This window comes from Toxorhynchites rutilus, chromosome 2 (assembly GCF_029784135.1).
Source record: "Toxorhynchites rutilus septentrionalis strain SRP chromosome 2, ASM2978413v1, whole genome shotgun sequence".
Taxonomy (NCBI): Eukaryota; Metazoa; Arthropoda; class Insecta; order Diptera; family Culicidae; genus Toxorhynchites; species Toxorhynchites rutilus.
In genome coordinates, this window is record NC_073745.1 from 274,933,121 (window position 1) to 275,050,046 (window position 116,926).

Sequence of the window (116,926 nt, forward strand, 5' to 3'; positions counted from 1 at the left end):
GAAACAAATTTTCACCTCCAGTTTTCCACCGAAGAGCACAACTCTCAACGCTGAAAAACACCTTGCGTCACCTGGTCACAATAATTGAAATCACGAAAATTGAATGATCGATTAAAAAACTATAGATGGGTCATAATTAAAATGTGAAACTTTGAACACCCCGCTACAGAAATGAAAGACGTAGTCCAACATCAAAAAATTACAAATAAGTTTTTCCGAATGGCATTTCTCAAGGTCGAGTTGTTAAGTTTGATTTCTCAAGTTGGTCTTTTTCAAGGTTAGATGCGAGTAAACTGAGAAAACCTAAAGCCCTTAAAGGACCGATGGGTTTGCGTTGTCGTATAGACGCAGCTGAGGATGGTTGATTCATGATTTATTCTTGTTCTCGCGAGAAAAATATACATAATGTACTACAAAGAGTGCGGCTCCAGGCGATTATATATTTATCCCCCACAACATTTTTAAATAAAATCATAAAATTAACAATTCGAATAATCTCCACCGTATGAAAACCGACGACGTACATCCTATTCGAAATTTCTCTTTTGCTTTGATTCTGCTCTACACTATGGTTGCTTCTTGCTTATTTTGATGATGCATTCTGTGGCGAAAAGCTAACCACTGTGGATGTGACATCAGCATTCAAAAAGACTGCTGTCATTTCGATAGCCTTGTCGTCGTCTGGTCGCCAACTAGATGACTGATGAATTGAGAATACTGTAATTTGGAATCGCGAACGGCTTGTTCATACTCAATGACTTGGAATACGACGGAGCTGAGATTGCAATATTTTCTCTATGCACATTGTCCATTATTCTCATATTTCCTAGATTATTTCTCAAGTTTTCGTGATTGTTACACTTACAAAATGGTAACGGGCCAGGCGGCCAACCAGAAGAGCCCGGTGGGCCGCAGGTTAAGTATAGCTACTCTATACTGATGACAATGAATAGCAAAGTCTATTACAGCTATTAACTATAACGATGGGCCCTATTATAGAAATCGAATCGTGGATTCGACACAATCACTATCACTATCACACCGAGTAAAATCTGGAATTATAGAAATCGAGGAAAACTGCTCGATTCGTTAGCAAGCTCGAATGTCAGCGGTTGTGATGAAATATTTTGAAACAAGTTCGAAATGTTTCACGAAGCACTATAGAAAGGATGCCAAATCTTTTTTTGGGGCATCTGCTATGAAAATGTATTTCCAAAAGTGTTAATATGGCTATGTTTTGGAGTAAATTGATATTCCCTCAAAGAATAAAGCTTAATAGGCGTAAAGCACGCATGTATGTGTAATAAAAACGACAGCGTGGAACAATTTGCTTCACAAAAAATATAATTATCAGAAAATGAACTTATTTATGTATTTTTATGACTGCAATCTATGGAATTCCAAAAAGAGTCACGCACGAATTTCACTTTTTTTTAGCAAAACAATTTTTGTTATTCATGTAATGCAACATGTAATTCGCTTTTAGCGTCGATTTCTTGTAGCGGCGTCAATAGATTTATTGTATTGGGACCACCACCTGTTGCTCTAAATTCTCGCTTGTTGTGTGCTAGTATTTTCTTTACGTTTCCCCTCATGTCAATCCAAACCTGTAACTTAAATAAAACCATTATTATTTTGCAGGATAGTTTTAGCATATGGTATAAAAAGTTTGGAATCTTCTATAGGAGCATTGCGACCACTGCGATCATTAGTTTGATCTATTGTAGTGAAAGTGGTGTAGTTTGGCATAGTATAGCAATAAAAAAAATTGCTGCCAAAAATAACGTACTAATGTATGCTAGTAGAAGTAAGCAATTTTTAGGTAGGAAATTCGGTTGAAGAAATTCAAAGAGTATGCTAAAATTTACTTATGAAAGTTATGTGTATCGTAAAAGAAATACTTACTTTCTACCAACTCAGTGCATTAAGCTCCTCTCTGAATTCCTCTAACTTTTCCTACACCGGGATTATATTAAAACTGCCTCCTCAAAAACCTCGAGCAATGTCTACATTCGCTTTCATTGGTTGAACGAGCCGTTCAAACTGGTGGTGATTTGGTTTTTTTCTCTTCCGCCATTCATTTTCAGCCACTGAAGTATGCGCTGGAAGTAAATTCTGCATTGTAAATTATAACATATTTAAAATAAATAATGCTGGACTGAACACTTACCTTGTATACACTATTCTGGCAGCACAGTAGAATAAATGCTGATCAAAACAAACGAACATGTGTTGCAAATTGCATATATTGAAGCGTTTCTGAAATGTTTCCCAAAGGAAAATATGAGGAACGCAAACCAAAACAAAATAATTCTATGAAGATATGCAACAAGCGAACCAAACAACTCGAAAAGTTCTGACACTTGCAACGATAGCTATCACTCGCTCGGTGCTCGATTTCTATAATAGTAAAACAGAGCTAACGACTAAAATTCTTATCGCCTCGATTCCTATAATAGGGCCCGATATACTCGATATTACAATCGCAACCGCAAAGAATTATTAGAGGAATTATTATTCTGTAGAGATGGGCGTTAACTTAGTTAACTTAGCGATTCTTCTTCTTCTTCTTGGATGGCACTTACGTTCCCAGTGAAACTTTCGCATTCTCAACGTAGGTATTAAGTGCGTCATTTTTTATTAGTAGTACTTAGTTGAGATTTCTATGCCGGACAACACGCCCTAGAATACGCGTGATCACAGTGCAAGTCGGAAGAAATTTTTTTTTGACGAAAAATCCTCCGGCCAGAACGGGAATCGAAACCGAAACCCCGGCATGATAATGTGGGACACTAACCACTCGGCCACAGGAGCTCGTACTTAGTGATACCAAATCGAAAATAACGAAAGAACTACCAGAGAGCGTAAACAGGATGTTAGGCAGCTCGGGAGGTTATCGAGGAATATTTGAACAGTTGAACAAAGTGGTATGTCGATCACTTCTTTCGAAAGATAAAAGGTGTATGAGCAATGCTTATACCTTACCAAAAAAAAAAAACAGAAACTTGTTTCAATAGCTCAAAATTGAGTAAACTATTGTAACCACAAAAATCTATAAATATTAGTGCCTGCTTGAAAGTACATCTTAGTCAGGATTTGTCGATGCATGTCGTTGGTTGTCAGTGGAAGCCCTGATCAATCGCAAATTCTATTTTGCTACTGTGTTGGACAATATTTTCCCCCACAGAATGCATAAGCAAGAAGCAATCGCTTGTAACCGTACTTTGTGTAGTACGAGAAGAATGTCGCGATTCATACTGAGTGCGTTGCGTGTATTTTTCTGAGCGCGTGTATTGTTCTCGCGAGATCAACCATCATCAGGTGCGTCTACTAAACAACCCAAACTCACCGGTCCTTTTCAGGGCCACTAAAATTTTCGACTAAAGAGTTATTTCAGAAATTTAGATGCATTCTAAAAATCTATTTTATATTTAGTTTTGTGTTTGTGTTTGGATTTATTGGTTTTATGACGTTGTTTTGAGTTATAGAGGTTTTAAGGTACCTCAGTTCATTCGCTTCTAGCCTTGGAAAATCAAATCAACTCGGCCTTGAGAAATAGCATTTGGAAAACCGTGCGGCCATCCGATCACTAGTTAGATGACTGAATTCTTTGCGATTTGAATTGATGATTTTTCGTGATTTCAATTATTGTTTCCGGGTTAAAAGAGATGTAAGGTATTTTTCAGCGTTGAGAGTTGTGTTTTCGGTGGTTTCGGTTTGTTTAGATGCTCCGCCGCTACCACATAATAAATTTGGTCTTGATAGATTGTGACGTCAGCTGTCTGAGAAATCCCCGATGATAATCTGGTTATCATATTTTGGGCAGTGGCCATTTTCACGTTCCGTTCCCAATGTTAGACAACTCGGGGGTAGGGAGGTACTAATTAACATTAATAAACATTAAAAAGTCAACTATCCAAATCGAGGGAAGGCAATCTGGCGTAGTGGTTAACATTCGTGCATATCATGCTTAAGATCGTTAGTTCAATTCTTACCCCCGACATTCTTCCTTTGGAGTGGAAGTAAAGTCGTGATCAGAGTGACAAACTAGCCGAAAGGTTGAAGTTGAATCTGAATTCATTCTGAATGAATGAATATTTGGAGAACTTCGAAAACGAGAGCGTTACGTTGGAGGCACAAGGTTTTATGCATCCAATATTGGATACGGAAATATCCTACTGATGGGGAAGAATAATCTTCAGAAGCTATCCTGTTGATTGCGATTGATTGAAAAATCACAAAACCTAATGTATTTGGTCACAGTGTTACATGGATAGAAAACAGCTCAATTAAACTCATTCACATGAATATATTTTGAAAATTCCCAGAGGAACTGGCAGATTATTTTCAGTAACGATTAGTTATTTCCACATTTTCCTCGATACTGGAAGCCCACCAGTGGTTAATACCAACTCGATAACCACCTGTTAATAGCACTTGATTGAAACATATTTGGTCACAGTGTTACATGGATACAAAACATTCAATTAAACTCCTTCACATGAATATATTTTGAAAATTCCCAAAGGAACTGGCAGATTATTTTCCAGCAATGATTAGATCTTTCCGAAACTTTCTCGATGCTGAATGGCATCCTAACGGAAAGAGTTCTGCGCGTGTATGTGTCGATCCTTCGCCGTCCACCTCCTCCAGCACGTTAGGCAACGATGTTGTCTTGTCGATGTCCTCACGAAAAATGAATGTGTCTCACCACCAGAATATCGCTTAAGTATGCTTTTTGTGTGTGATTGAATCGAGAGAAGGTGTGGTTTACGATGGCAATTTGGAAGGCAAACTAGAGGGGAATGAACTCTCTGAGCTCGGAACTTTCGGCGACTGAGCAATAATCGATTGCGGGCGCATACAATATTGGATACGGAAATATCCTACTGATGGGGAAGAATAATCTTCTGAAGCTATCCTGTTAATTGCGATTGATTGAAAAACCAGAAAACCAAATGTATTTGGTCACAGTGTTACATGGATAGAAAACATTCAATTAAACTCTTTCACATGAATATATTTTGAAAATTCCCAAAGGAACTGGCAGATTATTTTCAGTAACGATTAGATATTTCCACATTTTCCTCGATACTGGAAGCCCACCAGTGGTTAATGCCAACTCGATAACCACCTGTTAATAGCCGCGCGTGTATGTGTGTGTAGCGATGTCTTCCCAGGGAACCGTTTGTGGCATCACTCTCCTCCTGATAGATTCCCTTCTGGCCTAGGGTGCACAAACAGGCTCTTGGTGACACCGTTCATCCGCGCTTTCATGATAAATAAAGAGCTTCACCGCAACAGCGACAACATGCTCCAATCGCTGTTCAATTAGAACTGAGTGGATTTCCGAGCGCCGCTCGCTTATATACCGATTGGTGATTTCAATAGCCTGTTTTGAAAGCAATTTTAAGACTATTGAAACAAGTTTTTGGATCAAAAAGTAACAAGTATATAACGCGTAGACATTTTATATTTCGAATGAAGTGTTTATCATACCATTTCGTTCAGTTGTTTAGGAGCTATTAACGCTCAAAATCTCGGTCTCCGGCGTAACGCTTTCGTTTTCGAAACTTTGATTTTACACCCCGGTATAGAAATGAAAGACGTAGTCCTACGTCAAAAAAATCGGCCGCTGTCTGCCTTACCGAATGCTCCTCCTCCATTTTAACCCGTTTTATGCCAAGCGTTCGAAAAATCGAACAGCAACTTCGATCATTTTTCATGGCTATGGAAAACAATCATATGGTAAGGTTTCGGTATCAAATGATAGCTTAGTCTATTAGCTACCACTTTCTATCTATTTTATTCAAGTTTGTATCACTTTATTGGGCATAAAAATCGGTTTAAAGCAACTATGTGCGGAAAGTACATAACCTAACAAAAAAGTCACAGGAGGGTCGTGTCCGAGACACGACCGCATAGTTGACGTAGGATTTCGTTAGGCTATCTGTTGATTTTGCATATGGTTGAAGAATTACATCGTAAAACTCTTCGATAATGATTTGGTGGCCCTGATAAGGGCCGTTTTGTTTGGTTGTTGGGTATGGTTTGTTCACTCCACCAGTGTTTACCGAGTGATGATGACACAAGGATAGTAAACAGTCGTTGGATGGTGCGTATCAGATAAAAGATACCGAAGTGGAACGAGATATGATGGAAACTGCCCTTTGTGATCCTAGACGAGATGGCTCCTGTGTTATATATGGATGAAATAAATAAAAAAAACACCAATGTAATATAAGATCATACCGAACACAATTATCAATTTTTCTTTGATATAGAGAAAACTTATTTGAAATGGAAAATGTAATTTTGTTTTATATTTTTTTTTTACTTTCTGGGTGTTTATTCAACCCAATGCGAATTTTAATTGGACAACAACAATTAATACTATATGTAGAGCATATGGAAAATCACTTTTTCTAATATATCTTCACTTTTCCAATTTTTCTGCCGTATTAACTTTCCTTGGGTGAAAATGAACACAACAAGATTAAACCTAACGACCCGTTCGCGAGCGGGAACAAACCTTGGTTTTTATTTATTAAAATTGAAATAAATCGTTTCATGTATCAAGTCATTTTCAACACCGCTGCTACCATACATCATACTCACACTTGTGCTAAATTTTTCACAATGAACGATCGATCATTGATATGAAATTTCACGAAGCAGCCAACATTCAAGTCCCAAATTAAAATTTTATTTGCTAGAATTTATCGTATCACTCACCTCGCTTGCAATATAAAAATGCTCCCGACATGCATATATTTGCAATGCCGATTTCCTCAGGCAGCTTAGTTTAGATGTCTCTGTTAGGGAATACATTTCGGAAGAAACAAAAGCTCCCCCTATTTTCATGTATTTGCAATGTCGATTTCCTCCAGGCAGCTTGGTTTTGATGTCTCTGTTAGGGATCCGCCGCACGTGTCGTCAATTTCGACCAATCAGAAGTGGTTATTTCCGTTAGGTTAGGAGTTGAGATTTTTCAATTGTTCGATAGTTAGCTTCATGACAAATATTATTTACTTCAATATAAAAAATTGTTATGGAGTGCCGAAATCGATTGACGCGAAAATCTCATTAATCCATCATGAAATGACTGAGCAATAAGCGTTTGAAATTGGACAATTTTCACGATGTGCTCGATTTTCGATTTTCAATTTGTACCCCAATATGTTCCCGAAAGACGTAACCCTACGTCAAAAACAAAACCTTATATAATATTAGGCTGTCAAAAAAGTCCTGCGGTATTTCCGCGAGGTGTCGTTGTAAGCGCGTAGTTCTAGTTGTATTCATTGTATCGAGTCATATTATAGCTTGTTGGAAAGGTTTTTTGTTGTTGCACGCTATAATATAGTCCTTGACAGTGTTTTGTTTGGTTAAGTCGTTCGTGAGTTATAGTGTCGCAAATATGGAGCAAAATAAAGAGAAAATCCGACATATTTTACAGTACTACTATGACAAAGGCAAAAATGCATCTCAAGCTGCCAATAAAATTTGTGCAGTTTATGGACCCGATACAGTTTCCATTTCCACCGCACAACGATGGTTTCAACGTTTTCGTTCTGGTGTAGAGGTCGTCGAAGATGCGCCACGCTCCGGAAGGCCTGTCGTCGAAAAGTGCGACAAAATCGCTGAATTAGCCGAGAAAGACCGGCATAGTAGCAGCCGTAGCATCGGCCAAGAGCTGGGGATAAGTCATCAAACCGTTATTAACAATTTGAAGAAGCTTGGATTCACAAAGAAGCTCGATGTATGGGTGCCACACACGTTGATGCAAAAAACATCTTTGGCCTTATCGACGCATGTGAATCGCTGCTGAATCGTAACAAAATCGACCCGTTTCTGAAGCGGATGGTGACTGGCGATGAAAAGTGAGTCACTTACGACAACGTAAAGCGCAAACGGTCGTGGTAGAAGCCCGCTGAAGCGGCTCAGACGGTGGCCAAGCCCTCATTAACGGTCAGGAAGGTTCTGCTGTGTGTTTGGTGAGATTATCAAGGAATAATCTATTATGAGCTGCTTCCCTATGGCCAAACGCTCAATTCGGACCTGTGCTGCCAGCAACTGGACCGCTTGAAGGTAGCACTCATGAAGAAGAGGCCATCTTTGATAAACAGAGACCGCATTGTCTTCCATCAGGACAACGCCAGGCCACACACTTCTTTGGTGACGCGCCAGAAGCTCCGGGAGCTCGAATGGGAGGTTCTTTTGCATCCGCCGTATAGTCCGGACCTTGCACCAAGTGACTACCTGTTTTTGTCCATGGCGAACGAGCTAGGTAGTCAGAAGTTTGCAACAAAAGAGGCCTGTAAAAATTGGCTATCCGAGTTTTTTGCAAATAAGGAAGCGAGATTCTATAACAGGGGTATTATGAAGTTGGCATCTCGATGGGAACAAGTCATCGAACAAAACGGCGCATATTTGACTTAAAACAGATGATTGTAACTAATTTTATGAACAAATGAAAATTCAAAAAAAATACCGCAGGACTTTTTCGACAGCCTAATATAAAAATAGGTAAACTTTTCTACAATATTACATTGATAAACGATCATACATGGTGATGTAGGAAAAGAACCATTGGATTGAACCTTCTACAGGAACAAAAATGTAGGTTTTGGCCAATATTTTTGTTTGGCGCTTTTTTTATTTTTTGTCATTTTCCGGAAAATGGAAGAACGGAGAAAAATAATTTTATGCAGATTAGGGTTTCTGTAACGCCAATAATCAAAATTACGCCAATGGCTTTTGTTAAAAAATATTTTTTACAGCTTGGTCGTTAATAGGTTAATGGTTTATTTTCGAATAACTACAAAACAGGATATTATCAAATAATGAACTAGTTCGTTTTGAAGTAGCGGTTATCAATTAACAATGATATTTCAGTTATATATTTCTTTATCTAATTGAAAATCTTATTAACATAGTTACTTATTTTTGCCCCCTTCAGTTACGTCGGCAGATCTAGCTCGGCATCCACGGCAACTGGGAATAAAACAGCCCACGAGAAGGAGCTTGAAGAATTGTTAGAGGACCTTCTAGGCAAACTTAATCCTAGTGAACCCGACGGCCAGCCGGACCCCGGTAACAATTCAACTGTGACGACTAACCCCGATATCCCAAGAAATCCATGCTATTCCTTGAAAAACATTAAACTATTCTCGTGGTCAACGTCTGGGTTATAAAAATGTTTGTATTTCGAATTCATATTTTATTTTTCGATTCGGTCATCTCCTGACTTCAAATATAAATAATGAAAAAGCTTTTATAAATATTATTTCTATCTTCGCCGACGTTCGCTTGATTTCTTTAATTTCTTCGGTCCTTTGACGAAACACCAATCAACAGCAATGGTTTGTCCCAGAATTTCAGATGCGTTTAGTGCTTCCTTAGCTGCCAGCGCTTGTTTGTACGTCTCGTATTCCACCAAAGCATAACCCTTCAGAAAACCGGTACGACGGTCAAGATTCAGATGGATATTTTTGATGTCACCGAACTCGCAAAACTTTTCCTGAATGTCATCTTCCTGCGCTTCCTCGTGGATAGCTGTCACGAACAAAATCCAACCCTCAACCGATCGCTGCGGTCCCGGTTCGGCTTCCTCCTCGTCGTCCTGCAGTCGCTCGTAGTCGATTGCCTCACGGGGGATGCTCTCATTTCCAAATCCACGTCCCTTACGCTTGCGTGCTTTTTCCTTCAGCCGAGCAATCCCCTGATCACCATCTTCATCCACTTCAAACTCCTCGTGATTGTAGATATCAAGCACATCAGCCATCGTTTAAAATGTTAATTTTTAGCTAATTTATAGAAAGTTAAATTTCACTTTAACGCTGCTGAATGTTTGCAAACTTTTTCAGTGCTGGATTCAGGTTTTGACAGGATAACTCACGGAATGGAGGTTAGCTTGGCACTGATCGTTTTGCTGTCAGTACAATCGGTCAGTCAGTCAGTTGCACAGCAGAGATGCCAGGTTTGAAGATATCTCTTCATTTTGAAGACATTTGACTTACTGTGAAAACATGTGATTTTTTGAAGACATTATGAAATATGTGGATACATTTCGGTATGATAGCGTCCGTGGGTTTTAGAGAGATATAATTTCTATGTAAATCTAACTATTCGCGTCATCGAAGGTCCGGTGTCGCCACCTATGAAAGTTTCGCGTGTGAGTGAAAAATATGTAAACAAACCGTTGCATATTTTCTCTGTAATTAATATACTGATTTCTCGAAAACTTGTACCGTGTTTATCTTACAATTAGTGGAAATTGTTGAAAAACAGTTTTTCTTAGCTGTTTCGATGCTCCGAACCAAAATTTATTGTCATTTAGTAGTGAAAAAAAGCCGTTGATGTACACCCTCTGTCAATCTACCTGCGAGAGAGGTAAACCGAATTAATGAAATCTATCTATCTATCTATCTATATATATAAAAATGGAGTGATGTCTGTCTGTCTGTCTGATTCTTATAGACTCGGAAACTACTGAACCGATCGACATGAAAATTGGTATGTAGGGGTTTTTGGGGCCGGGGAAGGTTTTCGTGATATTTTGAGACCCCTCCCCCCTCTCTAAGGGGGGGCTGTCATACAAATGAAACACAAATTTCTGTATTACTCGGAAATTAACCAAGCAAACGAAACCAAAGTTGGCATGTGAAAGTTTTAGGGTGCAATAAATGTTTCTATGATGGTTAGACAGTCTTTCCCCCACTCAAAGGGGGGGCTACCATATAAATGAAACACAAATTTCTGCATTACTCGAGAATTAATCAAGCAAATGAAACCAAATTTGGCATGTGGAGGTTTTAGGATAAATGTTTCTATGGTGTTAAGATACTCCTTCCCCCTCTCTTAGAGGGGGCTGCCGTACAAATGAAACACAAATTTTTGCATTACCCGAGAATTAATCAAGCAAATTAAACCAAATTAGGCATATGGAAACTTTAGGGTGCAATGAATGTTTCTATGGTGGTTAGATACCCCTCCCCCCTCTCTTAGGGGTGGCTGCCATACAAATAAAACACAAATTTCTGCATTACTCGAGAATTAATCAAGTAAATGGGCGGGACGAAGTTTGCCGGGTTAGCTAGTTTGATATAAAAATATCCGCTTAGTGTTCATAAAATACCTAAAATACAAAGAAATGGCTTCTATTCAATCAGTGCTCTAATATTTTTCAAAATATTATCCTTAGAACGTGTTAAATATGGACGTCAAAAGCTGCGCAAATTGCCCGGAGAACATGCAAGTCGGACGAAATTTGCTTGAAGCTGACTCCGAACAATCTGCAAAATTTTAAAGCCATATTGTTTGTGTCGTCCCCGGATGTAAGCAGAGATATCGCCCCGGAATTTCTTTTCATGCCTTCCCTCCAAAAACGGACAAATCGCGGTATCTGGACTGGATCCAACGACTACGGCTAAAGATAGAATCTACAAAAACCTCCCGTATTTGTAGCCTCCATTTCACCGTGTCGAACTCTCCAAGTATGAAGTGTAATACACGCCTTGAAGCAATAATATTATAATTTTTTTTTATTATTATTTTACTTTTTAATAGCAACAAATCGTGCCACTGATTGCTTAATTCTTAGGCCATCAGCAGTTCCCGACTTGAATTTGCCACAACCTCCCATCAGCGAAGCCAGGAAAAGACTTATTGAGGGCCGTGCTTTTGAAAAAGTGTGAAACAGTCCAACTTGGTGCAAAATGTGCAATAATAAAGAAATAAAATAAAACATACTTAAGCAAATGATAAAAAACAGCCATGACGTGTTTGAACTTCCCTTTGTCAGCTTTACAGGAACACGAAAACAACCATTTGGATAAGGAGATTTTCGTAAGAATTTTTATTGTATGGGGTCCAAGCTCTAAACTGACTGGAGGCAGGACGAGCAAATACTGAAGCCTTCATCGTGAACTTCTTCAATTCCAACTATTAAAAGATGTCCAGCTTTGAATACTTATTCGCCTTCGACGACTAAACGGCTTCCACCCGCAGCGTAATCGAACACATCCGCAAACTCCACAGCCACGTAGCAGGTTTCATTTTCTCCGACTGATGGCTCCTGATAATGCATGAAACAAGGTCACAGAAAAATACTTATAAGTTAAATTCAGCTTAAGCTACGGCAAAGTTTTTTTCACTGCATAAGGAAAACTCATTTTCCAACCGTTTGGAAGATAAATTTTGCACACAATTATTAATTTTTATTAAAATTTAGTATCCTGAAAGTTTGTTTACTTTTTCACAAGTAAAGACAGTGTCCTTTGGATGCGGTAAGAAAACGTTTTCCCCTGCAGTAAATTTATGTGATTTAACTAAATTAGCATACTAGAGGATAGTTCTTCCGATACATACTCACCATTACGAAAATTTCTGCAAAAAACGTTAAAAACGGTGCTTTTAAAAATCACATTCTTTTTGCAATTCTTTGTTGACATTCGCTTCACGCACACAAACTGTCAAATTCAGCTTCGTAGTCGCGAATTGGTCGAAAAAATTGGCAAAAGAAGTAGAACTTTTGTCTTAGTGTCATTCGTTCGATTTTTTAACAGTGTCACTTGTTGACTTTTGTTTTTAGTAATCAACGGAGACTTGTCTCGGGGTTATTAACTTGCTTTTTTCAAATTTTCCAAGCAGGAAATCCACAGACAAATAGGATGAATTCAACAACAAAGCGACTTTTACTTCAAATTCTGTACATGTACTAATTTGATTTGGGAAAAATAATTTTCATTCATAATTTTTATTTTAAAAGTGTGTTCATTTCTTCTGCAACCCCATATTGTCATCCCTACTTCCCCATTTCGTAATACGAAGCTCAATGCCGTCAACGCGGATATTGGGTTGGGGAATAAGTTCATAGCATTTTTGTTTCTTTTATTTTACAACGATTTGTTTGCTGTTTGGTAAAAGGTAAGTATTCATTCTATAGAACTCTTTCTACTCTACAAAATTATCTTAATTGTATTTTTGAGTTATTTATTTTTTTATTAGTCTTGAGGCTTAGAAATGGAATGGAGAATGTCTACAGCACGTGTTAAAAAAACTGTTTCGTAGTTCGGGTTTTCCGTGAACTCGACTGGGAAGTAGTATTTATTTAGCGTTTATCAAATACACAATTTTGGAGCACTTACAAATTAGTTTCTTTACTATTTGATCCAATTAGCTTTTCAGAAATATTGCAGTTATTATGTTAAATAGCTGTGAACAAAGTTACCAAATAATTAATATTGAATTCATGAATATTGATTGATTGAATAGCTGTACTTACAAATCAATATATATAATGAAATATAAACTCTAAGAACCTAATATTTAATGTTAAATTCACTTTTTATAATTCAAAGAACAATGGAGCTTTTCATTAGCTATTGATTCAGCGTTAGCACATCGTTTCTTTTCTTCGGATTATCTCATTTAGGTATATGTCACATGTCAGTTATCGTTGACAATCAACATAGCGCGTCGATTATTTTCGGCGCCGACTTGATGTGGACCCGATTCAAAGGGCCTATCGTTCGCAATCCTTAACAGCACGAAAATGGTTCGCAAAGTACAAAAATGGCGACTTTGACGTCGATGACACCTTCTCCTTCTGAATTCAATGAAGAACGTCTTAAATCATTTTTGAAGGAAATCGGTCGCCAAACCAGTCGTAAATTGGCGGAAAAATAAGCTGCGGCCAATATAATCGATGACATTCTTCATATAATAATAGTTTTTTGTTTGACTAAAAGCTACTCTACGAACTTATTCCACAACTCAATACAGTAAGTCAACTCTAATTCGACATCTAGCTAACTGGACAGATTTGTAATGCTTGTTTTAGAATGAGCGAATTTTTCAGGTGTTGAATTGGTTCTTGCGAAATGTTTTCGCTAAAGTCATTCACATTGAATTACGAAATCATACGAATCTGTCAAACTATCGTCCTTACAACGAAAACAAGTTGTATGAGATTGGTAAAACAAATTCATATAAATTCATATTAATTCATATAAATGTTAGTTTAAGTATATCTCGAACTCCATACAACTCAATATTAGAAAATTCAGTAAATTATAAATAGAAATTCGGGAAATTATTTGCTATCCTGCAGCAAGTTTGAATATTGCTTACATCGTTCCATCGATGTGAAGATGAGCATAATTTTCATATCCTGTTTGACTTGTTCCAACTTTCTGATGTGTGCAAAGCGAAATATCAGTGCAATGCGAATCCTTTTTTCCCGCAGCATAAGCTTGGGAAGTTCTATTGGCGATCTAACGTACAAATCTACACCTAGGTGGCGCTGCGGTGAAAGTGATGATGATTTGAAGTTTTGCTATGTGAGTTTATGGGAGGTTTCTAGGTCTTTCCATAAATCACAATGTTAAAGCCATAAAATATTGTTTGATTGCAATGAGTTTGGAAGAAATTTAATTCTGAGAACAATTAAAAACAAGTAGAAAAATGCATGAAAAAAAAAATAATATACGTGATTTACGTGATTTACGTGATTTGTTTTTGAGTTTTAGGTTACATTATCATCATTTTCTTAGTTCAAAAACAAAATCCAGATGTCTCACCGATCGTTTAAGTTTTGCACTAGATCGCCAATTGGCGATATAACGTACAAATCTACACCTAGGCGGCGCTGCGGTGAAAGTGATGATGGTTTTAAATTTTGCCATGTGAGCTTATGGAAAGTTTGTAGTTCTTCCCATAAATTACAATGTTATAATCATAAAAGATTATTTGATTGCGATGAGTTTTTAAGAAATTTAATTCTGCGCATTTTTACATATAACATGTTATTTTCTTATCTCTTTCAGTAGTGAAAATTGTATAAATATTGACAATGGTTGAATCAAAGACGGACTCAAACATTTGACTCGATGAATCGACAAATGTTGTGACGAATGTGCTGCTACACGGTGAAGTGAATGTTCGATTCAAAGCAATCGGCCCAAACAATTGGCGAGTATTTGGATCGAATGTTTATTGTTTTTATTTACCATCAAAAACGTTAGGAAACTGAATGACGATGCGAGTATTCAAATTGCTGCCATAGCAATTGTACTGATATCGGGCTGTAAATTAAAAATGCTCCAAATCAACAATATTAGAATGCAATATTTCGCCGACTATTTTGAACTTTGAGAATCAACTTCACAGTTCCTTCACCTAAAACTTGTAAACAAACCAATCTGTCAAAGATAGATTCGGACGAATCGTGTAGCGGTGTATCGAATGTCATCGAGTGTCGAATCAACGAATGACAAAAATCCTTTGACTGGTGTCACTCGCGTTGGAAGGTAATCCACAACGAACGGATTACCTTCCAACGCGAATATTCGACACTCGACATTGGAGGTTCGTAGCTCGTCAGTCGACTACACGATGCGTCGAATCATCGAGCGTCCAGCATTCGAGGGTGATCGTAGCATCGTGTAGCGCTGGCTTTAAGATAGCATGCTCGACACACTTGGTTTTCAATAAATCGATTATTAAATTCACTGTGTAGCTTATGGCACCGTCCTGTTGAAACCACATATTGTCCAAGTCCAATTTGGTCAAAAATGTTCGGTTATTATTGAGTAATAACCGCCCCCGGACCATAAACTGCACCAAACCTTTTTTTTCGGAATGCAATGGTGACTCATGGAGTACGTGTGGATTGTTGCCTGACCAATAACGCATATTTTGCTTATTGACGGAGCCATTGGCTATTTTAATGATCTCGATTCGTTGTTGGATCGTATACCTAAATGATTGCGGGTAGTTCAGTTCAAGGCGCCTAGAAGTATATCCTAAGGTGAGGCCGTTTCGTCACTAAGTTGGTTAGCGGTGCGGTATATGAAAACAATACGGAAGAAAGCAGAAAGGGAATTATTTGCTTAAAGCGTGAAAGAGACAGACTGTTCACGAGCGAGCTTCGGCACAAGCGTATTATGTTTTGTTTACAAACAAAACACAGTAGACTTCCAATATGGCTGAAGAGTGGTTTTAACAAGTTGGCCCACCTTAGGATGTACTTCTAGGCGCCTTGTCATCAGCCATCTTGGAAGTCTACTGTGTTTTGTTTGTAAACAAAAAACTATACGTTAGTGCCGAAGCTCGCTCGTGATCAGTCTGTGTCTTTCACGCTACAAGCAAATATTTCCCCTTCTGCTTTTTGCCGTACTGTTTTCATCAGCCGGGTGCTATTATTGATGCTAGAATCGTTAGCAAAATCTCAAGCAGAACTGTCAGTGGGTTACCCAATTCATATGAAAACAAAGGGAAAATGTCAGTGGGATACTCGATATGTTGGCTCCTGTAAGTTCAATAGGGGTTCTCTCAATGTCCTGGAAAAAAGGTAATGAAGATGGTCGAGTTTCGAGCGCTGCTGTAACTATTTCGTAAATAGTGACGTCAGTCGTCACTATTTATGTGAAATGAAATGTTATTTTCAGGAAGTAATTTATCAATTAAAAAAGTACATTTTTGTAGAGATCCCGCTGAATATGAGGCTAATGTGATAGTGTGGAGTGAATATTTGTGAAATCACGTCGAAAAAGATGGATGTTCGGATAACTAAATATTTCGCAGCAGCACTTTTGGAGTGGCTCAAAACTGAAATTATATTCATTCATCAATAATTTGTTTACAATCTACAATCTTTAGCACTTACTAAAAATAGTCTCCTCTTTCCTTACGACGTTTAGCCTTCCTAAACACTTTCTACTGCTTACTTCTCTCCCGCTTATTTTTCCTATTATTTAATGCACTTATTAATAACTTCATTTCTTTTCTCTTTTCTTTCCAGATACTTACAATCAATCACCGTATCAGTCCACGTAATGTTACGGTAGGACGTTGGATGGTCAACCGTATCCAAAAATTAATTGCAACGGTCGGCTATATTCGTGCCGTTTCTTCAGCACCAGTGTGCTACGAAAGGTGCGGGGGTAGCTAGGCCCACCGAAAGATTTACTAATCTCACCTAACACTGCTCCGAAATCAATTAACGCACAATAAAGCTCCCTTTTGTATACACTTGCCAAAACTTTTGTTTGTTATTATTTCTTTGCTTCTTCTTCTTCTTCTTCTCCTCTTTTTCCCCTAACAGCTTCCGCTTTTGAGCCGCCTTCACAGATATCAGAACTGTCATCTATCCCTCACTCGAAATCGGTACTCGCCGATTACACCGACTGGCTACAGTCGATACCCGGTGGCGTGAACAGTCCCTTGCCCGTAACATCCGGTAGAGCCTCCAGCACTTCCGGATTTACCATCCTGTATCTCCATCACCGCCAGATTCGCCACACCTCATCGATACACATTGCCATCCGCCGTCCTTACATCCGCTTGCCGGATCCTTCCATCTGCTCCCTTGACGACTTCTTGTACGCGTTCTCGTCTCCACTGCTTCCGGTTCTTTCCTTCCATAATGAACACCAGATCTCCGACCTCCAGAGGCTTCCTATCCTCGAACCATTTCGGGCGATGATTGAGAGTGGGCAAGTACTCCTGCGACCACCGTTCCCAAAACTTGCTGGCCAGGCACCGCGACCGGTGATACATATTGCGCAGGGTTTCATAGTACTGATCTGGGTTGTCCAAAACTGCATCTTCCTTGGTCACCGTTCCTCTTATGAAGTTCGGTGATATAGCTTCTTCATTAGCAGACTTCTGTGGAATGTAAGTTAATGGTCGGGTATTAATCATATCCTCAGCTTCTGCCAAAGCCGTGATGAGAATCTCGTCGGTCAGCTTCCGCCCGTCGTCCAGGACCCGCAGAGCCTCTTTGACCGACCGTACCATTCGCTCCCAGACACCGCCCATGTGTGGTGTACTGGGAGGGTTGAAATGCCACGCTGTGGTGGACGAAGTGACTCTTTCCGCACACTCTTTATGTATCTTCTCAATTTCCTTCTTCATTACGGTGTTCGCTCCGTGGAAACACGTGGCGTTGTCGGAAAAGATGTGGTCGGGAATGCCTCGCTTGCTCGAGAACCGTTTGATGGCCATCAGGCAGGACTCCGTGCTCAGACTGTAAACCACGTCCAAATGCACGGCCCTCACAGCCATACATGTGAAGACCACCACCCATCTTTTCTCCGTTCTGCGACCTATGATTACCTCAACTGGTCCTAGATAGTCGACTCCTACCGCACTGAAAGGCCGTAGGTGAAGAGTGGTACGATGTACGGGTAACGGTCCCATCATGGGAGCAGCCGGAACACATCGATTTACCTTGCACCACACGCAAGTCTCGGTTGCTCGTCGAATTGCTGTACGTGCGTTCTGGATCCAAAACTTCTGACAAAGTTCGTTGAACACGGTCTCCCTGTAAGCATGCCCGAACTTCTCATGGTAATGCAGGATCAGTTTTTTGGTTATCTCGTGTCTCCCCGATAGGATGATCGGGAATTTCTTGTCGAACGGGATCGTTTCAGTGGTCTCCATTCTTCCTCGTACTTGCAGCACAATGGATATAAGTGATATTTCCATGTGGCATTTTCACTCCTCCACGTTCATAGAAGCAAACAAAGTTTCATTATTTTACCGTTATGAAGTTGATGTTTCGAAGGCTCTCAGTGTCGGTGTGTATGTTGTGAGATAATAATCGCCAGTTAACCAAAATTTCACCGAAACTGTTACTGCTTTCGAGAAATAAGCATACGACTGCTCTTTGGACATTTTTACCACATGAATAATCGAAATAAGCCACGATATAATTGTCATCTTTTAAAAAACAACCAGTTGAATGATTTCATGAGAATTTTGTCTCAAATTATCATGCAACCGTGAGTACTTTCAACATTGTTTTGTTTCTTTCATATACATTCCATATTGAATGCAAATAATTACGACACGATATTTGGCTTGCCAATACAGATACACTTCGCCTACTGCTCCACCTCTATATGTACCTCATTGGGGTTCTCTAAAGACGTCACCAGGTGGTTTTCATATACCGCTCCCCTACCCAACTTAGTGACGAAATGGCCTCACCTTAGGATATACCAAGACGGGTCTATGGTACTAGGTGAGGCCGTTTCGTCACTAAGTTGGTTAGGGGAGCGGTATATGAAAGCAGTACGGAAGAAAGCAGAAGGGGAATTATTTTCTTGTAGCGTGAAAGAGACAGACTGATCACGAGCGAGCTTCGCCACTAGCGTATTGTGTATTGTTTACAAACAAAACACAGTAGACTTCCAATATGGCTGAAGAGTGGTTTTAACCTAGGTAGTGCGGACTGAATCAAAACGGCTGTCAAAAAAGATCCAATTGAAATGTCAAAAGAGATCCAACGATCAGGAGTGTTATTTTTCTTATGATAATCAACACTATAAAAGAGGTATTGTTGTCAAGGGCAAAAATAAGTAAAATTATAAAATGAACGAACTACATTTTTCCGTCAATTGTTTAATTAACCATTGCATCTCTAAAAGACCATCTCAGCCTTTCACTGAGCAACGCATTTTTAATGTCCCCTCTCTTTGTCATAACGTTTTTCCGAACGTAATAAAAACAAACAAAGTCAGAGTCACGTAAATGTTTACTCCTGCGATTTGGAAATATTCGATAAAAAGTGGAAGGAAGAGCTGCCAGATGATTTTTAAAAAAAGTCTGTAAAAACATGTGAATGTCTGTTAAAAATGTGGAAAAGTCTGTAAAAGTGTGCAGATCTATAGAAATGTTTTTTAACGTTAATTTTCACTTATTCATTAATACTTTGTACATCACGATGCACGTAAGATTGTATTCTGTATATATATACAGCCATTCCATGTGGTAATTTTGTTCTTTATCGCAAAACATTAAACTCGTATTTTTTAAATTTGTCATTAGGGTGCCCATTTCCATTTTAGGGTGATCCCAAAAATCATTTTTTCCACTTTTTCCCAAAATGACTTTTTTCAAAAATTTATAACTTTCGAACCACTCAACCGATTTAGATGATCGACATATCAAATTTAAGCCAATGAGCTTTAATTGAGAAATATTTAACTTGAATATAATATGGATCCTATTTTTAATATGGATTGAAAGCTGAGAACTTTTGCATAAAATATCTCGATATCAGAGATGCTATTTTTTTCGTTTTTGAAATATGATTTTGCAAAACTAATCGATGGTTCGAAAAACAATTTTTCCCCATTTTTCCCACTACAAAAAGTCATAACTTTCGAACTATTGGACCGATTCATATCATCGACATATCAAATTGAAGCTTACGAGATATATATTTTTTTTAAATATAACGTTTGCGAAAAAATTGAATTTTGTTTTTGTAATTATGGATTGAGTTAGTTTTTCATAGTTTTCTCGGTTAAAGATAGGAGCGCTATATATTTTTTTATTTTTTATGGAAAGCTGAGGAGTATTTACTTAACATATCTCGATATCAGAGATGTTATAATTATCGTTTTTAAGTTAGAATTTTGTAAATTTAACATGTTTTAAGTCTTCGATCAATATTCATATGTGACTAAACTAGACCTATGCTACTAGAATCCAATCTTCCCGCAAGTGTGAGTTTTGCTTATTGGCTTCAATTTAATATATCGATCATCTAAATCGGTTCAGTAGTTCAAATGTTATGATTTTTTGCAGAAAGTTATTTTTGGACAAATGGGGAAAAATGATTTTTTTTTTAAATCATATCTAAAAAACGAAAAAATAGCAACCCTGATATCGAGATATGTTGTGTAAAAAATCCTCAGCTTTCAAGAAAAAATATAAAAATATATAGCGCCCTCTAGTCCAAAGTCATAAAAAAAATAAAAAACGACTACAATCAATAATTACTAAAATATAATTATGTTTTTCGCAAGTTAAATATTTTTTTATAAAAGGCTAGGTCAATTTTATATGTCGAACATCTAAATCGATTCAGTGATTCAAAAGTTATTAATTTTCATTTGTCATTTTTGGGAAAAAGTGGAAAAAAATGATTTTTCGGACCACTTAATAACTTATGTGCTGTAAGTGTGTTTAAATGTTTCAACGATCTACACATACATACATACACATACATACACAAACATACGCGTTGTTAATTTTTATAAAACACAGTATTTCTCCGTTGATATATTGGACATCCACCAAGGCTTGCGGTCTTGTCGTTTTTATTTATAAAAAAATGCAGTGTATATTTTCCATCCGCCATGCAAGGCTATACAAGTTTTAGACCACCACACGGCCATGAACCATGTCTGTCGTAACAATATCGAACAGTAACCCATATTTCGTCATAAGCAGACCCGAAAGCAAATGTAAGTTGTTGAAAATAGAATGAAAATTTTTATTCGATGTTGTTTAAATACATAGGTTGCATAGTCCTGACCCTAACTTAACTATTTTTCAATAAATCTTCTTGCATTTCAGCAAAACAATCTTGTCTAGAACAGAAAATAATTATCAGAGACAATTTTCGTTCAAGATTTTTCCTTACCTGCAGAGAATGCAATTGTTCATTAATTGTGAATAACCGTATCCTCTTTTTCGTCTGCAATGATGTCAAGGCAAAAGTACTTATGTGTATGAGTTCCAAACATCATACACACCAGATGGGCCAACAAGAAGGACTGCCGGGCCGCAGGTTGAGTATCGCTGGTCTAACGTCATGTGTATTGATATATACTAAATATAATACCTTTTCTGTATTAAAACTATGGAAAAATGTCATATGGCGAGTCAAATATTTTTGATGTGATGAATAGATGTGATGAATGTTTTACAGATATGTCTGTAAATTTACAAACATATTTGTAAATCTGGCATCTCTGGTGGTCTGAGAATTTATTGCAAGAAATCGCTTGAAAACATGCATGAATTTGCTTGAGAATGAAGTGGATTGAGTCCGCACCACTTAGGTTTTAACAAGTTGGCCCACCTTAGGATATACTTCTAGGCGCCTTGGGATATACTTCTAGGCACCTTGGTTCAGTTCACAGTTATTTTTGCGGAGGCGACAAAAACAGCAGGGAAAAAAGGCTAAACTTTGTGTCCAAAATAATTGTCCCCCTTTTGAAGCTTAACCAAAAAGTGGATAATAATTAACAGGATATTAACAGATTCAATTTTGTGAAGTCCGGGTGAAAATTTCACAATGCCAAAAGGAGATGCGAAGGAGTATGAGGTGGAACAAATTCTGGATAGAAGAATTCGCCGTGGAAAGGTTCAATTCCTTATCAAGTGGAAAGGATGCAATCACTCCGAAAACACCTGGGAGCCAGAGGAGCATCTGAATTGCCTGAATTTGCTGGAACGCTTCCGCAATGAATGTGCTGAAAAAAGTGCAAAAACACGCGGCCAAAAACGTAAATCGACTTTTCAAGCTAATACAGATCGAGAGAAGTCGAATAGCGCTGAGAAAACAAAATACACTAATAATAATAGAAGTAAATCGAAAAGAACACCGATTGTTTTGGAAAGTAAAATCGTTAAGAGCGAAATACTGCAGCAACAATACGAAAACCGTTCTCATGGATTCCAGAAGGGCTACATTGCGGAAACCATTATGGGTATCACAGAGGAAGACGGGGAAAGGCTGTTCCTAATTAAATGGAAGGACAGAGATGAACTTGAAATGGTAACGGCGAAAGTCACACGTGAACACGTTCCGGAGCTGGTCATTGATTTCTACGAGGACAGAATCATTTGGAATGAAACACGCAATTGTAATATGCAATTGGATATACAATTTGAACTAAATGTTAATAAAAAGAGTAGCCATTGATGAGTTGATGTTTATGTTTTTGGTGGTATTACAAGTGCCTACTTCGTGTTTTCTCTGGGATGTTTGGAAAAAAACCACGTTTTACGTAAAATAATTTATTCTTTCTATAAATGTACATAATGAAGTGGAAACGGTTGCATACGTTCTACGGAATAAAACAAAAATATTTACAACCAATGTTGACTAAAGGGGATTGAAACACAAGTTTTACAAGTGTGTCCGTCTTGGGGTTTTTACGGAAAGTTGTTTTTGTCATTGAACTCTCTCATTCGGATCCATTTTGCTTTTTGAATTGTTGTTTCCAATACTGTACATTCTATTTTGGGCATCCCAAAGCTTAGTATACAAACCTCCGCTTCTAAGCAGTTGTTCATGGGTACCACGCTGACCGATGCACCCATTCTCAAGCACTAGAATTTCATCCGCGTCCATCACTGTGGACAAACGATGGGCGATGCAAATACTTGTTCTATGCTCAGTTGCCCGGCTCAATGCTTCCAAAATAGTTTGTTCGGTAATCGAATCCAGACTGCTTGTCGCTTCGTCAAATATTAGGATGGGAGAGTTTTTCAGAATAGCCCGCGCGATAGCGACTCGTTGTTTCTCGCCTCCGGATAGCTTCAAGCCACGTTCACCCACTTGTGTGCTGTATTGCTTGGGCCACTTAAGGATTGAATCGTGTAGATCAGCCATTCTAGCAGCTTGTTCGACTTCACCCTGGCCCTTCGTCAAATCTCCGTAGTGTATGTTATGCCGAATGGTGTCGTGGAATAACACAGAATCCTGTGGAACAATGGCAATTGCTTTTCGAAGACTATCCAACTCTATTTCCCGAATGTTCTGCCCGTTGATCAAAATCTGGCCCGAAGCGGGTTCGAAAAACCGATATAGTAAGCGCACCATTGAAGATTTTCCGGATCCAGAACCTCCAACGATGGCAAACTTCTTTCCGGCTGGTATCACGAAACTCAGCTTGTCGAATATTTGATTACTGTTGTTGTACTTGAAGCAGACATCCCTGAACTCGATCGAAGCGGTCTCCCGGGTAATGTTCAGTGGAAGTGCATTAGCCTTTGTTTGAATTGCACTTTCTACACCCATCAATGTGAACATGGTTCTCATGTCCAGTAGAGCCTGTCTAACCTCCCGGTACACACTTCCAAGAAAACCCAGAGGAATTGATAGTTGAAATAGTAGCCCATTCACCATAACCAAATCTCCTACGGTCATATTTCCCTTCACGATCTCATTCGCGGCCATCACCATAATGGCACTCAAAGCTACACTGAAGATTGCATTCTGACCAAAATTGAGCAGCGCTAGGCTCGTGCTAGTTTTCAGGCTCGCGGCTTCGTATTTCTTCAACACATCGTCATAGCGCTGCGCTTCATATCGCTCATTATTGAAATATTTAACCGTCTCGTAGTTGATCAACGAATCCACCGCCTTATTGCCGGCCTCGTTCTCCGCTTGGTTCATGTAAACACGAAACTTGGTGCGCCACTGTGTCACGCCTAGGGTATACGCGCTGTACACGCCCACGCAACCCATCGAAATGCCTGCGTAAGCAAGTCCACATTTGACACCCAAAATGCTCGACACAAGAGCTAGTTCGAATATTGTGGGAACAACATTGAACACCATCGCAGTTAGCACGAAATTGATGCCACGTGAGCCTCGATCTATGGTCTACGGGAGAGTATCCGGTTGTAAAGTGTTCTTTCTGAACAAAACATTGACGGATTTCCCTCTCAGAACCTTATGAAACATTCTGGGCGTGGAGACCTAACCTAATTAAGTAGCTTGGCATACCTAGTTTTCCGAAAATGTATTTACACTAACATATGGAAAAAGTTCTACAAAAAAGGGATCTATGGAAGAGTTTTAGGAAAATAATTGCATTTTCAGAGCAGCGACGAAATCGAAGCTATCGACAAAGACCACAAAACACTCAGAACCCATGGGCACAATGCCACCACCGAGACCAAAACAACAAAAACCGTAGTTATTGCCCCCTCCGATATCCATAGGATTGGAAACGGAAAAATGTAAAATCGCATTGTCGCAAACATCAAGTGCGATTGTGCCATCGGGCAGCGGGTCAATGAACGTCCAACGAGTTCAGCGACCTCCTGCTAGCGGCGGAGTGGCTTACGAAATTGCTAGTGGTAAACCCGATGGCAACGAAATAGACTGCTCCTCGTCGTCAGACAACGATCCTTATCAAATCCAGAAGCAGTACCCGTATCTATAAGTTCGATTCAGCTATCGGACAGCGGGTCACTGGACGCTGTGCAAGTACAGCGACCCTCTGCAAGCAGCGGAGTAGTGCGCAAGACAGGGTGTGGAAAAACCGACGGTAATGAAACCGACTCCTCGGCAAGTTCATTAACGAGTCGAAGACTGCGTGCTCGACTGTCGGGCAAAAAACGACGAGAAGAGAGCGATGATGAGCGGGTCGAACAAACCTTTATCCACATCTACTTACAACAGAAAACATCGACGAGTTCCAGATACGGTGGCAGTTCTGGACTCGGCAGAAAAGAAACTTCCCCAGCTGGTTAACGTGGTGGCTGGCATGCGCAAAGCCAAAAATAAAATCGTTCTTCCGTTGGAAGTCACGAGACGCATACAACGAACTTCATGCAGACTACCAACGCCTGTACTGTCAGCTGAAACTTGCATACGACGGATATTTTCGGAATCCTACCATGTTGACGACCATCAATTATGTGAAGGCGCAAATGCTCTCGCTTCAGCGAAAATTCTCTCAAAATTTTCATCGAATAAATGACACTATCGTAGCTGGTGAAAGTATATCCATTTATCAGCTGGGGGAAAGACGACGCAAAAAAAAAACAATAACAGAGATCAGAAACGGGAGAGGTGAACTGCTACAAAACGATCAACAAGTCCAACAGTATATGTATGAATACTATAGCAGCAGCAGAGAGAAGACATGATGCAGCCAACACATTCGAATGTGATAGAGTAATCCCAGAAAACGACGAAACAAATTGCGCACTGATGGCAGAAATATCTACTACCGAGATACGCCATGCCATACAAACTTCGGCAGCAAAACAATCACCAGGAGCTGATGGATTACCGAAAGAATTCTTCGAAAGAACTTTCGATGTGATACATAGAGAGCTGAATCTTATAATAAACGAAGCTATGACTACCGAACTGTCTCCAGAGTTCGTAAGCGGAATCATCGTTCTGGTGAGAAAAAGAAACGATATCGCCACCGCCAAAGCGTATCGACCGATCTCGCATCGATTCCTGTATCGTACAATGCTATCACTCGGGATAAACCAGTCGGGCTCCTTCAACGAATTTCGGAACGAGCCATGTCTCGCTTGCTACTAAATGGGCATCTCTCGTCAGAAATCCGTCAGAAGGTCGGTGAGGCAGGGAGACCCGATGTCGATGATACTATTCGTAATATATCTCCATCCTCTCCTCACACGACTTAAGATCATCTGCGATGGTGATCTGTGCGTCGCTTAGATGATATCAGCGTGATCGCAACATCCACAGAGACAATTGACCGCATGAACGAACTTTTCAGCCGGTTCGAACTGGTTGCTGGTGCAAAATTAAACAAAAATAAAACGACAGCGATTGACGACAGACGTTTGTATGTACCATGGCTTCAAACTGGAGTGACAATAAAGATGTTGGGGGTAGCATTCGCCAACTCAATACGGTTGATGGCAAGGATTATTGGGATGCGGTAGCAGGGAGAATTGCGCGGAATATTTGGCTGCACTCATTACGCACACTAACACTCGTACAAAAAATTACACTATTGAACACATTCATTTCATCGAAAATGTGGTACTTGGCATCAAATCACGCACCGAACAATGTCCACATTGCGAAAATTACATCTGCCATGGGATCATTCTTGTGGAGAGGCATACCGGCGCGCGTCCCGATTCAGCAATTAGCTCGAAGCAAAGATCATGGTGGATTGAATCTACAGCTGCCAGCGATAAAATGCAAAGCGCTGCTTATCAACCGGCACGTCCAAGATGAAGACTATATGCTTTTTTACAGTGTTACTCGTACCCAAATCAATGTCCAATTGGCAGATCTTCCATGTCTCAGACAGATGATTAGACAAATTCCCCTCCTCCCATCTTCCATCCAAGAAAACCCGTCCAGTGATCGCATTCATAAGTACTATATTGAAAAATCGGAAATTCCCAGAGTGGAAAGAATATATCCGACAACGAATTGGCGTCGAGTGTGGAGAAATATAGCATCGAAACGGCTATCATCGGGTGAACGATGATCTTCTTGAATGAGAAAGTTGAGCATCGAAGGCTGATGAATGTTATGCAGCGTGCAGATGGAGCGAATTGTCTGCACTGTAATGCAGCGGTGGAGATGATTGGGCACAAATACAGCGAGTGCCCACGCGTTACTGCAGCGTGGATATTTATACAACGGAAATTAACTGCAATTCTTGGCGGCTGGCAGAGACCATCTTTTAAAGAGTTGTTGCATCCAACACTTATAAATATTGAAGACACCGTACGGGCCAAGTTCATAAAAGCAATTGTAAATTTTATTGACTTTATAAATAGTGCTGGTAGTAGAGTAGACGTAAATGAGTTGAGTTTTCATTTGAGTGTTAATGAGTAGTATGTTTTTAAAGCTGAAATAATAATTGTACAAAAACACATAAAATAAACAAAACTATGACTTAAAAAAAAATTACAAAAACTAAAAATCGATTTTCTCAAAATGGTCATTCGACGAACCTGGATTGGTTCGACAACTCGCAAGCAGATCGGACAAGTTATTAATCGATCCAACAAAGGTGTTTTTTTCACATCGAATAATAGTGTGCTTTTTCATCGGTTGCGCTTGCGAGTGTAGCGAAATTTAAAGTGGTGCGCGCTGAGGATCCAAATCAGACACATTCATCACACACGCCACACAGCCGCGGCAAGTAGAAATTTATTTTTCTTTTGTTTCCCTATCATTCCTTCTTCCTTCTGTGCACGATATACACCATTGTTCAACTTTGTGTTAACCAAATCGGCAAACGTTGGCATTAGGGGTGATCATTATTTCTTATATACCGTTGAATTTTTATTGGAACTTTTTTTCATTTTAGCATTTTATTTGACATAAAATAAATCATAACCTTATAAAAAAATATTTTTTTTGACGTAGGACTACGTCTAACCGGAAGATATAGGGGGTGAAATGGAAATCTAGGCACTGAACAAGTAGGAAAAAATGCAAGATTTGGAACGCTTATAACTCGAGCATTTCTCAATAGATCGCAAAGGTTTTTGCATCAATTGATAGGAAATATATCTACGCATCTATCATAACGAATAACATTTCATTTTTCTTGAGATAAATAATTGAATAATTGTGAAATATCAACCATTGTCCAAATACACTATGTGCCCATTTTTGATTGGTCCATTTTGTGCTCCTCAAATCGTACCGACCAAAACGGGCAACCAGAGCAGCAGCGAAATAGAATGAAGCACGATTGGAAAGGAAAAAGAAAAAAATGAGGGAAACATTGGTCGCAGTCTCACACATGCGTAATTCTCGAGCCAGCCAGTCAGCTTCAAAATCCCCTCTCCGCTGCCGTAACGATCATTCTCATCCGAACCGTACACCACATCGTTTCGCATCACCTCACATCAACAAACCAACACAAGCAGCCATGGTTGGATATGGCAAAGGAGGAAAAGTGAAGGGAAAGGCAAAATCCCGCTCGAACCTTGATCTGGAGTTCCCGCTCGTGTTGATCTGGAGTTCCCCGCAAGGGTAGCTAGGCCGAGCGCGTTAGTACCAGTGTACCAGTCCACCTAGCCGGCGTTATATAGCTTCGGCCGCCGAAGTGATCGAGTTAGCTGGCAAAGCTGTTCGCGACGATAAGAAAACCTGCATTCGGAACAGAACACATTCGGTTCGGTGAACATCAAGACAACAGGCAGTTGCAGCGAGTGGCGAGTGGCAAACGCAATCGCAAAACGGCATCAGGTAACAGAAGAAAAAAGTTTGTTCTTTATACAAACTGCTTTGGCGGCAAATCCAGAACAAGGCGGCATCGAGGGCGTTCGAAATGGTTTTTTTCAAAACCACGAGTACTAAGTTTTCTAAATTGGAACCATTCCATAAAACAAGGCGCTTTTCAGGGCCATTAAACCTTCCAAAAAAGAGTTTAGGAAATAAAGTTCAATGCTTTCTAAAACATTATCCAAAATAATAATAAAACACAAATTGATGTTTTCATAATTTGTTTGCCAGGATCTGATGAGTATGTGAATTTGGCAGTTGTTCTGAGCTTATTGATAGTTGGGGACTTTCCTGATTATTCAATTTTCACCAATTCTTAAATTGTTTCGAGATTGAAAGTACAGTAATCTACAATTAGTTCGACATTTAGCTAATTGGACGGACATGTAATGTGACTTATTTAGTTGGACATTTTTGTAAACATAGAGATCCAAATTATGATCCCACATTGAAAGTCGACACTGTACCACTGTCATCGCAAATGTTCAATTACAGGTTAAAATTACCTCCAATCCGACACTGAGTAGTGGTAATGCGACGTGTCATTGAATGTAATTTACTGTAAAATATGTCACAAGCTGGATGGGAAGAAATTTTCCAACTGTGAAAGCTGTGGCGAGTGACAACAAATCGCTAAACAGGAAGGTTTAGCCGAACAAGATGGGGATATCGAGTGATAACAAAACAATAAACTCTTTAGACTTTTTGTGATCCTGAAAAGGACCCTTTTTAGTCTGTATGTGAATCCAACGAGCGAACAAATCGTAATGAATGTATTTTTTTGCCATCGCTCCCTTTTAACGCTCATTCGTTCGTCTCGTTGGACCCGCCCCTTTGGCTGAGTCTGCCGATTTGTCTCTATCCTGTGAGTGTGTACCGCTAGAGTATAAAACACGCGGACCCCAAAAAAATATCTTATTTTCCTTTAAACCGTAAACCCGTGTGGTTGTACGGCATCGGCATCGTGTACTCAACAAAGGAGGAAAAGAGAAGGGAAAGGCAAAATCCCGCTCGAACCGTGGTGGTCTGCAATTTCCCGTAGGTGTATCCGCCAATTGCACCGGAAAAGGTAGCTAGGTCGAGCGCGTTAGTACTTGTGTACCAGTCCATCTAGCCGGCGTTATATAGTTTCGGCCGCCGGAGTGATCGAGTTAGCTGGCAAAGCTGCTCGCGACGATAAGAAAACCTGCATTCGGAACATAACACATTCGGTTCGGTGGACATCAAGACAACAGGCAGTTGCAGCGAATGGCGAGTGGCAAACGCAATCGCAAAACGGCATCAGGTAGCAGAAGAAAAAAGTTTGTTTATACAAACTGCTTTGGTGGCAAATCCAGAACAAGGCGGCATCGAGGGCGTTCGAAATGGTTTTTTTCAAAACCACGAGTACTAAGTTTTCTAAATTGGAACCATTCCATAAAACAAGGCGCTTTTCAGAGCCATTAAACCTTCCAAAAAAGAGTTTAGGAAATAAAGTTCAATGCTTTCTAAAACATTATCCAAAATAATAATAAAACACAAATTGATGTTTTCATAATTTGTTTGCCAGGATTTGATGAGTATGTGAATTTGGCAGTTGTTCTGAGCTTATTGATAGTTGGGGACTTTCCTGATTATTCAATTTTCACCAATTCTTAAATTGTTTCCAGATTTAAAGTACAGTAATCTACAATTAGTTCGACATTTAGCTAATTGGACGGACATGTAATGCGACTTATTTAGTTGGACATTTTTGTAAACATAGAGATCCAAATTATGACCCCACATTGAAAGTCGACACTGTACCACTGTCATCGCAAATGTTCAATTACAGGTTAAAATTACCTCCAATCCGGCACTGAGTGGTGGTAATGCGACGTGCCATTGAATGTAATTTACTGTAAAATATGTCACAAGCTGGATGGGAAGAAATTTTCCAACTGTGAAAGCTGTGGCGAGTGACAACAAATCGCTAAACAGGAAGGTTTAGCCGAACAAGATGGGGATATCGAGTGATAACAAAACAATAAACTCTTTAGACTTTTTGTGATCCTGAAAAGGACCCTTTTTAGTCTGTATGTGAATCCAACGAGCGAACAAATCGTAATGAATGTATTTTTTTGCCATCGCTCCCTTTTAACGCTCATTCGTTCGTCTCGTTGGACCCGCCCCTTTGGCTGAGTCTGCCGATTTGTCTCTATCCTGTGAGTGTGTACCGCTAGAGTATAAAACACGCGGACCCCAAAAAAATATCTTATTTTCCTTTAAACCGTAAACCCGTGTGGTTGTACGGCATCGGCATCGTGTACTCAACAAAGGAGGAAAAGAGAAGGGAAAGGCAAAATCCCGCTCGAACCGTGGTGGTCTGCAATTTCCCGTAGGTGTATCCGCCAATTGCACCGGAAAAGGTAGCTAGGTCGAGCGCGTTAGTACTTGTGTACCAGTCCATCTAGCCGGCGTTATATAGTTTCGGCCGCCGGAGTGATCGAGTTAGCTGGCAAAGCTGCTCGCGACGATAAGAAAACCTGCATTCGGAACATAACACATTCGGTTCGGTGGACATCAAGACAACAGGCAGTTGCAGCGAATGGCGAGTGGCAAACGCAATCGCAAAACGGCATCAGGTAGCAGAAGAAAAAAGTTTGTTTATACAAACTGCTTTGGTGGCAAATCCAGAACAAGGCGGCATCGAGGGCGTTCGAAATGGTTTTTTTCAAAACCACGAGTACTAAGTTTTCTAAATTGGAACCATTCCATAAAACAAGGCGCTTTTCAGAGCCATTAAACCTTCCAAAAAAGAGTTTAGGAAATAAAGTTCAATGCTTTCTAAAACATTATCCAAAATAATAATAAAACACAAATTGATGTTTTCATAATTTGTTTGCCAGGATTTGATGAGTATGTGAATTTGGCAGTTGTTCTGAGCTTATTGATAGTTGGGGACTTTCCTGATTATTCAATTTTCACCAATTCTTAAATTGTTTCCAGATTTAAAGTACAGTAATCTACAATTAGTTCGACATTTAGCTAATTGGACGGACATGTAATGCGACTTATTTAGTTGGACATTTTTGTAAACATAGAGATCCAAATTATGACCCCACATTGAAAGTCGACACTGTACCACTGTCATCGCAAATGTTCAATTACAGGTTAAAATTACCTCCAATCCGGCACTGAGTGGTGGTAATGCGACGTGCCATTGAATGTAATTTACTGTAAAATATGTCACAAGCTGGATGGGAAGAAATTTTCCAACTGTGAAAGCTGTGGCGAGTGACAACAAATCGCTAAACAGGAAGGTTTAGCCGAACAAGATGGGGATATCGAGTGATAACAAAACAATAAACTCTTTAGACTTTTTGTGATCCTGAAAAGGACCCTTTTTAGTCTGTATGTGAATCCAACGAGCGAACAAATCGTAATGAATGTATTTTTTTGCCATCGCTCCCTTTTAACGCTCATTCGTTCGTCTCGTTGGACCCGCCCCTTTGGCTGAGTCTGCCGATTTGTCTCTATCCTGTGAGTGTGTACCGCTAGAGTATAAAACACGCGGACCCCAAAAAAATATCTTATTTTCCTTTAAACCGTAAACCCGTGTGGTTGTACGGCATCGGCATCGTGTACTCAACAAAGGAGGAAAAGAGAAGGGAAAGGCAAAATCCCGCTCGAACCGTGGTGGTCTGCAATTTCCCGTAGGTGTATCCGCCAATTGCACCGGAAAAGGTAGCTAGGTCGAGCGCGTTAGTACTTGTGTACCAGTCCATCTAGCCGGCGTTATATAGTTTCGGCCGCCGGAGTGATCGAGTTAGCTGGCAAAGCTGCTCGCGACGATAAGAAAACCTGCATTCGGAACATAACACATTCGGTTCGGTGGACATCAAGACAACAGGCAGTTGCAGCGAATGGCGAGTGGCAAACGCAATCGCAAAACGGCATCAGGTAGCAGAAGAAAAAAGTTTGTTTATACAAACTGCTTTGGTGGCAAATCCAGAACAAGGCGGCATCGAGGGCGTTCGAAATGGTTTTTTTTCAAAACCACGAGTACTAAGTTTTCTAAATTGGAACCATTCCATAAAACAAGGCGCTTTTCAGAGCCATTAAACCTTCCAAAAAAGAGTTTAGGAAATAAAGTTCAATGCTTTCTAAAACATTATCCAAAATAATAATAAAACACAAATTGATGTTTTCATAATTTGTTTGCCAGGATTTGATGAGTATGTGAATTTGGCAGTTGTTCTGAGCTTATTGATAGTTGGGGACTTTCCTGATTATTCAATTTTCACCAATTCTTAAATTGTTTCCAGATTTAAAGTACAGTAATCTACAATTAGTTCGACATTTAGCTAATTGGACGGACATGTAATGCGACTTATTTAGTTGGACATTTTTGTAAACATAGAGATCCAAATTATGACCCCACATTGAAAGTCGACACTGTACCACTGTCATCGCAAATGTTCAATTACAGGTTAAAATTACCTCCAATCCGGCACTGAGTGGTGGTAATGCGACGTGCCATTGAATGTAATTTACTGTAAAATATGTCACAAGCTGGATGGGAAGAAATTTTCCAACTGTGAAAGCTGTGGCGAGTGACAACAAATCGCTAAACAGGAAGGTTTAGCCGAACAAGATGGGGATATCGAGTGATAACAAAACAATAAACTCTTTAGACTTTTTGTGATCCTGAAAAGGACCCTTTTTAGTCTGTATGTGAATCCAACGAGCGAACAAATCGTAATGAATGTATTTTTTTGCCATCGCTCCCTTTTAACGCTCATTCGTTCGTCTCGTTGGACCCGCCCCTTTGGCTGAGTCTGCCGATTTGTCTCTATCCTGTGAGTGTGTACCGCTAGAGTATAAAACACGCGGACCCCAAAAAAATATCTTATTTTCCTTTAAACCGTAAACCCGTGTGGTTGTACGGCATCGGCATCGTGTACTCAACAAAGGAGGAAAAGAGAAGGGAAAGGCAAAATCCCGCTCGAACCGTGGTGGTCTGCAATTTCCCGTAGGTGTATCCGCCAATTGCACCGGAAAAGGTAGCTAGGTCGAGCGCGTTAGTACTTGTGTACCAGTCCATCTAGCCGGCGTTATATAGTTTCGGCCGCCGGAGTGATCGAGTTAGCTGGCAAAGCTGCTCGCGACGATAAGAAAACCTGCATTCGGAACATAACACATTCGGTTCGGTGGACATCAAGACAACAGGCAGTTGCAGCGAATGGCGAGTGGCAAACGCAATCGCAAAACGGCATCAGGTAGCAGAAGAAAAAAGTTTGTTTATACAAACTGCTTTGGTGGCAAATCCAGAACAAGGCGGCATCGAGGGCGTTCGAAATGGTTTTTTTCAAAACCACGAGTACTAAGTTTTCTAAATTGGAACCATTCCATAAAACAAGGCGCTTTTCAGAGCCATTAAACCTTCCAAAAAAGAGTTTAGGAAATAAAGTTCAATGCTTTCTAAAACATTATCCAAAATAATAATAAAACACAAATTGATGTTTTCATAATTTGTTTGCCAGGATTTGATGAGTATGTGAATTTGGCAGTTGTTCTGAGCTTATTGATAGTTGGGGACTTTCCTGATTATTCAATTTTCACCAATTCTTAAATTGTTTCCAGATTTAAAGTACAGTAATCTACAATTAGTTCGACATTTAGCTAATTGGACGGACATGTAATGCGACTTATTTAGTTGGACATTTTTGTAAACATAGAGATCCAAATTATGACCCCACATTGAAAGTCGACACTGTACCACTGTCATCGCAAATGTTCAATTACAGGTTAAAATTACCTCCAATCCGGCACTGAGTGGTGGTAATGCGACGTGCCATTGAATGTAATTTACTGTAAAATATGTCACAAGCTGGATGGGAAGAAATTTTCCAACTGTGAAAGCTGTGGCGAGTGACAACAAATCGCCAAACAGGAAGGTTTAGCCGAACAAGATGGGAATATCGAGTGATAACAAAAACACAACACCAAAGGTTCTTTTCAGAACCATCAACATATTCATAAAGAGTAAACAGTAAACTAATCCATTTTTCAGGTAGATAGGTAGGTATTCACGTAGGTGAAGAAAATAAAACAATATATTTAAAATATATATTTAACAAAAGCTGTCCCCTTTGTATAGTCCTACGTCACTCCGGTTATGTCCCCGACATTACCCACCCGTCTTTTTTTCACTCATTTATTTATTTTGAATCATTATATTCTGTTCATATCGAACAGTTGATCGATTTTTTTTATATGGCTGAGGGCGGGAAGGATCCCCCATCGACGCCATTGAATATTTCCGATACCGATCCTCCTCCTGAAGAGCAGGAAGATGAAGCAGAAGTTGAGGAAGAAACTTCTGTATATGAAGTTGGAAGTTCCGAAGATGAGGACATTGACGAAAAACAGGATTTTCGTCCAAAAGAATACCATGAAGGCTCCAAAGGCCCATTCTTTGTATACTTTAGACGAAAATCTAAACCTCTCAATGTCATTCGTATCTCGAAGGAACTTACTCAGAGGTTTTCTGCAGTTACCGAAATTACACGGATGGGGCCAGACAAACTACGAGTTGTCGTCCTGACGACCTCTTTGCGATTGAGTATCGCGTATACGTGCCCTGTTGCAACGTCGAAATAGACGGCGTAATAACCGAAAAGGGTTTGACTCGAAAAAAGATTATCGATGGTGTCGGTCGCTTCAAGAACTCTTCACTAAAAACTGTGAAGATTCTTGCATGCGATCGACTGAAATCTGTGTCACAAAATGACAAAAATGACAAAAGGGTTCTCAATCGGACAAACTCTTTTCGTGTTACTTTTGAGGGTTCCGCCCGTCCAAACTATTGGGCTGTTTCAAAAGTTTATGATTTGCTCAGCATCTACTATCCTACACGCGAATGATATGTCCACCCATACCTATCATCGCTCACGCACCGTGTTACAGTCGAATACGACCCATCCACATGCCTATCTTATGTCTAGCATAAGGCATCTCAAGTGTTGAGAAAGTTCGTGCACCTCGAGGAAGGTTCTTTTGAAACAAATCAATAGAAGCCATCCTATGCGCGATCAGTGTGACTACCCGCACATATCATCGCTCACGCACCACGTTGCAGTCGAATGTGACCCATCCACATGCCTATCTTATGTCTAGCATAAGGCATCTCAAGTGTTGAGAAAGTTCGTGCACCTCGAGGAAGGTTCTTTTGAAACAAATCAATAGAAGCCATCCTATGCGCGATCAGTGTGACTACCCGCACATATCATCGCTCACGCACCGTGTTACAGTCGAATACGACCCATCCACATGCCTATCTTATGTCTAGCATAAGGCATCTCAAGTGTTGAGAAAGTTCGTGCACCTCGAGGAAGGTTCTTTTGAAACAAATCAATAGAAGCCATCCTATGCGCGATCAGTGTGACTACCCGCACATATCATCGCTCACGCACCGTGTTACAGTCGAATACGACCCATCCACATGCCTATCTTATGTCTAGCATAAGGCATCTCAAGTGTTGAGAAAGTTCGTGCACCTCGAGGAAGGTTCTTTTGAAACAAATCAATAGAAGCCATCCTATGCGCGATCAGTGTGACTACCCGCACATATCATCGCTCACGCACCGTGTTACAGTCGAATACGACCCATCCACATGCCTATCTTATGTCTAGCATAAGGCATCTCAAGTGTTGAGAAAGTTCGTGCACCTCGAGGAAGGTTCTTTTGAAACAAATCAATAGAAGCCATCCTATGCGCGATCAGTGTGACTACCCGCACATATCATCGCTCACGCACCGTGTTACAGTCGAATACGACCCATCCACATGCCTATCTTATGTCTAGCATAAGGCATCTCAAGTGTTGAGAAAGTTCGTGCACCTCGAGGAAGGTTCTTTTGAAACAAATCAATAGAAGCCATCCTATGCGCGATCAGTGTGACTACCCGCACATATCATCGCTCACGCACCGTGTTACAGTCGAATACGACCCATCCACATGCCTATCTTATGTCTAGCATAAGGCATCTCAAGTGTTGAGAAAGTTCGTGCACCTCGAGGAAGGTTCTTTTGAAACAAATCAATAGAAGCCATCCTATGCGCGATCAGTGTGACTACCCGCACATATCATCGCTCACGCACCACGTTGCAGTCGAATGTGACCCATCCACATGCCTATCTTATGTCTAGCATGTATATTAACTTCGCACAACATCACCACAACGTTCATCCTCGGTAAATTCGTTCCTCGTTCGCATACACGATAGCCATACACTAGCCAAAAGATTCCCATACACAATTACTAGCACGCATAAAAGCGTGAGAGGGGGTATTGTTCACATGTCCACGCTCGCTTATCACGAGGTAGCTGCACCACATTGATGTAAACGACCCAACACACACAGACGAGCGAGCGAGCGCACGCTTTTTTTCCCCTACTGCATACCTACAGCATACGCTGAGGAGGCATAACAATGGAGAAAAAAAACTCGGAGCGAGAGAGCGGTAACTACCCGTGTGGTGCTACTAGCTGCACTGATGCGATGCGTCTTACATGGGAGGTATTTCAATGTTCGACACACCGTACTGCACAGGGTTCGCATGGCACACGAGAAAGCCACAATCGCCTTATGCCCCTTCGACGTTCAACGCACGACACGACACCACACACTGGAGTACGTACGTCTCACCACGTAGTGAGGGTAGGGGTTCGACACACGAAACTCACTGAATTCGATACAAGCTCAAAAGGTTTACCCTCCCGGGTGCCGACCAGACTCACTGGATTCGATACAAGCTCAAAAGGTTTACCCTCCCTGGTGCCGACCAGACTCACTGGATTCGATAGACGTTCGACCCTACCGACAGTAACTTGACCCCACCCGTACGGCATCGTACTACCGAACATCCATACAAGCTTCGCAAGTTATGCCTCAAACTTTTCACTCACCAACTTTCCCCACAATAGTGTAAACATGGTCATACCAACGTTGCCTCGGTATGGGTATATACCACACTGGGGGCATCGTTATAGGAGTGCCTTGGATAGACTTGTACCGCTAGCCGAGACACCATGCTGGGTCGGGAAATGTTCACGCACCGCAATCGGTACCAGTGCCGGGTGTCGGTCATATTCCGATGGGGGGTAACCCTACTATTGAACTCGTACTTGTACTTGGGCCGTGCCTAAGGTGTTGGTTGTTTCAATAGTTGGTTACTTGTTTCAATAGTTGACATTTTTTCAATAGTTGAACTTTTTTCCAACAGTTTCAGTTTTCCCGTAGGTAAAGATGATGATGTGTGACCAATGTGTGAATGTGTTGTTTTTTTTTTTCAATAGTCATGTACGCGCCGTTGTCGATGTTATACACACTGCGTACTGCGGGTGAGAAATAAAACAAACTGTTGTGCTGTGCTGTGCTTGATGTTGGCTTGGTGTTATTGTATTATCGAATTGGACTTAATACCAGTGCCGGGCCGATGCACACACTGCGTACTGCGAGTGCTGGCTCGCGCAGTGACAAATTAAACAAACTGTTGCGCTGTTGTGTTGTGTGCGCTGTGTGGGGGAGACTTTTCATCACACTTGACACGCGCATTCTTACCCTCGATGTTGCCTTGGTGTTATTGTGTTATCGAATTGGACTTAATATCAGTGCCGGACTGTTGCGCTGTTGTGTTGTGTGCGCTGTGTGGGGGACTTTTCCAACACTTGACACTTTGCATTCCGGGACGTGGACGCGTTCTGGGACTTGGTGTTATTGCCGACGGGGCAGTGTTATACACACTGCGTACTGCGAGTGCTGGCTTGCGCAGTGAGAAATTCAACAAACCGTTGCGCTGTTGTGTTGTGTGCGCTGTGTGGGGGACTTTTCCAACACTTGACACTTTGCATTCCTGGACGTGGACGCGTTCTGGGTCTTAGTGTTATGGTCGACGGGGCAGTGTTTTACACATTGCGTACTGCGGGGGTTGGCTCGCGCAGCGCTGTTGTGTGCTGTATGCTGGGGGGACTTGGACGCTTTCTGGCACTTAGTGTTATTGTCGGCGGGGCAGTGTTTTACACATTGCGTACTGCGAGTGCTGGCTTGCGCAGTGAGAAATTCAACAAACCGTTGCGCTGTTGTGTTGTGTGCGCTGTGTGGGGGACTTTTCCAACACTTGACACTTTGCATTCCGGGACGTGGACGCGTTCTGGGACTTGGTGTTATTGCCGACGGGGCAGTGTTATACACACTGCGTACTGCGAGTGCTGGCTTGCGCAGTGAGAAATTCAACAAACCGTTGCGCTGTTGTGTTGTGTGCGCTGTGTGGGGGACTTTTCCAACACTTGACACTTTGCATTCCTGGACGTGGACGCGTTCTGGGTCTTAGTGTTATGGTCGACGGGGCAGTGTTTTACACATTGCGTACTGCGGGGGTTGGCTCGCGCAGCGCTGTTGTGTGCTGTATGCTGGGGGGACTTGGACGCTTTCTGGCACTTAGTGTTATTGTCGGCGGGGCAGTGTTTTACACATTGCGTACTGCGAGTGCTGGCTTGCGCAGTGAGAAATTCAACAAACCGTTGCGCTGTTGTGTTGTGTGCGCTGTGTGGGGGACTTTTCCAACACTTGACACTTTGCATTCCGGGACGTGGACGCGTTCTGGGACTTGGTGTTATTGCCGACGGGGCAGTGTTATACACACTGCGTACTGCGAGTGCTGGCTTGCGCAGTGAGAAATTCAACAAACCGTTGCGCTGTTGTGTTGTGTGCGCTGTGTGGGGGACTTTTCCAACACTTGACACTTTGCATTCCTGGACGTGGACGCGTTCTGGGTCTTAGTGTTATGGTCGACGGGGCAGTGTTTTACACATTGCGTACTGCGGGGGTTGGCTCGCGCAGCGCTGTTGTGTGCTGTATGCTGGGGGGACTTGGACGCTTTCTGGCACTTAGTGTTATTGTCGGCGGGGCAGTGTTTTACACATTGCGTACTGCGAGTGCTGGCTTGCGCAGTGAGAAATTCAACAAACCGTTGCGCTGTTGTGTTGTGTGCGCTGTGTGGGGGACTTTTCCAACACTTGACACTTTGCATTCCGGGACGTGGACGCGTTCTGGGACTTGGTGTTATTGCCGACGGGGCAGTGTTATACACACTGCGTACTGCGAGTGCTGGCTTGCGCAGTGAGAAATTCAACAAACCGTTGCGCTGTTGTGTTGTGTGCGCTGTGTGGGGGACTTTTCCAACACTTGACACTTTGCATTCCTGGACGTGGACGCGTTCTGGGTCTTAGTGTTATGGTCGACGGGGCAGTGTTTTACACATTGCGTACTGCGGGGGTTGGCTCGCGCAGCGCTGTTGTGTGCTGTATGCTGGGGGGACTTGGACGCTTTCTGGCACTTAGTGTTATTGTCGGCGGGGCAGTGTTTTACACATTGCGTACTGCGAGTGCTGGCTTGCGCAGTGAGAAATTCAACAAACCGTTGCGCTGTTGTGTTGTGTGCGCTGTGTGGGGGACTTTTCCAACACTTGACACTTTGCATTCCGGGACGTGGACGCGTTCTGGGACTTGGTGTTATTGCCGACGGGGCAGTGTTATACACACTGCGTACTGCGAGTGCTGGCTTGCGCAGTGAGAAATTCAACAAACCGTTGCGCTGTTGTGTTGTGTGCGCTGTGTGGGGGACTTTTCCAACACTTGACACTTTGCATTCCTGGACGTGGACGCGTTCTGGGTCTTAGTGTTATGGTCGACGGGGCAGTGTTTTACACATTGCGTACTGCGGGGGTTGGCTCGCGCAGCGCTGTTGTGTGCTGTATGCTGGGGGGACTTGGACGCTTTCTGGCACTTAGTGTTATTGTCGGCGGGGCAGTGTTTTACACATTGCGTACTGCGAGTGCTGGCTTGCGCAGTGAGAAATTCAACAAACCGTTGCGCTGTTGTGTTGTGTGCGCTGTGTGGGGGACTTTTCCAACACTTGACACTTTGCATTCCGGGACGTGGACGCGTTCTGGGACTTGGTGTTATTGCCGACGGGGCAGTGTTATACACACTGCGTACTGCGAGTGCTGGCTTGCGCAGTGAGAAATTCAACAAACCGTTGCGCTGTTGTGTTGTGTGCGCTGTGTGGGGGACTTTTCCAACACTTGACACTTTGCATTCCGGGACGTGGACGCGTTCTGGGTCTTAGTGTTATGGTCGACGGGGCAGTGTTTTACACATTGCGTACTGCGGGGGTTGGCTCGCGCAGCGCTGTTGTGTGCTGTATGCTGGGGGGACTTGGACGCTTTCTGGGACTTAGTGTTATTGTCGGCGGGGCAGTGTTTTACACATTGCGTACTGCGGGGGTTGGCTCGCGCAGCGCTGTTGTGTGCTGTATGCTGGGGGGACTTGGACGCTTTCTGGGACTTAGTGTTATTGTCGGCGGGGCAGTGTTTTACACATTGCGTACTGCGGGTGCTGGTGTGCGGGTGTTGTGCACTTGAGACTTGTCATTCCAGGACATGGAATGATTTCACACACACGTACGATTGCATACTACCAGGCGCAAAGCGATTTAATGAAAAAAGAGAGAAGCCGCCAGCGCGGACAGCACTAAGCTACCACGGTGGGACTTCTCTCTTACGGAACACGACGCACCCGGGCAAGACTGCGCAAGCTACTGTGCCGCGCCGATGCTGATGGGGCAATGTTACACGTACTGCGCGCTGGGTCGCGCAGTGAGAAATTGAACAAACTGTTGTGTGCTGTATGCTGGGGGGACATGGACGCTTTCTGGGACTTAGTGTTATTGTCGGCGGGGCAGTGTTTTACACATTGCGTACTGCGAGTGCTGGCTTGCGCAGTGAGAAATTCAACAAACCGTTGCGCTGTTGTGTTGTGTGCGCTGTGTGGGGGACTTTTCCAACACTTGACACTTTGCATTCCGGGACGTGGACGCGTTCTGGGACTTGGTGTTATTGCCGACGGGGCAGTGTTATACACACTGCGTACTGCGAGTGCTGGCTTGCGCAGTGAGAAATTCAACAAACCGTTGCGCTGTTGTGTTGTGTGCGCTGTGTGGGGGACTTTTCCAACACTTGACACTTTGCATTCCTGGACGTGGACGCGTTCTGGGTCTTAGTGTTATGGTCGACGGGGCAGTGTTTTACACATTGCGTACTGCGGGGGTTGGCTCGCGCAGCGCTGTTGTGTGCTGTATGCTGGGGGGACTTGGACGCTTTCTGGCACTTAGTGTTATTGTCGGCGGGGCAGTGTTTTACACATTGCGTACTGCGAGTGCTGGCTTGCGCAGTGAGAAATTCAACAAACCGTTGCGCTGTTGTGTTGTGTGCGCTGTGTGGGGGACTTTTCCAACACTTGACACTTTGCATTCCGGGACGTGGACGCGTTCTGGGACTTGGTGTTATTGCCGACGGGGCAGTGTTATACACACTGCGTACTGCGAGTGCTGGCTTGCGCAGTGAGAAATTCAACAAACCGTTGCGCTGTTGTGTTGTGTGCGCTGTGTGGGGGACTTTTCCAACACTTGACACTTTGCATTCCTGGACGTGGACGCGTTCTGGGTCTTAGTGTTATGGTCGACGGGGCAGTGTTTTACACATTGCGTACTGCGGGGGTTGGCTCGCGCAGCGCTGTTGTGTGCTGTATGCTGGGGGGACTTGGACGCTTTCTGGCACTTAGTGTTATTGTCGGCGGGGCAGTGTTTTACACATTGCGTACTGCGAGTGCTGGCTTGCGCAGTGAGAAATTCAACAAACCGTTGCGCTGTTGTGTTGTGTGCGCTGTGTGGGGGACTTTTCCAACACTTGACACTTTGCATTCCGGGACGTGGACGCGTTCTGGGACTTGGTGTTATTGCCGACGGGGCAGTGTTATACACACTGCGTACTGCGAGTGCTGGCTTGCGCAGTGAGAAATTCAACAAACCGTTGCGCTGTTGTGTTGTGTGCGCTGTGTGGGGGACTTTTCCAACACTTGACACTTTGCATTCCTGGACGTGGACGCGTTCTGGGTCTTAGTGTTATGGTCGACGGGGCAGTGTTTTACACATTGCGTACTGCGGGGGTTGGCTCGCGCAGCGCTGTTGTGTGCTGTATGCTGGGGGGACTTGGACGCTTTCTGGCACTTAGTGTTATTGTCGGCGGGGCAGTGTTTTACACATTGCGTACTGCGAGTGCTGGCTTGCGCAGTGAGAAATTCAACAAACCGTTGCGCTGTTGTGTTGTGTGCGCTGTGTGGGGGACTTTTCCAACACTTGACACTTTGCATTCCGGGACGTGGACGCGTTCTGGGACTTGGTGTTATTGCCGACGGGGCAGTGTTATACACACTGCGTACTGCGAGTGCTGGCTTGCGCAGTGAGAAATTCAACAAACCGTTGCGCTGTTGTGTTGTGTGCGCTGTGTGGGGGACTTTTCCAACACTTGACACTTTGCATTCCGGGACGTGGACGCGTTCTGGGACTTGGTGTTATTGCCGACGGGGCAGTGTTATACACACTGCGTACTGCGAGTGCTGGCTTGCGCAGTGAGAAATTCAACAAACCGTTGCGCTGTTGTGTTGTGTGCGCTGTGTGGGGGACTTTTCCAACACTTGACACTTTGCATTCCTGGACGTGGACGCGTTCTGGGTCTTAGTGTTATGGTCGACGGGGCAGTGTTTTACACATTGCGTACTGCGGGGGTTGGCTCGCGCAGCGCTGTTGTGTGCTGTATGCTGGGGGGACTTGGACGCTTTCTGGCACTTAGTGTTATTGTCGGCGGGGCAGTGTTTTACACATTGCGTACTGCGAGTGCTGGCTTGCGCAGTGAGAAATTCAACAAACCGTTGCGCTGTTGTGTTGTGTGCGCTGTGTGGGGGACTTTTCCAACACTTGACACTTTGCATTCCGGGACGTGGACGCGTTCTGGGACTTGGTGTTATTGCCGACGGGGCAGTGTTATACACACTGCGTACTGCGAGTGCTGGCTTGCGCAGTGAGAAATTCAACAAACCGTTGCGCTGTTGTGTTGTGTGCGCTGTGTGGGGGACTTTTCCAACACTTGACACTTTGCATTCCTGGACGTGGACGCGTTCTGGGTCTTAGTGTTATGGTCGACGGGGCAGTGTTTTACACATTGCGTACTGCGGGGGTTGGCTCGCGCAGCGCTGTTGTGTGCTGTATGCTGGGGGGACTTGGACGCTTTCTGGGACTTAGTGTTATTGTCGGCGGGGCAGTGTTTTACACATTGCGTACTGCGAGTGCTGGCTTGCGCAGTGAGAAATTCAACAAACCGTTGCGCTGTTGTGTTGTGTGCGCTGTGTGGGGGACTTTTCCAACACTTGACACTTTGCATTCCGGGACGTGGACGCGTTCTGGGACTTGGTGTTATTGCCGACGGGGCAGTGTTATACACACTGCGTACTGCGAGTGCTGGCTTGCGCAGTGAGAAATTCAACAAACCGTTGCGCTGTTGTGTTGTGTGCGCTGTGTGGGGGACTTTTCCAACACTTGACACTTTGCATTCCTGGACGTGGACGCGTTCTGGGTCTTAGTGTTATGGTCGACGGGGCAGTGTTTTACACATTGCGTACTGCGGGGGTTGGCTCGCGCAGCGCTGTTGTGTGCTGTATGCTGGGGGGACTTGGACGCTTTCTGGCACTTAGTGTTATTGTCGGCGGGGCAGTGTTTTACACATTGCGTACTGCGAGTGCTGGCTTGCGCAGTGAGAAATTCAACAAACCGTTGCGCTGTTGTGTTGTGTGCGCTGTGTGGGGGACTTTTCCAACACTTGACACTTTGCATTCCGGGACGTGGACGCGTTCTGGGACTTGGTGTTATTGCCGACGGGGCAGTGTTATACACACTGCGTACTGCGAGTGCTGGCTTGCGCAGTGAGAAATTCAACAAACCGTTGCGCTGTTGTGTTGTGTGCGCTGTGTGGGGGACTTTTCCAACACTTGACACTTTGCATTCCTGGACGTGGACGCGTTCTGGGTCTTAGTGTTATGGTCGACGGGGCAGTGTTTTACACATTGCGTACTGCGGGGGTTGGCTCGCGCAGCGCTGTTGTGTGCTGTATGCTGGGGGGACTTGGACGCTTTCTGGCACTTAGTGTTATTGTCGGCGGGGCAGTGTTTTACACATTGCGTACTGCGAGTGCTGGCTTGCGCAGTGAGAAATTCAACAAACCGTTGCGCTGTTGTGTTGTGTGCGCTGTGTGGGGGACTTTTCCAACACTTGACACTTTGCATTCCGGGACGTGGACGCGTTCTGGGACTTGGTGTTATTGCCGACGGGGCAGTGTTATACACACTGCGTACTGCGAGTGCTGGCTTGCGCAGTGAGAAATTCAACAAACCGTTGCGCTGTTGTGTTGTGTGCGCTGTGTGGGGGACTTTTCCAACACTTGACACTTTGCATTCCTGGACGTGGACGCGTTCTGGGTCTTAGTGTTATGGTCGACGGGGCAGTGTTTTACACATTGCGTACTGCGGGGGTTGGCTCGCGCAGCGCTGTTGTGTGCTGTATGCTGGGGGGACTTGGACGCTTTCTGGCACTTAGTGTTATTGTCGGCGGGGCAGTGTTTTACACATTGCGTACTGCGAGTGCTGGCTTGCGCAGTGAGAAATTCAACAAACCGTTGCGCTGTTGTGTTGTGTGCGCTGTGTGGGGGACTTTTCCAACACTTGACACTTTGCATTCCGGGACGTGGACGCGTTCTGGGACTTGGTGTTATTGCCGACGGGGCAGTGTTATACACACTGCGTACTGCGAGTGCTGGCTTGCGCAGTGAGAAATTCAACAAACCGTTGCGCTGTTGTGTTGTGTGCGCTGTGTGGGGGACTTTTCCAACACTTGACACTTTGCATTCCTGGACGTGGACGCGTTCTGGGTCTTAGTGTTATGGTCGACGGGGCAGTGTTTTACACATTGCGTACTGCGGGGGTTGGCTCGCGCAGCGCTGTTGTGTGCTGTATGCTGGGGGGACTTGGACGCTTTCTGGCACTTAGTGTTATTGTCGGCGGGGCAGTGTTTTACACATTGCGTACTGCGAGTGCTGGCTTGCGCAGTGAGAAATTCAACAAACCGTTGCGCTGTTGTGTTGTGTGCGCTGTGTGGGGGACTTTTCCAACACTTGACACTTTGCATTCCGGGACGTGGACGCGTTCTGGGACTTGGTGTTATTGCCGACGGGGCAGTGTTATACACACTGCGTACTGCGAGTGCTGGCTTGCGCAGTGAGAAATTCAACAAACCGTTGCGCTGTTGTGTTGTGTGCGCTGTGTGGGGGACTTTTCCAACACTTGACACTTTGCATTCCTGGACGTGGACGCGTTCTGGGTCTTAGTGTTATGGTCGACGGGGCAGTGTTTTACACATTGCGTACTGCGGGGGTTGGCTCGCGCAGCGCTGTTGTGTGCTGTATGCTGGGGGGACTTGGACGCTTTCTGGCACTTAGTGTTATTGTCGGCGGGGCAGTGTTTTACACATTGCGTACTGCGAGTGCTGGCTTGCGCAGTGAGAAATTCAACAAACCGTTGCGCTGTTGTGTTGTGTGCGCTGTGTGGGGGACTTTTCCAACACTTGACACTTTGCATTCCGGGACGTGGACGCGTTCTGGGACTTGGTGTTATTGCCGACGGGGCAGTGTTATACACACTGCGTACTGCGAGTGCTGGCTTGCGCAGTGAGAAATTCAACAAACCGTTGCGCTGTTGTGTTGTGTGCGCTGTGTGGGGGACTTTTCCAACACTTGACACTTTGCATTCCTGGACGTGGACGCGTTCTGGGTCTTAGTGTTATGGTCGACGGGGCAGTGTTTTACACATTGCGTACTGCGGGGGTTGGCTCGCGCAGCGCTGTTGTGTGCTGTATGCTGGGGGGACTTGGACGCTTTCTGGCACTTAGTGTTATTGTCGGCGGGGCAGTGTTTTACACATTGCGTACTGCGGGTGCTGGTGTGCGGGTGTTGTGCACTTGAGACTTGTCATTCCAGGACATGGAATGATTTCACACACACGTACGATTGCATACTACCAGGCGCAAAGCGATTTAATGAAAAAAGAGAGAAGCCGCCAGCGCGGACAGCACTAAGCTACCACGGTGGGACTTCTCTCTTACGGAACACGACGCACCCGGGCAAGACTGCGCAAGCTACTGTGCCGCGCCGATGCTGATGGGGCAATGTTACACGTACTGCGCGCTGGGTCGCGCAGTGAGAAATTGAACAAACTGTTGCGCTGTTGTGTGCTGTATGCTGGGGGGACATGGACGCTTTCTGGGACTTAGTGTTATTGTCGGCGGGGCAGTGTTTTACACATTGCGTACTGCGGGTGCTGGTGTGCGGGTGTTGTGCACTTGAGACTTGTCATTCCAGGACATGGAATGGTTTCACACACATACGCGGTTGCATACTACCAGGCGCAGGATGAAATAAAAAAAAAGTAAAGTAATATCCAGCGAGGGGAATGGCTTCACACACGCACTTGGTGTTATAGCATTATCGTACTTATCGCCGATGCTGCGTACTGCGGGCGTTGGCTCGCGCAGACTGTTGTGTGCTGTGTTGTGCTGGGGGACAACACTTGACAGTTGTTATTCCCGGCCATGGGATGATTTCACACACACGCACGATTGCATACTACCAGGCGCAATGCGATTTAATGAAAAAAGAGAGAAGCAGCCAGCGCGGGCAGCACTAAGCTACCACGGTGGGACTTCTCTCTTACGGGACACGACGCACCCGCCCATCACATAGCGCATCGCAAGGGCAATACTGCACAAGCTACTGTGCCGCGCCGATGCTGATGGGGCATTGTTACACGTACTGCGTGCTGGGTCGCGCAGTGAGAAATTGAACAAACTGTTGTGCTGTGCTGTGCTGGGGGGGGGGACTTTGCCAAAACATGCTACTTTGCATTCCAGGACATGGTGCACAGCTTATACCGCTAGCAGAGACACCTCGTTCGATCGGGGCAACTTGGGACACCGTAATCAGTACCAGTGCCGGGTGTGGGTCGGATTCCGATGGGGGGTGATCCGGGAACATATTTCTTGGACTTAGAATATTGTTCGGACTTAGAATTTTTTCGACTTATGACCTCGTTTCTGGGACTTAGCCGTAGAACCAGATGTAATGCGTGTTGCATAGATTAAGGCGCAGGGGAATTTAATAAAAAAGAGAGAAGCCCCACACATTTAGGGGGGCTTCTCTCTTTTTTATTGGACGATACACAACACATAACATACATGACATAACACTGACCTAGAAGCAGTATTTACCACCGTATTTTATGACCCGCTTCCACCTCGCAGGTAGGGAATCTATGCCTCTGGCATAGAACGTAGGAGGCTTGCTATCGAAGAACTCTTTTAGGAATGCGCTCATCTCGTCCTTAGTCCTGAAGAGTTTATTCCTAAGCTTATTACTCAATGACCTGAATAAATGGTAGTCCGATGGACTGATGTCTGGTGAGTAAGGAGGATGGTTCAATATGTTAAATCCCAGGCTCCTCGCCTTATCTATCGTTTCATGTGCCCTATGGCACGGAGCGTTATCGTGTAGTAGGGGTACCGGCCTATGTTTACTCACTCCCAGTATACCAGCCACCTTTTCCAGCTGCTTCTGATATCGTTTACGGTTAACAGATACACCCTTGTCTAGCAATTCCCAGTGTATAATGCCTCGTCGATCCCAAAACACACAGAGCATGTTCCACTTGCGATTCATCCTGTCTTTGGCGATTGTCTTCGGCATGGCGCCTTTTACGATCCAATGTATGCCTCTGTGAGGCGCAAACATGGGTATCTTAGATTCATCACAAGTGACCAAATTATCGAGCATACCCTGGTCTCGTTCACTTTGTCTGAGTAGTCGTTGGGCTAGTTTCACCCGCTTTGCAAGGTTGACTGGGTCTAGCTTGTGTGGGTGGTATCCCATTCTTTTTGGCACATAGTTTAGTTTATGCAACGTTCGCATAACAGTCGCTGCCGAACAGTTGTATTTCTGGGCCATAGACCTCGTAGATTGCTGGCTGTTTTGTTTCACATCAGCAAGCAGTGTTGCTGTGTTATCGATTGCCTTCGGACGGCCTTTGCGTGGACGATCCGCGCAGTTCCTGTCGGTATCGAACCTTTTGTACCACATCGTAACCGTTCTACGAGTAACAGTTTGTCCATATGTGGAATTCAATGCCAAGAGGGTGTCCGACACTGAATCACCCATGTCGTAGTGGTGCAAGATGAACATTCTTGTTTCAGTTCTAGATAGTCTTATGGTTTGTATATCATATTGACTAGCATCTATCGGCTCTAGGACAACTCTGAGTTCTTTCAGAGAGTCTAATTGGATCGTCTGCTGTGTATCAAACGACTCTATGTCTACAGAAGGGGACTGGGGTAGTTGCATCACTCTGGATGACGATGCTAGTGGTTCCCATGATACTGATAAGGGTGGCGTTGCTAAGGGGTGGTCAGACCATTGCTGCTCACTATTCGATTCCACGTGTAGTGGGTCTTGTGTCATTTCGGATGACGATGGCGATGCTAAGGGGTGGTCAGACCATTGCTGCTCGCTCTTCGATTCTTCGTACAGTGGGTCTTGTGTCATTTCGGATGGCGATGACGGTGCTAATGGGTGGTCAGACCACTGCTGCTCGCTCTTCGATTCTTCATCCGGATTTATATCTATAACCGGAGAAGGGAATAGCGATGAGGACGAGGACGAGGACGAGGACGAGGACGAGGACGAGGACGAGGACGATGATGATGAGGACGATGATGACGATGAGGACGACGATGAGGACGACGATGCCACTGAGTTAACACAACAAGGACACTTCTTAGGGTGATGAATACGCTTCGATCTTCGCATTGGGTTGGTTTTGCTTTTCATGTGGTTCCCACGAGTCGCTAGGGAAAATATATGGTCGACTGTGGACTACCCTGCCATACCACAGCAAGGGCAACATTACTGTGAGGTTTGCCCCGGTACCCCACAGGGTCCGTTCGCGGCTTCATATTTGTATCGCCCCTTCCACCATTCAACTATCGGCACGGATCGTATACACACCTTAAGCTTTGGGGCCCGAGTGCCCCCTTCTCTGTCTGCATACGACCTAAGGTCCCACCGAGGTTGGTTACTCGATCTTTCCGAAGGTTGCTCGTATCCCAGTCGGTACCACGGGGAGGTAGAGATAGGAGTTGCTGAATCATAGGCTACCATCATAAATGGATCATCATAATGAGTTATATGTTCGCTGTATTCAGCCATTTACCGACCACTGTTTAATATATACATGTGGCCCCGAAAGCAGTGCATAAGTATTGATCCATCCTTTCCAAAACTTTTGCAACACACCAATACGTTGCAATAGGTGCACTTCGTTTACCTGTTCGGTTGTTTGTACCCCGGGTAATGAAATGCAACAAATGTATGCAACTCGGTCACACGGCCGCTTATTGTTGCAATAAAAAACGTTGCGCAGATTGTGGAGACAGCCATGATGAGAATCCTTGCGCGAAAGAGCACAAGTGTCTTCATTGCGGCGGGACTCCTCATGATCTTATCCAATGCCCGATGTACAAACAACGAGGGGAGAAAATCAAGCGTTCCTTAAAGGAACGTTCCAAGCGGACTTATGCAGAAATGCTTAAGAATTCCGTACCAACGAATCAGGACAATCCCTACTCTATTCTGCAGAACGACGAGCCTGTTGCTTACGCTCCCAATGCAGGAAGTTCCGGTACATCGCAGGGTGCCGTCAGGAAAAGAAAAATTACTTCTTTTCCATCACTCCCCAGAAAGACGACCGAAACTTCCCAAGTTGGAATGAAAACTCGAATTGAACGTGCTGAGAATAGACCGAAGCAAGTACCTCCTGGTTTAAGCGGTTCTTCTACGCACCAGGGGTCCTCAGCACTTCCCGGAGCAGCACCCACCCCGTCTGTTCCATTTTCGCGGTCGAGGCAACAGCCACAATCTGGTTTGCTTGCGCTTTCTGACCTGGTGGACAACATTTTAAATGCTTTAAATATGAATGACCCTCTTAAAAGCATAGTATTATGTTTGCTTCCGATTGTGAGAACATTTTTGAAAGAAAAATGTGGTTTTTTAGCAGCGTTCATTTCCCTCGATGCCTAATTCAGTGCAAGAGGTCAAGGATTTGACCACTGTAATACAGTGGAATTGCAGAAGCATCATCCCTAAACTAGATCAATTTAAATTTTTAGTTCATAGTTCTAACTGTGATGTATTTTCCCTCTGTGAAACATGGCTTTCTTCAGCCGACGAGCTGAATTTCCACGATTTCAACACTATTCGCCTCGATCGAAATGACTCGTTTGGTGGCGTACTATTGGGGATCAAAAAATGTCACTCCTTCTATAGAGTCACTCTCCCATCGATGACAGGCATTGAAGTTGTCGCTTGCCAGACACAAATCAATGGCAAAGACTTCTGCATTGCCACGATATATATTCCTCCAAGAACCATGGTCGGCCGCCATCAGTTTTTTGATATCATCGAGGCATTGCCGGAGCCGCGGCTAATCTTAGGTGACCTCAACTCCCATGGAACAGCATGGGGGTCACACTACAATGACAGCCGTGCCACGTTGATTTATGATCTGTGCGACAACTTCAACATGACAGTTTTAAATACAGGGGAAGCAACTAGGATAGCCAACCCTCCTGCACGGGCAAGTATGCTAGACATATCACTTTGCTCTTCTTCGTTATCCCTGGATTGCACGTTGAAGGTAATCCAAGATCCCCACGATAGTGATCACCTGCCAATAATTTTATCGATCGCCAATGAATCAGGTTCTCGTGAGTCAGTCGATATTGCGTATGACCTCACGAAAAATATTGACTGGAGAAAATTTGCAGAAACAATATCTGAAGCACTTGTTTCAATGCATGAACTTCCTCCACTCGAAGAGTATAACTTTATATCGAGTTTGATTTATGAAAGCGCACTTCAAGCTCAAAAGAAACGTGTTCCTGCTACCACTTTCCGACGTCGTCCTCCATCACTTTGGTGGGACAAGGAGTGTTCAAAGGTCTACCTTGAAAAATCATCCGCTTTCAAAAAATTCAGGAAAACTGGATTAGTGGAATGGTTTCGAAAGTACCAAGCTCTAGAAGCCAAACTAAAAGGTGTGATTAAAGCAAAAAAGCGAGGATAAAGGGTGTGTCACATCAAATTGCATCACGGAAAAAACGCTGTAGAAACTCGCCCAGTAGACCGATCCTTTTGAAAATTTTAGACAGTAAAACAAAAACTATTAAACAACTTTTGGCATTTTCTTTTTATTCATACTTCGAGCCCAAGCCCGTATGCTCGTACCTTCCTCATTACCCCGTCCATAAGGTTCTGTACAACGTCAGGTTGTAGTTTTTTTTGAACAGAAATTCATTTTCTCTTGAAGTCCGCCTCCGATTTGACAACTTTTGGGTTCTTCCGGAGGGCCTGCTTCATAATCGCCCAATATCTCTCTATTGGGCGAAGCTCCGGCGCGTTGGGCGGGTTCATTTCCTTTGGCACGAAGGTGACCCCGTTGGCTTCGTACCACTCCAACACGTCCTTTGAATAGTGGCACGAAGCAAGATCCGGCCAGAAGATGGTCGGGCCCTCGTGCTGCTTCAATAGTGGTAGTAAGCGCTTCTGTAGGCACTCCTTAAGGTAAACCTGCCCGTTTACCGTGCCGGTCATCACGAAGGGGGCGCTCCGCTTTCCGCAAGAGCAGATCACTTGCCACACCATGTACTTTTTGGCAAACTTGGATAGTTTCTGCTTGCGAATCTCCTCCGGAACGCTGAATTTGTCTTCTGCGGAGAAGAACAACAGGCCCGGCAGCTGACGAAAGTCCGCTTTGACGTAGGTTTCGTCGTCCATTACCAGGCAATGCGGCTTCGTCAGCATTTCGGTGTACAGCTTCCGGGCTCGCTCCTTCCCTACCATGTGTTGCCTTTCGTCGCGGTTAGGAGCCTTCTGAACCTTGTATGTACGCAGGCCCTCCCGCTGCTTAGTCCGCTGCACGAATGAACTTGACAAATTCAGCTTATTGGCGACATCCCGGACCGAACTTCTCGGATCACGTCTAAACTGCTTAACTACGCGCTTGTGATCTTTTTCACTGACGGAGCATCCATTTTTGCCGTTCTTCACCTTCCGGTCGATGGTTAGGTTCTCGAAGTATCGTTTTAGTACTCTGCTGACCGTGGATTGGACGATTCCCAGCATCTTACCGATGTCCCGATGTGACAACTCCGGATTATCGAAATGAGTGCACAGGATTAATTCACGACGCTCTTTTTCGTTCGACGACATTTTTCCAAATTTACGAAAAATTGACAGTGAAGCATGGCCAACGTGATCTATACACTCTTATCTGATTATAAGCGAAAGCTGAAGATATAATTCTTAAAAATTAAATTTCTACAGCGTTTTTTCCGTGATGCAATTTGATGTGACACACCCTTTATTGGCGGAAATTCGTCAATGGTTTGTCAAGGGAGACAGCTATGAGCACTCTTTGGAATACGGCTAGGAGAATGCGTGGCTGGAACCATACAAATGAAAGTGAGGAATACTCTGACCGTTGGATTTTCAAATTTGCAAGAAAGGTTTGTCCCGATTCCGTTCCTGCACAAAACGTCGTACGCGACATTCCGCTCCAATGCGATTATGAGAATTTTTCGATGGTAGAATTCTCAATTGCCCTCCTCTCATGTAACAATTCAGCTCCGGGGTCGGACAAGATTAAATTCAACTTGTTGAAGAATCTTCCCGACTTGGCGAAACAGCGTTTGCTGAACTTGTTCAACAAGTTTCTGGAGCTGAATATTGTCCCGCATGACTGGAGACAAGTGAGAGTGATAGCCATACGAAAACCCAACAAGCCGGCTTGCGATCACAACTCGTATAGGCCGATTGCAATGTTATCCTGTATTCGTAAATTGTTAGAGAAAATGATTCTACTTCGTTTGGACAAGTGGGTTGAAGCGAACAATTTGCTGTCAAATACGCAGTTTGGCTTCCGCCGAGGTAAAGGGACGAACGATTGTCTCGCGCTGCTATCTTCTGAAATCCAAATCGCATTTGCTCGTAAAGAACAAATGGCTTCCGTTTTTCTCGATATCAAAGGGGCATTTGATTCAGTTTCCATGGAAATTCTCTCAGAGAAACTTCATAATCGTGGACTTTCGCCAATTCTGAATAATTTCCTGTACAATTTACTCTCAGAAAAGCACATGTTTTTCAATCATGGCAGCTTGAAATCTTCTCGATACAGTTTTATGGGCCTACAAGGCTCCTGCCTAAGCCCCCTCTTGTATAGTTTTTACGTCAATGATATAGATGATTGTCTAACTAGAAACTGCACGCTGAGACAACTTGCAGACGATGGAGTTATTTCCATCACCGGTACTAATCCCGCCGTTCTGCAAAAATCCTTGCAAGATATCCTGAACAACCTGTTCACGTGGGCTCTCAAGCTGGGTATCGAATTCTCTACGGAGAAAACCGAAATGGTCGTTTTTTCTAGGAAGCACGAACCCGCCCAATTCCAGCTTCACCTATCTGGCAAAGCGATCAGGCACTCGATGTTTTTCAAATACCTTGGAGTATATTTTGACTCTAAATGTACCTGGGGAATACACATTGCGTATTTGAAACAGAAATGCCAGCAAAGAATCAATTTTCTCCAAACAATAACCGGAACATGGTGGGGCGCCCATCCAGGAGACCTCATTCAGTTGTACAAAACAACGATATTATCAGTGTTAGAATATGGCAGTTTTTGCTTCCGATCAGCTGCCAGGATTCATATTCTCAAGCTGGAGAGAATACAATATCGTTGCTTGCGTATAGCAATGGGGTGTTTGCATTCGACACATACGATGAGTCTCGAAGTCTTGGCAGGAGTACCCCCGCTTACTCTTCGATTCACAGAATTATCCTACAGATTTCTCATCCGTTGCAAGATCATGAATCCATTGGTGATTGATAACTTCGAAAATCTACTCCAACTGACTCCTCAGTCAAGTTTTATGTCTTTGTACCATGATTTCCTTACCCATGAAGTGCACCCTTCACCGGGCATCTCCAACCATGTTTGCTTCCCATACTTTTGCAATTCCTCTGTCAATTTTGATCTGTCCATGCGACAAAAGATCCATGGAATCCCAGATCATCTACGCTCCAATTACATTCCGGAGATATTTTCGGCAGAATATGGGAAAGTTAGATCTGATAAAATGTTCTTTACTGACGGTTCATTCATAAACGGGTCCACTGGCTTCGGCATCTTCAATGAAAATTCCAGTGCCTCTTTCAAACTCAAAGATCCTTGTTCCGTGTATGTCGCTGAACTGGGTGCGATATACTACGCTTTAGGGATCATTGAAACATTGCCCATCGACCATTATTTTATTTTTTCAGACAGTCTCAGCTCAATAGAGGCAATTCGTTCAATGAAAGTTGATAAATGCTCATCTTATTTCCTAACAAGAATAAGACAACTATTGAGTGTTTTGGTCGAAAAATTATTCAAGATTACCTTAGCATGGGTTCCCTCTCATTGCTCGATTCCGGGGAATGAGAAAGCGGACTCGCTAGCTAAGGTGGGCGCTTCAGAAGGCACACTTTTTGAAAGGCAAATTGCCTATAATGAATTTTTTCACATTCCTCGTCAGGACACACTCGTTAGTTGGCAGCGCATGTGGAGTGAAGATGAGTTCGGTCGTTGGTTACACACGATTATTCCTAAGGTCTCGACGAGTGCATGGTTCAAGGGATTGAATGTAGGTCGTGATTTCATTCGCGTGATATCTCGGCTTATGTCCAATCACTACAACCTAAACGCGCATCTCTATTGCATTGGGCTCGCAGCAAACAATCTTTGTGATTGTGGCGATGGCTACCACGACATCGAGCATATTGTCTGGTCGTGTATCCGATTCCATGCTGCTCGCTCTCAGCTCTCTAGAGCACTGAGAGCAAAAGGCAGACAATCGGATATCCCCGTCCGGGATATCTTAGGTAGCCGTGATCCTGATCTTCTGCTTCATCTATACCTGTTCCTCAGAAACGCCGATGTCAACGTTTAATGATGTTTCCTTCGTTGTGTCCCTGTTTCATATCCCTCCTATCCGATCTATAAACTTTTACTTAGTCGCGGCAATACATACACACACTCTTTATAGATACACGGGCCAAAGGTTGTGCAGTCCACTGATCATTCAACAAGAGCCAAAGGTTGTATCGCTCATGACAACTCTACACGAGCTGATGTTTGCGCCGGCTAGTGACCATTCTATCCTGGATTCCTCGAGTCGAGAAGACGCACCACGCTAGATATGGGGTACAGACTAGGGGGCGTTGCTGATTAATGGTCAGCTGCATCCCAAAAGGAAGTATCCCGTGTCGGGCACAGGTACAGAGCATTGGAGACAGCAACATCACAATTACGAAAACACTTGTAATACTAACCTCGAGCCAACCGCGAGTAATCGGTTACATATTACTAACATAGTTATAAGGCAAACATTGTCGAAATATTGAACTCCCGGCTCCGTCAGGTTGACGCCATATGAGCCTTAATAAAAATATATATTTTGGATAAAAAAAAAAAATGGTCATCTCAGGTTTTGATGGAATGGTTGATAAATTTTGAATAAATATGTGGCCTATAACTCTCCCACACCTCTCAACTTGTGCATATTTAAGGCAAAAATGTTTTTCTAACAAAACCTTTTTCATTGAAATTAAGTTTATTTCTTTTTTCAGTGCATAAAGCCAGCCAAAAAAAAAATTACTAGCATATTTTTTGTTTCGAACATTAATTCCATGTAACGGAGAAACATGTTATTTGGAAGTGGTTGAAAAATCTTGAACGAGAATTGTGTCTGAAAATAATATGTTATAATAATGACGAGTTTTGGTAGAAGTATTCGGAATTTCATAGTAAAAGGTAAATTCAACGGGGTCGATTAGAAGATCAATCAATGAACAGTTCTGCGATTGGACTCATGAACATGCGCTTAGTAAGAAAACGTGAATGTTTGAAGGTATTGATAACAAAAAACAAATTTTGGGCCCGACGAAGTTTGCCAGGTCAGTTAGTAATAATAATAATAAATTTGAATAAGTTTTTTTAGAGTTCTTTATTTAAAATCGAATGTAATAAAACTTATTACATTTTTTGACTTTAAATCAATTTTTATTCATCTCATCTTATATTATGTACATGTGAACTTATATTCTAAGAGATAAATGATTATATCTTTCCTATTTTTCCTTTTTATCTAACATTTCGAAGATTTTGGGATGATCTACTGAATTTGAAAACCTTTTGGCTGCGATTTTATGTTCATCTACAGGAATAAAGCAATGAAATTTTTGTGTTCCCGATATTTTTTTCGCGTGATTGAATAGTTCCTCAAGCTCACTCGCCTTTTTTGTATGCTGTTCTTTGGATACGTAACAAAAATTCAATTTCGTGATACATTTGTCATTTTGTTTAACTGCCCAATCATAAAGATCTAGTGCTGTTTGGATTGTGTTTCCGTAATCTTGGGCAAGACATGCTCTCTTTGCCATTCGTTGTAGAGTCCCTCCTATTGCATCATAGGGTCCTTTCCCGTGAGAGATGGCAAAGAAATACCATTCTGCTTCTAGTCCGTCCGATTCTAGTCTAGTCCGACAAATTCTTTTAATTTATCTATAAACAACTGCACTGCCACAGTGTCGTGTGCTAAAACTTCTGAAATAACTATAAAGCTTACGTTTTATAGTTTACCATCTTTTTGTAGTATATTTCAAATGGGTGAATAGTTGCTTGCGAGTTATTCCAGTAATAACCCTGTGCCGCATTTTGAATTATGAATAATTTTCTAAAAAATCACAAACTATAATTATTTCTCCTTGCGTCAAAGATCCTTTTCTTTATTTCGCAAAAAAGCAGACTGCTATTTGTGAATAAAGTCATGCTCTATGAGTTTGTCTACTTTATCAACGAAATACGGCACAAATTCATCGATTGGTTTTAAAATCGTTCCTCAATTACAACGGTCTGTGGTCAGCCGTTGTTGAAAAACGATTTCTTTTTTTTCCGCTTTCCTCTAATAGAAGAGTTGTTTCTTCGTGAATTGATGTTTCGGAAACACAATCCTCACAAGCACGAAGATGGAATACTACATTTGCTGCCGGTCACGACTGGTAATTTTCAAACAACTGCAGAGCAATTTTATTCATCCTTTAACAGATAGTTAAATCTACAACAACTGTTCGATGCCTAACCGATCAAGAGATTTTTGTTGTTGCTCTCTGAATTGAAACATAGTGTATTGGACTACAAAAATAAGCTGAAAACTATACCTTGACACCCAAACGCCACCATAAATCCATTTCTACCTGTTATTGATGTTTTCAATAACTGTACACTCAAAAATAAATAGAAAATATTCAAGAAATAATCTTGAAAAAGTTTTTGTTAGAGAAACTGTCTTGCCTTAAATATGCACAAGTTGCGATATATAGGAATGTTGTAGGGCACATATTTATCTACAATTTCATCAAAATCTGAAATGACCATTTTGAGAAAATCGACTTTTAGTTTTTGAAATCAATTTTTTTCAGTGTAGGGTTTCAAAAAATATTTTTTCAGTTTTTTTTCTGAAAATTCAATTATTTTTCTAAAACTCTTACATAGACCACTTTTTTGTAGGACTTACCATTTTCGAGTAAAAAAAAAATAAAAATTATAAAAACTATTCATAAATATTTAGCCTTTTCCATATGTTAGTGAGTCTAGATAAATTTTCGATAAACTAGGTATGCCACGTTGTTTAATTAGGTAAAATCATCATGCCCAGAATGTTTCATACGGTTCTGAGAGGGTCATACCAATCCCATAGACGGGTTGGCGCGAAATTCGTCATTGTACCTTACCTTAGACAATGCACCCGTTTGTTTGCTCAGATGGAACTGCAAATCAAGATTATGCAGATGAAGGAACACATTGGTGGCAATTTTTCGAATCGAATGCTGTGCAACTCTCGCAAACACTGCATTCCGCAACTCGTTGAAAGCTGCAGCGCCAGCTCTCGCTATACCATCTGTGAAATGTTACAAGTATGGAATTTATAACAGGAGAAAAAAAAATCATTTGGCATACATCCTAAGAGAACCGCAATCGTCATCGAAGCAGCTGCATGAGGAACCGAATCCATGCTGAGTCCACTCAAGTTGTCTACGCCCATTTTGAACAGGAACGGCACGCACACATTCAGAACCTTCGCTCCCCCGAGAAGTCCCAGCGAGATGAGCACTCTGAAAGTACGAGGGTCACTATTTATATTTCGGGAATTGGCAACACTGATGTCATGTGAGTCCATCGTAAAGTTTGACATTTTTGACGATATACGTACTCAGAACATTTTGTCATAAGGACGCTATTTGTTTATTTTATATTTAGTTGAAAGTTTGGTCTCGGCAAAAAAATGGAACTGAATCGTGAACATTTTCGTGCGATGATTTTTTACGACTTTCGACGTGGATTATCACAACAAGAGTGCGTCAATCAACTTAATTTAACTTTTGGCGATGAAGCTCCATCAAAAACCACTGTGTATCGCTGGTATAGTGAATTCAATCGTGGTCGTAGTTCGCTGTCCGACGAATTTCGTGAAGGTCGTCCAAAATCGGCTGTAGTGCCAGAAAACATCGATGCTGTGCACGAAATGATTAAGCAAGATCGTCATGTAACCTATTGTGAGATTGAGGCATCCCTAAGAATTAGTTGTGCGAAAATTATGTTCACGTTGGATCCCACATAATTTGACAATCGCTCAAAAAAAAGGCTCGTGTCGATTGGAATAAATGCTTTGAAAATTGGTTTAAGCGCATGCAAAAGTGTATCGATCATCGTGGCGAGTACTTTGAAAAACAATAAAAATATATTCGCAGCTTAACTATTTGTTTTTGTTCCTATTCCCGAAATATAAATGGTGACCCTCGTAACATACATCAAAACACAAATTCATCATCTAAAGAGCACAATTCAATCGATATCACCTTTTTCGGACAAGTGCATCGTCTTTCGGCCAGATGTATGTTGCCATTGCTTTCACCATATCGGTAGCGGTAATGTTAGGTCCCTCGTAGGTACCAATGTTCTCTCCGGAGGCGGGATGATGTCCTAAATGAAAACAATGTCGGATTGGTTGTTTTTGAGGCGTAGTTGGAGCTTCGAATTTCTTCAGTTGTTGCTGTTGTTGTTGCTGCGGTTGATGTGACGCAGATAGAGCTTGAACATTGGCCAACAGTGGACCGGGACCACGGTAGCAGACGGCTGCGGTGGTATGCAATGTCGTCACTAGTAGCGGCCCTGGAGGAGGTGGACAACTAGTTTGGGAACCTATTGTAGATAGTAGTATCGAGCGGCAGAGCGTCAGCTTTCGACGATGGGAGAAGTGTGAAAATAGCTAGGATGGGGGCACAGGAGGAATCGCTACATTGCTTTTCGGAAATGATCTTATGACATCTGGAGATTGTCCAATGAGAAAATCTAATTGGAGAGAACGGATTCGAATGCAGAAGCCCTTCAATGATGTCATAAAATGCATTATTGGCTATAACTACAGATGTGGATAAATTAGCACGGTACAAAACTACTAGGTTCGTGGAGGAAAGCAAGCAACAAACAACAAACTGAAAAACAAATATTAGTTAATACGAATATGTAGACAATTTTGGATGTTGTGATTTTGATTTTTTTCAAATTTTGTAATTAACTGCAAGAACATAAACAAGTAATAACATTGAGAATAGTGTGCATTAAATTGTTTCAACAATAATTTTGATAACAAGGCAACAAACGGAATATTTGAAAAATAAATTGATATACAAAACTCTGAACGCCCATGAACGTACAATCTGGTAGTTTGAATGCCATTGAAGCTTGAATTCTTTAGAATCCATAAATAAAATTCATAAAACTTGATGTATCTCGGGATTGGTTTATGGTGTACCGGTAAGTTTCTTCGGTTTTACAACAAATAGCATAACTTGATTATTATTCCAGTGAATCAAATTTCCAGACATTCGTTGGAAAGCTACTGTCATTGCGCGTCTTTTTCAGTATATGTCAAAAAGCGTAAACAACATAGTTTTGTGCCACTTCGAATATGTCGAATTTCGTACCAACCAGAGTGCTTTTGTTGGGAGTGTTACTTCATTACTTCAATATGAAGAAAAAAGCTGCCGAAAGTCATCGCATTTTGGTGGAAGTATATGGTGACCATGCTGCAACTAAGCGAACGTGTCAGACGTGGTTTGCACGGTTAAAAGTGGTAATTTTGAATTGGAAGACGAAGGACGTTCCGGACCCCCTAAAAAGTTTGAAAATGAAGAATTGGAGGCTTTACTCGATCAAGATCCGTCGCAACGCAACGCAACAAGAAATTGCAGATACACTTGGAGTAGCTCAGCGAACCATATCCGATCGTTTAAAAGCAAGAGAATGATCCGAAAGATAGGATATTAAGTGCCGTATGAATTGAAGCCGGCAATTTCAGATCAATCAGTGATCAGGAACGGGGTCAAATTTATATTTATATGGGGCAATCCTACGTACACTCAAACATACATACAAACAGGGCAAGCTGAATGAAACCATTAAAAAGTAATCAGTTATTTGAGAAATGCGCCCATCTTGGATTTGTATTTTTCATGATCTACTGTGTTCTACTAGTCAAGCCCTTTCATTTGATACCCATATTGAAGAGGTTGGGAAAAAATATGGTACCATCTTGTGGTGGCGTCCATCTTGGATTTGCATTTTTCATAAATAACTGTATTCTACTAGTGAAGCTCTTTCATTTGATACCCATATTGATGGGGTTCTGAGAAAATATGTGATCCACCATTTTGTTGTGGCCGCCATCTTGGTTTGCATTTGTCATAAATAACTGTGTTTTACTAGTCGAGCTCTTTCATTTGATACCCATATTGACGGGGTTCTGAGTAAATATGTAATCTACCATTTTGTTGTGGCCGCCATCTTGAATTTGCATTTTATATAAATAACTGTGTTCTACTAGTCAAGTCAAGCATATTGATGGGGTTGTGAAAAAATATATATGGCGCCATCTTGTGGTGGCGGCCGTCTTGGAATTGCATTTTTTATAAATAACTGTATTCTACTAGTTAAGCCCTTTCATTTGATATCCATATTGATGGGGTTCTGAGAAAATATGCGATCCACCATCTTGTGGTGGCGGCCATTTTGTATTTGCAGTTTTAATAAATAACTGTATTCTACTAGTCAAGCCCTTTCATTTGATAGCCATATTGGCTATTCAATATGGAATTATTATACAAATTATTCAAAATTTCCGAAAATCAAAAATAAAATACTCCGGATAATCGAGTCCGACCTGTATATATATATATATAAAAGAATAAAATATAGCTAAAATAATTTCTTTTTTCATTCTGTCACTGTAAAATTTTTAAGAATTCTCCCACTGCCCTGAATGTGGAGAAATTTGTTTCAGAACATCACTATCCGTGAACATCAACGGATCTGCTGGAAAACATTTTTTCTGTTGTATCTCTTCTACAAAATATCACTCCTGCTAATTTTTTCTGCACTTTCGAAAGATCTGGGGTGGCATTGCGCATTTCGAAACTCATTACCTTTCAACGCGAGTGGCACGAGTCAAAGGATTTTTGTCATTCGTTGATTCAACACACGATGACATTCGATACACCGCTACACGATTCGTCCGAATCTATCTTTAACAGATTGGTTTGTTTACAAGTTTTAGATGAAGGAACTATGAAATTGATTCATAAAATTCAAAATATTCGGCAAAATATTACAGTTTAATAATGTTGATTTCAAGCATTTTTAATTTACAGCCCGATATCAGTACAATTGGTACGGCAGTAATTTCAATACTCGCATCGTTATCCAGTTTCCTAACGTTTTTGATGGTAAATAAAAACAATGAACATTCGATCCAAATACTCGCCGAATGTTTGGACCGAGTGCATTGAATCGAACATTCACTTCACCGTGTAGCAGCACATTCGTCACAACATTTGTCGATTCATCGAGCCAAATGTTTGAGTCCAACATTCGAGTGAAACGTTGGACGAATCGTGTAGCGCCCGCATAAGTCAGTGGTCGAAACGAACAAAAATCACTCATTTTGAAATGCGCAATGTCACCCCTGTTCGCACCATCAAATAGCCGACAGCACACTGGAGAAAAACTTTAGTAAATACAGCTACCAAATCTTTAGTAGTCGAAACATTTGTAAAATGTACACATTTTTGGTAAATATTACCAAAACTTTGTTAAACTGATGTCAGATGCAATGTACACCCCTATCAATGATTCGTAAATTTTACTTCATAGCATGTGTAACCTTGAGTATTTTAACATTTTTTTTTTTTCTGGCAACTGTGTGTATGCAACCGCCATTTCTCTAATGGAAGCGAAGCGATACGGAGGTAAACATTTGGTTTTATTACGATTCATTTTACCTGAATATTTTCCTTTTCCAGCTTAAAATCTTAGAAATCCATAACAACGGTTTCACGCAGCCATAAGTGTTCAGATAAACTAAACATCAGAGGCCAAAAACGACGGATGTCGCCGTGCACAATTGATTGATGATCCGATTATTGTTTGATCTTTCACCTTATTCTATTATCCAAAGATCGCAACCAACAGCAGCAATGGACCGCCTCTCGATCGATTCGTTGTTCCAGGAAACAATGGATATCAGTTGGGCCAATCGTACCGTGAGCAGCGAGGGAACCAACAAAAACCGTTTTACACTGAGCAATCAACAGCTACCGATTCGGACAACATCGATTCGGATGGAAGCAACAGCGCAGATTGTCGGTGTTATTCTATATACTGTCTGCAGCAAAAACTCCACTAACTGATGAAGGATATGCTACGGCGAAAGTATCACAATTTCAAACACATCGTCAAAACAACATTAATTCTACAGCAGTACTTGGCGACGGCACCCAGCGAAAACCATCATCATCACTACCACCGACAGCAGTCCAATAATCCTTCCATCGATCGGAAGGAACGCGATGTGTGTCCCATTTGTGACACAATTTCGTCCACAAATCACGACTTCACGGAGCTCAACAACAGAAAATCCGCGCCTGAGAATGATGGGGAGAGTCAGTTTGCATGGTAAATTTGCTTCAAGGCGGTTCGTTGCTGGATCGGTACATGCTGTCTCCGCTCCGTAACATCCTTAATTCTGGTCGTATTGTCAGCGCGGAGGCAATCATTAGAAGCGCGGCCGGAGCATTCGACCGGCAATCCAGCAATCCGCCAAAGGAAAACAACTCCGACACAGAGATCCAAATCCATCGTCGAAATGGCAGGAAAAAAATCGTATAAAGCCTAGCCCCAAACCGAGTCAACTGCCCCTACTCGCATGTTCTTCTCGGACAACAACAGTCCACTGGAGAGAACGGCGATCTCTTCGAAGGTATTGCCCATGACAGTTTCCACCGTGAAGAAGTATTTTTCTAATATCGAACTCTAGAGTAGAGGTATTGGAAAATCGAAAATAATTATATCCAATGTGCAGCGGTTCTAAGCTAACATGTGGCTGAGTGGAGAATTTTTTATCAAATTTAAAGAACAAGTACTACCAATTTTGATCCACAATGGCCAATCCGCATGTGATTGAACTGGAAGATTTTTTCACTAAAGGGTGTGTCACATCAAATTGCATCACGGAAAAAACGCTGTAGAACTTCGCCCAGTAGACCGATCCTTTTGAAAATTTTAGACAGTAAAATAAAAACTATTAAACAACTTTTGGCATTTTCTTTTTATTCATACTTCGAGCCCAAGCCCGTATGCTCGCACCTTCCTCTTTACCCCGTCCATAAGGTTCTGTACAACGTCAGGTTGTAGTTTTTTTTTTTAACAGAAATCCATTTTCTCTTGAAGTCCGCCTCCGATTTGACAACTTTTGGGTTCTTCCGGAGGGCCTGCTTCATAATCGCCCAATATTTCTCTATTGGGCGAAGCTCCGGCGCGTTAGGCGGGTTCATTTCCTTTGGCACGAAGGTGGCCCCGTTGGCTTCGTACCACTCCAACACGTCCTTTGAATAGTGGCACGAAGCGAGATCCGGCCAGAAGATGGTCGGGCCCTCGTGCTGCTTCAATAGTGGTAGTAAGCGCTTCTGTAGGCACTCCTTAAGGTAAACCTGCCCGTTTACCGTGCCGGTCATCACGAAGGGGGCGCTCCGCTTTCCGCAAGAGCAGATCGCTCGCCACACCATGTACTTTTTGGCAAACTTGGATAGTTTCTGCTTGCGAATCTCCTCCGGAACGCTGAATTTGTCCTCTGCGGAGAAGAACAACAGGCCCGGCAGCTGACGAAAGTCCGCTTTGACGTAGGTTTCGTCGTCCATTACCAGGCAATGCGGCTTCGTCAGCATTTCGGTGTACAGCTTCCGGGCTCGCGTCTTCCCCACCATGTTTTGCCTTTCGTCGCGGTTAGGAGCCTTCTGAACCTTGTATGTACGCAGGCCCTCCCGCTGCTTGGTCCGCTGGATGAATGAACTTGACAAATTCAGCTTATTGGCGACATCCCGGACTGAACTTCTCGGATCACGTCTAAACTGCTTAACTACGCGCTTGTGATCTTTTTCACTGACGGAGCATCCATTTTTGCCGTTCTTCACCTTCCGGTCGATGGTTAGGTTCTCGAAGTATCGTTTTAGTACTCTGCTGACCGTGGATTGGACGATTCCCAGCATCTTACCGATGTCCCGATGTGACAACTCCGGATTCTCGAAATGAGTGCACAGGATTAATCCACGACGCTCTTTTTCGTTCGACGACATTTTTCCAAATTTACGAAAAATTGACAGTGAAGCATGACCAACGTGATCTATACACTCTTATCTGATTATAAGCGAAAGCTAAAGATATAATTCCTAAAAATTAAATTTCTACAGCGTTTTTTCCGTGATGCAATTTGATGTGACACACCCTTTATGCAGCTTCCATTGGGGTTTCCAGTAAAAATAGGTAAATGCTCAATTACTTTTAAAATATTTGGCACTGTGTTACACAATTCGTTCTATTTTCTAGAAATAACGCTGTTTCATGTGTTGAACGCGGTTATTATATTTGGCAACGTATTCGAATAAGAGACCCCGTGACCAGCCATCAAAGAAAGCAAAGAGCGTATGAGATGTATTATCGAGGGTTACTGTTTCGATGTCCCGTTCGAGTACGTACGACGTGGTGCCGATTTCCGGCGTCAAATAATCTTCGAAAATGAGATCGAATTGATGCAATTTGCGATCCAGCAAAATTTTGCAAGTGTCCGGATAAGCACACTTTTAAGATACCCAACTCGCTCGCTAAAAGCCTGCACGAGAAGCTTTTCAATATTTTATAAAAACAAGATAGAATAAGAATATTAATAAGAATAAAAATATTTGAAATAAAAATTATATTAGTCAATTATATTGAACCGATGGAGGGCCAACAAATCAGCCATTACTGAAGCCAAAATTGAGCCAACACTGGACATACAAACCATAGTTTTGTTTGATATTTGAGTCTACCAATTTTTTTTCGTAATATATACCAATGATTAGTAGGGTAGAAAATGACTAGAGAATTGGTAATATTTACCAAAGAATTGGTCATATATACTAAATTTTCCTCTCAGTGCAGAAATTGTTTTCTTCATGAAACGGAAAATATTAAAATTAACGAATAACATAATTCAGTGCCACATAACGCACAAACTTTCCACTTGTTCAACAAGCTAGACACCCCATAAAACAAGTTGCGATAAAAGCATAAGGAAAACTCGACATTGGCAATGAAAACACAAAACACTTTGCTGTTATCATATTCGTATTGACCAAAAACAAAGAAAAATCACTTCCACTTTCTAGTTTACTAGTTTCTAAAACATAAAACTGAAATCACTAACAGCAAATTGAACAAAAACACGTTCAAACGTGTCTAACTACGAATAAAGAGCTTAACGAGGAGTGATGAAAAAACACATCCAACAAGTTATTTCCCACCACCGTTATCTGTTTAATAACACATAATATCAACAATTCGTACGTGGGATTCAGCATACACAACCAACCTCCACATAACGGTATGAAAATCGATGCAGCACGTCCTATTTAACCCTCCTGTACTCGCGTGCAAAATCATAACACGTATACTCGCGCACGGTGTCACAGACCGAAAATTGAACTTCTCTGTAATGTTGCCATTGTGTATTCTTCAGGCTTTATTGGCATTTATTTTAAGAAGAGGGTATGATTAAATGAAAAAACCCCAAAAAATATGTTTTCTTCGTCTTTATTATGTTTTAATAGTCATCTAATTCAGCCTCCTCAAAATAGAGTAATTTTTGATACACCAACACAAATAACGAAATTTGAATTTTTCACTGTTATTAATTGAAAGTAGCAACTGAATATAATTCATGGAAGTATAAAGAGCTATAAAATAATATAAAATCGTATTAATTGATTGTGGTCTCATTGGAGTAAGAATCAGAATATAGCATAACTGCATGCTCGGAACAAACATTTTTTTTCATTTCATGCAGTTGTTGCGTGTTTTCGGGTCTTTTATCGGAGAGTAGAATGTATACTGTCCTTTTAGATAATCACCAGATGAGAAAGGTTCTGGAATATAAAGTTCGCATATTTCTAATATTCTTTGTCTCTGTATTCTTGGTAAACTAAGAATTAATACCTTTTTATAGATTGGGCATAAAAAGATGATATAAAAGGATTTCTAGGAACTTCCTTTTCTTTCTCTTGTTTTTTTGTTGATATTTTTCATTATAAAAAAATATCCCCGAAACTGTAACTGTTAAAAATTACCATAAGCCACCGATTAGTTTATAGTTTACTGTTTACAATTCTTCCACAAGTGAAATTCTTTCAGAAGTCTGTATATGTATGACCATTATATTTAACGAATAACTATACGAAAGTCAAACATTTATATTTTGCTTTTGAGCGTATGAATCTAACGACGAATAGTTAATATATGGATCCGTTCAATGAAATTACAAAAATGGACTGAAATCAAATAAGAATAGTCCGGTAATGATCTTATGCATTATATTCAATAAATATCCGACGCCACTAACATTAATTTATACATTTCATTCAACAATATTCTAGAATATGAAAAAAGGCACTTGTCCAAAAAAGTTACTCCTATACTCGCGTCGGTGTGTCAGACCGAAAGTGTTAAAAAAGTGGCACACGTCCCTTTTGTACCAACACATGCGATATGCTAAACGATGACGAACGACGAATAACGAAGCTAGAGAGAAACGCAAAGTCGTAGTGTTGATATTTTCTGAGAAATGAACGAATTATTGATTTCTCGGTCTGACAGACCAATGCGCGAGTATAGGAGTGTTAATATTTCTTTTCGCTTTACTGCTGTCCGTCAGTGCAAGCTCTGAACTATGCTTACTTCGCGTATATTCCTAGAATGCATTTTTATAGCAAAACAGAAACTGAGATTGACCACAGCGAGCAGAGTATTTATAGTGCTTTCCCGATCATCCGGCGACATGCCTCAACCGCGGACCAATAATAATTTCAAGCAGGTTCCCAGGTTTCCAGAGCTTTGCGACTTCATAATTTTATTTCAAACCAGTTTTTGAGCTCTGAAAAAAGGTTTTGGGTCAAAAAGTAATAAACATAATTCATACACTTTTTATTTTTCTTAAGTGATTGTCATACCACTTCGTTCAGTTGACAATTCACGTTCAAGCCCTTGCACCCCAAACGTAACGCACTCGTGTTCGAAAATTTTAACTTACACCCCAGTACAGATGCAAAAATGACGTGGTGGAGAAATACAGAAACCCTCTCCACCAGACGACACGAAAATCAACGCGATTCCACCGAGCAAAACAGCTGTGTCTGATATTGGCATGAAAAAAGACTACTGTCTGCTAGCTGGAGCGAAAGACCTTGAGGCCATTTTAAAAACTTCACTGCCGTCTGACTGACAAATCGTGAATCGCGACTAGCTTGATTACATGCTATTCGGGAAAATGGGCGGAGCTTAAATTGCAATACTTTCTCTTTCCACATTGTAGAACGAAAAAACGAACGTTGTATTTGCTATCTTCATTTTACGAAATATGCCTTGTTTTCTGATTTGACATCATTACTTAAGGACGTAGTCTCACGTCAAAAAATGGGTAATGATGTCTGAGCTGTCATAAACGTACCTAGTTTTTCTTGATCATTTCTAAAGGAACAGAAACATTCTATTCTCCAGTTTTTAGTCAATTAGTCATCATTCTATTGCTCTTCCAATCTTCAAAAAGGCTACAGAAAAGAGGTCAACAATGTTGTAGATATCGTGCAAAGTTTAAATTTATTATTTGTTGTCGGTAGAGAACGGTTATCACCATTTTATCCGATATTTCTAGCTCATGGCACACCATAACCCATCTGGTTCCGCTACTACAGAGTATCATCTTTCGGACGAAACGTTTTGGCTTTGCAGTCGATGCAGTGATCACATTGGGGATAATTCAAGGCAGTTCAACTGCCACTATGACTAGAACGCTTCATTCCTATGGTTGCGCATCTCGTAGGATGGGTTATCACCCGTTCAAAGGAGACGCGAGGATATTTTTTTTCATTTTTTCATTTAATTTATTTCTGTATTGCGTAACATAAGACGTGTGTCTTTACAATGTCACATCGGTGATTGTAGGGTAGAACAAACACATGTGAACAATATTCAGTAATCATAACAAAGTATTAAAAATTTAACAATCAAATCTAGGTGAAAAAACTATCAATTAAAATGCTCGTATTGAGCATCCTCTCTGAAATGCTGCGAAAGAATTAATATTAGATAAACTGCTAGGTAAGTGATTCCAATGAGCTACACCTCGAAGTTCCCGTACTTCGACATACGATGTCTTGCGAAAATATATTTTACTGATCTATTACTTTGCATTATTTCTAGCTTACTGTAAATATAACCAGGTTGTTTCGTTTTCGATAGACTGTACAAAAATAAGCAACAGCGTAGTTTGCTAAAATTTACCAGGGGGCATCTTATTAGGCGATGCTGCATGTGGGAAACAATTCAAAGCTACTTTTAACATATTAAAAGAAAGATTGGACACATCATCTAGTATGAAATCGCATGCTATAAAATACGGAAAAATAAGGCTTTTGAACAGTTTTAATTTGGTCTCTGTAGCGAGGAATGAAGAAGAAGTGTATAATGAACGTAAGCACGCATAAATTTTCCCACATTGCGAAGAAACATATTTATCCCATGAAAAATTTGATTGGATACGAATACCCAAACTAGTAGCATTTTCAACGAATTCAATTAGGTTATTGTCTAAGGTTAAGGATGGTTTCAAATAGTTATGAAAAATACTATTCGATATAAAAACTGCATTCGTTTTCGTGAAATTTGAAGTGAGCATATTTTCAGTGGACCAATCTAGGACCGTCTTCAAATCATCATTAATCAGAACATAATTGTACATCGTCAGCAAAAAGATGAATCTTGCCATGTTTTATTACTTCTTGGAGGTTATTTATATACAGAGAAAACAAAATAGGTCTCAGATGATACAGGAAAAAACTTCATCGCTAAACACAGTCTGTGTTCGATTACTCAAATATGATTTGATAAGGTTAGAAGCATGAATGGAGAAATTAGATCTCAGTTTCTGACATAAAATTTCATGCGATATTCTGTCGAAAGCTTTCGAGAAATCCAATAAAATAAGTACAACTGGGCGACCTTTATCTAGTACAAGCCCAATATCGTCAATAATCTTGAGCATTGCAGTTTTAGTACTATGTTTTGTGTGATAACCAGATTGAAACGTATTCAACATATTGTTTCGGTTTATGTATCCACAGATGTTCATTCTGACTATTCTCTCGAATATATTCGATAAAGCACAGAGGATACTAATGGGCCGCAAAATTTCCATTGTGTCCAATCGAGATTTTTGACGTAGGACTACGTTTAACCGGAAGATATAGGGGGTGAAATGGAAATCTAGGCACTGAACAAGTAGGAAAAAATGCAAGATTTGGAACGCTTATAACTCGAGCATTTCTCAATAGATCGCAAAGGTTTTTGTATCAATTGATAGGAAATATATCTACGCATCTATCATAACGAATAACATTTAATTTTTCTTGAGATAAACAATTGAATAATTGTGAAATATCAAGCATTGTCAAAATGCACTATGTGCCCATTTTTTATTGGTCCATTTTGTGCTCCTCAATTCGTACCGACCAAAACGGGCAACCAGAGCAGCAGCGAAATAGAATGAAGCACGATTGGAAAGGAAAAAGAAAAAAATTAACGAAACATTGGTCGCAGTCTCACATATGCGTAATTCTCGAGCCAGCCAGTCAGCTTAAAAATCCCCGCTCCGCTGCCGTAACGATCATTCTCATTCATGGTAAAGGAGGAAAAGTGAAGGGAAAGGCAAAATCCCGCTCGAACCGTGTTGATCTGGAGTTCCCCGCAAGGGTAGCTAGGCCGAGCGCGTTAGTACCAGTGCACCAGTGCACCTAGCCGGCGTTATATAGTTTCGGCCGCCGAAGTGATCGAGTTGGCTGGTAAAGCAGCTCGCGACGATAAGAAAAACCGCATTCAGAACAGAACACATCAAGACAACAACAGGCAGTTGCAGCGAGTGGCGAGTGGCAAACGCAATCGCAAAACGGCATCAGGTAGTAGAAGAAAAAAGTTTGTTCTTTATACAAATTGCTTTGGTGACAAATCCAGAACAAGGCGGCATCGAGGGCGTTCGAAATGGTTTTTTTTCAAAACCAAGATTACTAAGTTTTCTAAATTGGAACCGTTCCATAAAACAAGGCGCTTTTCAGGGCCATTCCTTCCAACCTTCAAAAAAAAATTTGGAAAATACAGTTCAATGCTTTCTAAAACAATATCCAAAATAATAATAAAACACAAATTGATTTTTTCATAATTTGTTTGCCAGGATATGATGAGTATGTGAATTTGGCAGTTGTTCTGAGCTTATTCATTTTCACCAATTCTTAAATTCTTCTAGATTGAAAGTACAGTAATTTACACTTATCTCGACATTTAGCCAATTGGACGGACCTGTAATGCGACATATTTAGTTGGACATTTTTGTAAACATAGAGTTCGGGGTCCAAATTATGACCCCACATTGAAAGTCGACACTGTACCACTTGACAGTGGTAAATACGCAAATGTTCAATTACAGGTTAAAATTACCTCCAATCCGATACTGAGTGGTGGTAATGTGACGTGCCATTGAATGTAATTTACTGTAAAATATGTCACAAGCTGGATGGGAAAAAATTTTCCAACTGTGAAAGCTGTGGCGAGTGGCAAATGCAATCGCTAAACAGAAAGGTTTAGCCAAACAAGATGGGGATATCGAGTGATAACAAAACAATAAACTCTTTAGATTGAAGATAATTTTGTGATCCTGAAAAGGACCCTTTTTAGCCTGCATGTGAATCCAACGAGCGAACAAATCGTAATGAATGTATTTTTTTTGCCATCGCTCCCTTTTAACGCTCATTCGTTCGTCTCGTTGGACTCGCCCCTCTGGCTGAGTCTGCCGATTTGTCTCTATCCTGTGAGTGTGTACCGCTAGAGTATAAAACACGCGGACCCCAAAAAAATATCTTATTTTCTTTCAAACCGTAAACCCGTGTGGTTGTACGGCATCGGCATCGTGGACGTAACAAAGGAGGACAAGTTAAGGGAAAGGCAAAGTCTCACTCGAACCGTGCAGGTCTCCAGTTCCCTGTTGGTCGCATTCACTGATTGCTCCGCAAGGGTAACTAGGCCGAACGGATTGGTGCCGGAGCACCAGTATACCTAACAGCGATTATAGAGTTTCGGCCGTCGGAGTGCTCGAGTTGGCTTGCAAAGCTGCTCACGACAATCAGAAAACCCGCATCAAGAACAGAGCCGCTTCGGTTCGGCGCTCATCAAGGCAACAATTAGTTTCAGTGAGTGGCAAAGTGTTTCTCCGGCACGTCGCATTAAATGTAATTTACTGAACAACATGTCACAAGCTGGATGGGAAGAAATTTTCCAACTGTGAAAGCTGTGGCGAGTGGCAAACGCAATAGCTAAACAGGAAGGTTTAACCGAACAAGATGGGAATATCGAGTGATAACAAAAACACAACACCAAAGGTTCTTTTCAGAACCATCAACATATTCATAAAGAGTAAACAGTAAACTAATCCATTTTTCAGGTAGATAGGTAGGTATTCACGTAGGAGAAGAAAATAAAACAATATATTTAAAATATATATTTAACAAAAGCTGTCCCCTTTGTATAGTCCTACGTCACTCCGGTTATGTCCCCGACATTACCCACCCGTCTTATTTTTGTTGATTGGAATAACTTTTGATTTTTTCCAGGTATCCGGAAAGACGCTAGTTGTAAAAATCGAATTTAAAAGATGTGTTATAGGCTCAATTAAAATAGGGCAGATCGCCTTCAAGAATTTTATAGGTAACATATCGACTCCAAGAGCGTTTGAATCAATGGAGTACATAGCACTAATAACGTCATTTTGATTGACTCAATCGAAATAAAAAGCATCATGATTAAATTGCAATGGAATCTGTTGAACCAAAAATTACAGTACGATTAGCGGAACAATTATTACAAAATTTAAAGTTGATTTCATCAGCTGTAAAATTGATCGCTGTTTGGGAAATGGATTGACCAATACCAAGTTTTTTGAGATTTCTCCACAATTCCTTCGGCGAATTTTTGGATCAAGTCAAGAAGCAAAATAATCTTGTTTTGCTGTGCATATTAGCCTGTTAACCTGATTATTAAGCAGTAACGACTTGAATAATCATCTGGCATTCAAGATGATTATTCAAGTCGTTACTGCTTTTCCATTTCTTGTATAATAAATCATGATTTATGATAGCTCTGCTGATTATTGGATTAAACCAAGGATTGTGCTTTTTATCACAAGAAAAAGTACGGCTGGGAACAAAACTGAAGATAAGTTAAAACATTATTTAAGAATTCAAGCTGCAGATTTGAGTCATCCACACTATAAAAAGTACTCCAATCGAAAGCTTCTACCAACAAATCAATTTGTATGGTTTTGTAATCACGATATTTGATTAGCTTTGAAGTTGATATGAAACCGAAATCGAGAAACACAAAAATTAAGTCATGGTTCTAATACCGGCACTTCAATTTGACCGAATCTCAACACTTTCGATGGTTCATTTGTGATGAATGAATCGAGTTGCGAAGCTCCATTTCTATGAAAAAACGTAGGTTCGTTGCCTACACAATATAACGAATGAGTATCCATGATACTGTAAAACTTAGCACATTTGGGTTAAACATTGTTCAACATGTTTGTGTTAAAATCACTCATGAAGAAAATATCCCCTTGAATGGCGTTAACGTTCCCTGTGGAACTTTTGCCATCTCAACGTATGCATTAACTAGCGTCATTTATTAATACTTAGTTGAGATTTTCTAAGCCAAATAACACGCCTTGAATGTATTCCGAGGGGCAAGCTCTAGAATACGCGTGATCACAGTGCAAGTCGAAGGAAATTTCTTTGACGAAAAAATCCCCCGGCTAGAATACGCGTGATCACAGTGCAAGTCGAAGGAAATTTCTTTGACGAAAAAATCCCCCGGCCAGAACGGGAATCGAACCCGAACACCCGGCATGATAATGTGAGACGCTAACCACTCGGCCACGGGTGCACCATGAAGAAAATATGCTTGTAGGAAAAACCATACAAAGAATGGTTACATTACAGAGACGGGTTGAGCTGTCTCAAGTTATACCAGGGAGAAGCGAGCGTGATAAATTGTTTCCAGTCTGGTTACCTGTTATGAATCGAAAATTTCGACTTATGACGCATACAGAGGACACACACTGGATAAGAAGAAGTATGCCATCTGAATTTATTCCAAAAAAGTTCCTATTACACCGAAAAATTATTCAATTGACATCCACTTCCGAATCCATGCTGTATTATGTGGGGTAAAAATCAAATCCATCCACTCAAGAGATTTGGGCTATAGAAGAAGTTCTTGCGTTTCATACCGTAATAGATCATAACAGATTAAAATACTTGGATTGTACTCCGCATGATATTTGATGACTTGGAAACCGCCAAAAACTCTATTTTCACTGCATGGATCGGCCGAGAAACATGTTAAATGAATTTGAGTACTTTGGTCTCTTGAAGCACAAATCACACACAATGTGACATGTTGCTTGATTTCTGACTCCGACCAGATAGTATGTTTAGTCAGAGGGAACCAAGTCGCAAAATTAAAAAAATCGCGTTATTGATTGCATTAGGTTAAGCATTTTGGTAAGCTGTATACTACATTAATCAGTTTTGGAAAATTAAGCGTACAGCAGGAATAACTGATCGACATTGTATTGAATAGTCAACAAAAACCCCTTATAGCCCTAAAAATAAAGTTCGTTTTTCTCGAAATAATATCCTAGAGGCGAATGAACTGCAAAGTTTAAAGCCTCTTCAAAACAAAGAATCAATCAATCGAAATAATAAAAATGAAACATGGTCCGGGGTGACTCAACACCAATCAAATTGAACGTAACTTTGATTCGGAATGGAATCTATTTTCAGAATATATATGATCTAAACTGTTTTATCAATGCCAATTCGAAGCATGAACATCGTATTATTTTAATCGTATCAAATCAAGGTGCATTTCTATTCATAAAAGTTGCCATACTTTGTGCAATATTGTTCTATATAATTGTTCAACAGAAGCTTGACCAAAATCAACAAACAAACAAAATAGTCTACAGTGAAAAAACAAAAGAAATTTGTACCTTTCAACTTATTCTTCTGGAAGGTATCTCCCAACACATTAGTTCCAATCGTTGCTGTCTTTTGTGATGCCTTCGTTCTTGCAAACATAGGCTGGAGCAGATTCCGAGCGTTCTTCCCAAGTAGCACATTCTGACGTTGCTGCTGTTGACGATCATTTCGCTGATCGACGGTCAAGGCTTTCGGTCGAGTATAGAAACTCTGGAAAGAAATTTGATAAAAATTCTTACATTCATAGTTCGGTTCCGATTTTATTGAGAAATTTAATGCATTCATCGTAATATGCGAGGCAAACTCGTGCAGATGGCGTGAGGGTTGGCATTTTTTTCAATCCGTCAACAAAAGAACAATACTCTTTTGATTTATATTCAACCAGTCGAATTACTATGCTTCGAATCGGATCAAGTGAAGGGAGTTCGCCAAAAGCTATAGTTTTTAACTGATAGATATTCTGTTCTACAAAAATAACAGTGAGACAAACGATTAGATTGTGACTTAGAACGTCTCCTGATACGAAAAACAGCTGCTCCGTGAGATGGTGGTCGGCAATGAAACGGTATTTCTCGCGATGAATTTTCAGAGGTCGAAGTTCTGGATCACGTTTCATGAAAGTGTTTATTTCGTCCAATGTAATCTCGAGAAAGTCTTGCGGGTGGTTCGGCAGAAAGAATCCATACTCAGTCAAAAGTTTCGCGTTATTGTACACTCCATAACTGATGAAAATTTGTGAATAAGCTGGAAAAGATGTTTCCGATATCAGTTCGTAGAAAAGTTCCACTGGTTCACGTTTCTTGATCTTCTTTGCAAGTACGTCATAGCTCATAGATAATTTGGACGAAGTTTGCGAATCACTATCGTGGTTCAGGAAGTCCAAGAATGGAGCGAGAGCCATGCTTGGTTCATCAGCAAGTATTCTTTCGAAAGCACGACTTGTCTCGCCAGTGCAGAGTTTCACATATCTTGGATCTATATACACGCTTCGTGTGTTCACGACAAAATAGGCCCACTTAAACACACTCAAGCTCACATGGTTCTGCATTTCAATGGTGAGGATATTTTGCAATTTATCGAAATTATTCTTTATCGTTTCATTCTGCGATACCATCTGTTTCAGGACTGTATCCGGAAGATATTTCATTTCTTGTTTAGAGCAAAAATAAGGCACCGAGAAGTTTTGTGGGAGCGAGTTAAAGTATGGCCCATGGTTTGAATCTTCTTTGAGGAATTGATAGCCCAAATAGTAAGCAAGGAGAGCATGAAACTGGATTTTTCCCGCACATTCAAGAAAATGATTCGCGTCGAAACATTTCTTAAACGCTTCATCTGATTCGATATTATTCATGCTTATTAATGCTTCAAATGGAAGCCGGATTAGACAATCTCCTGTCTGTATTGACTTTTTGGAGTACAATCCTTTTCCATTCTCATGAAAATCGGAAACTTTCAGCTCCATTTGGTTGTTCCATCCTAGTTTATGCAAAGATTGCATCAAATCTATGTGATCCAAACATTGTACAACTGCTTGCTTTCCTTTTTGTTCGCAGTGAGCACGTTTCCTTTGAGTCCTACCCATTCTAGGAAACTGAACGGACCCGTAAACAAATATTACGTAATCTGTCGAAAAGACCTTGGCTACTCAATTTTCGCTCGATGTTCGATACATGCCTTCAATATTCAGGAAAAAGAGATGAGTCCGTTCTGAAAGTAATAATGTTTAAGGAAGAAATGTCATGTTCGATCAGCTGGTATGATCCTAGTTCAATTTGTTTCCATCTCTCCTTCCGTTTCATTTGTGTGTACGTGCATTGTGATAGAAATATAGGGACATGAATTGTGTTTGATGAAAAAAAAAACTCACTCGGGTTGAAATCAGAACACTTCCAGAAGCGGCAGGATGATAACCGATGAAGAATTTTTGCAAATGTTCTAAGCAAATTCTACTGGAGCGGCAGCTCTGTTTTGATGTGATATGCAGCAGAGCAGCCATCTTTGGGTTTGACATCTGTTATGTATTTTGGCAGTTCAACGATAAGTTATCCAAGAGTTGCCAGATTCATTATGTAGACATGTACAGAAATTGTTGTTCGTAGCTCAACTAGGGGTGTCTATGGAATAGTCTGGTTTACGAAAATGACACGAGATTATTACTTAGGGACCAAGGCGGTATACCTTATTATACTTATTATTATACTTATTATGTCAGAATTACTGTTCATGTCCGCATTGATGGCATTGAGCATAATGAATGAAAATTAAATTATCCGTTTCAAATTAGTATTCTATTTGAATGAGACCTGATAGAGATTACATTAACGAGTTTTAAATTATGCCCCTAATTAATGGCACATCATTGTTGTGATTTGGTGACCGCTCCAAATTATTGTTTTCAATGCTGTTCTACAAGACGTGAAGGATGTTGCCGTGGGATTGGCAATTCAGCGATTGTGGGAGCTGTACTGGTGGGTATATGGAAGAGCCACTACCGGCGGGCTAGTGCCGTACTGCTCTAAGCTCCATTCGCTTTGGTCACATAAGTCGTTGGGCATCCATTGCGAATTAGTGAGCTCTATTACGCTGTTCATCCGTGGATATCCAGGCATGTTGTTTCCCGGCGACTGCTGCTTAAGCTGGAGATTAAACTGATCGTGCAGGGTATGGGACACTACAGCTGGTTCGGTTTAAACCGATCCAGCGTAGATAACTGTTGGTGTGGTGTGAAAACACTCAGTAGCATTAAAATTAGACCTGGTTTGGAAAAATAGTCGCTGTCATTTTTCATCACCTCCCGCATCTTCTATGCCTCGGATTCATACTGACGAAAATGAATTACCTGTCAATGTTCAAGCCGCTCTTCTTTCGAGTCATATGGTGAACGGGGATATATAGTACGAAGTGCTTGCCGGAGTTGGGAAGGTGATGTGGTCTTTATGCCGAACCTGGGATCAGCCCATTATGCCAAAAAATCACTGGAGGATGGATCGGCTGGAGATAAATATTGTCGCGAAAACCACCAACCTTCCCTAAATTCCCCACCCCAATGGCCAAAATAGAGAGACAGACGACCACCAAAGCCACGAAAAGGTAAAATAACACGCCGATATACATATTTTCATCGGCCATGGTTCAGGTTCCGTCCAACTTCCGTAAGACCACCCAGTGCTTCATTTACGATACTTCATCAAACAACTCTGCCTCTTCCTGTCGAGTATACACTAGTTCTTCCGGCTTATACAAAACGTTAGGCCCTGACCGAGCTAGGGGACCAAAGATGAACTTCTCGTCTGACTCACGTTGGTCCCTGCGGATCAATAGGGGACTTTTATAAAAATCATTTTCCAATTCTGTTGCTGTCGCTTCCAGTTGACATTCTCTAAACAAAAAGCCCAATGTCGGTGCGATGAAACCAGCTCAACGTATTAATCTTTGGATGCATTAGAAGCGCTCTTGAACTGTCTGCAAAATTAAAGTTTTTCTTGAGGTTCATCCATTCAACATGATCAAGTTGTGATATTGATATATAATATATTGATATCGCGGAACATTTTCATTTCTTTTGCCAAATGCGGGACGTTTCGCGGGACGGAATCTTACGCGGGACATTTTGTTGAAATGCGGGACTGTCCCGCGTAACGTTTGATCAGTTTACAATAAAAAATAAACTTCAGCTAAATGACACATACTGATTTTCAGAGGCAAATAATGACTCTTCAATTTGAATATAGTTGCAAGATGGTCTAGTGCTCATTACGTCAACTTTTTTAAATCCCTTAAAACTTAATAAATCCCCCTTAGGATTCAAGTGTAGTGTGTGATGAACGTTGAAAAGCTTGGGCATAGATTGATTGACAAACTCTCGGTTGACTGGAAGATCCTTCGGTCTACTGGACCACCATTACGCCTAAGCGTAAAGCCGGGTTCAGACGGTGCGAGTAAGTATACGAGTCGGTCTAGTCAGTTACTGCAGTGCAGCTACTCACACCGTGTGAACACATCATGCCAGTTATTGTCATGTGTGATCCGGCGTGCGAGCTACTTCAAAGTTTTTTGAATTTACTCGCACTTGCATGCTTCACAACGTCAAAAACAGAATTTAGCGTTCGAATCAGTGATGCCAAATGTAATGAAATGTCTCTATTTTTAAGATATTTGAAAATATGTGAAGATATTTATAGACTTGAAAATTATTGGAAAAACAAATAAAACCCTCATAGTTTCTAAACGAAATAATTGTTATTTCGTTTTGCACGCTGGCGGGGCACGCTTTCTTTTTGAGATAGTTTTCTTGAGAATCTCTAATATAGAATCATTATCAGATCACAACTTACAAAAAAAAGTATTGTTCTAAGAAACAGAATACATATTCGATTTAAAAAAGTACATTTTCATTCATTATTAAAATTTTTGAAGCGTATCTATTGCACCTGCAAATCGACTATCATTTTCATTTCACAAAATAAATAAAATTAAAAAGACGGGTGGGTAATGTCGGGGACATAACCGGAGTGACGTAGGACTATACAAAGGGGACAGCTTTTGTTAAATATATATTTTAAATATATTGTTTTATTTTCTTCACCTACGTGAATACCTACCTATCTACCTGAAAAATGGATTAGTTTACTGTTTACTCTTTATGAATATGTTGATGGTTCTGAAAAGAACCTTTGGTGTTGTGTTTTTGTTATCACTCGATATTCCCATCTTGTTCGGCTAAACCTTCCTGTTTGGCGATTTGTTGTCACTCGCCACAGCTTTCACAGTTGGAAAATTTCTTCCCATCCAGCTTGTGACATATTTTACAGTAAATTACATTCAATGGCACGTCGCATTACCACCACTCAGTGCCGGATTGGAGGTAATTTTAACCTGTAATTGAACATTTGCGATGACAGTGGTACAGTGTCGACTTTCAATGTGGGGTCATAATTTGGATCTCTATGTTTACAAAAATGTCCAACTAAATAAGTCGCATTACATGTCCGTCCAATTAGCTAAATGTCGAACTAATTGTAGATTACTGTACTTTAAATCTGGAAACAATTTAAGAATTGGTGAAAATTGAATAATCAGGAAAGTCCCCAACTATCAATAAGCTCAGAACAACTGCCAAATTCACATACTCATCAAATCCTGGCAAACAAATTATGAAAACATCAATTTGTGTTTTATTATTATTTTGGATAATGTTTTAGAAAGCATTGAACTTTATTTCCTAAACTCTTTTTTGGAAGGTTTAATGGCTCTGAAAAGCGCCTTGTTTTATGGAATGGTTCCAATTTAGAAAACTTAGTACTCGTGGTTTTGAAAAAAACCATTTCGAACGCCCTCGATGCCGCCTTGTTCTGGATTTGCCACCAAAGCAGTTTGTATAAACAAACTTTTTTCTTCTGCTACCTGATGCCGTTTTGCGATTGCGTTTGCCACTCGCCATTCGCTGCAACTGCCTGTTGTCTTGATGTCCACCGAACCGAATGTGTTATGTTCCGAATGCAGGTTTTCTTATCGTCGCGAGCAGCTTTGCCAGCTAACTCGATCACTCCGGCGGCCGAAACTATATAACGCCGGCTAGATGGACTGGTACACAAGTACTAACGCGCTCGACCTAGCTACCTTTTCCGGTGCAATTGGCGGATACACCTACGGGAAATTGCAGACCACCACGGTTCGAGCGGGATTTTGCCTTTCCCTTCTCTTTTCCTCCTTTGTTGAGTACACGATGCCGATGCCGTACAACCACACGGGTTTACGGTTTAAAGGAAAATAAGATATTTTTTTGGGGTCCGCGTGTTTTATACTCTAGCGGTACACACTCACAGGATAGAGACAAATCGGCAGACTCAGCCAAAGGGGCGGGTCCAACGAGACGAACGAATGAGCGTTAAAAGGGAGCGATGGCAAAAAAATACATTCATTACGATTTGTTCGCTCGTTGGATTCACATACAGACTAAAAAGGGTCCTTTTCAGGATCACAAAAAGTCTAAAGAGTTTATTGTTTTGTTATCACTCGATATCCCCATCTTGTTCGGCTAAACCTTCCTGTTTAGCGATTTGTTGTCACTCGCCACAGCTTTCACAGTTGGAAAATTTCTTCCCATCCAGCTTGTGACATATTTTACAGTAAATTACATTCAATGGCACGTCGCATTACCACCACTCAGTGCCGGATTGGAGGTAATTTTAACCTGTAATTGAACATTTGCGATGACAGTGGTACAGTGTCGACTTTCAATGTGGGGTCATAATTTGGATCTCTATGTTTACAAAAATGTCCAACTAAATAAGTCGCATTACATGTCCGTCCAATTAGCTAAATGTCGAACTAATTGTAGATTACTGTACTTTAAATCTGGAAACAATTTAAGAATTGGTGAAAATTGAATAATCAGGAAAGTCCCCAACTATCAATAAGCTCAGAACAACTGCCAAATTCACATACTCATCAAATCCTGGCAAACAAATTATGAAAACATCAATTTGTGTTTTATTATTATTTTGGATAATGTTTTAGAAAGCATTGAACTTTATTTCCTAAACTCTTTTTTGGAAGGTTTAATGGCTCTGAAAAGCGCCTTGTTTTATGGAATGGTTCCAATTTAGAAAACTTAGTACTCGTGGTTTTGAAAAAAAACCATTTCGAACGCCCTCGATGCCGCCTTGTTCTGGATTTGCCACCAAAGCAGTTTGTATAAACAAACTTTTTTCTTCTGCTACCTGATGCCGTTTTGCGATTGCGTTTGCCACTCGCCATTCGCTGCAACTGCCTGTTGTCTTGATGTCCACCGAACCGAATGTGTTATGTTCCGAATGCAGGTTTTCTTATCGTCGCGAGCAGCTTTGCCAGCTAACTCGATCACTCCGGCGGCCGAAACTATATAACGCCGGCTAGATGGACTGGTACACAAGTACTAACGCGCTCGACCTAGCTACCTTTTCCGGTGCAATTGGCGGATACACCTACGGGAAATTGCAGACCACCACGGTTCGAGCGGGATTTTGCCTTTCCCTTCTCTTTTCCTCCTTTGTTGAGTACACGATGCCGATGCCGTACAACCACACGGGTTTACGGTTTAAAGGAAAATAAGATATTTTTTTGGGGTCCGCGTGTTTTATACTCTAGCGGTACACACTCACAGGATAGAGACAAATCGGCAGACTCAGCCAAAGGGGCGGGTCCAACGAGACGAACGAATGAGCGTTAAAAGGGAGCGATGGCAAAAAAATACATTCATTACGATTTGTTCGCTCGTTGGATTCACATACAGACTAAAAAGGGTCCTTTTCAGGATCACAAAAAGTCTAAAGAGTTTATTGTTTTGTTATCACTCGATATCCCCATCTTGTTCGGCTAAACCTTCCTGTTTAGCGATTTGTTGTCACTCGCCACAGCTTTCACAGTTGGAAAATTTCTTCCCATCCAGCTTGTGACATATTTTACAGTAAATTACATTCAATGGCACGTCGCATTACCACCACTCAGTGCCGGATTGGAGGTAATTTTAACCTGTAATTGAACATTTGCGATGACAGTGGTACAGTGTCGACTTTCAATGTGGGGTCATAATTTGGATCTCTATGTTTACAAAAATGTCCAACTAAATAAGTCGCATTACATGTCCGTCCAATTAGCTAAATGTCGAACTAATTGTAGATTACTGTACTTTAAATCTGGAAACAATTTAAGAATTGGTGAAAATTGAATAATCAGGAAAGTCCCCAACTATCAATAAGCTCAGAACAACTGCCAAATTCACATACTCATCAAATCCTGGCAAACAAATTATGAAAACATCAATTTGTGTTTTATTATTATTTTGGATAATGTTTTAGAAAGCATTGAACTTTATTTCCTAAACTCTTTTTTGGAAGGTTTAATGGCTCTGAAAAGCGCCTTGTTTTATGGAATGGTTCCAATTTAGAAAACTTAGTACTCGTGGTTTTGAAAAAAACCATTTCGAACGCCCTCGATGCCGCCTTGTTCTGGATTTGCCACCAAAGCAGTTTGTATAAACAAACTTTTTTCTTCTGCTACCTGATGCCGTTTTGCGATTGCGTTTGCCACTCGCCATTCGCTGCAACTGCCTGTTGTCTTGATGTCCACCGAACCGAATGTGTTATGTTCCGAATGCAGGTTTTCTTATCGTCGCGAGCAGCTTTGCCAGCTAACTCGATCACTCCGGCGGCCGAAACTATATAACGCCGGCTAGATGGACTGGTACACAAGTACTAACGCGCTCGACCTAGCTACCTTTTCCGGTGCAATTGGCGGATACACCTACGGGAAATTGCAGACCACCACGGTTCGAGCGGGATTTTGCCTTTCCCTTCTCTTTTCCTCCTTTGTTGAGTACACGATGCCGATGCCGTACAACCACACGGGTTTACGGTTTAAAGGAAAATAAGATATTTTTTTGGGGTCCGCGTGTTTTATACTCTAGCGGTACACACTCACAGGATAGAGACAAATCGGCAGACTCAGCCAAAGGGGCGGGTCCAACGAGACGAACGAATGAGCGTTAAAAGGGAGCGATGGCAAAAAAATACATTCATTACGATTTGTTCGCTCGTTGGATTCACATACAGACTAAAAAGGGTCCTTTTCAGGATCACAAAAAGTCTAAAGAGTTTATTGTTTTGTTATCACTCGATATCCCCATCTTGTTCGGCTAAACCTTCCTGTTTAGCGATTTGTTGTCACTCGCCACAGCTTTCACAGTTGGAAAATTTCTTCCCATCCAGCTTGTGACATATTTTACAGTAAATTACATTCAATGGCACGTCGCATTACCACCACTCAGTGCCGGATTGGAGGTAATTTTAACCTGTAATTGAACATTTGCGATGACAGTGGTACAGTGTCGACTTTCAATGTGGGGTCATAATTTGGATCTCTATGTTTACAAAAATGTCCAACTAAATAAGTCGCATTACATGTCCGTCCAATTAGCTAAATGTCGAACTAATTGTAGATTACTGTACTTTAAATCTGGAAACAATTTAAGAATTGGTGAAAATTGAATAATCAGGAAAGTCCCCAACTATCAATAAGCTCAGAACAACTGCCAAATTCACATACTCATCAAATCCTGGCAAACAAATTATGAAAACATCAATTTGTGTTTTATTATTATTTTGGATAATGTTTTAGAAAGCATTGAACTTTATTTCCTAAACTCTTTTTTGGAAGGTTTAATGGCTCTGAAAAGCGCCTTGTTTTATGGAATGGTTCCAATTTAGAAAACTTAGTACTCGTGGTTTTGAAAAAAACCATTTCGAACGCCCTCGATGCCGCCTTGTTCTGGATTTGCCACCAAAGCAGTTTGTATAAACAAACTTTTTTCTTCTGCTACCTGATGCCGTTTTGCGATTGCGTTTGCCACTCGCCATTCGCTGCAACTGCCTGTTGTCTTGATGTCCACCGAACCGAATGTGTTATGTTCCGAATGCAGGTTTTCTTATCGTCGCGAGCAGCTTTGCCAGCTAACTCGATCACTCCGGCGGCCGAAACTATATAACGCCGGCTAGATGGACTGGTACACAAGTACTAACGCGCTCGACCTAGCTACCTTTTCCGGTGCAATTGGCGGATACACCTACGGGAAATTGCAGACCACCACGGTTCGAGCGGGATTTTGCCTTTCCCTTCTCTTTTCCTCCTTTGTTGAGTACACGATGCCGATGCCGTACAACCACACGGGTTTACGGTTTAAAGGAAAATAAGATATTTTTTTGGGGTCCGCGTGTTTTATACTCTAGCGGTACACACTCACAGGATAGAGACAAATCGGCAGACTCAGCCAAAGGGGCGGGTCCAACGAGACGAACGAATGAGCGTTAAAAGGCAGCGATGGCAAAAAAATACATTCATTACGATTTGTTCGCTCGTTGGATTCACATACAGACTAAAAAGGGTCCTTTTCAGGATCACAAAAAGTCTAAAGAGTTTATTGTTTTGTTATCACTCGATATCCCCATCTTGTTCGGCTAAACCTTCCTGTTTAGCGATTTGTTGTCACTCGCCACAGCTTTCACAGTTGGAAAATTTCTTCCCATCCAGCTTGTGACATATTTTACAGTAAATTACATTCAATGACACGTCGCATTACCACTACTCAGTGTCGGATTGGAGGTAATTTTAACCTGTAATTGAACATTTGCGATGACAGTGGTACAGTGTCGACTTTCAATGTGGGATCATAATTTGGATCTCTATGTTTACAAAAATGTCCAACTAAATAAGTCACATTACATGTCCGTCCAATTAGCTAAATGTCGAACTAATTGTAGATTACTGTACTTTCAATCTCGAAACAATTTAAGAATTGGTGAAAATTGAATAATCAGGAAAGTCCCCAACTATCAATAAGCTCAGAACAACTGCCAAATTCACATACTCATCAGATCCTGGCAAACAAATTATGAAAACATCAATTTGTGTTTTATTATTATTTTGGATAATGTTTTAGAAAGCATTGAACTTTATTTCCTAAACTCTTTTTTGGAAGGTTTAATGGCCCTGAAAAGCGCCTTGTTTTATGGAATGGTTCCAATTTAGAAAACTTAGTACTCGTGGTTTTGAAAAAAACCATTTCGAACGCCCTCGATGCCGCCTTGTTCTGGATTTGCCGCCAAAGCAGTTTGTATAAAGAACAAACTTTTTTCTTCTGTTACCTGATGCCGTTTTGCGATTGCGTTTGCCACTCGCCACTCGCTGCAACTGCCTGTTGTCTTGATGTTCACCGAACCGAATGTGTTCTGTTCCGAATGCAGGTTTTCTTATCGTCGCGAACAGCTTTGCCAGCTAACTCGATCACTTCGGCGGCCGAAGCTATATAACGCCGGCTAGGTGGACTGGTACACTGGTACTAACGCGCTCGGCCTAGCTACCCTTGCGGGGAACTCCAGATCAACACGAGCGGGAACTCCAGATCAAGGTTCGAGCGGGATTTTGCCTTTCCCTTCACTTTTCCTCCTTTGCCATATCCAACCATGGCTGCTTGTGTTGGTTTGTTGATGTGAGGTGATGCGAAACGATGTGGTGTACGGTTCGGATGAGAATGATCGTTACGGCAGCGGAGAGGGGATTTTGAAGCTGACTGGCTGGCTCGAGAATTACGCATGTGTGAGACTGCGACCAATGTTTCCCTCATTTTTTTCTTTTTCCTTTCCAATCGTGCTTCATTCTATTTCGCTGCTGCTCTGGTTGCCCGTTTTGGTCGGTACGATTTGAGGAGCACAAAATGGACCAATCAAAAATGGGCACATAGTGTATTTGGACAATGGTTGATATTTCACAATTATTCAATTATTTATCTCAAGAAAAATGAAATGTTATTCGTTATGATAGATGCGTAGATATATTTCCTATCAATTGATGCAAAAACCTTTGCGATCTATTGAGAAATGCTCGAGTTATAAGCGTTCCAAATCTTGCATTTTTTCCTACTTGTTCAGTGCCTAGATTTCCATTTCACCCCCTATATCTTCCGGTTAGACGTAGTCCTACGTCAAAAAAAAATCTTTTAGACTACCATTTATAACATCACATCCTTTCGGAATTATCTGAGCTATGGATGTTTTCGAGATTCTAAAAAATATCGACAACAATCCCAACGATATTCCAAAACAAAGGCACATCAATGTCATTTCTAATTTAACTCTTGCAGGTACAGCATCCCTCATGACTGTATCTTGGCGTTGTATTCGTGGAGCAATTAAATCCAACAGTTTTTTCACTTGTTCAGGTGTTATTACCAACACTGCTCTGTAATCTCGGGGATCCTCATCGTAGAGTTCCTTCAATATTGTATTTGTTGCTCCTTTTCTTTGCATCTAATTCCTGGCCCGAATCCTTTTCTCTTTCTGCTTTTTCGGATAGTACCTTCAGTTCAAAGAAATTCAGCACAAAGTATGTATTTTTAAACACGATCAGCGTTTGTTTTGCTATAAAATTGTGTGATGATACATTCAACTGAAAACCTAAGATGAAAACTGCCAATAAAGAAGTCGATTTTGGACCAATCATTTGACAAATTCGGACCTGATTGCTGTTTCTGACTGTTTGATGGACATTTGAAAAGTCGCCTGGCATCCCTGGTAAACCCGTGCCGTAGTATCTAGTTTCTCGCCAGCAGCTCACACTGTGTGAACGGACAAGGCGAGTCAACCAATTGTCAAGCGAGTCCACCGGGTCAGTAGCTGCTCATTGTCAAGTCAGCTACTAGCAACGTATAAATGGGCCTTAAAACACCAGCGATCACACTCTGCCCAGGCCAGTCAGAAAAATTGAAAGAGGGCCCCTCTCGGTAGTGCCGCCCAAAATCGACAAAAATAAATGAGTGACATCATCGATTCTTCTACATCGACTCTCTATTTTGGTTATAACTTAGCTGCAAACACATTCCCAGCTGTGTTTGACAATGTGGAAGATAAGTCAGAACCTCATCTATCGGAGTCTATATCAAATTCAAATTGGAATGTTTTTGCAGCTGAGATACTAACACTAGATTACCTAAGCTAGTCATTTTGACTGCTTTTGAATTTCAATTAGAAAAAATTATGACACATTATGACACAATTTCTTAAAAAGCTGTGACTTTTTGTACAGCTTATTAAGAAACGGCCAATCTAGTGTTAACTAAAGAAAAAGTTGGAAATCGATCAAGTCACTTACATCCCTTTCCTTCTGAGCCCCTCAAATATAAGGTAAATTTTAAGTAGGCTAGAGTATGATCACGAGGCTCTCCTGATTACCCTGTAATAAGCCGACCCTGAGAGAACATTTCGATGGGTCTCTTGATACTTCCCGGGAACTGACAGTAGAGAGGCTTTCGAAGAACACAGAAAAAAGTGAGGATTATTTTTGAATGAACATTTCCATTGTAAAATATAAAACACTTTATCAAAATAAGATGGTAATAAACACCGCTCATATCGATCACAATAGATGATACTACTTCGTTAATATAGCTGAATGTATGCTATAAAACAGAAATTGAACAAGATATATTGTTTATTCTAACGTTAAAGCATTATCGTCGGGGGTTATCCTCACTCGTATCGGCATTGGTACCCCATATATCTCGTAGAGTAATGAATTACCCATATGGTGGAAAAATCTGACATAATTTTCATATCTTTGTCTGAATTCCCGCCATAATGGCAGTATGGATTTGGTTTGGCTTCTGTCTGCCATTTTTCCTTCACTAATCTCGTGTTTCATAGTTTTATTCACAAATGTATACACCATTGATGATGGGGTGTCACTTGTAGTCTTCACGTGGTGGAAATATGGGGGAATCATCTTTAAACTTTGTCCTTTGGTGAGCGGTGTGCATTTCAGATCATCTGCATGACGATATTGTACACTACCCTCCAGTATGGTTAGGGTAACATTTTCCATATCGGGTACTATGTAGTTATCCAATGTGAGTCCGGGGAAATCAGCAACAAACAGAACATCCGACTCGTTACTCCACGAATGGACGTCTTCGGTGACGGATTGGATCATCGTTCTCATCTCGGTGAACTCATGAAGCAATGGAAGTAGCCATTGTACCGGTTCGAAGGGAGACCATTTAGCCGTTAGTATGTCCACTTCAGGATTGAATATCCGTTGCAGGAATCGACCGTTAAGACTACACCAAATATCGAAGTAAATGGAATGGTTTGAAGCTTCTTTTTGGTGCGCTCCGGATTTTTCACGCATATTTCGATCGATGCAATGGGCGAACTGATAAGCCATGTCTGCATGTTTTGTCCATCGGTCGTTATCGACGAAAGCGTACGGTTGAAGGTAGAGTGATTGGTTCTGGGCATTGTCTACAACTTTGATAGAGGTGAGTACCGTATCCCATGCATGAACCATCATGTCCCATGAGTATCCGTACAAACCATTTGTCCAGTTGTTATATCCTTTGGTTAATGAGTGTGAATACGGTAGGAACAGCTGCAGTACGCAATAACATAACACAGAACATGTGACCATTCTCCTTTTCTTCGAGAGTTGATTCGTTTTTGATACACTTTCACTCCACTCGGGAGGCTTCTTCAGCATAACTCTAGGCCAATGTGCACTATAGAATAGGGGTAGTTGCGCCAAACACACCCACGGAAACATGCCAATATGGAAAAGACGAGAGTTCATCAAATGAAATGCACACGCAAATAACGTGGCTATTTTGCGAGTTGGTGCGTATATCAAAAAGAAAACTACAAACGTGTCAAATATGCAACCAAACCAGTGGATTATAAGCAGGTCAGTGAATTTTGCACCTAAAAGCAATCTATAAAGGAAATCATAAGGATCTTGTTGAATAACTGTGGTTTGAGTTCAATTACCTGAACGGGAAGAATACCCAGTGATAACTCAAATTGGTCATGGCATATCCTGACAGCCATTCTGCATTCATTTTCTTCAATCCAGCAAGGAAATACAGAATGAAAAATTGATATTTCAGCAAGAAATAATTCCAAAATGGTACATCTTGCTGTGTGCTATGATTCCTTATAGCATCGAGAGAACTGAAAAAAATGTATCACTCAGAAATCCAAAATGTTGGCTAACCACAAAACTCACAAGCATCTGTTGGCATCTGTAAACAGGAAGATTATCCCAAGTAATCCGTAGAGATAGCTGTGATTATTCCATGCACTTTTGTCCAACAAGAACACATACCAATAGGTAGTGACAAACATCATTGTCGATACACGATACCTATATCCTAAAGTTATTCCCAACGACCCTAGCCACATAATGAGATAAACAATTCCCATTCTCGGATAGCTCGGAGGTTCCATTCCATAGATTAGCGGAAATTTACAACCGTTGTGATCGCCCCATCGATAATCGAGATTCCCTCCTCCGCGCTCCTCAGGAATGTCAATCAACATCATTAGCCCGAACATAATCCTCGCCACCCCAAGGGCGGCACCATCCGTTCGGCGGTACAAGAGGGCGGAAAAATTTTCAAACGACCGAAAACTATTCAAATCGTGTCCACAAAACTTGTCGAACATCCAATCGAGTCCCCTAAGGTGTGTTTTGTGTACATGATTTGGATTCAATTTTACACTCATTTTATCTGCCGGCTGAACCATTTGATTAGCTGATGCACTGAAATTAAGGGAGAGAGAGCGAAAGCGGAATGAATATTATTATGTATAAATGCTATCTACTATTGCTGATGGTATGGAGTTGAATTACCTGTTCGTGTGATCTAATAGCTTCTATTTGAATCGCGAATTTCCATGGACGGATAAGATATTATATGTTTCATCATTTCCCTCGAGACTCATAGCTTGATATGCTCTAACGATACCATGTTGCTTTTGATTTAGGCATTTTTTGACTTCCTGTTTGGAAAACTGACGATGTCGGTGAGAAAAAGACACACACTGATCGGGACGGAGTTTTCGACATACTTTTATACGTATCCGTTCTGGAATCTGTTGACAGTGTGAAACATCTCGAAAGGATGCTCGTATCTAGCATTGCAGGTGATTTGACGATTGCGCCTGTGCGAAAATCGAATAAATATGTATTAAGAGGAACAGATTATTATTAGAAATTGGTTGATATGCGAGCAGAGCTCGCAAACTGTGTACCAAATCTCTGAAATGGAAGCTGTAATGAAATGTGCCGTTTATTATAGTATACTGTATCTTTATAGTGTAACTTGCTGTTCGTATGAACTAGATGAGTGTCAATCGCCGGTGTCAGAGAGACAACGGCAGCTGGACTATATGTATTAAGCCGGCAAATATATTCAATTATATTTAATCATTTGCATTTTCTCAATGGCCATATTCTTAAGCTGTACAGCATTCCAGCCAATCATAAATATACCTCAGTTTTATTAGCCCGTCAACGACCAAGCTGTAATTTTTTTTTAATCAAAGCCATTGGTGTAATTTTGGTTATAGGCGTTACAGAAACTCCAATCTTCTCGAATTATTTCCAAAATATTTTCCGTTCTCCACGTTTTAGGAAAGTGACAAAAAATCAAAAAATCGCCAAACAAAAACATTGGCGAAAACCTACATTTTTCATCCATTAGGAGATTAAATCCAATGTTTTTTTTCTCGCATCACAATGTGTGTTCTTTTACCAAAGTAATACTTCTAGGTATTTCATCGATTGTGCTACATAAAAGTTTTCTATCTTGTTTTGTAATTGTCGATACACTTTTGTGCGTTTTGAAGCGATGGTCCTTCAGCCGCATCTTGGGATCCCGCAGAGAACAGATACAATGTTTTAAAGAGATTTTCAAGCGTGCTGGTATTTATATCACACAATTGGGGTTTGGTTTCTAATATCTATACGCCTGATAAGGACCGTATCGTTAATTATGGGTACGCTCAAAACACAGCTTTATTTCAAATATTGCATTTATTTTTCAGTTCTGATATCAAAATATTGTATCTTATGAATGAAAGAAAGGAGTAACAGTAAAAAATAATCAAGATTCTGATTTTCGCGCCAATGATCGCACCTGCTTCTTGATGTCCCTAATTAGGTTCTGGACAACCGTCTCATCGACTTGTTTGCTCACATTTATCCAATCCTTTTTGAACTGCTCAAGGTCATCGGCTGCCTTGTCCTTCTTCCGCAGTCGTCCCTTCATCAAAGCCCAAAATTTTTCAATAGGTCTTATTTGCGGACAATTTGGAGGATTCATCTCCTTTTCCACAAAATCGACATTATTCTCGCGATACCAATCCAAGGTCAAACGTGCATAGTGGCATGATGCCAAATCAGGCCAAAATAGTGTCGGACCAGTGTGCTTTCGGATGAGCGGTAACACACGCTTTTGGAGACATTCTTTCCGGTAAATTTCACCATTCATATTCCCGAGAGTGAAGAAAGGAGATGATTTCATGCCACATTGACAAACAGCTTGCCAAACCAGCACTTTCTTACCGAATTTTTCGCAAAAAATTGACTTCTCCGCGTTCGGGACATCTGTTCCTTGCTTTACAGTGTAAAACTGTGCCCCAGGAAGAGTTTTGTAGTCCAGTTTGACGTAGGTTTCATCATCCATGACGATGCACAGTTCGCGTTTGCTTAAAATCCCATCGTAAAGCTTACGGGCACGGGTTTTCACGGAACTTGCCTGAATTTGGCTGCGTTTGGGACATTTTTGCTTTCTATATGCCTTCAGTGAGTTACGTTCTTTGGCACGTTGAACCATACCGATTGATGTTCCACACTTTTTTGCGCAATCCCGTATCGATAATTCCTTTTTTCTTTCAAATTGCCTGCAAATCTTTTTATCCAAGTTTGGCTTGGATGGCCCAGGTTTTCTGCCGCGACCGGGTAGATCCTTCAATGTATTATACATACCAAATCGCTTGATAGCGTTTTGGACCGCATGGACGCTTACTCCTTCCGCCTTCGCCAATTTTCTCATTGATATTCCTGTTTCGGAGCAGTATCTGGTCACAATGGATTTTCGTTTTTCTTCTGTTAGCCCTCTCATGATTGCACTTTTAGGAAAAAACGATCATTTAACAATGCTAACTGAACGCTAACTGTGTCAACAACAGGAGAAAAATAAACAGCTGTCAAAACAAGCTATAGTCTTTTTCAGACGGAGACTCTAAGGCGTACCCATAAATAACGATACGGTCCTTATAATCTATACCTCAGTTTTGCTTACTTTCACAGAAAAATAATTTGTCACCCAACACATCGATGAACCCCCCAGAAAGTTACATATACGGATTGGTATTTGATTATTTTACACTCTGACTACATTGAGTTTTATGACCGAAACGTGTACAGAAAGCACAAAATATATCGAACTCAAATAAGAAGATGCAGAATATGACGAAAGAGTTTTTGTTTGGAATGGAACAATCCAACTTTCATCTTTAATGTTATTAACACTCCTGGAAACATCCACGAGAAAAATAAATGATCCTCATTTTAGAAGACATTGAATTGGTTGTAAATACAATTTAAAATGTGTAATCGCTTGGGAGTAGTACACAAATTACGTAACGCCAAAATGCAGTTTTTGGACCTAAGTAACACAAGATAAACCCCCCCTCACTTAAGTTACCTAACGCTAACATAATCAAAGTCAATGTCGTTTGACTTGAAAGTTTCATAGTACTTGAACTTTTCAAAGTATCGAAGTTGCTCATATGCAAGTAATGACTTCGGAAGAATTATCGACAAGTTCATAGAATTTTGAACAGAGACGGAAAATTAATGCTCACATCTATTGGGATTGATGCTTTCAAACCATCTGACGTTTGTCTGAGAGGTACATGGGCTGGTATAAATTGATGTTGATTTACACAAAAGTAACTATTCCTTGGCTCAATTCAGTAGTTCGCTACTCGCAAAAGATACTGGGATGTCCTTACGTGACGAGCAAACCACTCGGATTTATTTCGTACTAATTCCGCTTCATCGATTTGAGAGTTCACGGACTCAACATATTCACATGTTCGAGATATTCATCAATCGCTAGGTTATTCCTCACATCAGCTAACGATTCCCCATACTCAAAATGTTTCGTTTTCTAGTTCCGGATCCCTTGTTTTGAGTTTTTCACCCAAGTGAGATCCCTCATGATCATGAGGAAGTATTGTGCCTGCTAACTCCCGGGAAAGAGAAGCCATCTGACGTTCAACTCGGTTGAAAGGAATGCTTCCTGGATGATTTGTAGCAACGAATATTGCATTAATATTCAATTGATTAAAATGATAAATCGTAAATATCTATGACCTTTTTAAAACGAAGGCTCTCGTCTGGTCCTCCATCTACATTAATTATGAATTATGAACTCACTTAATTATTCATTTTTTTTATCCCATTTATTTATTTCTTAGGCTCATTAACATTTTATCTGTAACAGAGCCGGGTTTTTTTTATCGTGTACATGTACATATGTTTATATTTCTATAAATTGTAAATTACACAGTAGTAGAAGTAGCCATTTTGGCGTTAGGTTTTTCTGTTCCATTACATTATGGTAAATTACATTGTAGTAGTCATTTAGGCGTAAGGGTATTCTATCTGTTCTTCCATTGTTCAGCAGACCGGACAGCGGAGACAGTTGATATTGATCATTGTTGGGTTATTTATAGAACAGCAGCCCGATGTTTCTTGCGGAGCAGAGCAGTTGTATGGATGTATCGATCTTATTTCGACCGTGGATCATTCTCCATCGCTGATGATGGTTGCGTGGACGTAGTTATTCTATAACAACACAAAGATGGTCAATTGAGGGCCCTGAGTTTGAACTCACGATCGATCGCTTAGTAAGCGAACGCGTAACCAAGTGGCTACGAAGACCCCCAATTAATTATTCATTGATGTCCAATAATACCGAGTTCAGGCAGCCTGCATACCCTTTTAAAATAGAACCGATGAGAAAATGCGTTTGAAGAACAGTGCGCTCCTGAACAAACTGCAACGTACATTAGATCACTGTATTGGACTGCTTCAGCATGACCAGCATGCCAAGATTTATTTTTCATCCTGCGATAATAGACGGAATAAGTTTATGTTTAGTAGCCAAGACAAAATCATGATCTGGTAGATCAACGTGATATTACAGATGTATTAATCGGTGCCTGCTTACTGGTAGCTGTTAAGGCCATTACAACATGTTTTTTTTCATCTTGGCTTAGGAAACACCCCTCTTTTGGTTTCAGAATGGAAGTAAGCTGCTCAGGCATATAGGGACATGTGAATTTATTTAGGAATAAAAATGGAGTTTTGTTACGTAACGATCACTACTACAACCCCTGCCTCTTATGTCACATTAGGTAACATAGCCTTTATTTGCTTCGCCGATGACGTGGACATAATCGGAAGAACACATGCGCTATGGGCTCCGCAAATCCTTAGAATCCAACAAACTCCGACCCCGTACGAAGTGTACCATGTATAAACTGACCAGACGTCCCGCATTTCAACAAAATGTCCCGCGTAAGATTACGTCCCGTGAAATGTCCCGCATTTGGCAAAAGAAACGAAATTGTCCCGCGATATCAATATATTTCAATATAACTATTTGAACATGTTGATTTTCTTAAATGGATGAACCTCTAAAAAACTTTTATTTGGCGGACTGTTCAAGAGCGCTTCTAATGCATCCAAAGATTGATACGTTGAGCTGGTTTCATCGCACCGATAGTGGGCTTTTTGTTTAGAGAGTGTCAACTGGAAGCGACAGCAACAAAATTGGAAAATGATTTTTAAAGGGTGTGTCACATCAAATTGCATCACGGAAAAAACGCTGTAGAAATTTAATTTTTAGGAATTATATCTTCAGCTTTCGCTTATAATCAGATAAGAGTGTATAGATCACGTTGGCCATGCTTCACTGTCAATTTTTCGTAAATTTGGAAAAATGTCGTCGAATGAAAAAGAGCGTCGTGAATTAATCCTGTGCACTCATTTCGAGAATCCGGAGTTGTCACATCGGGACATCGGTAAGATGCTGGGAATCGTCCAATCCACGGTCAGCAGAGTACTAAAACGATACTTCGAGAACCTAACCATCGACCGGAAGGTGAAGAACGGCAAAAATGGATGCTCCGTCAGTGAAAAAGATCACAAGCGCGTAGTTAAGCAGTTTAGACGTGATCCGAGAAGTTCGGTCCGGGATGTCGCCAATAAGCTGAATTTGTCAAGTTCATTCGTCCAGCGGACCAAGCAGCGGGAGGGCCTGCGTACATACAAGGTTGAGAAGGCTCCTAACCGCGACGAAAGGCAAAACATGGTGGGGAAGACGCGAGCCCGGAAGCTGTACACCGAAATGCTGACGAAGCCGCATTGCCTGGTAATGGACGACGAAACCTACGTCAAAGCGGACTTTCGTCAGCTGCCGGGCCTGTTGTTCTTCTCCGCAGCGGACAAATTAGCGATCCGGAGGAGATTCGCAAGCAGAAACTATCCAAATTTGCCAAAAAGTACATGGTGTGGCAAGCGATCTGCTCTTGCGGAAAGCGGAGCGCCCCCTTCGTGATGACCGGCACGGTAAACGGGCAGGTTTACCTTAAGGAGTGCCTACAGAAGCGCTTACTACCACTATTGAAGCAGCACGAGGGCCCGACCATCTTCTGGCCGGATCTCGCTTCGTGCCACTATTCAAAGGACGTGTTGGAGTGATACGAAGCCAACGGGGTCACCTTCGTGCCAAAGGAAATGAACTCGCCCAACGCGCCGGAGCTTCGCCCAATAGAGAAATATTGGGCGATTATGAAGCAGGCCCTCCGGAAGAACCCAAAAGTTGTCAAATCGGAGGCGGACTTCAAGAGGATATCGATTTCTGTTCAAAAAAAAACTACAACCTGACGTTGTACAGAACCTTATGGACGGGGTAAAGAGGAAGGTGCGAGCATACGGGCTTGGGCTCGAAGTATGAATAAAAAGAAAATGCCAAAAGTTGTTTAATAGTTTTTATTTTACTGTCTAAAATTTTCAAAAGGATCGGTCTACTGGGCGAATTTCTACAGCGTTTTTTCCGTGATGCAATTTGATGTGACACACCCTTTATAAAAGTCCTCTATTGATCCGCAGGGATCAACGTGAGCAGACGAAGAGTTCATCTTTGTTCCCCTAGCTCTGTCAGGGCTTAACGTTTTAAATAAGCCGGAAGAACTAGTGTATACTCGACAGGAAGAGGCAGAGTTGTTTGATGAAGTATCGTAAATGAAGTGCTGGGCGGTCTTACGGAAGTTGGCCGGAACCTCAACCTAGCCCAATGAAAAGATGTATGTTAGCGTGCTCTTTTACCTTTTCGTGGCTTTGGTGGTCGACTTTCTCTCCATTTGGGCCATTCGCCCAAAAGTTTTCTATCGGTCGCAGCTGGAGAATGTTGGGAAGGGTGGCGGTCTTCGCGACAATGTTTATCTCCAGCCGATCTTTTGGCATAATGAGTTGATCCCAAGTTCGGCATAAAGAGCACATCACCTTCGCAACTTCCGGCAAGCACTTCGTACTATAATCTCCCCGTGCACCATATGACTCGAACAAAAAACGGCTTGGATATTCCCTTCAAGCCTGTCAGAGAAGGACCTTCTTCGAGAACTTGATGTGGATGATATATTCGACATCATCGCTTACCTGAAGAACGTAAAGTACCCGGTCCCCTGCCATTCGTTGAACTCTAGCATCAAGTACGTCTCGTCTTTTATTGTGAGCACGAAAAGAAGTTTTTCACCAGTGAAAAAGAAGATTTTAACTTCTTTCGCCGGAAAGAAGTTTTACCAGCACCTCAAGCTACTCCTTCTGTGTGATTGCCTGCTGCTCAGATACGGCCGGTCACGTCTGACGCTTCCGCATAAAAATGTGCATTTTGGCCAGATTCTCCTTCACCATTTGGCCGGTTGCTTCGATCTCCCGGCTCAAGGAGCGGCAGGGAGATGATGTTGTAAATACCAGATCGGCTGTGGGGTGGAGCTTGCAGTATGAAAAACTTATCAAGTTGCTTGACAGTGCTGCATCTGCGAATCAACAGCCTTGAATCATTCTTGTGGTAGGGCTTATAAACGTAAGATTTAAGGAATATTAGTTCAATTAAATTATCTTCCATCGTCATTCGAAATTGGTCCATTTTTTGAATGCATATGTTAACACTAAAATCGATGAAAATGAATTGGAATTTTCGAGCATTCCATTCGGTAATTTTGAAGAAAATTGTAGGATTTGAATCGTGCTTGCTAGGCGTAAGTGCTCTGATTGAGCGAGTGGCGTAAACAAAATCTAAACCACCGAAAATTCACAACTGAGTGCCGATACTTAGAAAAGAAATAATACAGATCAGTTTAGACTCGGTAAACTATGGTTTATATTAGGCTGTCAAAAAAGTCCTGCGGTATTTTTTTTGAATTTTCATTTGTTCATAAAATTAGTTACAATCATCTGTTTTAAGTCAAATATGCGCCGTTTTGTTCGATGACTTGTTCCCAACGAGATGCCAACTTTATAATACCCCTGTTATAGAAGCTCGCTTCCTTATTGGCAAAAAACTCGGATAGCCAATTTTCACAGGCCTCTTTTGTGGCTAACTTCTGACTACCTAGCTCGTTCGCCATGGACAAAAACAGGTGGTAGTCACTTGGTGCAAGGTCCGGACTATACGGCGGATGCAAAAGAACCTCCCATCCGAGCTCCCGGAGCTTCTGGCGCGTCACCAAAGAACTGTGTGGCCTGGCGTTGTCCTGATGGAAGACAATGCGGCCTCTGTTTATCAAAGATGGCCTCTTCTTCATGAGTGCTACCTTCAAGCGGTCCAGTTGTTGGCAGTACAGGTCCGAATTGAGCGTTTGGCCATAGGGAAGCAGCTCATAATAGATTATTCCTTGACAATCCCACCAAATACACAGCAGAACCTTCCTGGCCGTTAATGAGGGCTTGACCACCGTCTGAGCCGCTTCAGCGGGCTTCGACCACGACCGTTTGCGCTTCACGTTGTCGTAAGTGACCCACTTTTCATCGCCAGTCACCATCCGCTTCAGAAACGGGTCGATTTTGTTACGATTCAGCAGCGATTCACATGCGTTGATACGGTCAAAGATGTTTTTTGCGTCAACGTGTGTGGTACCCATACATCGAGCTTCTTTGTGAATCCAAGCTTCTTCAAATGGTTAATAACGGTTTGATGACTTATCCCCAGCTCTTGGCCGATGCTACGGCTGCTACTATGCCGGTCTTTCTCGGCTAATTCAGCGATTTTGTCGCAATTTTCGACGACAGGCCTTCCGGAGCGTGGCGCATCTTCGACGACCTCTACACCAGAACGAAAACGTTGAAACCATCGTTGTGCGGTGGAAATGGAAACTGTATCGGGTCCATAAACTGCACAAATTTTATTGGCAGCTTGAGATGCATTTTTGCCTTTGTCATAGTAGTACTGTAAAATATGTCGGATTTTCTCTTTATTTTGCTCCATATTTGCGACACTATAACTCACGAACGATTTTACCAAACAAAACACTGTCAAGGACTATAATATAGCGCGCAAAAATACCTTTCCAACAAGCTATAGTATGACTCGATACAATGAATACCACTAGAACTACGCGCTTACAACTACACCTCGCGGAAATACCGCAGGACTTTTTTGACAGCCTAATATTAACATAACGTAAATACATAACGTTTTGTTTTTTGTGTCCCGCGTTAGACCTCTGACCAATTCAACCATGTACAAATCCCTAATTCGACCGGTTGTTCTCGTTGGCACGAAGCATGGACAATATTGGAAGAGGACTCACCAGCACTCAGGTATTCGAACGCCGAGTGCTCAGAACTATATACGGTGGTGTACTGGAAAACGGAGTAAGGCGAAGGAGAATGAACAACGAACTGGCGCAACTCTACGGCGAACCCAGCATCCAGAAAGTCGCTTCTTTTATTAGAGTTAATAACTTTCGGACTAAATTATGTAAAAAAAATAATTTCGGAGTGAAGCTCATTTTTTATTCACTATTTGAATGATCACATAGAACTGTTCTTCACAATGATTATCCCTGCCTTTTTATACTGAATGAAATGGTTTACAATATTTAATCTTATTCAAATTCAGCAAATTTGGTGGGAACGATCTGGGTGGCATGATGTTTATGTTTATAGTCTGGATGATTGTTGATGTGGTGAGTTTATGTTTATTTATCGATCGCTCGCTTGGCTTGATCGATATTATGATGACTCGCATTTTGCTTATCGCGAGTGGCTGACTGGTGTTGCACTAACTCTTCCCCCTTTAGATGACTTTGTCCTCAAAGTTTGTTTGCTGTTTGAAATGTTGTTGGTATATTGATGAAAGTTTCCATTTCCTTTTTTGCTGGTCATCAGGTTCAGGGCTTATTGTAAGTGGGATGTCTTCTTGTTGCTTATCTGTTATTTTGATGTTTATTTTTGTGGAGTTTCTGGAAAGATACCAAAAAATTCCAAGTGCGGCTAAAATTGATACAATTGATATTCCACTTAATGATCCGAATAAATTTATTTTCCAGGATAAGGAATTGTTTTGCAGGTTGATAGTTTCTAATTTCTCACGGTGCTCGAGGGTTAAATTTTGCAGGTATTCCACAGGAGGGTCATCGACTGTTTCCGTTTCCCATGCTATTAAGCCAATGGTAGGGTGGTATGGTGTTCCTGGTATGGTTGATTCCAGGTTTGAAAATAGTTCACCATTGAGGTATATGTCACAATCTTCAAATTGGACAAGAAATGATCCGTTTATAATTTGATTAGAATTACTGCAATTTGATGAAATTTCTGTTATGGCATCATTGATTAATATTGTTGCTTCATTGATGCGTTTGATTAATCCTTTTGAATAGACTTTTTCGTATGTGCAGCTTGAGTGTTTTCTTTGAATTAATTGTTGTACACACTCGGATGGTATTTGCAGAAATGTGTTTTCGCATAGATAATTGTTATCTTGCTTATCACATGGGTGATTAACTTTGAAAATGTGTGTTTGATTGTGTAGGAAATAATTTTCAGTTAATAGTATCCTTTTGTTATGTTTTATAATAGAGTCGATGTAATTGAATTCATAAATGCTTTTGGATAATTGTGGAATTTTTAGTATGTATGCAATGTGAGAATTGTTGAGGGTTACTTTTGCACTTGATTGAGATAGAAGTTCCTCGAATGATGACATGTAGATATCATGTTCATTTAAGAAAGTGGCTATATTGGTAAAGTCTCTTATTGATAGGAGCTTGCTGCTCGGTATACCATGTTTAGCCATTATTATTGCTTCTTCGATTACTTCTATCTGATCCTGAAGGGAGTCTGAATTGGATAGGATCATTAGTTGATTAATTTCCATCGAATGGTTTTTCATTCTTTGTTTTTCTAATGACAGTATTTGATTTGCAATATTGGTGACATCTTGAATACGGTTGCTGACTGCTTCATTAATCATGACCTGTTTGTTGTTTTGTTGGATTAGGGATTTTAGAGTAGTGTTGATGATTCGAAGGTCTTCTGCATCCGGGTTTCCGGCTATCCATTTCCAGACGGTGCCAATGGAGTCCCATCGTTTCTGTCTTCTTGTGAATGGTTTAATTTTAAGAAATGTTTCATACAATTTGTGATTTTTAATTTGTATTAATTCGTACAATGGATTGGGATATGGATTGTTTTGTATTTCTTCATTAATTTTGACTACTGCGTTTCCAAGTTGATATAAATCTATTGGGTGAATTATTCTGATATATCCTATTTTTATTTGGGCTTTTCCCAAAGGTATGATTGCCAGTGGATTATTGGTTAGATCATGAATATGTATTTTGGAGTGTACAATGTATGCATAAATGATGAATCTGTAAAGATAGAGAGTAATTTTATTCTGAAATGTTTTTTCTCAAATTTACCTTATGTATTTTTCTGTTGTTTGAGTCAATGACATATGTATCGTGGTTTTCTTTAATTTTTATAATATTATAGCGACTTTTGCGTTTATTGTGAGAATTTGTTTTTTCATATGCATAGGAATTTGGTTCATATTGTTGATAGGTTTTTGGAATGATCTTTTCTTCTTTATCTTTGAATAGTTTGATAATTTTGTCATTGTTTTGATCTCTTATCCTTGCAATTTCGCTAAATGATAAATTTTCTCTATTTTCTCCTATGTAAATATTTTTGGCTTTCATTATCAATGACTATTTGAGCTGGTAAATCCCAATCGAATAATAATTGTAGTAATACATCTTTTATGTCAGAAATTGATTTTGATTTTATGGGTCTAATTTTTAAATATTTGGAGAATTTGTCTATAGAAGATATAAAAAGAAAATTGGAGTTGTATACAAAAATATCAATAAGGATAATTTCTTCAGGATAATTTGGTATTGGTGTTTTTACAGGTATAAATTGTTGTGGGTTTCTTTCGTATTTTTCTGTTTTACATAATTCGCAATTTTTTACAACTTTTTGTATTAATTTGTGCATTCCTGGAAAGAAGAATTTTTTTATGATTTGTTGAGAGTTTTCTTTTGCATTTCGATGAGCAAAGTTATGTATATTTTTTATTTCTTCTAACTGTTGCTCTTCATTGTTCAGATCTGTTACTTGTGTTTGTGAAAACCTAGCTTCGACAATTTTAGAATTAAATTGTTCTTTGTATATTTCTTGTATTTGATCCATTATGTTTTCATTTGTTAAAATTCCATTTACAATTGGATTTAAGAATTGTTTAAGTGTATCTTTTAGAGATTGTGGGGTAAAATTTGGTTCGACAAATATGTGTCTACTGAATTTTACAAAAGGGATATTTAATTCATGCGATGAGGTTTGTCCGATTTGAAAAATTAATTGATTCCGAAAAACATTGATGGGTGCTTCAGTTGATGGAATGTATGAAGTGTCATCGTTTTCTGCTGAATGAATGGTTGGGGTTAGTGAGTTAATTTGGATTCGTGATAACGCGTCTGCTACTACGTTTGATTTTCCAGGTTTGTAATGCATTTCATAATCATGCTCTTCCAAAAATGATTTCCAGCGTTTTAGTTTAGCGTTGTTGTTTTTTGGTGATAGTGTGAATGTTAGTGGTAGATGATCAGTGTAAATTTTTAATTTAGCTCCGTAAATGAAATTTCGTAGAGTTTGTAATGCCCTGACGACTGCAAGCATCTCCTTTTCATTTGTTGCGTAGTTTTCTTCTGTTCTGGAAAGAGTTCTGGAAATGAAGGTTATCGGTCTTTCTCCGTTGGGAAATTGTTGAGAAAGCACAGCTCCTAATGCTTTTTCTGATGCATCTGTGGTAAGGATGAAGGGTTTTTCAAAATCTGGATAAGCTAGAACATCGTTTGAGGATAAAATACTTTTTAAAGTTTGAAAAGCATCTCGTGCTTCTGCATCTAATTTGATTAAAAATGCTTTAGATTGATTTTTCGGAATTTGGCGATGGCCATCTTCCCCTCTTAAAAGTTTTGTCAAAGGTTTTGCAGTTGCTGCATAATCTTTGATAAAACGTCTGTAGTAACCAGATAGTCCAAGAAATGCTCTTAATTCTTTTAAATTTGTTGGTTCTGGGTATTTTTCAATGCTTTCAACCTTTTTTGGATTTGGTTTTAAGCCGTGTTCTGAAACAATAAATCCTAAAAATTCTACTTCATATTTCAAGAATTCTGATTTGTCTGGATTTTGAATTTTGAAGTTTGATTTTCTTAGTGTTTCCAGTACAATTTTCAAATTATTCAAGTGTTCATTTAGTCTTTTTCCGAATATAATAATGTCATCAATATAAACATGACATATTTTGCCAATGTGTTCTTGAGGAATATCATCCATTACTCTTTGGAAGATGGATGGTGCGTTTTTTAAACCGAACGGCATTCGAACGAATTCGTATTTACCGTTATTTATAGAAAAAGCTGTTTTTTCAATGTCAGATTTTGACATGGGTACTTGATGAAATCCTGACGCAAGGTCAAGGGTTGTGAAATATTTATTATTTCCAAGGTTTGCTAAAACTGCTGACGTATCCGGGATAGGATATCTATCACTTATAGTTTTTGCATTTAGTTTACGATAATCAATTACTAATCTGTATTTTTTTCATTGCTCGCATCGAGTTTTTTTGGTACTATCCAAACAGGTGCGTTATATGGAGAACGCGAAGGCTTTATTATACCATCATTTAGAAGTTTGTTAATTTGATTTATGACTTCTGTTTTGAGAGATTGAGGATAGGGATAGGATTTACAATATACAGGATTATCATCAGTTGTTCGTATCTTTGCTTCGACTTTGGTGGTAAATGGTAATTTTTGGTCTGGTGGCTGAAAAAGATCCTGAAATGAAGTTAATAATAATGTAAGCTGATATTTTTCTTCGGTATTTAGATGCTCGTTCCTGATGTGAATTTTATTGATTTGCTGAAAATTATGCTGTAAGAGTGGAATAATATTATTATTGGGCATTATAATTGTTTTCTCCAGAAACGTCGATGATTGCTTTAAGTTCTGCGTTCTGCGTCGAATGTTTTCAATTCGGGCATGTGGTAAAACTTTATTATATTGTCAGAGTATGGTTTGAAGAATTTTCCTTGTGAATATTTTCTGATTATTATATTTCCTCCTACTGATAAAACTGAAAAGGGTTTTGTTACATTGTGTGATATCTTTGTGAATTTTGGATGTATGCAATTTTTATTGGAGCCTGTATCTACTAAAACTTTTAATGCTTTTCTTTTGTTGCCATAATATAAGAAGTATGGTAACGAAGATTTTATCCTAAAAAAATGAATTCTGCATTTTCTAAGTCCTCATTTTCTTCATTGTCGTCTTGAATTTCTAATTGTTTCATATATCTTTCAAAGTATTGATCCTGTTGAAGTTGTTCATTATAATTTTCTTCTGTTTGGTCAATATATTCTTCAATTGGTTCTTCTTTTTCTTCTATATTTTGGGAATTTTGGGAGTTTTTGGGATCATTTGTAGAAATATTAAACATACGTTGGCGTTTGAGGGGTCTATTTTGGTTTGAATTTTGTGGTCTATTTCCATAATTTATCATCCTGCTTCGGATTGATTGATCTACTTCCATTGGTTCTGGTGGGGTTTGTCGAAAAGGATTTCTAGGAGGTAATTGTGGTTTAGGTTGAAAGGAATGTTGTGGAAATTGTTGGAAATTTTGTTTTGGAGTATTCCATTGAAATGGGGCCTGAAATTATGGTTGTTATTAAAGAAAGGCTGGGGTTTGAAATTATGGTTGTTATTAAAGAAAGGCTGGGGTTTGAAATTGTGATTTCTGAAATTTTTGAATGGGATTTGGTTTCAACATTCGTGGTGGTAATTTTGGTGAATTGATGGGAATTATCCACTTGAATTTCTTGGTGCTGCTGTGTGGTCAAAATGTTTTGGTTTGGTAAGCATTTTTCTGCACTCTACATTCTGAAATGCGATACAATAGCTGTATGCACTTGCCAAAGATGAAGGTTCATAGTTTCTAATGAATTTGTATATATCTCCATCAAGACCTCGTATGAATGCGTCTATTGCTTTCTTATTATATGATTCTATTAAAGCTTTTGAAGCTTCTGGATGGCTAAATCGGGTATCTGTTTTAATTTGGTTTGCTATTAATGATAATAACCTGTTTACTTCATCGTAATAAATTTCCAAAGAGTTTCCTCTTTGCTGAACTGTCATTAGCTGATAATCTAGTGTTTCAAGATCACGCTTTTCACCATAATAAGTGACAAGTGTTTTCTTGATCATTGTCCAATTAATCCCAATATTAGAAGCGACTAATGCGTCATTTGCTTCTCCTCTGATTTTTCTTCGAATGGTTTTACATATCATATGGAATTTATTTGGTAATTCAACACTTTGGTTTGCATTTGCTTGGTATAATTGAACTAGACTGTCAACATCACTGATCCAGTTGTTTAATTCACTTGGATCGCCTGTGAATATTGGCAAGTCTTTGACTAAATCAGGAATTATTTCAAAGGTATCCGGGTTCACGGGAGAACCATCTTGTTTCGAGAAATATAAGGGTGGATCACTGTAGTCAGGAACAATTTGTGGAGCGGAAGCGGCTTCTAGAGAGGCAATACGGCTCAGAAGTTGATTAACATCGAGTTGTTTCATGTTGTTTATTCTTAATTGATTAAATGCTTCTAATAAATTATCCAATTTTCAAAGAATTTTATAAAATAGAAAAAATGTAATAAATGTTTATTTTATCCTGAAAAAATGGTTTAATATTGTATTTAGTATCAGAAATAATTGTTTCACAGAAAAATTTGTTGAATATTGTTCAAAAAGATTTATATGATGTTAAAAATTTAACCTTAACTGAAAAAAAATTATTTAGTATTATATTGTATTATATAATATTTATTATATAAATTTATTATTTCAGATGTATATAATTTTCAAAAATTACCTTTCCTTCCTCTGAAATCAATTATTTGTTAATATTTATTTGTCATATATTTTGTTGTAATTATTATTCACATTGATTAAAATTATAGAAAATTATTTGTTGTAATTCACTTGATTATGTAAAAACCACTTTTTTATTTTATTTCTCACTTTGTGATATTCTTATTTTCCTTTGGTGTACTTACATGAAAATTCCTAGCATTCTAACTTCCGACTTCTTCCAGTGGAAGTGCGAGTTTTCGAAACCTCTTTCGGTGAAAGTCCTCGTCTTTGATTTTCGGAACCGGAACCTCTGTCGGTCGGTATCCTCCTCGGGTCGAGACCAGGCGGTGTCCAAACTCTTTCCGGTGTGGCGGCTAGTTCCCTTTTGCTGATTGCAACTTGTGGAGCCTTTCCACACGGCTGCTCAATGGCGGTCGGAGTTTCGGATTTTTTTGGATAGTTTTAGTTCGCGTCACTCTTCCGTGGCGAATCTTACTATCACTCACTACACTCGCTCTGGTCCCTATTCGGGCGCCAGTTAATAACTTTCGGACTAAATTGTGTAAAAAAAATAATTTCGGAGTGAAGCTCCTTTTTTATTCACTATTTGAATGATCACATAGAACTGTTCTTCACAATGATTATCCCTGCCTTTTTATACTGAATGAAATGGTTTACAATATTTAATCTTCTTCTAATTCAGCATATTTGGTGGGAACGATCTGGGTGGCATGATGTTTATGTTTTTCGGCTTATTTTTCGGCTAAATAACTGCAAAAAGCCTCATGCCTTCGATAGCTTTCTTGTGAGTGGAAAGCTCTTCTTTGAATTTATCCAAACATTCGTACATCACTTCTTGTAGTTGCTCTGTAACGTTCAAGAAGCTGCTTGTTGTTATATCCGGCTCGATGCATTTGGGTGTCGTATGTCTTAAGAATTCATCTTCTAATTTCTAGCGGTTTTCGTCTAAGAAGAGTTCCTTAGACTTTACAGTAACTCTGTCCATCGTCATCCATTTTTCTTACAGATAAAATTGAGCTGCACCTCTCCAAACACTGCACACCAGAAATGTGAAAAACAGATGAAATTATAATCACACATACATATACATAAGCACTTAATTATGTAGAGCCGTTTCAGAAATGATTGATTGATTTTTTTCGGATCATTCTGAACCCCTCAAATCGCGTACCCGGGTGCGGTCCGCACCCCCACTAGTAGCCACTGTCGACTACACTGATTATTTCAGTAGAAATAAAAATTATTAGTGCATTGAATCTGGTTACAACATTCGGTTTGCCTATAATTCTGTGCTTCTGTAATCGCACCAGAAGTATGGTTAACACCAATCTATGAAAATGTAAACTGCTGGTAGGAGGGATCATATAAATAATACTAGGTGAAATTCAAATTCTTAAAAGATTTTGTTTAATTTAATATATTTATCATGGCACTAAAAAAAATTTAAGAAAAATTCAAATAAATTCAATTGCACGTATTTTACTGTTGCAGTATCGGCACCATAAACACTATTCACAATTTCAGCAGCCTGACTTGCATTTTTGCCTTCAAAAAAGAAAAAAATGTGAGATGTACCGAATTTTCTCTTTGTTGACCTCCATTGTTAACACCCTGTAACTCACAACTGAATGGAGCAAACAAAAAACAATAAAATATTTTTTTTGTGTGAAATGTCACCTTTACAACGAGCCTAAACTTGAAATTGTATGATGTATGATTACGCGAGATATTAATCACTAAAGCTAGTTACCGAAAAAATAATGGATAACTTTTTCCCCAACCTAATATATGATTTAAAAACCATATGGGAATAGGTAATATATGTGTTCCGTCAAGACGTTGCGAAACCACATGTATCTTTGAAAATACAGCACATTATTTTGGTATCTGGCTGGGAGGTGTTATCCCACCAGCTAAACTAACCGGGTATTGCACCTTCTGGTTAACATGTTCTGGGGTGATAGAATTTTTAAGCTGTGTGTAAGATGGCGAATGATGTGAGAAAAAATTGTTCATATAAAATTGGATAAATGTTTTCCTGTCTATTGAAATGATGCTTTTGTTTTCCCAGGAATCAGCTCGATATTTCCAAACAACCTAATATGAACTTTCCTGATTTGTTCCTGATTTTTATTTCCAATCTTCCTGATTTTTGAAAATTATTGTTGGCTACCCTGTGTGAAACCATTCTTGGGTCATGAGGTGGTTTGTGAGAATGGTCATTCAACAAGTTATATTGACACACTAAATTTGTCGTTAGGTAACTGAAAGAATCAAGGGAATAGAAACTCAAATATGGTTCTGCATAAGACTGGGAACTTGTCGAATGCCGATGGTGTTTGGATCTGTGATAATGCGAGTAGGAAATCAACGACAGGATGTATTTTCTTGTTTGGCACTGGACGCTGTCATCCATGGGAGCTGAATATGTTGCAATGAGTGAGACTTGTCGAGAACTCATATGGTCACGATGGTTGTTCATCGATCTTGGAGAGGTGCCAATCAAAGTTGTATTTGTTTCATCAAAACATAAAGATCCAGTAACGTTCGCATTTCATAAATGATTTAAGTGGCAACGAGGCTGTCCTTCAGAGAGGATGAACTGAACGATTGGACGATTTTGTTGAAAAACTATCATAAAATGGCAACAAATTATCTATACAGGGAACCTTTCAGCTCATGTAGCTTTGCAAATATATTGGGAAATTGTGTGATACTTAGATACTTAGCGTTATTAAAGTGCATTTTGTCTCAAATGTGTATTAAAAAAGACAGATTCAAAATCAATTTAAATTCATATTGTTTTCATTACTTTCGTTTGCGAGCAATAATTTAAACTTATATATAAAAGAAATATAATTATCGGAAAGGTTATATTGGAATTCAATTCAATCAGACTATTGTTTTACTTAAAAAATAAATCAAACGCCAGAGATAATATCAACTCACGTTGCATGGATTTGATTGCTTTCAGAGCCAAATAAATTATTCTGGAATGACATCCAGGAGGAAATTTATCACAATCAATACTTCGGTCAAAAAAACAGGAAGTGGGTTATATCTATGGTATAACCGCAAGGGTGACGTAGGACTATCGTTGATTTAGAGATCATTTGTTTGAAGTTGAATCTAAATTCATTCTGAATGAATGAATATTTGGGGGACTTCGAAAACGAGAGCGTTACGTTGGAGGCACAAGGTTTTATGCATCCAATATTGGATACGGAAATATCCTACTGATGGGGAAGAATAATCTTCAGAAGCTATCCTGTTAATTGCGATTGATTGAAAATCACAAAACCAAATATATTTGGTCACAGTGTTACATGGATAGAAAACATTAAAATAAACTCTTTCATATGAATGTAATTTTAAATTCCCAGAAGAACTGGCAGATTATTTTCAGTAACGATTAGATATTTCCACATTTTCCTCGATACTGGAAGCCCACCAGTGGTTAATGCTAACTCGATAACCATCTGTTAATAGCACTTGATTGAGACATATTTGGTCACAGTGTTACATGGATAGAAAACATTCAAATAAACTCTTTAACATGAATGTATTTTTAAATTCCCAGAGGAACTGGCAGATTATTTTCCGGATCTTTCTCGATGCTGAATGGCATCCAAACGGAAAGAATTCCGCGCGCGTGTGTGTGTGTGTGTGTGTGTGTGTGTAGCGGCTGCTTCGAGATCTTCCCGGGGAACCGTTTGTGGCATCACTCTCCTCCTGATGGATTCCCTTCTGGCCTAAGGTGCAAAAACAGGCTCTTGGTAACACCGTTCATCCGCGCTTTCATGATAAATGAAGAGCTTCACCACAACAGCGACAACATGCACCAATCGCTGTTCAATTTGAACTGAGTGGATTTCCGAGCGGCGCTCGCTTATATACCGATTGGTGATTTCAATAGCCTGTTTTGAAAGCAATTTTAAGACTATTGAAACAAGTTTTAGGATCAGAAAGTAACAAGTATAGAACGCGTAGACATTTTATCTTTCGAATGAAGTGTTTATCATACCATTTCGTTCAGTTGTTTAAGAGCTATTAACGCTCAAAATCTCGGTCTCAGGCGTAAAGCTTTCGTTTTCGAAACTTTGATTTTACACCCCGGTATAGAAATGAAAGACGTAGTCCTACGTCAAAATATCCATGCTAGCTTTTATATACACCACCTGGAAGGGATGAAAACTTCCAAGAGATGATGAGGTGAACCAACACTAGCCGAGAATGCCGGGTACTACATACATGTTTATCGATGCAATAAAAGTAATTTATTCCGTGCGGATCTTGGTTGTATCTATTTTGCTGTTATTGCGTGAAATGAAAGCTGTGGGATTTTTTGCTCTCTCATTCACGTACATCTTCTACAATGGCATGGTTTAACGGGCTTGTCTTACCTTGTTTGTTATTGATGGCGAAGGACTCCAACGTGCGTGGGTGGGCTTTCCAACCAGATTGAATAACCGCCATCAGAGCGAACGACATTTGGCAGTGTAAACACCACCAAAGCGGTGGTGTTTGCCGGAGCAAAGCTGATAACAGTTATTGTGTAATTCGATCCGTCGTCTGGATTTCATTTATTCAGATAATTAGTTAACTTATTGACAGAACCAGCAAACAATAAATATTTTTTAAATTATTAAAACGAACACTAAAATTGGCACAACTTTCAACTTCAATTCACGCCGTTCTGACCGTCGTTGAAAAAGCGGAAGAACCCTCCTCGATGGTTATTGAGATAGTATATTATCTCAGACTCATCCTTGGGACACTTGGGATAGTATACATCACAGCTGTTGGCACCGATACCGTATCCGAGCAAAGCCGCTCTGGAAAATTTTAGCCATGGCGCACCATCAGGCACGGCATTGAGAACTCTGTGTATGAAGGACATGTTTGAATGGCGAAAAATCAATAAAGAGAACGTCTGTTACTCACGTGCTCAACAATCCTCTGTTGACGTAGGTTTCGAAGCCTTGTCCACTTGACCGTCTCGACATCATACAGATGAGTTTGGGCACACACTGCTGATCGTCATTTTCGGCAATGTTGTCCAATGCTTTCCGGAGTTGGGAACTCAGACTCACTAAAGGGGATCCCTCTCCGACATTCGGCAGGAGTCCTCCATTGCCGCCATTAACCGGTGCTGGGGGCGGAAAATTGCCGAATGTTCCGGGAGCAAAGTTGAAAATACTCTGCAAGAAACCAAATATGCTTTGGGCGTTCAACGGATTTCCCGATTGGGCTCCAGGTGCCGCATTTATTGGAACGTTCTGCTGTTGATAGTAGGAGGGTAATCCACCGCCAGCTGGTTGTTGATATCGATTGGGCTGCTGTGGTTGGTAATTGTTCAAATACTGCTGGTAATAATACCCGTTTGGATCCAATTGAGGATACGGATTTCCCTGATATTGGTAGTACGGGTTGTTTGAAGATTGTTGGGGGTTGGGTTGATATTGGAAACCAGAGACTTGCGATTGTTGTGAAGGATAACCGATATAGTTGTCGTGTAGAGCGGTTTGTTGATAGTTTAAACCATCTTGCTTTCTATTATCGACATCAGGATGGTTATAGATTCTGCCTTTCTTCTTTCTCGGTCTTCTAGTACTCACAGTAACAGGAGGAGGAGGAGTGATTGCGCGGTCATTCCAATCACCGATTTGTATCGTCGCTTTCACGGTGTAAAACTGATCATGGTCAGAATGTGGTTGAGAAATAACATCTTCTCTAAATTTCAGTGGATACGATTCCTTCCGATCGTAGAGGTTTTTATTATTTGAAACAACTTGAGGTCTACTATCTGTCTCGTAGAAGTTGATTGTCTCATAAGAGCGATGTGGCTCGATGTTACTCAGATCACCGTCGTTCTTAGGAAATGCTATCCTTGTTCCAGATGAACTATTATCATAGTATTTACTTGGACCAACAGGACCATGTGCTATCCTTGTTCTTTCAACCTTTCGATCAGAATCCTCGAACCTGAAAAATCTACTAGAATTCCTCTCAGATGATGATTCATCCTCATCGATAGGAGAGTCATTTTCACTGCTTTTCAAAATCCGAGCCTCAGCGTGGTCTAAGCTGGCGACCTGGGTTAAACTATTGATGGTATCTGGTGAGTGATCATCGAATTTCATTCTATCCGATTCCTCGAACGGTAACATTCTGGGAGAAATATCTGTCCAATTGGAAATATTTTTGGCCAGCGACGATTCGTCTTCAACTCGCCATTTTTCACTCGCAATTTTCGAAGGCACTTCATCACTTCGTTTCACTTGATCACTAGCAGGCACACGCATTACATCCATTTCAGAGAACTGATAGAATTTGGTTGCTCTACTAGATGGCTTTACGATCACGGTCGGAGGCTTGGTCGTAACCGCTTGTGGTAAAGTATTTTCCTGCTTATCCAATGAAGCTTGCTGGTACATTGGCCGCCAATTAGACTCTGCCATTTGTCTAACATCAATATTTCCCAATGGGTCAGTGCTCGCTTGAGAATCATCGTTCCTAACTTGGAACGTTGCATCTCTGAAAATAAGTTGATCCTCACCGTTCGACGAAAATGTTAAGCTAGAATCACACAAAAGCGAGCATTGATAAAAACTGGTTTCTCGGACTCGTAATTGAAGTTTCAATTCACTGACCTTTGCGCGTTTTGACTTCCACTAATGGTCACTTTCTTCACATTATTGGTGGTGATGGAAAGTACGGTTTCGGCTAGTAATCCGAGCATTATAACTACAATGTACATCTTACAATTAGTCATTCTAGTTACTTCAGCTTAACATAACTCTCGAAAATAAATCCAAATCGAACTTTTGGTCTACCGCGGACAAGTAGCGCGGTTCCTGGTTGCTACTCGACTGCAGTTTCCTGGTGGAAGACAAGAAAGCCAAAACACGAAATCGGTGTTATTCAAGATGATGATTCATGCACCCACCCTCCAAGCTGTTGTTGGTATTTTTCGACTTCGGAACCACCAGCCTTAACTCACGAGTCTCAGTTTCAGCGGCAGGTATCCGTTCTCTGAACGCGAATGGCGCGCGCGCGCGTTTGCGGAACGAGTGTGAGTGCCCGGTACGATCGTAGGAAGGTTTATGAGGGGTTTATGCAATATCGCGTTGTGGCTGACTTAACTAGCTGCTGCATTATGGCTGAGGTCGACCGTGTGTCGAATGGACAACGTGTGGGCTTATTTGGGAGAAAGTAAAATAAGTAAATATATTTTGTGCCAATATACCGGAGTATGAAACATCTGACGTCACACCTGTTACAGCGTTAGTGCAGCTAGTGCCAGTGAGCAAAATAAGTTGGTTCCAAACAACTTTTGCGTGTATGGGTGAGTCTGCCGTGTTGATGAAATACATTATGTGGACGGATGAAAAGAGGCCAATTGACTATGATCAGTTTTGTTTTGATCGAGGCTTCGTCACACATAAACATTAATAATTGACTGATAACGTGGTTTAATTGGGTTACGATCCCATATGGAGGAATCTAACGATTCATATAATCGATGAAATTGTTGATGATCTTGTCTAATCAAATAATCGAATTAAATTGTGTTTTCTGTCAATTAAAAAGCGGGTTATTATGGGGTTATTATTATTAATAATTGTTGTTGCAAAGTTTACACAACTCTCATTGATAAGGTGTAAACTAATGAATCCATAACTTTACAATAAAGGGTATTAGTATATTGTATCCAAGGCGGTATAATAAGGTGGAACGTTAGGTCAGAACTGCTGTTCAGCCATTACTTGAGTTCGAATTGACAGCGGCCAAACGAACGGCTAGAGTTTTCCGAGAAAGAGGATAACAAATGGCATGCAATGAGGAGTGCATGCCGCTATGTGTTTGCTGCGCATAAATGTTGGTTTTGTTTACGCTGTTGGCATCATTGTAGTGTTTCGGTGACTGCTGCAAGTTATTGTCTGCATTGCTGTTCTACGGGACGTGAGGGTTGTTGCCGTTGCTGCTGGGATTGGAAACTCAGCGATTGTGGGAGCTTTGCTAGTGGGTATATAAAAGAGGTGGCTCTTAATAACCGGTGGGCTTGTGCCGTATTGCTTTAGCTGAAGACTCGCCTGATCGTTCGGGTTGTGAGACACAACAGCTAGTTCGATTGAAACCAGCCCAGCGTAGGTATATGTTGGTGGGGACCGCTATGTAGCATAAAGATTTGATCTACTTTGTTTATAAACAAAAAAAGCCGCTGTCATTTTTCATCCCCTCTCGCATCATCCATGCCTTAGCGTAAGAACACACTGGACGGCTTCCCCGCGCGGATTTTGCAATGACAGACCGCCGCGGGGCCTCGATAATGGAATGTGAATGAGATAAAACACACAAGGCGGAGCGGGTACGGCCGGTTCTAAAGTCACTGTTGTAAGGTTCCTCATTCTCTGCGGTGGCTCGATGGAGATGATGCGCCGCAACGGTTTTGTGATAGTATTAGTGTTTATGCGGTGCACATGAAGCAAGGTAATAGTTAATGTACTATCGGTGAGCCAATACGTGAAAATCACTCTGCGGTCATGTAGCTGCGGATTCTCGAATACTACCCAAATTATCGAGAAATGCAATATTTCAGACGTGTGCGATCAACTTCTTTCTCCCTCTCGCTCAGGTAAACATCCCTCTTCCGTTTTCCACCATTCTGTCTTTATATACCTCCCCTCTAATCCGCTTACTGTCCAAACAGTTGTACCTTGTACCATAGACTCGTCTTGCATCCGTCTATAAAAATATGATAATGGCCGCTAGTGAAGCCGTCGAAAGCCGCTGAATGTGTTTTTCATCGAGCTCCTGCTGCGACTTGTCATTGCGAGAATCGCGCGGGAGAGCCGTCTAGTGTGTTTCCACGCTTATCCTCATACTGTCGAAAACGAACCACCTGTCAATTCCAGCTCCTTGATTGTATCTTGTGTAGTACACTGCGTTTCATAACTATAGAACCACTCCATTTTTATGAATTTCCAGAGATATGTAAGAATCCGGTTCAATTGAAGTATATAGTGTAGAATACAATCAATATATATTCATTTATAATACGATTGGGCGATCTTTCGAAAAAGATCGATCTTGACGGATCGATTTTCAAAACGACGTAGGGATCGATTCCCTGATTAAATCGGTAGCAAATAATCGATCTTTGCTGGATCGATCTTTGAAAATAAGAAAAATCGATCAATTTATTTACTTGTTCTATTAAAGTGTCGTTTTTTCTTTACCCATAGAATCAACAATTCACATTTCTATTCAAATATCAATGACATTTCATTTTTATTCTGAGCATGAAGGTCACACAAAACTTTAAAGGTTAGAAAAATTGTATTTTGCATGCCATTCACCTTGTACGGTCATGAAATTATTAAATTAAATAAATTAATTAAAAATTATTAGAAATTCAACAACTGATGTTCATCCTGAACTTCGCCTACAATAATCCAAAAAAATCCAACCGAGCTATACGTCTAGTGTGTGGTAGTTTTGGATTTGAAAATCTTAGTAGTAGTAGATTCAGCTGACCCTGATGTCACAATTCAAATCCGTTACAATTTTCACCGTCAGCCTAGTGAATATGATGGTGTAAATATAATTTGTGTACTTGTTTTGTAATGTCCAAACTTACAAAACTGCTTCTCGCATATTTGGCGACCACTTCCTTGACCTACAACCTTGAAAGGGATCCAATGTTTATGAAATTTGTTATCAGGATATTTTCGGTAAGATTAAAATAAATGTTCACTGAAAAAAACAAATTTACAAATATATATCCTACGATATCCTATGATCAAAAAGATCGGAAAGATCGAAACGAAAAGATCGATTTTCTCGATTTTTTGGGGTATGAAGAATCGATCCAAAAAATCGGAAATCGAAGACGAAAGATCGCTCTTCTAAAGATCGATCCAAGATCGCCCAATCCTAATTTATAAGACTGGCTATTTGAATTGTTGTGTACAGGCGCGAAACATTCAAAAAACTAAAATTCTAGTGTTTCATAACTATAGAACCAGATGGAAAAATTCTCACTCCCTTATAAAATTAACGCCAATTTCACATAAATTGAAATAAGTTTTTAATTCGTAGGTCATCTTTAGTTCTCAATCAGTTCAAATAACCCATTCGGGGTGGTTTCGACCAAGCTGTGACATGTTGTAGTGTGTATCTCGTTCTACGCAGAGGATTCTGCTCATTTAAGCTCTTCAAATCACTCATATTACTTGTAAACTGCATCAACTATTCGTCCAGAATCTGAAGCCCCTATTCATTAAACCATGTCATGACGTTCCGGATTTTATGAATGCCAAATTACCCAATTATCATGGTTTTTAGA

General features: G+C 40.9%; 6 protein-coding genes across 12 annotated transcripts; 1 reads left to right on the plus strand and 5 right to left on the minus strand.

Moving 5' to 3' along the window:
• Positions 1-9,199: 9,199 nt before the first annotated feature.
• Positions 9,200-9,901, minus strand: LOC129770740 (RNA-binding protein 8A). The gene has a single exon (XM_055773776.1). It carries the CDS (start codon positions 9,782-9,784, stop codon positions 9,290-9,292), a length of 495 nt encoding a protein of 164 aa, XP_055629751.1. The 5' UTR covers positions 9,785-9,901; the 3' UTR covers positions 9,200-9,289.
• Positions 9,902-17,307: 7,406 nt separating this feature from the next.
• LOC129766905 (uncharacterized) lies at positions 17,308-18,447 on the minus strand. Its single transcript, XM_055767502.1, has one exon. The coding sequence runs from the start codon at positions 18,445-18,447 to the stop codon at positions 17,308-17,310; it is 1,140 nt and encodes a 379-aa protein (XP_055623477.1).
• Positions 18,448-21,933: 3,486 nt separating this feature from the next.
• On the plus strand, positions 21,934-22,876 carry LOC129770739 (chromobox protein homolog 3-like). The gene has a single exon (XM_055773775.1). It carries the CDS (start codon positions 22,100-22,102, stop codon positions 22,727-22,729), a length of 630 nt encoding a protein of 209 aa, XP_055629750.1. The 5' UTR covers positions 21,934-22,099; the 3' UTR covers positions 22,730-22,876.
• LOC129770733 (iron-sulfur clusters transporter ABCB7, mitochondrial) lies at positions 22,809-77,688 on the minus strand. 4 transcript variants are annotated; one of them, XM_055773765.1, is made up of 6 exons: positions 77,553-77,688; positions 75,697-75,895; positions 59,816-59,939; positions 58,917-59,071; positions 58,691-58,857; positions 22,809-24,418 (listed from the first exon to the last, which is right to left on the minus strand). In XM_055773765.1, the coding sequence occupies exons 1-6, from the start codon at positions 77,679-77,681 to the stop codon at positions 22,982-22,984; spliced, it is 2,211 nt and encodes a 736-aa protein (XP_055629740.1). In that variant the 5' UTR covers positions 77,682-77,688; the 3' UTR covers positions 22,809-22,981. The 4 variants fall into 4 exon arrangements, with proteins under 4 accessions (XP_055629740.1, XP_055629738.1, XP_055629737.1 ...); XM_055773763.1 differs by having other exon boundaries at positions 59,816-60,092; XM_055773762.1 differs by having other exon boundaries at positions 59,816-60,128.
• A 10,861-nt stretch (positions 77,689-88,549) lies between these two features.
• On the minus strand, positions 88,550-91,175 carry LOC129770735 (vitamin K-dependent gamma-carboxylase). 3 transcript variants are annotated; one of them, XM_055773768.1, is made up of 4 exons: positions 90,899-91,175; positions 90,272-90,808; positions 90,034-90,198; positions 88,550-89,978 (listed from the first exon to the last, which is right to left on the minus strand). In XM_055773768.1, exons 2-4 carry the CDS (start codon positions 90,790-90,792, stop codon positions 88,706-88,708), a joined length of 1,959 nt encoding a protein of 652 aa, XP_055629743.1. In that variant the 5' UTR covers positions 90,793-90,808; positions 90,899-91,175; the 3' UTR covers positions 88,550-88,705. The 3 variants fall into 3 exon arrangements, with proteins under 3 accessions (XP_055629743.1, XP_055629744.1, XP_055629742.1); XM_055773769.1 differs by having other exon boundaries at positions 88,550-89,768; positions 90,034-90,216; positions 90,899-91,174; XM_055773767.1 differs by having other exon boundaries at positions 90,034-90,216; positions 90,899-91,173.
• Positions 91,176-111,144: 19,969 nt separating this feature from the next.
• Positions 111,145-113,786, minus strand: LOC129770736 (uncharacterized). 2 transcript variants are annotated; one of them, XM_055773771.1, is made up of 4 exons: positions 113,579-113,786; positions 113,229-113,457; positions 111,520-113,154; positions 111,145-111,458 (listed from the first exon to the last, which is right to left on the minus strand). In XM_055773771.1, exons 2-4 carry the CDS (start codon positions 113,348-113,350, stop codon positions 111,257-111,259), a joined length of 1,959 nt encoding a protein of 652 aa, XP_055629746.1. In that variant the 5' UTR covers positions 113,351-113,457; positions 113,579-113,786; the 3' UTR covers positions 111,145-111,256. The 2 variants fall into 2 exon arrangements, with proteins under 2 accessions (XP_055629746.1, XP_055629745.1); XM_055773770.1 differs by having other exon boundaries at positions 113,525-113,786.
• Positions 113,787-116,926: the final 3,140 nt, after the last annotated feature.

What these genes read in the sequence shown, in the direction of transcription:
- LOC129770739 (XM_055773775.1), top strand. Translation starts at nt 22,100, where the DNA reads ATGCCAAAAGGAGATGCGAAGGAGTATGAGGTGGAACAAATTCTGGAT.
- LOC129770736 (XM_055773771.1), bottom strand. Translation starts at nt 113,350, where the DNA reads ATGACTAATTGTAAGATGTACATTGTAGTTATAATGCTCGGATTACTA. An exon ending in GGAAGTCAAAACGCGCAAAG is followed by an intron (nt 113,155 to 113,228) that starts GTCAGTGAATTG and finishes GTGTGATTCTAG; the next exon opens with CTTAACATTTTCGTCGAACG. An exon ending in AACAGAGGATTGTTGAGCAC is followed by an intron (nt 111,459 to 111,519) that starts GTGAGTAACAGA and finishes CTTCATACACAG; the next exon opens with AGTTCTCAATGCCGTGCCTG.
- LOC129770735 (XM_055773767.1), bottom strand. Translation starts at nt 90,792, where the DNA reads ATGGTTCAGCCGGCAGATAAAATGAGTGTAAAATTGAATCCAAATCAT. An exon ending in ACAGATGCCAACAGATGCTT is followed by an intron (nt 90,217 to 90,271) that starts GTGAGTTTTGTG and finishes CATTTTTTTCAG; the next exon opens with TTCTCTCGATGCTATAAGGA. An exon ending in TGGGTATTCTTCCCGTTCAG is followed by an intron (nt 89,979 to 90,033) that starts GTAATTGAACTC and finishes TTTCCTTTATAG; the next exon opens with ATTGCTTTTAGGTGCAAAAT.
- LOC129766905 (XM_055767502.1), bottom strand. Translation starts at nt 18,447, where the DNA reads ATGGAGACCACTGAAACGATCCCGTTCGACAAGAAATTCCCGATCATC.
- LOC129770740 (XM_055773776.1), bottom strand. Translation starts at nt 9,784, where the DNA reads ATGGCTGATGTGCTTGATATCTACAATCACGAGGAGTTTGAAGTGGAT.
- LOC129770733 (XM_055773761.1), bottom strand. Translation starts at nt 77,681, where the DNA reads ATGGCTGCTCTGCTGCATATCACATCAAAACAGAGCTGCCGCTCCAGT. An exon ending in GTGTTCTGATTTCAACCCGA is followed by an intron (nt 75,896 to 77,552) that starts GTGAGTTTTTTT and finishes ATTTCTTTCCAG; the next exon opens with AGTTTCTATACTCGACCGAA. An exon ending in GATTGCGGTTCTCTTAGGAT is followed by an intron (nt 58,858 to 58,916) that starts GTATGCCAAATG and finishes AACATTTCACAG; the next exon opens with ATGGTATAGCGAGAGCTGGC.